Below are 143,659 nucleotides of genomic sequence, written 5' to 3'. Positions count from 1 at the left end.
GAAATGAGAGTGAAAGACAGGGCAGTTCTCACTTCAGTACATTTGCACAGCTCTCTGAAGCCCTCTGATTAAACATATGCCAGACATATGAAATATTTTTTCATAATTAGTATTATAAAAGCTACCTTTTTGGATCTTTGACAAGAAAGTACTTATTTAATAATAGGGTCTATAATCAACAGGAGAGGAAGAAAGGAAACTTGCTAACACGTCTGTTTTGGAGAGCACTTCTGCCTAACTGGGATGCAAAAAGACTGATAGGAAAATGCACACCAGTACAGCAAAGGACTGCTTTATCAGCTTTATCAAGATACTTTCAAAGGCAAATGGAGTCTTTCAGTTGGTCCCAGTGGGTTTTAGGGCAGGGCAGGATGTGGGAAGGTGAGTGCTGATACCACATGACGAGGCCAGACTCCATGTCAGTGTCTTTGAGCTGCAGAAATATTCCCTTGGGGAAGGTTGTACTTGTAGTCTTATTCTGGCCAACCTTGAGTCATCTTGCTAAGTGGAATTAATGACACATCTGTTTGTGATAAAAGAGTATAGAATATTTTGGAAAGCTGTCCGACTCTAACACAAGGATGTTGGTAATTCAAAAACTGCCAGGAAGGTACAGTTTTATCTTTATAGTTTTAGGTAGCAACAAGATAAAGAATCCTCCAAACTATGTGCATGTGTGCAATTATGAGTAGCTGTATTGATTTCAGTCAAACTGTGCATTTAGGTAGGTGGCCACATGTTTGCAGCATCACAAGAAAGGAGACAAGCACAATCTTCTTGTTCCATCCACTTTCTCTCCCCTTTCAAACTAATGTAGGTCTGACTGCTCTGAGCACAACCCTTGGGATGGGAAAGGTGAACTTACCCTGATTTCTGTTATCTTCTGACCAGTCCAAGTATGGTAGATGAAGACCAGAGATCTGGTGAGCGACAGTGTGCAAACATGTAAGAAAGCAATTACATGCGTTATTTTTCATTTCCAGCTATCCCATTCTTTTTGAGGATTTTGGATGAAAAGTTGCAGCAAAGGGGCTTAAGGTTTGGGCAGAATCAAGAATTTTAAGAGACAGAAAAGGATTCCTGACAGTGCTGTCTAAGGTTGTGAGTGCCATAACAAGTACCTGTCCCCATGGCATTTCTTCGGGAGATAGGGAGAGGCTGTTTACCTGGCTCCTGTTTGTTCTCAGTCTGCACTCATGTGCCTGCGTGGCTGTAATGACCTTGCTTCAATTAACAAGTTGCTGGGGTATGAATCAAAGGATAATTGTCACTGCTGCCAGTGGTACTAAACAGACCTGAGCTATTAATTCAAAACAAATGGGAGAAATGAGTAAACAGACAGTTTACTGGTGCAAGGAAACTACAGGCCTGAGTGGATGTTCTATGTTGGTTGTATTTCAACTTTACTGCTTTCCTTTGATCATTTGAAATTACTACTACTGTTTTCAGCTGGAATGTAGAAAAAACTAAGCCCACATGATTAATTTATTATTCAGATTTTAAAGGGACAGTCTGTTACAAACTTTCTTCCTCTGCAACTTGTTTTTAGGACATGTTTTTGTTATATGAGCATAATTTAAATAACTAACATGATGCAATAATTATATTTCCCAGTTAAATATGTTACAAAGAAGCCAAACCCAACATGCTATTTGGTAGGAACCCCTTTGGATTTCAATCCTAAGCATATCTTAAGATTTAGCATGTCCCATAGGGACTAATCATCAATAAGACTATTGGGGCTGGGGGCAGGGTTTGCAAGGACATATGAAGGCAGAAAATGAGAGGAGCAGAGAGAGAGAGACTCACAGCACTCCAGAAATGACAAAAAGTGTCCCTGAAACAGCCAGGGGCTAGAGGCATCTAGTAAATTCATAGCAGCTAGAATGAAATACTGCTAGGGTTGTTAACGAGACTCTTTCTGCAAAGCACTGGTGAAACTGGAGGGGTACTAAAGCAGATTTAGAGGGTGTATAGAAGTTTAGTCCCTGTGATGACCTTTCCTTGCCACAGCCCATGTCCTGCTTCCCTTCACTGCTCCCACCCCACAGGAGGCTGCTGCCTGCAGCTGTGGGGCTGCCACAGGTGCTGCTTGCCAGAGCATGCAAGCACCCTCACAAGATTTTAGCCAGGGGAGACTGAAAAGGGGAAGTAGAAAAGGAGGAATTCTCTTGAGATCTCCACATTACTTTTAAGATTATAATAGAAATGTAGTCTTAAATGCTACAGGACGCTCCAACCCATTCCCTGCCTTGCTTTTTCCTTTCCTGCTCCTTTGACCCAATGCCTTTCGATGTAGTCTGGCACAAGCCTGGAGAAAACACCAAGGCTTGTGTGCAGAAGTCAGCATCCTGGTCCTGAGCCTCAAAGCAGAATTACTGGTCAAGTGAATGTTTTGCAGCTTTCCCATTTCAATGAGTCCTCCCAGTTTCTCTGTCAGAGGGCTGAGGGGATGTTTTAGAAACATGTAAACATCATACAGTTGGTAATGGAGTTAACATAAACTCTATAGGATGTTTTATCAGTTGTCCCTTTGTTTAGTCTGGGAAGCAGAAGAATGGGAGGAACAAAGAGTCCTCAAATACCCAAAAGGTTTCTCTAAAAAACCAGCAATGAACTGTTGTACCTCTGTTTCTTTTGTTAAAAGCAAGGTTAAGGATTCAAAATAAGATGTTAATAAAAACTGTCTAACTCAACAAATAACTTAAACACTGGAAGGGATGGCCTATAGTGGAGGTCCTACAGCACCTTACTGTGTTTTAAGAACAATTTAGCTAAAGGATAGTTAGAGATGGTGTAAAATACTTGTTTCATCTTCAGAGGAGATGAATTGACTGAATTAATAATCTGTGTAATCCTGTTCAACCATACTTCCTGTGGTATTGCGATCACTTCAATAAAGTGACATTTTTATATAAATAAAGCAATGAAATTGCAGGACCTTGTGAAGTAACCCACCTCTAAGCAATTTGATGTCTGATTCTAAGGGTTATTTCAGTTATGGTAGTTCAAAGCCCTATTTCTTGCCCTAATTATTGCCTGATTCATAAAACTATTCACACCTCTTTTGCCATTTAGGAAGTCAGCTTTCACTTCTCTGAAAGCTATGATTGATATTTAATTTCTCTCAGCTGACTCTCCAAAACCACAAAGTGATATAAAACTGATTTTTTTCCTAGGCAGAAACAGTGATTCAAAGGATTGTTTTTCCCCTACACAACAAATAACTGTGTGTAGCCACACAGGTTATCTTTGACTGTGATTGCTTTTTATTAATATTTTATTAATGAGATTCCTGCTTTTAAATAGAATGTCTATTACTATTTTAGGTTGTCTTACTTGAGCCACCACTTTTAACTGGCTACAGTTTAAAAATACTGTGAAATTCTATGTATGCCATCAAGCTTTGATTAAAAAAAAAGTTCATTCTCCTTTTCTTCACAGGTGCATTTGTAGTACTACTTCCTACTTGAACTTCATGATTCATCTTTAAAAAAAGCATCTCTCTCTTCTTGCTAGCTGCCTGTGTGATTCTGCGATAACTGATTGACAGCTTAATTTCTACTGGGATTGAATTGCTTCTCAGAAGGGCTGATTGGGAGCCTCGTAATGCTCTGTGTTTCACATCTCACTCCTGTGTCATATTCTTTGACTTTTAAGTTGATTTTTTTTACCTAATCATTCTTCCATAATTCTCCCTAAGAACAAGGATGCTTTCAGAAAGCTTATTACTACCTTTATCTTGAGACATGGCTATTTTTGTTTTCATTATGAAGTGCTGTTTGGGTTTTCTTTGTTGACTGTTTAAGAGGCCTGTCAGAATAAATCAAAAGTAGTGCAAGTGTTGTAGTGTAGAGGTTTCAGTGCAGAACCTAACAAAGTGCCTTGGATCAATCTTACCTAGGTAAGATTAAAAAATCAATTTGCGAATGTGCAAGAGAATTTTTCAGGGGATAGGGACCTTAAAATTATGGGCAGACAGTACCCAGGGAACAGTAAAATCTACAGGGGTACCAATTAATCTTTACGTATCAGCCTTGAAAAATACTTGGTTTTGGGTATGTTACTTGCAAGCACCAAACAGATCAACACTGAAAGGCATCACATCTGTTTGTACCTTCACATTTGGTTCAGTGCCACATCTGAAAAAAATTAAACTGAAAAATCTCATGTCAAAATTAGTAGGTTTAAAAAATGAGCTATAGTGGAGGAGTGAACTCATATTGGAAGATATATGACAGAAAACTTAGATATGGTTTCTTCATCATTCTTTGTTGCAGCAACAGTAAATGATACTGGGAATTTGGTGTTATCAATATAAATGATACTTTACAGATGAGGTGAACGGCATGCCTTGCTGCCAGGGAATATATAAACTTGAGCCCAGGACTTGCAACTGATCTTGCAGAGATGAACTTGAGCTCTGTGGCAGCAGCTTATTGTCTGGAGGATCCTCTTTGCCAGCTTAATGTTCTACCACACACTATCAGGTTTGAGACTGCAGCCAAGCAAACGAGCTATACACACAGAGCCTCTTGTTGCTGGGGAGTCCATCAAGTGTGCCAGCAGATAATATGTAAAAACAGCTTTGTAGTTTAAAAACACAAGTGTCATTTTTAATCACACCTGAGCCACTTAAAATCATTCACCTTAACTGTGACCATGGACTGTGTTTTCTTCCAAAAGTTTTGTAAACTGGAGTTTCTGGGTCTTGGATGGGTTCAGAGGCAGGCCCAGCAGATCTCTGGTGTGACTTCCTTTTGGCATGGGTCTGGGCTCAGTGAGCCAGGTAGCACAAAGCTTGCTTGTCTACAGCAAGCATTTTAATACGTTTTAGTTGCATTCAAGTAACTTGGCATTCAACTTAAAGCTATCTTGCATACCACAGGGCTTTACAGTGCCAACAAGTAGGGTCAAGAGCTGAAACATCTGCATCTGTGCTATTAGACTCAATTATTTGTTTTTAAAAGCTATGCAATCTTCTAATCTGCCAGATGCCAAACTCCACAGGAAAATCTGGAAGAATCAGAGTTGATTGGAAAGTAAGGAATTAACAGCTCCCAAACTGACTGGCCGGTTTTAGTACTCAGTGTGAGTTGTTTTGCCGGTTTTGAGGTGACTTTATCAATATGTAAGGCATACCCGGTCCAGGAAGAGAACCTACTGGCAGAAACAAACCAGGTCCCCGCTCCGGGTTGGAATAGCCACACACAGCAGATGAGGAGTGTATGAGCAAAAGGGGGATCAGGAAGAGGGAAAGGAGATGTTAGTTAATGGTGTCCCAGGTTACATCTCTATCTGAGTACTGAGACCACGGGAACTGATGTGTAAATGCGCAACTTCAAATATGTTTAATCTGAGGCTGTGCTGTTGCTGGAAAGTATCGCCTTTCTGATCCCCATGTCTCGGGGATTTGCTCCGGGAGCAAGCGGCTGATGTGATTCATTTCCCCCTGTGGAACCATCGCTGTGGCACAGGGGACAGCAGGAACACCGGCTAAGGGAGTGCAGGAAAGGCAAATCTGCTTTTACGGGCAGCTGCATAGCTTTAGGAAGCCGTACCTTAAACCCAGTATCCTGTCGGTGACAGTGACCAGCCTTAGATAAATTGAGGGAAGACATGAGACTCTGAGGTAGGTAATTACGGGGTGATCTGGCCTTCAGGCATTGTCTGTCATTTCCTCCAGTAGCGATGACTCTGATGTTTCCCCTGTGTCTTATCGGGACTTTTGCGCTTTAAATATGTTTTCCAGTTGCATATCTGGATATTCTTGCTATCTGCACACATATCTAATCCCTGGTGAGTCTTCACAAGCCTCCCTCCTCGCTACATCCTGGGGCGATGAATTCCATTGACTTAATATTCCGTGTGCTGGTGATGGTGCGCGGAGCGGGCACCGCCGGGGCCGCGGAACTGGAGCCTGTGACTGCTCAGCGCGGTCGCGAAGCCGGAATTCATGGATTGCTGGAAGAGCTGTAAGGGAAAAGCTCTCCCCATTAGTTTACCGTCGGTCATTTTTTTAATGACTATTCTTACAGTGCATGGAAGAGTGAAACTGGGTAATTATTAGGGAAAAAGTCTGGGAACTTCTTGCTTCAGCAAGGCCCCCCTCAGCCGCCTCGTTGCCGCTAACGAGCGTGGAGGCGCGGGGGCGCCGGCACGAGACTGGCAGACGGTCAGGACTCGGCCGGTCCCGGGCCGGGCGCGTTCGGAGCCGGGAGGAGCCTCCCCCACCCCTCACCTGCTGGCCGGGCGGGGGCGGCGCTGCCCGGGAACTCGCGCGGCAGGAAGGGAGCGGAGCGAGGGCGGGAGCGGGGCCGCCAGAGCCGCGGCTCCTCCTCCTCCTGCGCCCCGGACCCCGCGGGCTGGGCGAGGAGCGGCAGCGGCGGGGCCCCATGCGGCGGCCGGGACGGCGCTCTCCGCCGCCCGGCCCCAGCACCACCAGCAGCCCCCGCCGCCGCCGATGACCTGGACCAGCAGCATGAGCAGCGGGTACAGCAGCCTGGAGGAGGAAGAGTCCGAGGAGTTCTTCTTCACAGCGCGCACCTCCTTCTTCAGGAGGCCGCCGGGCAAGAGCCGCGCCGCCCCACAAGTAAGTGCCGGGCGCCGGGCAGGAGGGGCGGCTGAGCCGCGCCGGGCAGCTGCCGCCGGGCCGGGCCGGGCCGGGCCCGCTCCGTCCGGCTCGGGCTCCACGTGTCCGCCGCCCCCTCCCCCACGGGGAAGGACCCGCGGAGCCGCCCGGGCGCCGGGACGGAGCGGGGAGGAGGCAGCCGGGAAGGGCTTCCCTCGGCAGGCTTCCAGCGGGGCTCCCCTGCGGCCGGGGGTCACTGGAGCCGGCCCCTCTCGGCAGCCGGGTTGAGGGACCGCCAGTACCCGGCGGGCAGGGATGTGACCAGAAATGGCTTGTTTGTGCGGTGAGTGACCGCGCTGTCGGCCCCGCTGCCGCCTCTGCGGGGCACGGCGGGGTCTGCCTTCTCGCTCTTTCGGAGCTCATTCCGAGGTGAATGACAGCCTCTTCAGCTGGTTTGTTGGCAGGGAAAGGCCCTCTGAAGTGCTTAAGTGGCTTGGTTTAAGTATTCAGGCTCAGGCAAGTGGGGCTTTGAGGTGAAGAACTGATTAAGTACAAAGTAAAAACTCCGAACCACCCCCTTGTGTGGGCAGCGTTGAAATTCAGTGGAAGACCTGTCCGATCCAGAGCAGTCATTAAACCATATAGGGTAAAAGTCACACTTTTTTAGCTAAGCAGTCCATCTCCCCTCATTTCTCTCTACCCAAAGCATAGGATCTCATTGTAGCGATGGCTGGTGTCTTTGGAAACATTAGGCTAGCGAGCCTGTTTTGTTTGTGCTGCTTCATCTGCTCCCAGCAGCATCAATGCCTTCTTTCCGCTCAGTGTCTGTTTCTTCCTACAAACTGCAGTTTTCCCCACTGGATTTCAGTGTAGAACTAGTTGAAAACCTGCTTTTGAAAGCCTGGGTATGTCAGCTGCCCTCTGGTCCACCTGTGGCACTTGTCAAAAAAACATCATTTGTTGCCCACAGTCATTCCTGTAGGCTGTGTTCTGCTGCAGAAAGCCAATCTTGGTTTCTGTTTCTCCGAGGTTATGTTCCATTTGTGATTTGCTTAAAACTGAAACCCTCTAGCTGCCCCTCAGGAAACTCCTGCTCCCATTTGAGGAAGTGTAAGAGCTCTATTGAGCTTTAATTTCCTTTGCAAAGTCTGGCAGGGAGCCTGGGCACACCCTCTTCCTACACCTGAGCTTGGGCACTTGGAGCAAATAGGTTGAGACCAGCTGTGTATCAGGTCACGGCTGCTTCTCCAGGGTACTTCTACGCCTGTCCTCAGCATTTGTTTTTGTCTCATCCGTTTTGAGTTTCAGCCTCCCACTAACCTCAGGCGTTCTCTGGAAGCTGCTGAGTGCTGTGGAGTGTCCTTGAACTTCATCTGGTAACCTATTTGGCCAGCACTGGCTGCCACCTGGCCCTTAGAGAGGAGGATCTTGGTGTGACAGTAGTGTGTGAATAGATACCTCACTGCTGTCTGCCTCTGTGTAGCTACTGTATTATGACATGTCAGAGGGCCCATGTCTTAAATCAGATCCTGAAAACATACACATCTTTCTAATCCTATTGTATAAGTTGTGTTGCTAAATATTAGCTGTATAAGTAGTAAATTGTGAAGGTGTGTAAATTGTTATGTATGGTATTAACATTTCCAAGCAAGAGGGACTGGAACAAGAACAAAAAAAAAAACAACTCGTAACTAAAATTTTATATTCTGCTGTAGTAATGCTTTCCAAAAGAATACTGCAGTGAGGTGTTGCAGGGTACATATTTAAGTATGAATTTACTAGGCTGGAACACATTCATCTGTATTGCTGACTCTGCAGCATCAGAAATACTCAGCTAGTGTTTCTAGTCATAAAGTTACTACCAGTTGCTCTCAACTGATGATTTATAGAGAAAAGCAAAAAAACCTCCAAACAATGCTGAATGTAGATTTCAACAGTCATGTGGCCAGTAAGAGTGAGTTTCTCCTTCCAGCAATAACAGTCATAATAAGCCTCTTTGTAGGGATGAGGATGTTACTTTTGGTTTGTATTTGAGGTTTAGTTAAAAAATGCATACTATGTCCCCTTGAGCAAAGAGGGGAGCTGATAGTTATTGTTTCTGTGTCTTTCCCAACTACGCAAATATTAAGTTCTGCAGTGTGGGTTTCTCTTCTTGCAGAAGACTTTTAAGTGCTGGCAGTTATGTTTATCCTTCTGTCTTACCTCCCTTTTCCCTCTTTCTTGCAGGGCAGAAATGGTTTAGAGCATTTGGTTTGCAGCTGTGCCTGCAGAAGAACTCAGTAGTGGTGTTTAGCCTTGTTTTGTATGGATTTCCAAAGAAAAGAAAGGAAAAGGAAATGGAAATTCACTAGCTTAAGTAGTGAATTTTTGTCTTCATTTAATTGGCCAAGGATGGGCTTAAATACATCAAATTCTGCAAGTGAGACAGGATTAATGAATTGACTGCGGTTCTGGTGTAAAAATGTTGTGATAGTACCTTTGGTCTTTGCTTAGGATGCCTAGTCTCTAGAGTGGTTAAAGATTTAGACAACTCTTCCTCTCTCTATACTACTTCTAAAAGAAAATTGCAGCATAAAATCATTGCAGCATATATTAAGTGGTATGGTGTTTTAAGGTTCAGCAGTAGCCCCAAAGTAATTTCTTAAACAACAAATACTTTAGTCAGGTGTGGGCAGTGTGAATAGAAATTCAGGTTGCTTTCTGCTGTCTTCTTGCTCCTGAAAGTTTAGCTTTATTTAAGGTTTCTTATCTGTGTCTCTTGTAAAATTTGAGCGTCAGAGACTAGATGAAGCCCAGTTTCATGTTTGCAATGAGTCATTTAATGGATGAAAAAGGCAGAACTGTAAATATTTTTATCCTGCCAGTCTGACTACTCATGTGAGGTAAAGTTATCCATGTACATAGGCTTTTGCAAGATCAGACTGCTTCTGTATGATCAAGCCTTTGGAAATTGTCCATTCCCTGTAGAGAAAATACCAAAATAAGAGTTTTGGCAAACTTTTGAAAACTGACCTGTTTCTCTCCCTATTTCCTTCCACCCATCCCCATCCTTCAGGAAAATTGAAAACAGTCATGCTGCTGCTGCAAGCCCCACCATATGCTGGAGGGATGCACATCTTCCTGTCTATGTTTTCTGCACTTTCCTTCCACATGCCTGTTCCCTGAATTATCCCACTTTGAGTAGGGTCAGTGTACATCCTTGCAATACTTTTCCTTTTTCTTGAAAGTGGCCTTTCAAGCATTGTAGGCAGTTAGTTCCAAGCCATGGTGAGCTCATGTCTTCTATCAGGATGACTGCAAAAACCTGAGGACATCCCTATACTTGGTTCTGCCTGCTCAGTGTTTGAGGGCCCCTTCCTCTGTAACTGTAAAGGTTTGAAACATGAGAAGAGGCCTTAAGTCAAGCTCTCGCTCTGCCCTTACGTGTGAGGCATCTGTGAGACAGGACATCACTGCGCTTTGGGAAACCTTGCTTTGGAAGCTGGCAGTGCTATGAAGGTCATGGATCCCAGCTAGAAGAGGGCCAGTCTTGCAGGTTCTGTTCAGCATCTGAATTGTGAATAGTTTGCACACAAAAAGTGAGCGTTCCCGTTGATGTCTCATGCAAAATGGTTTGGATATAGGAAGTTTGACACTCGGATGCTGCTCTGTTCTTTGGAAAAAAACCCCAAAATGCTGCTGTGTGCTCTGTTTTTATACCATTTCATACAGGGCTCTGTAAAAGTGTTTGCAAGTTGGCAATTTCCAGAAATGCCAAGTTCCTTCTGCACCTAAGAATGTCCTCATTGCCTCACTGTCAACACTGGTCCTTCCCTGTCTGAGGTCTGATTTCTCCCTCTCTCTTCCCCTTACTGGTCTTGGTTTTCATGGCTTCCAGACCGGCTGTGTTCCTTCCCCTGCACCCTCACCCAGTGCCCCCTGCCATGATGTTAGCTTTGTGCCTGTCTTTTCTGCATGTCAGTGCAGTTTGCAACTGTGGTAATAGTGGTGGGAAAGGAAATTAATAAAAAAACTGGAAACGGCAAGCACATATATAAGAGCAGAGGAGGTGTAAAGGGGAAAGGCAAAAGGCAGAGGGTGACAGTCTCATCCCTAACTAGTCCTGGCAAGGTAATTGGCAATCTCTCATTTCACTGTTGGAGAAGGAGGTTTGAAGGGAAGGGTACAGCAATTTTTTTAACAGATGAGCTGGTGAAAATGGGAAGAAGCAGGACAAACTTCTGGGTACAGACACCTTTTTTTAGGTTTCTTCTACATGAATTTGCACAGTAGGTCAAGGCATGTAATTGAGAGGAAGAGAGACCATAAAAAAAAGCATTTGATTAGGGAAGAAAAGTTTCTAGTAGTAAAATGCAATTTGTAGCTGCTCAAGCCTGGTTAGGATGCTTTTGTGTTACCAGTGTCCGTTATTAATGTTTCACGTTCTTTGGCCATTACTCTTCCTGGGTTTCCTTTTAGTAACATTCCCTAGGGAAAATGGCTCTCCTGACTACCAGAAAAAATGAGGTTGCTAATTATAGGCTTGTTTTGGAGCCAAAAAGTTTAGGTTTGTGTTTGACATGTAGTCGTGAAACTTTTTTTAAAAAAGGCAACTAAAAATATCCAGTAAGGTTTTGTTCTTTTTTTTTTTTTTCCATCCATTTGGCAGTCAGTGGATATTATGGGATAAACACTGTCACAACTGAAATACTTGAAAGTTAAGAGCTGAAGGAATGAGTAGGGTAGAGATTGTGTCTATTTTAAGCCCACATCACTGTGACAGTAAACTAGTGGTCCTTATTTTGTGTTTTTGTCTCACTCTTCTCTTGGAGCACTTGATGTGGCATGTGTTTGTCAGTAACTTGGAGGGGCTTGATGGCCATTCTGTGGTGAATTCTAAGTCTCCTGCTGGTGTCTGACAGCCTCTGGAGATGAGATGAGATTTGATTTATGCTCTGTGCAGAGGATGCTGATTGCCATATGCTGGTTTATCATTATGGTTCTTGGAATCATCGATTTAAATTTTGAGGACTTAAATAGATGAAATGGTAACTACTGGTGCACACAAAAATTTAAGAAACAGTTTTAGGAGAGATGGATTAACATGCTGTCCTAATCAGTGTCATGAGTGCAGTACCAGTGGCAGGTAGTATTCAGACAAGACGAGTAAATTAATCTTTCCACTGTTTTCTTTAGTCTATTGTATTAATACTATATTAAGTGCATCTCAGGCAGTTACTTCTCTATCAACTTTGGGAGTACAAGCAATGTGTTATTACCTTTGTTACTGACATTTATTTAAATATCACCAGAGAAACACTGATTATTTATTTTTCCTTTTGTTGGAGGAGAAAGGCTTCAATTCACTTATCAGAGTCGTGGGATACAGTAGCTAGGCTTCATATTAGTTAGACCAGGAGCACTTAGTGTGGGTATTTCGTGAATTAAATGGTGTAATTGAGTTGGGATGATTGTGAAGGTTGAAGTGCAAAGCAGAAGGGCAGAGCTGTGGAGTTTTGCTGAAGTCAGAAAGTATTGGGCACCTGTAGCTTTATGGTCCAAAATATTTAGACTTAGTCCTCTTTAGACATATGTGAATAGGCATGCAGACACAAGGAGTTTTGTTTTAACTGAAAAGTCTGATGAATCCAGGAAAGTACTCTGCAGAGCGTCAGAGCTCAAGGTCATCTGAATACACTAAAGAGATTTAAAAAACCCGATAAAAAGTTACTTAAAGAGAAAATTTGATACCTCCTTTTCATGATCTGTTATTTCAGCTGTAGATCAGCATGTAAGAATAATATCAGAATGACCATTTTGGAAGAGGAGCTTGCTGATTAACATTTAGCTACTGCAAGAGCAAAATTATGAAGGAAAACTAAAGTAGAAACTGATGCTACTGTTTGTCTCTTCTGTAAGAAGTCAGTGGCACCAGTACTGAATTAACAGTTGCAAACAATGCTGACTCATGGGTTGGTCACAAAGGGTCAAAGTGAATGGGGTAACATCACAGGCTGGCAGCTGGTCTCCCATGGAGTTCAGCAGGGCTCCATTCTTGGCCCAGAGCTTGTCCACGTCTTCATTAGTGACTTGGACACAGGACTGGAGGGAATACAAAATAAATTTGCTGATGACGCTAAATTGAGAGGAGCTGTTGAGTCCCTCAAAGGCAGAGAGTCACTGATAAATTAGAGAGATGGGCAATCACCAATCGTATGAAGTTGAACAAGGGCAAGTGACAGGTTCTGTACCTGGGATGGGGAACTCTGGGTGTATGGACAGGGGAATGAGAGGCTGGAGAGCAGAAAGGGACCTGGTGTCCTGGTCAAGGGAAAGTTGAATATGAGTCAGCAGTGCCGTGGCAGCCAGGAGGGCCAGGCATGTCCTGGTGCTCATCAGGAACAGCATCACCAGCCAGCAAGGGGTGGGGGGGGTTGGATTGTCCTGCTCTGCACTGGGGCAGCCTCCTCTTGAGTGCCATATGCAGTCTGGGGCAGTGTAAGGAACATATTGCCCAAAACTGTAAAGAATGGGCATAGGATATAGCTTAATAAAGGGGGGCAGTGAAGGTGTTGAAGGGTCTTGAGGGGGAAGCTGTACGAGGAGTGCCTGAGGTGACTTGGTCTGTTCAACCTGGAGAACAGGAGATTGAGGGGGAGAGCTCATTGCTTCCTCGTGAGGGGAAATGGAGGGGCAGGTACTGATCTCTTCACTCTTGTAACCAGTGACAGAACTCAAGGGTATGGCCTGAAAGTGTGTCGGGGGAGGCTCAGGCTATGTATCAGTAAAAGGTTCTTCACCCAGAGAGTGTTCAGGCCCAGGAACAGGATCCCCAGGGAAGTGGTCACAGCACCAGCTGACAGAGCTCAAAAAACATTTGGACAATGCTCTTAGGCACATGGTATGATTCTTGGGATGTCCTGTGTAGGGTGAAGAGTTGAACTTTGGTGATCCTTGTGGGTCCTTTTCAACTCAGGATATTCTATGATTCTAAATAAACGGATTAACAGAGAATTTTTGATTAAGTGCTCAGTATGTAATGACTGTGGCACTATGCTAGTGAGTCAAGACAAGCAATGTAAGCTTCATGAAGAGAGACATGCAAGTGACCGGTCTCTTGTTCAGCTCTCCTCATGGATAGGCAGATAAGGCCAATGTGTGGGCAGCACATTGGGCCAGGCTATCCAGTGTATCCTGCACTTCATTCTTTGGTAGAAATTGTAGGGCTGTTATGGGTGCATGCTATAAAAAATAATTATATGTTAGCTATAAATACATATATATACACAAAATATTTAGATTTATATATATAAATCTGACACACGCACATATGGATTTGTGCCTTTTGAGACTAACATTCAGGAAAGATCTTAAAATCAGCAGCCCTACAGATGTTAGAGGTGTGCCCTGATAGAACTGAAGCTAGCCCAGCATGCTGTCATCCCCCATTTCAGTGCAGTGCTTACCTGATTATTTCATTTTCAGGCTTTTGTATGGGTTCAGGTGCCTGTATCAAAGCCTGCACATTTCTATAGACAGGTATGAATTGACTTGGGGTGAGTAATTGCTGCTTTCCTTTTGGCGTCCTTGCTGTTCTGTGAGGTTGATGAAATACTGCAGACAATTTTGAAGAGAGTGATTCCTATGCAGACATATATTTGGCTATGCTAAGTAGCCACATGTGATTTATGTAGCAATTAAGAATGCTTTTTAGTTACTCATCTGTGTGTGTGCTGGAGAAGAATTTGTGTTCCTGTATGCAGAGGAATCTATGCTGTGCTGAAAATAATAGTAAAAGCAGGAGTGATTCATCTGCCTCTGAGGATGCATCAAATGTTGATGGTAGGCATGCCAGGAGTACTTGGTGTGCTGGTTGGCAGCTTCTCTGGTCTTGCTCTTTACCCACTAAGTAATTGTGGAAAATGCTGTTTGCAAGTGTGTTTCTTTTATAAATTATATAAAATAATATACTAGGGGAGAATTACAAAGGCAGTTGTCTCTAATCTTTTATAGATATCCCCGTTGTCCATAATTAGGACTGCTTGTATTGTGATCTGTCTCCTCACTGATCGAAGGTGTGCTCAAGTGCATGGATGCACAGTCTAACCATGCTACACTCTTCCTCACAGTGCACAGTTCTTGTATCTTGTGTTTGCAGTACACAATCAATACAGTCACTCTAAAGCCTGATTGGTAATAATAAAAACTGACTATCAAGTTGTTCTCTGACTGAACATGACAGTTTCCCAAATATTTAAGTGCTTAATTCTCTTTCTGCTGGAGCAGGAATCCCACAATTTGACTTGTCCCCCTTGAAGTAAAGTTTGTAATAGAACAAATTTTTTAATACTTCACAAGTAGTTTAACACCTTTATTGATGATTAATAACCTCTGTTGTAGAGGACTTCCTTTCAGTGACTTCTTATGTACAGTTATGCCTAGGTCACACTAGCCTGTAAACTTGAAAGAGTTTAGTTCAAATGTTTCATTTAGAGAATTATTTTTCTAGTGGGCTCTTCTCTTCTGAAGAATTGGGCTCCTCAAGATCAAAGCCTGCTTGTCTTGCTGTTCTGTCCAGCGTCAGTTTGATTTAGTGTGTTCACTTAGGTACATAAGCTGAGATTGTGGAAGTATTTTTGTTCAGAGCTGCTCGCTTACTTGTAAAATATTTAAATAGTTCATATGAGAAGCATCTAGTAAAGCCATATAAACTCCAGCAACTGCACTAGGGATTTCAGCATGACCCATTGTGATTGTGTGTACAGAAACTAGCATATTCTTTGGCACTGCCTGAAAGATTAAGAATTTGGTGGTTGTGTATTGCATAATGGGAGAATTGGTCTGCATTGTTTCTCGTGTTTTAAATGAGTAAGGGTCAGTATTATGGAGATTAGCATAACAGTACAAATTTTCAAAACAGATGTAATTTGAGCTACTGTATTACAATTTTTTATTATATTATTGATGTGTGGAAAGTTTATGTAGTATAGGTATAGACAGGTGTCTTATGTTACCCTTTATGATAAAACATGTGAAAAAAAACCCCCCCAACTTTGGTGTCTTTGATTAGCTTGCAAGTGGTAGAAAAGTTGATGTGTGACAAGTGACCTAGGCTGTGCCTAAAGTGCACATCAGGTACATGCTGTAGCCAGCTGCAGGAACTGATCCCTCAGCTTTCCAGACTGGTGAATTAAAGAATGGTCTGCCCCTTTTTTTGTTACCATGCATGTGTGTTTAACTTTGAAAAAAAGTCCAGAGAGAGGGTTTCTGCAGAAGCATTTCTGGATCTGTCAGGCTAGACTGTTGAACCTAAGTGTTAAAGACTAAGGAATGGAAATATGAGCAGGAGGAAAGTTCTTTTTAATCCTGTCACGCATACAGACTCCCCATTTCTATCACCAGGAGTACTTTGATCCAAAGATTAGACCCATGTGATGGCTGTGATATAGCCAGGGGTAAATGCTGCAATAAAGAGGTGCTCCTGAAAGCTGCTAAAATAAATTCTTAACTCTCCATGTGGCATGGACTTGGCAGCTGAAAGCTAAAAATAGGTATAACTTTTATATTTGATAGTGAAGGAGGAGGAGAAGGAAGGAATCTTTGTGTACAAGACTTGCTCCATCTCTTGAAGGGTACTATGAGCACTTATCAACTGTTGAGAGCAAACTGGAATAAATTATGCTGCATATGTGTGAGGCATGGTAAAAATAATTTCAGATGGGGAGTTGATCTGTGACTGTTGTCTTTTAAGAGCTCTGATGGAAAGAAGGAAGAGAAAGTATTCTATCTGTCCTGCTGAAAGTGCAGGCTGAAAAATTGCCTGTTCATATTTCTGCATATTTCTGTAGGATCAATGTCTTATGTCCTGTGGAAAAATATACAGCTTAACCAAAAGCTCATGCTTGAGGCAGTTGCTCCATTAGGTACCCACATACAAGTGCTGGCAGTGTAAGAACAGCAGAGTCTGGGCAACATCAGTTGTGCAGGCAACCTGATGCAAGCAGTAACCAGACTCCCGTGTGATCTGTACAAGAGAAATCTGCTTTATTAAGGGGAATTTGATCTTTCATTAAAGAAATCTTCTGGTCATGATACTAACAGCTTTCATGGAGCCTAATTTAGCACAGTGTTACTTTTCTACTGCACTGTCTACATAAATTTGTAACTCTAGTCTGGTTTTCTGTATTAAGAAGTTTATCCGGATCTTTGGTGATTTGATGTAAAATTTAATATCAGGGAGAGTTTGCAGTTTTTGCATGAGTTAGGTCAGCTTAAGATGAAATTGGAATATTTAACTTGATATTCGGGGGCACTTCATTAGTTGAATTAAGGGAATGCCTTTTTCCCCTTCCAAGAATATGGGCTATGGGGTGATGGCTAATGTCAGGCATCTTAATAAATTCTTTCTGCAAATAATTTAGCTGCTTTTAGTGAGCCCAGTAAGGGCTCAGGATCTAAGTAAATGGATTCACAGTAGCTAGTAAAGATAATCTTATGGAGTAGGGCTATTGTAGAGTTCAAAGACTGGAATATCTTTTGTTGTGTTTGGTAATATAATTTAGTTGTTTCCTTGGAGAAGTGACTCTTAAAATACTGAATTACTTTAGTTATCTTTTAATTTACTGTAGTGTTAAGAGACTACTGCATATGCATATGAGTGTCAGAGGAGAGAGCAAAGCTTCTGGACATCAATCAGATAAACCTGTGAATCAGATCATCACATTATTTTAAATTCCATTTTTCTATTCTCATTGCATATAAAGATGAATTAACATATGTGATTAGTTGCCTTTTAAATTTTTTCTTTGGGCTCTGTGAATATGTCAAAAATTGTTCCTGAACAATTTCCTACACCCCCCTTATTTTTTTTCTTCAAGGTTCAAGCCAAGCAAGAGCTTGTTTTATTCTTTGCGTGCTAATTACTTTCCCTTCTTAAGTCTGAGTCTGACTCATACTGCTGTTGCTTATAACAATTATAACAAGAATTGCTGATAAATGTAAATACTTTCTCTAAACATTCTCTATATCAACTGCACAGCATTGCTTTGGGATCTGATTTGGACTTCATGGGAACAAGTTTGTTTTCATAGAAATTGAAAAATGGTATTAGTGTTCAGCTGACCATGTGATCTACTACTCTGAACTTTTGTTGGTCCCTTGCTTGCCTAGGAGGTTTTTTTACTGATTTAAAAATAGTATAATGCTAGCAAAATAAAATTCAGCTTAACTAAAACAACCATGTTTTAATTAAAGTGTGTTGAAGAAAATATCTTCAATAAGACTTTGAATTCTGTGCTGTAAATTACAACTTTTTTTCTTGAGTGAATATTCAGTAGACTGTGTTGTCAGAGAGTATAATTGGGAGAACGTTCTCATTGCTAATTCAAACCTGTGAGCAGCAGGACTTCATGAAGTAGATTTAACTGTGGGCTTCTGGCTTTTTTGTTGCCCTGGTCAGAATTCTTGATCTGTAAAATGAAGCAGACAGTTCCTGTGCTTAGTGTGGTGAGATTTTTATATTCTGGATTAGGCTGGGTGCCAATTAGCCAGCCACTGTCTACCCTTCACAGTGTAGACAATTCCTACATATCTTAGACCTGATCACAACCTATATAACATTATCCAAAATAAATGCCAAGTATTTATGCAAGGTGGAGAACAGTGATGTTTTGTAAATCAAAGCGGCTCTGTTGCTAATGGGGCATATTCCACCAGGGTTTCTCTTTTGGTTTGTTAAACCCTTGGGCACTTGTGGTTGCCTTGATACTGTGATAGCAGGTTTGTTATAAAATACAGAAGTAATTCCTGATACATACCTTTCTCAAGTTCTGAATAAGAATGGAATTGTCTGTAAAACAGTAATCCAAGTGTCCAGCTGTCAGAACATCGAGTTAGTTGGTTTGAAACATGGCAGGCTGTGTAATGCAAATTTGTTTAACTTCTTTATGGTCACCAAATCATAGTGAGGTTTCTGGGAGTTTAATTCTGTGTTTTGTCACCAAAAAGCCGTGTTGTGCTCACCTTTGCCTGAGAAGAACTTGTGAAGTGTGTTTTCAGGTGGCAGAGGTATTGGCCGCCTTCTCCAACCCCTTGGTTTGGCTCACTCCTGTCCGATGTCTTTGGTTTTCCAGTGGCTGTTACCCTGTCCCCCACTGGCAGCAGTGGGCATGGGACTTTCTGGGAGGAGTCTTACACCTGTTGAGCTGAATCCTATGGAAGAATGAATTTTCTTCTCTTACTATGCTCCCCTGGAAGGGGTCATCCCACTTGCAAGGAGAGCTTTGGATACTCTTACAGTGGAGATCTCTGCTTTGGTGGTCATAGCAGTTGTCAGTTGGAATATTCAAAGTGTTCTGTTGTTCCACATGTTCCTGTGACTGAGGGCTGATAAGATGTGCCTTAATACAAATCTTGGAGGATTTAAATAACTTACAGATTATTCCAACAGAACAGAAGTGACATATTTAGAAGTATCTTTCTAAAGATCTTCTGTGTTAGCCCAGTCATGGGCAAGAGTTATATCACAGATTTTGTTTTATGTCTAGAGTTTGTGGGTTTTTCTACACTGACAGCTGCTTTTGAATTCATGTGAATGTGTTCACATGGTGCAATGCTTATCTCAGGATGGGGGAACATGACTGGTTATATTGTGCTAAAAGGTGGATATGTGAAGTGAGACATCAAAGCAGTTTCTAATGCTCTGAACTTTAAAACTCACAGTTAATTTAACTGAAAAATAATTAAAGTCACATCTTTCCCTACCTCTGAATGCAGACCCCAAATATTCTTCAAAGCATATTTGATTTTAATATTTGGTGATTTCCTCCCTGAGGTTTTTTTTAACTTGCCACTGGCATATGAAGATGTAGCTTTGAGTTTCAAGGATAATAGACTATTAGTGCAGTAGGTGTTTGCCTCCTCATGCAGTAAAACCACATGGTCTGTGGAAATAGCCTCATGTTAAAAAAAATAAATTTATAAACCTAGTGGTTTTTCCTCTAGCAGGCTAAGTTTATGGTACACTTCTTTTTTAGTGATTTATAGCTTAAACTAGCTCCTGAAGCAGCTTGGTGAAGTGCATGGTATGGAATGCTGGCATTCCAAGCTTGTTTTGTCACTTTTTCTTGTGTCTCTTCCCCCTTGAATTCTAATGAAGAGTTCTGTTTTAAAATGAGTTTGATTTTAAATCAGCCTTTATGGCCAATGCTGGAAAAAATCATGTATCATGTAATAGAGATTTACTGCAGTAAGTAGTTGTGAAGATGTTATGTGGAGGATATTTGTCTAGATTTAACTAATAACCTGTATGTTTTCCTCTTCAGAGATCTATCTGGAAGGTAGATTGGAAAATAAAAAAACCTTTCAGAAGGCATTTCACAGTTGATAGTAATGGTGTCAGAAACAAAAGGCAGCAGAGAGGAGTATTTTTTATTATGAGAATTATTAAAACTAGCATTGGTATTTATGTTGTAGGTGTGGGCATTGCAGTGCGCTAAGGGCAGTGTCTCGGTCTTGTCACCCCATGACAGGCAGTCACTAGAAATGTGGTGCCATTCCCTGGATATGGGAAGGAAGTGTGGTTTTTAGGTACTTGCAGAGATCCTTTCTCATTCTGGACACACTCCTGGGTAACGTGCTCTGGGAGATCCTGCTTGAGTGGAGAGGTTGGACTGGATAATCCTCAGTGGTCCCTTCCAACGTTACTCATTCTGTGATTCTTCCCTGTCTCCTTGCTGTGTGCTTCCAGATAAGCTCCAATACTGCCCTTCCAGAGAAATCCAAGCTTTGTTCTGACTGTTCCCAACAGACAAGCGAAAAAGTCTGAAATATGGGAGTGATGCCATGGTGAAACTGAGCTGGAATTGGATCCCATTCTCTTTCAGATGTGTAACACCAGAACATAACTTTCCTGGTCAATGCTCGCTCTGTTCCCTCTTTGCTCTTGTGGTTTCCAGGCACTTCCATAGCTGCATGCTCACAAGGAAGTCTTCTAACCTGCAATAGTAATTGGATTGCTAATCTGCACAGGTTGTCTGTAAATAGTTAGGTGGTGGGTTTTTTTGGGTTCATGACTTCGCCATACTTCCCTTTTGGTGAAGCAAAACATCTTGGTGAAAACACAATAAACTAAGTGTTAAAGGTAAGTTGTTTTAAATGGTCAAAATACAGATCTAGTGAAACTCACAGCACTCGTTTTTTTGGGGTGTTTTGTAGAAGGGGGTGCCAAGTACTACCAGGTTTCCAGCCTCCTAAATTTATCCTATGAACCACAGGGAGCAATGATGTCTCACAAGGTAGAACACAAAGGGATCATCACGCAGCAGTTAATCCTACCTCTGTTGTTTCATGCTCTGTCCTATCTCAGCCACATGCCTACAAGGCGGATGCTGCAGGTTGAAGGCTGTTTCAGTGTGGCTGCCATTGCTTGAGCAGAGGGTGTGGTTCCACTGAAGCTTCAGTTTAATTAAGTTAGGTTTTTCTTCAGATGCCTTCCTTTAATCAGATCTCTCTGTGGTTGCAAAAGGAAGATGTCTGGTGCTAGGGCAGGTGGAGGAATGTGCAGCTGGGTAAACTGACTGAGAGGGTGGGACCACAAGAGGCTAGGCTTAACTGGTGGAGCTCTGCTTTGGGAGAGGAAGCCCCAGCTGATGGTGCAGTGAAGATGTGCCTTAGAGTGTTTGGACAGATTTCTTAACTGGGTAGACATGATACAGGTAGGCAGAAGGTGAAATCTGGGCATTTTGGTTTTGTGTGGTTTTGGTTTGGCTTTTTTTTTGTGTGTGTGTTTGTTTTTATTCTTTTAATGAATAATGGTTCTGAAAGGAAGATAGCAGTAGAACTTCTTGAATGGAAAATATGGTTTATGCTTTGGTATCTGACAGAAAGTAGTGCAGCAAATAGGATTGCAGTGTAAACCTTGGATTAACTTGCAGGTTCTTGATTTTCAAAATACATACATTTGTGTATTTCTAGCACTTTGTATTTTCTGTGGCTTTAGAATCCTCCCTTGATTGTTCCCTGCAGCCAGTTTAACAGGCCAGCTCATCCATTTAGAGAATAAAGTTAAGGGCACAATTTTAAACATATTGAAATGTATTTTAAATGTTATGCCATACCAAAAGGTAATTGCACTCTTTCCTGTGCATTGACCAACTTTAGTCTCCAGCTGTTATTTTTCCACTGCAAGTGAGAGCCTGTTGATGAAAATTGGGTGTTAGTCTTGTTCTTGTTGGCTTGCTGGCCAGTTTTGAGGGAAGGTTGGAAGGCATTTATTAATGTTTGACAAATGTATCATCAGTATCTATCTTCATGCCACTTCATAAAAAGTTTCACAGCTCTAACTGTCTGCTTGTGGTAATGATTGCTGTAATCAACCTTTTGCCATGATTTTGTTTTGTTGTTTTGGGCTTTACTGGTTATAGTATGAACTGCACTTACTGCTGTTTGCAGAAGTGTAAATACAGGCAGCTTTTTGGATATAACTTCTTGAGAGGAAGAAAGTTTCTTTTGCTGGATGGAAGAAAGAAAAATGTAGATGAAGAAGCTACAGCAACGGAGGAGGCAGCTGCTCTCAGCAGGAGAACTTGCTGTGCTGGTGGACCACTGGAAGAGGAGAGGCAGGCCTGTGCCCTCCTGCCTTTCTTCAATTACAGAATGGGGACATTTGAGCATCTTGACTTCTGACTGTTTAATAATTTAATTTGCTTGCTTTAAAGAGGGAGAACATTACCTGATTAGCTTCTGGACAAACTGGAAGGCCACATCATGATTCTTTTTTTCCTAATTATTTTTTTCTTCTCCCCACAAGACTGATGATAACAAATAGGACAGAATTCAGATGAGTAAGACACTAGTGTTGTCAGGATCATGGTAAATAGCAAAGCTGTGTATGCTATTAATGTAAGAAAAGGATAAAGTTTAAAAAATACATAAAATGACATCTCATTACATGACAGATTAGATCTATTTTTTTACCTTGGTTGTTTTTATTGTATGAGACACAAGATGTTCCCTCCCTTCCTTGTTCTCTTAGATCTTTCTCTTACAAATGTGTGAATATGCTTCAGGTACTTTGTTAAAACAAACAAGGAACAAGTATGGACGGCTACCAGCAGACTGGGGAGCACCAGCAGGAGTAGAAGGACCAAAACCTAACTGACATTGCCAAGACTTGAAAACATTGATGGTGTTTTGGAGGCAATCTCATTTTGTAATAGTCTCTGAGCTTAGCCCTTAGATGACTGTAGTGCGCTGGGACACTGAGAAATCTGTGTAAATACTTAGATTTCTGCATGATCAGTTTTGGTTCTGCCAATTAATAGTATTTTTTAGGAAGTAATTGCAAAGTCTGTTTTATTTTATTGAGGGCTGAAAAAGGGAGCCATTTGACTCAAAGAGCATGTGTATATTTAGCCCTCAGGAGAAATGGAGTGTCCTAGTCAGGGTGAGGAGACCAGGTGACAGTGCATGGGCTCTGTCTCTTCCTTCTTCCCTGGCTCAAAGGGTCTGTGTGTGTAGCACCCATATGAAGAATTAGATCTCTGGGCAAAGGGTTGATGCAAGTAGTTGTAAGAATCCCTGTGAGTGCTCCAGCTCACCAGTGTGGCTGAGTCTCCTTTCCCAGTAGGCACTTCCCTTGTGTCAGTGCAGTGTACTGGCTTTGTTGTGGGGTTCCTGCCATGGCTTTGGAGAAAAGGCCCTTCTGCTTTCCAGAGAGCTCTGCCATGATGTGGGTACAGGATAAGGCATCTAGGTCATCAGGCTGCCTGGAAGAAAAGGGAGAACTCTGGGTCAGCTTCTGGGCAGGTGAGGGATGCTGGGGTTGGGAAGGAGGCTGTGAGCCCTGTAGTTTGAGTGTTCAGTTCATTCCAGTTAGCAATGCAGGAAGCTGAGCTCCTTATCCCGTGAGAGAGGAGTCCAGCGATCTGAACAGCAAGGAACATCTCCATGTCTCAGGGAGCACCTGCTGGTAGCTGGAGCGGAGGTCTACACATGTGCTGGTTGCTGTGGGCAACCTCAGCAGGGCTGGTGACCAGGTGGAGGTAGTGGTCTGTGTTGCAGCAGTGCAGGTGTTGGGTTGGTGGAAGCTCTGAAGATGGTGACCTGATCTGAAAGGAATGATGAGTCTAATCTGTGCTATACAAACAGTGATGTTTATGAGAGCAGCTTATGTATGAGGAAAGGTGTGCAGCTCGTTTTTGTCTTCTTTTCTTCCAGCAACTGTTTTATTGTGTGTCAGAACTGGCTGGACTAGCTTTATGCTGATACCATCAACTTAACTTTTCTGTGTTCTTTTAAACCTCTTCCTTGGTGGATGTGACTCCTGAAGAGGTCATAAAACAATACCTGGCTGGATGCAAATGCTTTTCAGATTATCTTTATCACTACCACTTACAGACATCTCTTAAGCAAGCCTATTTATGAGCATTGGTATATTGGGTAATTATTAACTATAAATCCCTCCTATTTGCTGCTTGGAGTCTTGAGGATAGTTGCTGATGGTAGACAGCCTAATACTAATCCATTGACTTCTTTTGCAGTATTAGGTGGATATCATTAAGAGTTTAGATGTAGTTTAAAAGTGAAAGTCCTTTTTGTCAGAGTGTGACTGTGCTGGAAATCAAACTGACTTTCTCCTTCAGCCTTCAGGATGCTTTGGCTAGTTCTTCAGAGAGCTTGTTTGGAAGTAAATGTAAAAAGTATAATTTTTTTCTCCTGAGTCAACACAACAGATATATTAAGTATATAGTAAATAGAACAGTATTTAAAATTTGGATGTTGATAAGACAGTGAAAGTGGGTGAGAGAGACTGAGATTTGTGAAACTGCTGTCTGCTACTTGCATGTTTGCCAGTAAAAAGAAGAAACTGCATCATGGAATTTTTGGCTAGACAGGCAAATGCAGATCAGTTGTGTGGAAGTGTTTGCTCTGGCTCCCTTCATTGCTTATGAGAGTCTTTGCTTATGACCTGAATTCTGGGAAGGTATCCAAGCCCTATGCAGGCTGAAGTGCTTATCTCTTGAGTGTTTTCTTTTCTTTTGCACAACAGAATACACAGACCTGCTTAGCAAATGCAGACCTACTTAGCAAATGCCCATGCAATTTTAGCTCTATGTCCCATTTCAAATTCTGCTTCTGCCCCGCCAAGGCTATGCATTTGAAGGTCTTGTTCTTCAGTTCCACTTTGTTCTTTTCCCTTGAACCTTGATGGTGTCTCTTTTATTCTCTTAGTTTGAAAATGGTTTTAGTTAATCTTACGCCTTATTTTCAAGATGGCCTGTCATCTTACATTAATCTCTGGAGGAAAGATCAATTTTCTGAGCAAAAAAGTTGTCTTTTTTTATTTGAACAGTTGCACAATTAATGTAAGTGCATGAAGAATTTTTGGTTTTGCATCCATGTTACTGATGTACTGTACTGTTACAGTAGCCTCTTGCAAGAAGCTGCTATGAGTGGTTTTTCTGAAACTCTTGAACTCCCTTTTCATTGCTGAGTCATGTTGGGATAAAAGATCTGTGATGTTCATGCAGAGCTCTTGCCTGGTGCATGGGGAGGCTGAAAGCTTCTTGTGCATGGCACAAGTAGAAGCATGAGTGGCAGAAATAAAAGTGGGTTTGTGCTGTCTCTCAACATAGTATGTAGCTGTCTCTAAATCAGTTGTTGCTGTGGAGGAGGCATAGCTTAACATAAAACCTTTCCTGACTTGCTGCTTGTGGTAGGATCTCAAAACTGTCCTGGCTGTTTTTAGTGGGAGTGACACTTCCATTCCCTCTCCTCAGCTTAGATAATGTGTTGACAAGAACTCACAAAGATCTGGAAACACACAGGTATTGAAGGTTCTACAGATCTTTAGCTAACCTGTAAGAAGGAATTGCAGAGGAACAAACCCTGCTGGTGCTCCAGTGAGAAGGTCAGCAAATGCCATTTGTGACATCGGGGCAGCAGCTCAAAAGACAAGCCGTACAATTTGTACAAGGGAGAACAACTTGAATCACAACTTGACTCCTTGGAGGCATCCATGTGGAAGAGTCATATCGTTTAGTTGACAAGTAAGTTGTATGCAAGATCAAGGCGAACGGCACTTAATTAATTCCTTTGCATTCAAACCACTTGGGGGCTTCTTGTTGCCTTTTCAGAGGCTACTGGAAGAATTTTCAGTATTGAGTGGAGCTGATGCTGTCCCTGACCTTGGGTCATTTGAATCAGAAAATGTTTTTAGAACAGCCTTGCTTTTTTATAACAAAGGAGGACTGGGAAGTTTTGAAAAGTTGGATAAATAACAGTGTGTTTGTATGGCCTGTAGCAGCCTAAACTGTTTATGGCAGGAAGTATAGCAGGAGCTTTGTTCCATTTTTCTGTCCTGGCTCTCCCTCTGGCATTGGTGGCACTCAGTGAGTGCTCAGTGTAGGGAAGGGAAGTGGGTTGTGTCCACTGCTGCTGACTGTGGCTGTATTGTCAGTTCTATGTGTTTATCTAGAGAACAGTCAGCATCTTAAGTGCGCTTACTCTCTTACACAGTGTTTGGCATAGTTCACTTCATGCCCTAGACAGTCCAGGCACTGCCTAGTTAGAGAAAGCGATTTGCTTTTGTGAAGGAGGCTTGGTATTACCTTTTCCCTGGATTTTTGTGCATTTATTGCAGTACAGAGGTTATCCCATTAGCCCCTTTCCCTCTGGAGTCATGGATACTTGAACATCCTTCCCATCCCCCAGTTCTGCCTCCCAGTTCTTCCTCTTCTGGAATAAAAGTGCTGCAGCACTTCCTTCAAAGGGCTTTTTTAGCTGGGAAGCTCCTGAGGTAGCCGTGCTCAGCAGCAGGCCTGTTCTGGATTCTGGCAGGATTGTGAATGTGTACTTGCCCCTAACCATTCTTATCGTGAGGCACAGATAAAAATGGGCAGATGCATCTTTAGTGCGTTTATAAACCTCAAAGGATTTGGCTTGCTTTTAAAGCAGGCATCTGGCTTTGCATTTTGTACTTTGTTTTCACTTGAAAATCCACATGTGATCCATTCTGACTCTCACCTTTTGCAGATAATTTACTGGAGATTATTTCCAATGAAAAGTAGGATTTAGGAATGATTTTTAGAAGTGATGTGTCTTATTTCTGCAAAACTAATTTTCTGGAGCAGGTTAAATCTGTCATTGGTACTCTAAACAACCCAAGACACCTTGTGTGAAAAATCTGCTTCTAGATCCATTCTGTGTTGTGTGGAAGAGACTGAAGGGCTCTTCAGCAGTCTAGTTCCCTCCAGATGAGGTAAACACTGGGAAATCTTTTATTAGGAAAAACAGATCAAATATGTCTTCATACTAATCATCTCTGTGTTTTTTAGAATTAAGCAAAGGGAACAGTATGTTTTGGTCTTTGCAATTCTCTGACCTGAATAAGTTTTTTTTGGTGGTGTTTTGGGTTTGTTTTTTTTCCTTGACCAATGGTTGATGTAAGAGGGACAGGGCTGAGAACTTCCTGGTTTCTAAATAAAATATCCTTCCATTTGATACAATCTTCTGTATTTTGACAGGGAAAAAATGTTTTCATCTTGCAGTTCATGTAGGACATAGGGTTTAGTCATATAGAATAGGCACTATACATCAGAACAGAGGATGCTGTTTTCTTAATCTCTTTGCTGCTTTTACCACTTTGGAAAACAGGATTCCTTTAGAGTTCTTCTTTATTGTAAGCAGCTGATTACATGTCTTAGCCAGAACAAGTAAATGACTCTTTCCCTAGCAGCAAGTTGATTGGAATCATGTTAAATTCTTACCTTACTCTTTATTGTACTCTGGGATGTCAGTAAACTGGTAGGTTGTCAAGGAAAGCTGGAGTATTTGTAATGTCAGTAAAAACACCTTAAAGCAGAAAAATAGTTTTGAATAAAAGAATATTCAAGTTTGTAATCTGGCTAAATTGCAGTATCTTTTGCATGTCTACCTTTTATAGAGTTGCTTCCTTTCCTACTGAGGATGTCTTGCTTCTTTACCCCATCTAAGTAACTACCTAATATGACTGATGCTTTGAAGAGAGATGGTTCATTCTGCAGAGTGGATTATAAGCATGTGATTTATAAGGAAATCATGAAGTGTAGTAGGAAACCTTTTAAACATTAAGTTTGACTAGAAATATTAATAAAGGAAACACTTCTTCTCAATGCGGAAGTGATGCCTAGAGAAGGACAGTGTGACATTTGCAGTTCTGTAATTTTAAAATAGTTTCTGGATAAATTTTTTCCATTATTTGTTTCCAGTAGCTGTTGTTTTTATTGTTAATAGCCAACTACTGGACATAAGAGATTCACATTTAAGGTAATTAAATGTATATCCTTCTAAGTGAGTGTGTGAAAATTTTGGCATGCATGAAACTTTTCTCAATGACTCTGTAATATCATAAAGAGCACTTGGTGATTTGCATAATTTCAAGTAGCATTTTCCCATACTAATTCTCTTCACTACAGGCCCTAAGTCAAAATTTGAATGGTGCTTTATCTAATAAACCTCACAGCTGTCCCTTACTTTAGAGCTGACAGTTCATTCAGGGTGCAGAGGAAATGCATCATCTGACTAAAGAAGTATTACAGTCTAGAGTGGGCAAACTCACACAGGCTTGACTTCTGCTCTGGCACAGAGGTAACTTGTGAGGTTGTGCATTAGCTCCCAGTGAAAAAATTCAGCTGGGCATGGGGGGCTTGCCAAGTTTAAAGGCACATGGTGCATTTCTAAGACTGGCTGTCACTTGTCTGCTTAGGTGTGCCTGATGGCTCTGGCATCAATATTACACGTTCTTCTATAGTTTTGTGCTTACATTTCTGGACAAGGATTGCTCATGCACAGGGACTGTTGTAGTCAATGTACTCTTCCATTATTATTTGGACCCTTGGGCTGTTTTCTTGAGTCAGGCATCTGCAATTTTGGTGTCATACTTTCATACTAGATCTGCTCTTTAAGGTGTTCGGTCTCTCCAAAATGAAGAATACGATAAAAATAGGAAGGTAAAAAATTTGCATGTGTAGTTAATTTGATGCACTTTTCCAAATTGCTTTACTGGTGGTGAAAAAAATCTTCTCTCAAAACCCATGTTAATGCTCCTGAAGTCTGGATTTCTTCTAGATCTGATGGGTCCAGAGCCTTAGATTTGAACCTGAATATTGAGTTTTTGCCTGTACTGTTTACTCAGGGAGCATTTTGAATGCTTCTCCAGTGTGGGAGGGAAGAATCTTTTAAGGGTAAAGCAATGCAAAGGAATTCAGCAAAGACTAGGGCATGTTATTCTATGCATGTTTGCATAGAAATGTCTTTAATTTCTTGCATTTAAGAAAGACCCAACCCAAACTCTAGAAAACTTGTTAATAGAGCATTTGGCAGGCATGGTGTGAGTGGGTCAGGAAGCTGTTGACTGAGTGGAGCAGTTTGAAGCTGCTGGAGAAAAATCTTAAGGTACTCTGTGTATTGCCTCCTGTATTGCATGCACCCTGTTTTGCTAGCTTAATTTTTCTTATAGGGTTAGTTTCCTGACACATTAGTGAGCTGAGGGGAAGGAGGTGAGACACCACAGATGTAGGGAAGTGAAATACTCCATTTGTCCTTGAGAACAGCAAGTTGCTGGGTTGTGTCACACCTAGGAAAATCTAACACTCATGTTTGACCAAGTCTGGGTGATAATGCTGTGGTGTTTGCTCCCTAGAGCAAATGAAAGCTGTTAGTACTCTTAATTCAGCATGAATCAATGGCTGTGTTGCCCAGACTAACATTGGTTCCATCTGTCCCTTGCTTAAGCTGATACAGCCTTTGGTGGGGCTGTAGTGTGTGAGATCAGGGAACTCCAGTACCATGACTCATCTAAGAAAAAAGAGGGAGTGGGACTGTTTGAGTACGTGTGCCAGCAGAAAAGAATCTATCTCTGCTTGGAGCTTTAGCCTTGCCAGTCAAGATGCCTGGGATGTGAGAAAGCTGATTGGGGTGTGGAGGGTTTTGCAATGTGTGGACTGGGTCCTGCACTGTAGCTCTTGGCAGTGACATGTTCCGCAGGGGTGCCTTGGTGTTGGAGGAGGAGCTGCTTGAGGTTCAGCAGTTTATGGGCAGTAGCTTGGCACTAGCCATGTCAGAACACAGACCTTGTATGGGGGTTTTCTGCATCATGCTGTTCACTGCTTGTGCTTGCCTCTCTTATTATTTTCCCAGCTCCCCAAAGTAGATGATTGACTAGACAATGTTGGTTTTTAAGAATAAATACCTGTATTTAATGGTGATTTAAAGTGACACGTAACACCATGCAGTTCCACCTACTCGGGTCTTGAGCCTTGAGAAAATACATGGCAGCTACAATTCTAAATTACTTGCTATTGGGAAATCTAAAATTGGATGCACAGGCTTCAAGTCTGAAGATGTTATCTGTCTTTTGGAGATATCTAATAAAGAGTGTCTTTTTTCCAGAAGTACCTTTCATTGTTAGTCTGAATTGATGTTACAGTGCATAATAGGTTCTTTGAAGCATTTTGTCATCTCATAAACAACTCTTGTAAGTGCTCTCCATCTTTTCTCTTGATTAGAAGACTCTTCCTTCAGCTTTGTTAAAATGGCAATAGACGACATGTCAAAAATGATAGAAAAACTTAATCTCTTTTATTTTAATGCAAAAAAATTTGAGGTGGGACTACTGTGTAATCTATTTCCATATATTCATATTTCACTTTTGCTGCTGCATATGAAAGCTAATTTTTGTTGAAGTCTAACCATTTATTGCTTAGTACTTAAAGAATACATAGGCAGTTAATCTGCTCTATTCAGAAGTAATTTGTAAACATACTGAATCTGTCTGCCAAAGTTAGCTTAAATGCCTTTTGAGAAAGAACAAATATGCAGTGATATCAAGCTTGCAGCAAGTGATGAGGAATGTTTTGTTTTCTGTGTTATTGCAGGCATATCATGCTATTAAATATAAAGACAAGACTAAGCATTAAGTTTTAAATTCATAGTTCTTTGTGACTTTACTATGCAAATAAGTTTTGTTGTTACAGGTTTGATATGGAAAGAATGAAAGGATTTTTTTCTTTAATGCAACTGACAGTTCTTTACCCTACACCTTCAGAATAGTTGATGACAACTTTAAGCACTTGACACTTGTGAAAATCAGACTTCAAACTCTTGAAGTTTGGAAAAGCCTTTCAATCTCCTGACCTGTTAAATGTGATATTGAAATTAAAGGTAATTTGGAAAAAGACTCGGGGTCTGTAAGCCTCAAATTTAGCACTACATTTAGCTTAGGCTTTTATAAGCACTTCCTAAAATGGCTTAGCTGTTGTGACAGGTACTTTTACAGGAAAAAAAAACCCTGTAGGACTTGACAGCAGTGCTTTCTTAGAAGCTTGCTTTACATGTAGCAAGCAATAGGAGCAACCTTTCCTTCTGTTCAGGCTTTAATTTGAAGTTAGTCAGTGGCACCCAGCAGCTTCCTTTGAGACATGAAGTGGGTGCAGCGATGGCATTAAAGCGCACCTCTGTAGGAAAAGAAATGTCTTTCCCTTTCCTTTTTAACATGCATTTTAAATCCCTTTAGCTTTCTAAACTGTTGAAAAGTGAAGTGCTGCTTCCTTTTTGCTTGGCTTTTACAGGGAGTAGAGACAGGCTGATCCCGAGTATTAGTTAGCAGCAACCAGCATAGCTTCTCTTTTTGGTACCTCTAGATCACCAAACTGTACTACCTCTATTGCTTTTTCTTATTTACTGTATCATATGACCAAGGAAGCTGTACTAATTAACTCACAAATCTGCTGACTACTTGTAGTTGGCTCTTAATTTCCTTTTTTGCTTGCTGTGTAGCACAAATAGTTTCTTTAGGAAAAGGAGAAAATTGATGTTTGTGCAGGCCAGGCTGCTATAGCTTACCTTCATCTGTGCCCTCTGAGAGTGGCCCAGGAAAGGCAGGAAGACAGCGTCAGCTGCAGGGGGATCAGATCACATTTGTTGTACTAAACCAGACACAGGGCAAACTGTAAACTAAGGCTGAGCCTTTTTGAGCATGGTATTGGCTTCTGGAGAGCTGGAAGTCAGAAGTGTAGCCGTCTATTTTCTGGCCTTCTAAAACAAATCCTTAACCAGAACTGAGGAGAAGTATGTTCAATGGACCATTGAACATTTATACTGGGATACAGTATAAATGGCTTCCCAAGTGTTTCATCCCTGGGCGTGGAGGCTGTGGTGGTATGATTTCACTAGAAGCGTTTTTTTTTTTTGTCATGGTGAATCATTGCCATGTCCAAGGAGCACCCTGGTTCCGAGGCATTTATGGTGCAGGGAAGCACTCATGATGGAGGAACAGTGACTGTGTTTGCCTTCCACTAGTGGCCTGTGTCTATTTTTGATTCCTCTTCCCCAGCCCTACATTAGCTGGTGTTTTCTTCTTCCTGTGATGTCTTCTGTTTGCACATCTCCTGGGTGCAGCAGGATTCCCTTTTCCACCATGCTTTGAGTACTTCCATGATTTTTTCCAAGCTTACTCAGCCTGGGTTGGGTGGGTGTCTGCAGCTCCGGCCTTTAATCTCCTCTCTGCTCTACTACTTACTTTTCTTTGATCTCTGGTACCTCCTAGAGTCATTCCTTTCCTTTGTCAGATGTTACAGCTGCTAACCTGCTATCCATGCAGGTACTTGCAGCCCCCTCAGTATTTACTCTGTAGTTGTTTCCTTCCCCAAATGCTAGTGTTTGTTTTAATCCCTGTGGGATAGGTCAGATGATCATGTGCACTTTCTTCCTGACCCGCTGTAGTTTGGTACAACTAGCTAATTTACATTCATCAAGTCTGTGCCTTTCAGAAGCTCTGTGTAGGAGGCCACTGTGTTTTTTCAACCAGGTGAATTTGCAGGAGCCTGCACCCGCTGTGTCAGTGCAGCCACATCACAGGTTGAGACACCCACGCTTGGCCTTCCTCAGATGTGCTTGGAGCAGGTGGGCACTGAGCCAGTTGCTCTCTGGGTGGCTGTGAGCTGTCCTTCAGAGGTGTTCCGGTAAAAACAAGATGGGGCATGAGAAGTCTTTCATTCAGGGAGGCTGCCAGAGAGACTTCCACTCCCTTCCTGCTGTGGGAGTGGAGGGGTGTTCCGAAGCCCTCATCCTTTTCTTTCTGTAGCTGCCCTCACTGGGGTGGTTTCTCAGTTTACCCTGACCCCAGGTAGTATATATTGCCCTTCTGATCTGCTGGCAGCTGCTTGCAGCAGCCCCATCTTGATGTGTAGCCTGCTCTTTACTTCACAAAAAAATAATGTTCCATTATCTCTCCATGTATGCCTCACCCCAAGGGTTTTCTGATGGTAAGTTTTACCATCAGGGCAGTAGCAGAATTTATGTGAGAGAAACTCGCTGATAAAATAGATACTTTAGATAAATGTCTTTATATCTTCTAATTGCCTGAGCTGTGGCTGTGTGTTGATGCTAGTCAGAGCAGAATTCTCTGAACTGTACAAGAGAGGCCAGTGTGAGGAGCAGCATTGCCTCAGGGGATTGTATGGTTTAAAATACACCCCTGCTATAAATGGCAACAGATGGTGGTGGGATTCTTTGAGGTGGACTTTTATTCAAACATGACTTTCAAACAGCTATCCTACCCCCCTCCCCACCACCCCCTCCCACCCCTTATCAGTGCAAGTTTTTGGAAAAGGTGGGAAAATGAACAAGGGAAGGTTGACTTTGTTTTTCAGCTGCAAAGTAAACACTGTAGGACCTCCAGTTTCCTTTTTCTGTGGTGACAGACATAGCTCTTCGGCCTCTACCAGTGCCACTCTGCCTGTTACTCAGATTAGGGAAAGGTAAACAAATGTGCAAGTGGGGTTTTACAGTGTCTCTGTATATTTTTAATGCATACCATATTTGTTGAAGGGTTGCCTGGCACACTGGGTTTGGTCCCCCCTTTACCCTTCTGTGTAATAGAACACAGAAGCTGTTCTATTAATTTCCAACTGATAATTTTTCATTTGCTCAGGGAGGGCATCCTGTTACGTGCTTCCACACTGTATCTGATTACCCCCTGAAATGTGGATGTGGTCTTAAACTCTTGGCCTGATACCCTATCTGCTCAAACTTTTCTTTATTATCCTTTTAAGTGTTTTTTTGTTGTTGTTTTTTAAGATTGTTTTTTAATTTTTTAATTTCAGTTTCATTTCTTCGTTTCATCCTTTTCATTCTACTTGGATGGTAGTTCAACTGATTTTTCTTTTAGTTACCCTCTACTTGGTATCCCTACTTAGATTAGGCCATATATATTATGGGCTTTACTTCCCATTTCTTGTTATTTCTTCATCTGCCTATATTCAGGCAGGAATGGTGCCCTTTCTTTTAGGTTTTTTGGTTGGTTTTTTTTTTGTTGTTTTTTTTTTTGGTTGGTTGGTTGTTTTTTTTAAATTTTGTCCTTTATAGCAAGCTATTAATGCTTGCTGCAGTCGAAAGGCAGATACTACAAAGTATGAGTCTCTGTCCTCAAAGGGTGCAAACAGAGGGAGTAATTCTTGCTTTTTGTTTTGCCTGAGAGAGATAGATTAGTTCTAATGTGCGTTAAGTGTGTAGGATTTGCAGATCACTCTGGACCTGTCAAAATGAAAGCCAGCTGTAACAATTTGATACATGTCTTGTGGGTTGAAACAAGAGCTGTGTTTTCTAAAGCTTGGCCTGCTATTTGGAATGCCAGGCTTTCTTTGAGAGAGTGGATGTTTCTTTGGCAGATATTTTTTCCCCCCTCAGTAGAGGCCTTAGAACAGCTATTCACTGCAGTGTCTTCTGTATGTGTGGTGGGCTGACCTGCAGAAGCAGGGCAGCAGAAAGCTTGTACTGCTGCTTTTTCTGTGGGCTTCAACTGGAGCTCTGAAATAAGCTGAGGGTGTTTTTAATACTAAAACACTGAATTCAGATCCAAGACTTGTGCTTGAAAGCTGTGACTTGAATAAGTGAGAGAAGAGTGCTATGGTCTTGCTAAACTTGAGGTAGCTCCCATCATGTCAGGTGGGTGGACAGTGCACTAACAGTGCTGAGATGGAACAGAGGAGAGTATTAGTAACAAGGAGGAAGCAAGTACTGTGTTTCAATCCGAAGCAGCAATGTAAGCGATAACTAAAACATCTAAAGCAAGAAAGTGTTTCAAAGACCATTTGTACAGAAAGCTAAATAAATTCTTCCCTTAAAAGCAGAGTTCTCAAAAAAGTCTTTTAAGAGTTACCTATGCTGCCATCTATATTAATAAGAAAGTGAGAAAACATCATTCCTTTTTGCAGTGTTTCATAGGTTCATGAGCTTATTTTTCCATTCAGGTTCAGCTTCCACATCTTTTAGTTTATCATAAATCTTGTAAAAATAAATAGTTGTTTAGCAGAATTCTTGTTGAGGTATGAGTGTGTGTGTATGTGTATATCTATATGTGCATATATATGTGTGTGTGCATGCCAAGGCTTAATACTGTAAGGTGTAACTGTCTCATCTGAAAACATCTCACTGTCCTTAAGTGTAAAGTTTCATCATAGTCTTCATAGATACTTAATGAATCCTAGCTCTGTGGTACTTCAGTTCTGTATTGTGGTTTCTAGGTAATAAAATAATTATTTTATAAATGGCCACATTAAAGTGTTTTTATTTTTGAAAATGCTTGATTGCTAAGTTTGGAAAAGCCAGTGTTATTACTCCTCCTCGTCTCTCTAGGTTAAGCTACAACTTCTAATTGCATTATCACTTGCCAGGATCCCTCCCACAGACTCTTTGCCTCATCCAGCACACAGAATATATGCTGCTAATCTTGATGAGTGTTTCCCCTTCTCCTTATTGTAGAGTATGTGGCATAAGGCCATAAATTCCCAGCATGGTACTCAAAGCTTGCTTTAAAAGAAGAATTAATCATTTCAGCAGGGATTTTTTTTTCCTATGATATTTCACAAATGTTTGTGAATGTGCCTTCCAATAATAACATATTAACAACAGCTTCTTCCCTTCTGCAAGTACACCACTGCTCATGTTTCTGGCTTTAAGTCAAAGTGTGTTTTGTGTTGTGGTTGAATTGGGTGATCCCTAGCTGCTTCACCTCAGGCTCTGTGCATGCCTCATCTGACAGTTATCTTGGTTGGCCAGCCTCACTTTGGGACCTGCTGTTCCTCTCTCACGCATTGCTGATGGTATTCCCATTTCATATGGAAGCTGAAACATAAGAAACATTTGGATACCCATATGAAGTCAAAAGCAAGATCTGTCTTAGAGCAGTGTCTGGCAATTACTAATGATATGTGCTGGGGAAGAGTAAGAGAAACAGGGTGCAGTGGTGTCCTGACAGAAACTCTTCTAGCCTCTTTGATTTGCAGGCTGGGTTGCTCTCTTCTGGGAGTTACCTCCTTTTTCACCCGTGTAAACTTGTAGCATCCCCAGAGTGCTGTGACATGGAATTCCACAGATCCACTTGAGAAAACTACTCTTTCTATATTTTTAATGTCTGCCTCTGATGTGACTGGAGTAGGATTCAGCTCTGGTCTGAACACTCATACGTGTGTGTGTGTGTGTGTGTGTGTGTGTGTGTGTGTGTGTGTGTGTGAATGCAGGTGTCTAATGATGTTGGCAGCACAGCTGAGAGCAATTCGTCTCACCACCAAGTCAGCCTGTGGGTTGGAACTCAGGATTGCTTAAAGCAGAGGTATCTAATCTTGTCTTGTGTACTGCTGGATGTGTATCCTGCCCAATCTCCTGTTGCCACTTGGTAGGTTGCAGGCATCCAGCTAAACCTCTGACATGTCTGCCAGCCCTGTGCAGGCATCTTGGATGTGCTAGGATTTCTCGCATATGGCCCTTGTTTTATCTGGTGGAATTGGCTTCTCTGTCTTACTACATCACCTGGCATGGGAATGAAACTTTTCAAGTCTTATGACCAGATCAGTGCCTCATGTCCTGTCCTGTCCCACACTTTCCTCCCTCCTCTGTGTAGTAAGAATTGTCCTCTGCTTCTGATCTGGTTAGATCTACAGTTGTGACAGACTTCTACATGTATCTCACATTGCAGAGAACTTGTCCACTTGTTCTTGCTTCGCTTGCAGATGTGAATGCTCATGACTCAGCAAATCCTAGTAACTATCAAGTGTCAAGTCAGCTCCCCTAAAAAGACAGAACCTGCCATTAGAGATCATCTGTGGATATTTTTGTACTTTAAACTCCTTTTCAGGGCAGGGGTAGAACCTGTTCTTGTCAAGCCAGGTTCACTTGAGATGTTCTTCCCGCTGTTCCTTCCTTCTTTGCTGGGCTCCTTCCAGTTTTCGCAGCAAGGGATCTTACAGACCCAGCCTCACCGTTACAGCTGCTTGATGAAAATATTGCACAGAACACCTAAAAAAGCTTGTGTTTGCAAGTGTATGAGGGAAATAGTGCTCGGTGTTGTGTGGAGAATAATATACTTATGGTAATCCATAAATGAATTAATTTATAGTTCTGTTAAGTTGTTGATGAGAACAAGTCTAATGATGCTGCTCAAAAAGATGGATGCATTTATTTAAAGAGTAGGTGGATCGTGAATTAAGCCACAATTCTGAAACAGCTCTAAATGCATCTCTTTCAGCACATGGTCCTGACCCACTGTGCTAGCTTTCCCTGCTGGTTCCCTGTCATCCTCATGGACTCCATAGCTTTTCCTTTGCAGTTGCAGCTGCTCCAGGGACACTCAGAAGAATTTCTGTCATGGACAAACCCACCGTTTCCCTGCAGCCTCTCCCTTTGCTGCAATGGAGCTGTTTGGCAGAAGTTTTGAGAGAGGGGAAAAATGCCTTCTTGATATGTAATGTTGTGAACCTTGGCTCAACCTTTTGAACATCAGTTGCAGTTGTGATCAACTAAAAAATGACTTGCCATCTGTGCAATTTCAGTCAATACATACTTGTATGCCACAGAGGTAATGGTTTGTTATTTTAAAATAATTTCTTTGCAAATTATTGTTGCAAATTTGACACTTGGATGTTTGCTGTATTTATCTTCTGAAAGCATTTTTAGTACCTTTCCCTAGCTTTTTTTGCAGTGAAATATACTTAAACCCATTACTTGGGGTTGGTTGTGTTCAAGTTCATAGTAAAGCTTATAGCCTACACTTGCGCAGTACTTCACTTCCAAAGAGCATATAATTGAAAACTCACTGATTAAACCTCATGTTAAAACTGCATGTATATTCATGGCAAAATGTGAACTGGCTCTTCATTCCTGATTTGAGTGCTGGAGTGAAAAATGCAGACTTTCCCCATTATCCAGCTGCAGAGACAGTAAATTAGAGGCCTCTTAAGGGGCCAGGTGTCCCTTGGCAGCATTCTGATGTCTCTAGTTTCTAATAAGCAAGCTGGATACTGGGAGTTTCTAAGTTGATCTGGGTACGGGGAGAGTTGCATTCTGTTACTTAAAAATCTGAATAAGCATTGCTGTGCTCCTTTGGCTTCTCTTTCTTATGTTAATCCTTAGTTTTTAATCTTGTTCAACTGGATTTGTTCGGTGCTTTTTTACTTCAAAACTATGTAGTCACTTAAACAGCTTGAGTCAAGACAGCAAATATCAGCGAGGGTTTGGACAGAAACGAAGGTCATGTTCTGCAAACAGCTGTTGTGGTGGAGGGTGGCGGTAGCCCTTTCAGTGGGAGTACTCTGAGTTGGAGTAGTCAGATCTGGAAGATCTTGTAATGTTACAGAAGTTAATGTGAGAATCAGTATTCTATTGCCAGCGTTCCTGATACCTTGGTATTTCAAAACATCTCATTAAATAGATGTATGGGTCTCGGTGTAAACTGAAACATAAGAGCGCTGAGGTTATGGTTGCAGGGATAATGTTTGCTTGTTCTGTGTAATGTTTAGAAAAAGTTTGCTAAGCCTACTGTTTACAGCTGATTTACAAAATATTCCCAGGAATGTACAGTTGTGCTGGCAAATTATTCTCTTAACCAGTAGTAGTTTGCAAAGAGATCCCAGGGTGGGTAGGAGTATAGTTACGACCAGTCCTAACACTCAGGAGCGTGTCTGATGCTCCAAGTTGATGGGCAAGACACTGAAAAGGGTTGGCATTCCCGTGCCTACCGAGGGGAGCCTCTCTCTACCCACTGCCACTACCCACTGTAGCAGTCAGTTGGTCATCTACTTATTCTGTAGTATTAATTTATAAAAGAATTTGCTTCTCTGGTGTAACTTACTCTGTTACGTACCCCCTGGTGATACTGCATCTGCCAGTTTACATGCACATTCCTTCAAAGCATTTTGAGATCAGGTTGGGCACAGGTGTTCTGGTAGGCAGGAAAAACAGATAGTGGTGGTTAGTGGTCTCCAGAGATATGCCCAGCAGGAGAGGAGGGCCAGTGGGGTTAGTTCTGTTGGAAAAAGTAGATGATTTCCTACCCAGCTTCATCCTTTTTGTCTTGGAGCATGGAGTTGGGACCCTGGTGGCAGGAGGAGAACACAGTGCAGAGTCTGCACTGTGTCTGCCTCCCTGTCAGATGCAGAGGGTGCTTTGGAAAGTCTCATCCCAGAGCAGGCTTTTTGTCTGTGTATGGGCTGTGTAACTGTGATATATCTATGTGGGAGGGTGGCTGGAAGCAGGTGTGCTTTGTTTTATGTTTCTAATACAATTATGTGGCCATGTAAAACTGCTTAGGAGTACAAAAAGGGGAGAGTGCTCTCTCCTTATGCTACCAGTAACATCAAGATGTTGCTGCTTTTGATCAGTCTTTCCTCAAGACACAACTAGACTTCTTCTGACTCACTAGAAGTGTAGTATTTCCTAGTCTGGTTGAACCTGTAAGAAATTTGAGAGTGTTGTGAGTTTTTCAATGATGTAAATTATTTAGATGTACAGGATTGAGAAATTGTGAACAAAATGCAGTTTTACTGAGGCAAAACAGGAAGGTGTGGTGGGACCTCAAGCTAGGTGTACCCCACAGCTTTATCTTTTCTTAGGATCGTGTACCACCTTTGTATTTTGCTTGTTTAGATCGCGTGTACTCTTTTTTTCTGAAATGCTGAAAAGCTGTAGCTGGCTTCTTCCCACTTTGCATCATAAAAACTATATGGTTAAAAGCATGTAGTAAGCTTCCTTTGTTCCTTGTGTTTCTACACTTTGATGTTGCTATGCCATTTTTTTCTGAAAAGTTATCATTCCTGCATGTGTGCATATGTTGGCATCAGTGTGTGTCACCTTAGTCAGCCTATGTAAGTAACTACTTTGATTTCTGTTAATTTTTACTAATTAATGAATGAAGAATCCTGGTGATTTCATTGGGATTTCCTGATGAATGGTCTTAATCATTAAGGACTATGCTCTGCCATTTTGAGATTGCCATTTCTAATACTGCCATGTAGTTTTTGTGTAAAAGTGATGCTTATTACTATGCTACCATAACTTCCAACATTCATAATGTGGGACAGAAGTGATTGGATGCTAAATTAATGCCTCTTAAAAACCCTCTGTATTGTTCTGTTGTCTGTAGTTTCCAGTTCTGCTCCTTGTGTTATAATATGGTAGTGCTTGCTAGGATGCTGCATAGGGGAAACACCCATGTGCTTCTCTCCCCTTCCCCTACCCCTTGCAACCAGGCATTACAGAATAACTTCTTATGTGAACACACAATGTTTATTGATTTGAAAAAAGAAATTGGTGTCACATTATGCAAAGGACTTACTGGTAGAAATTTGGCTGAATTTCAGTGTTCTGGCAAAATTGCCTGTACAGGTTTGGAACAGAAGAAATACCAATACTTTAATTAATTACATGGTTTGAGTGAGGTGTAAAAGCTGAGACCCTTCGCATGTGGCAATTAGAGAGGTCTTGTTAGCGGATCTGTATTATATATGCTCAGTGGAAGAGTGGATGTGAACTGACGGGTCTGATTACAGGCTAATGCTTTTGTCTGTGTCAGAGGTTCCAGATATATTCTTAATTTTTCCAACTCTCGAAAAGACTCCCCTTTACTGTACAGTTTTAAGTGTGCATGTATATATTTGTAAGCTAAGAATGGCTCCTTTGTTCTATAAACTTCTAATAAGATTGTGGTATAACTTAATAACTTAACAACTGTAAGTTTAAAGACATAGGCAAATGCTGTGTTTCCAGTTGGGTGATGGCAGCTTGTTTTGTTTTATTTAACTTTTATTTTGATCTCCTTTTAAAATGGTGTTGCTGTCTGGTTGCATGCTTTTTTTATCAGCTAAAACCATGAGTTTTCAATATTTTCTGTTAAAGTACAGGAAATGTTAACAAAATATTTCAGCTACTTTTATTGAAAAACAGTTGTGATTTTGCTTTGCAGTATTTATTGTTTACCTGAGGAAATTTTGATTGTACGGGTTTCAGCTTATCTGATGCTTGCCCATAAAGTGACCCATCCTTTTCAATGTGTTCTGTCTTCTGAATGTTTTCTTAGAGGGTGTGGTGGTACTGATTATCCTCATTACCTCTAACAGGGATTTTTATTTTTAATGAAAAGTTCTGCTAGACTTTTGCTTCCACCTGAAATGCCTATCAGCTCTAGCAGATCTCATATCTTCATAAGCTTCATAATTACATTTCCTGAAGTAGAAGTCAGGCTTAAGGAAAGGTGGAGTAGCAGCAGTGCTTCCTTGTGCCTGTAACATCCTGCCCATTAAAGCAGGGAAATAGCTGTTTGGAAAGGAAAAAAGAACAACTTTTTGAACTTTCTGTTGTAAAATCAACACATTCTCTTATTTGCTGCTTAAGAACAAAGCATGTAATCATTTTCCCCCTTCTCTGGTTTCCTGGTGGCCATTCTCCAGCATGGCAAAATAATGTGTGTTTGGAGTCGGGCCATAGCATCAGGTTGTAAGTAGGCAAGCCCTGTTCTCCAGTGCAGCCTAATTGCTGTTCTCCTGACCTTTCCTCAGATGGAGAGTTTGTTTATCCAGCTTTTCCTGTGGGATATTCATTAACCACGTTCTGAAGTCTTCTGTTCACACCTCTCTTGAATGCCTACCAGTTGTGGCCCCCTCTTCTGTTTCTCTCTCCACTGTGTCCTCCCAGTATTGATCTAAATGGCGCTGGCATCGCCCTACTCTTTTGTTGATGTTATTAAAAAAAAAATAAAAAATGTCTGAGTGTAACAACTGGCATGTAATTCTGAAGTGATTCACTGCTACAGAATGGTCTGCCCAGATACAGAAATTGTGAGTTCATGAGAAGGGAGCAGCATGCTCACATAAGCACTGGAGATGCCAGTGGTGTAAACTGTCTGCTGATACATGGCACCAGGCTAGCGCAGTGTTTGGGTAAGTTGGGATTTGTGCCATGAGGTGTTTATTGCACTGTAGTTCTCTCATGCTGCAGACTTGGGTAGTGCTTGTTTATACTATCTGTGATCTTTTTTTTAACCTGTACAAAAATAAAACAAAACCCTAATATAATAAAAAAAAACTGTTGTTTTTTTCCTTGCTCATTCTTCTGTTTTCACTTTGCTTATTCAGTTTTTTCAATTTGTGAATTTTGAATTGAACATTTTTCAATATTGAATTTTTTTCACCTGTAAAAAGAAAAAAAATACCTTATTCATCCTATTTAAGAAAAGAGCTTCCTGGATTTGTGGAGGTCATCTACAGCCTGGTAGTGATTTTGTTACTGGATGAGGAGCTGTGACACTGGTTCCTCAGACAGCGGTAGCATCTAGCAGAGAAGCAGGCATAAAGCAGCCATCTTTAGAATTCTCAGTATTGAAGGCACCTGAATTCATTTTTTAAGAAATTAATGTGTTGCATATATGTATTCTGGAAAACAAATTCATACCAAAACTGGGCAACAAATGTATTTTTGCAAAAAGGATTTAAACACAAGTTGGTGGCAGTTCTCAATTTTTGTAATGGTAATACTATGTTTTGCCTTTCTTTTTAGAGAATGTAGGAGTTTTGAAGAAACTTGTTCTTTTTTCAGTCTCACTCTGCTTGCAACTGAACTGCTTGGTAGCCTTAAATATGTGTGTAAATCCAGGTGGTATTAAAACAAGAGCTTGAAACCCCTCAGACGCATGTTATCATTACCATGCTCGTGAGTTTATTTAAGGCGTAATCTTGCTGCCTCAATTGGTTGGTTTCCTCACAGTGCAGAGATCTGAGGATTGAGTACCATCTTACCAGTGTGATCTTGAGGTCACTAGGACATGGGCTTTGATGGGTGGTGGCATGGAGCTGGATGGCTGAGGTCCAGCAGCCAGCTGCCTTTAGCCGTTTGTTCCCAGCTAGGCCATGATTCTCTACTGCATCCATCATCCATCTCACAAGATGAGAGGAATAACTTACACTGAGGAGTTGCAGGTAAGAGTCCAAGAGCAGTTCAAGCCTTTTATTTTCCTTCTTACTGGAACAGCAGTCAAATCTGAGCTCTGAAGTCTTGGTAAGTTCAAACTGCAATTCCAGTCAAATAGAATGAAGGTGGAAAAAGAACTGAAAAGTTCCTGTTTGCTGCAGCCTTGAGATAATTGCCTAAGGGGTTCTGATTTTTATTTTCCAACATTTGACCTCTTAAGGCTGGGGATACAAAATAGAGGTGAAATCCTATCATTAAGGTCAATGTAAATTTACCCTACAGTAGTACATGGTCTCCTAGTTTGCCCCCATCCATTTTTTTTTCCTTGCATTTTTGCCACACTGGTTCAGGCAGTAGAGGGTAAAGCAGATGATTATAGTGTGCTGCTTTTGAAATGTCTTTTGGATACTATCTGATTTTTAATAAAGTGTGGTAATATAAAGGCTGTACAGAAGACTACAGTCATTACAGTTTTAATTGTTAATGAAATGTGCCAGGTGATACGAATTTTCTGGAGCATGAAAGAAGGAGGAAGTTTTTCATGCAGGCCAGGCTGCTGGGGTGCGTCCTTTTGCCTGCACTGTGAAATACCTAATTTGGATGTCTTTTTGAAGAGACTGGGTTTTAATATTTCTGTGGAAGCTGTGTAGATACTTAATTGCACAGATTGCAGTGAGAGAGGTAGCGTTGGTGTAAAAATATTTCCTATGGACTTATTTAATGAAAACCTAACTTGTTTTGAGGTAGAGCTACAGTCAGTGTGAATTTTATTAGATTTTGCATGGAGATAGTTTCTAGCTCTGTTTTTTTTGTATACAGATACAAAGCAGCAGTTACATAAGTTGAATGCAAATGCATGTGTTGGTTTTATCGTGGTCATATTTAACATACTAAGAAGATACTTCTGCTACTTTGGCTTAGAGGTTGTGTATATTACTGAACATACCAGTGATTACTTCCAAGTTTGAGCATTCTCCCAGCCCGCCAAGGTTGTTGTTACGAGCTTTTGAGGCCTTGCAAAAGCAGACTTATTTGAAAAATAGATGTTGTACTTCCTTAATTTGTGGGGGTTTGAGATGCATGTGTGGTAGAGGAAGGCATTTTCCTTTCAGAAAAGTTTCAAATGGGAGCTCAGCACCAGATTGATAAGGACAGTAATAATAACTCTTTGAATTTGAAGAACAGTATGTTCTTCAAAGTATTACATCCTCCCCATGATCCTGGCATTTCTTTGAGAAGACCATTAATTTTTCTGAACATTTTTTCACTGTAGTGTTAATGATAAGGGAAGACTGTCAGGGTTGTTCTATATCCAAAAAGCCAATGGCTGATGTTTCCTAGATGAGAGTTGTCAGTGAGCATTTTTGAGGTTTCTGTTTTTTCTTTTAAGTGGAACAAATCCAAACAAAAATTGCTTGGTTGGTGGGACTGTTGTGATCATGTGCAGGCTCACCATTTCTGTCTAACAGCAGCCCTAGGGCTTGGGCTGGTTATGAGCTGCTGTCTTTTCTCAGTACAGGCAGGTTTTTGTCAGAAGGTTTTAAAAGTAATTTGGTGACACAATCTTAGAACTACCAAACCAAACACAGGAAGGGAATGTTGCTCTGAAGATAAAATGGCGTTTGACACACTTGGCAAAAGCTGGCACATCATCCAGCTTCTGCTGAGACAAGGCCCACAGCCGAGCTTGCTTCAGAGTGAAAAGTGCTGGCAGTAAGCACAGGGAGAAGACTGCGCCTTGGCCTGCCATGGGGCTCGCTTCCCCAGGAGTGGCTGGTTGGTCTCCAGTGCCAGTTTTAAAGTAAAATGTAGATATTTGGATTTGAAGACTTGTCATTGTAAACAATATCTTCCTGCCTTCTGTTGGATGGAACATGGATGGATTCTTGTTGTATAGTCATATGCAAATACTGTGGTATAATCATCCAGAGCCCTAATGTTACTTAGTTGTTTGATCTCTACTTGTATTAGTACTCTGGGCTTCAGATCACATTTAACCTTTAAGATACACTAGATAGTTTTCAATACAATATCCTGTATAAGCTTGTTTCCTAATGGTCTTTTAAAAGCTTGATTTTGTTATACAGGTCACAGAGGCTGATAATCCATTTTAGTTCATTAAACATCTTATGTGCTTAAATAGCCAGCAGTTAAAACACTTTCTGAAGAAGAGACCTGAAGGAAATTTACTGTCTGTGATATTTCTTACATCTAGTTTTACTGAAATTTGCAAAACTGAAACAGCTGTTAAATGTTACTTAAATAGTGTAATATATATCTTTAAAAGCATGTCATAGTATGGAGAGGGAAGAATGTACAAATCTGTGTAAAATCTGTTGTGTCTTTAGGGACAAAATCTAATGCTAAGCCTGAGTTGCTATTATTTGTACAGTTGGTTTTCACTTTAAACAGATGACTGCTTTTTTGAAACTGGGTTGCATGCCAGTAGTTAAAGTACAACCATGTAGGGTACGACAGGGTTTGTAACTAGGGGTTTTCAGAGGTGAGGTCATGATGAACTTAAATGAAACTTAAGCAGCAATGTTAATGTTGCCAACAAATATACTCAGTTTTCTAGCCTTCCTTTCACAATGCCTGAATATGAACTGTGTTTATATTGCCTCTGTTTGAAGGAAAATAATTTTCTAAAAGGAATAAAGGGAAGTTACTTTTGTTTTGTTTCTCTGCTACTTAAAAATATTCACCGTATAAACATTTGAGTGTTTACATCAGAGGGGGCAGATGTAGTCATAATGTTTTACTTTGTCATTCATTGCTTTCATTAGCATGCAAAACCACATGGTGATACTTGGTAAAAACTGGAAATAGTCAGAAAGTAACAAGTATTTATTAACTGTAATGCCTGTACCTTGTAAAATTATGATAAAATTATAAACTGCGGTGTTGCATGGGGGGGATTCCTTTAACCACTATGGAAGGGAGACCACATTGCATCATGGATAAAAGTAAAGTCTTTGAAATAAAGTCAATGCTACAGGTCTATGAAAAATAGATTTTTCATAGACCTATAGCATACAGATTTATAAACAAAGAGCATCTAAGCTTTGGTGCACCTATGTTACAAGTTCTGATGGAGGTCTGGTCCCCACATCCCATTTTTGTGGTTGGTCAACCTGCTGTAAAATGAGAGGATGGAGCAACTACCTTAGGAAAGACTAAGGAGTTCAAAGCTCCTCACTTTGGAGAAGGAATAAAGAAGGTATATGTGATTGTGGTTTACAAAATCACAAAAGTGATAGGTAAGCTGAATGTGAAGCTTGGGTTCACCAGGTCCTGCCATATTAGGATTAAATGGCACTCAATGTTTTAACAGAAGTTGTCTTCTGTCTTAATAGAAGATCAGCTAAAAGTGGATGGCAGTACCTCGTCACACTGCAGTCATGAATTTGTGGAACTTACTTCCACAGGAGGTGTAGAGACAGGCAGTGTTGGCAGGTTCAAAAAGGGCTTATGTATGTGCATAGGCACCAGGGCCATAAATGGACACTGAGCAGACTCGGAAGGGAGGTGCCCTCTGAATTCCTGCTTCCACACTTGTGGATGCCAGCAGAGAGGCTGCAAAAAAGTCTCTCATGCTTGCTTGAAATAGCCTTTGTTTTTGCTGCTGTTGAAGGCAGAATATCCAGCTGGATGCCCTGTACACCTGACCTGAGAGGGTGCCACTTCTCTTGCTCTGTCAGGAGGACATGTTGTGGGCTGCTCTTGAACTCTCTCTGACTGTCAGGATAATTGTTCAAGACTCAGCCAAACTTGCTGAGAAAAACAAAATCTTTACCTAAAAAAGAGACTGCTTCTTTGCCCTGTGTGCCACTGTTAGAACTGGATCTCCCTGACTGCAGAAAGCAAAAGATACTACAGGAAGAAGAACCTCACCTTGTTCAGGAGGATGCAGACATTTCAAAATTCTGCTATGTGATAAGGTCAATGATTGGATATTAATGTTTCTTCCTGGCCACCCTGCCCCCAGCTCATCTTCTTCACACCTCTTTGGCCACTGGTGTCTCTGACTGGCTGTGACCAGTGTCTGCTTGGTGAGTCTCAGGGTTTCAGGTGAAGGAAGAGCACTTACCTGGAGTTCAGGCTTGCCCCAGGATAAGAAGGAGGAATTACTGTCACTGGGAAAGCTGCTCTGCTCTCAGGAGAGTTAGGATGAGGGAGAAGTAAGATGCTTGTTTCAAAATACTTTAATTGCAAGGTTTCAGTTTCTTTCTTTCCTGTGGGAGTGCTGGCAGACTGTAGGAAAGAGTGTTCTTGCTTGTAGGAGTAACAAGTGAGATCAGAATTCCCTTTATTTTGTTTCCTGTGTGCTCTGTTGGGCTTTTTTTGTTGTATAATAGCACTGTTAGTTAAATCCTTTCTTTAATGCAAATGTGATGTACATAGGATGCACTAGCTGTAATTTTTATGACTAAAGACTTTTTTTTTTTAACCTAGATTAGGGTGGATTTCTCATTTTAAAACCTTCAAGTGTTATATTTCAAAAATTATTTCTGGCCACAGCAAGTTCATGACATCTTCATTCATACGACTGAATCACAGTCACTGTATGTGTGGGATTAATGTGAAACATGAGAACTGAGATAGGGACTCATGTCTTAGAAGAATGCTTGAGTTCCCACAGGTCTTTGGTTCTCAGATTTGTCATAAAAATGCTTTATATATGTTTCTGGGTTAGGTTTAACCTTTTGTCCGTTATATTTTCCTCTGCTTTTGGAACTGAAATATTAAGAGGAGCCTCATTCCTCAAGAGATGCTAATTTCTTGAAGTTTTGTGAAAATAGTAGGTTGGATGGGAGAGAGAGACCCTCTTGTATCTCTCCATATATAGGAGGCAGCAGTAGCAGTTTAGATAAGCCAGGCATTTGACTCAAGGCAAAGATCCTGGGGATGCAGGCTTCATGGTTTTGGAGTTTTCTTTGTGAAACTTTTTCTCAGCCTTTATCCCATAGCAGCCTGTAGCTGTTGAGTTTATTAGCGCTTTCTTACTGCATGCAGGACTAGGGTTTGGCAGCAACCGTGAGACTTAGACATCTGTAAAGCTCCTGATGTGATGTGATTCTTCTTTTTCAGGACCACAACTTGATTTGCAATTCACTTTAATTCTAATTTGTGCTGTTTTAGTTATGTTTCTTGAGGATGCATGCTGAGCTCGTCTCAGTCAGGGCTTTGCACTCAGCATAAATGTTACAAAGAGAGTGCTGCTTCTCTAAACATCTGTGCTACAATAAATGAGATGAGCATGGGGGGTGCAGGCGATAAAGAAAAAAACATTTTCTGCTCTTTCTTGTGAGGAAGCTCAACTGTGAAGAGGCATTGCATCATGAGCTCTAATGAAAGACCAGCTATTCCCCTTGGGAAAATGAGAGCACTTGCCTCATTTCCCTCTTACTGGCAGCTGTTGCTTAGGAATTTTGTTTGAGAATGAAATGCTGCTTTGGTTGACCTGAGTAATGGCTTTAATACAAATGGCTGCCAATGGTGTGCACTGTAAGTGTTGTGATGGACAGAATGATTTTCTTAAAAATTAACAGCTCAGACTAGAAAATTAGCAGTTTAGACCCAAATATATAATCTGTGTGAGTTCTGATGTATTCAGCTGTCTCCTTGAGACTAGTTTTTATCTTTCCCATCTGGCTTGGTCTGAGGGAAGTAGCAGATCACATTAGCATCATGGAAAGGAAGGAGATCAGGAGCTCTGATGAGGAAAACACTTGATTGGGCTGGGAGGAGAAAGGGGTGCTGATGTGGGAGACATTACTGAGAGCATCATTTGGCTAAATGATGGAAGAGAACCTAGCTCAGCTTCTATTCTATATATTTGATTAAAAAAAAAAAAATCATGGAAATGTTTGGCATGTGCATTGTTTTATAGAGGAAGTTAAATTTTTGAACACTAGCACCTAGAAGTGATACTGTTATGCCTGGCAGCATCTAGGTTTTTGGTTGATGGAAGAAAACAGAGTGTGAACAGCTCTGCTGGTTGTGCTCATACTTCACTCTGCTGCTGTTACATATGCAAGAATCTGTGGTTAGGAAACTCATCGTCAGGCCTGACTTTTGAAGAAAAGCAGTTTCCCAATTCCCCACACACAACCTTTGTGAGGTGTGTGCTGGGCATCTTGTAGGGAGTCAGATGAATCAGCTGCATCTGAATCAGCCCACAGATGAATTGTGCCGCAGCAGTGCACTGGCTTGGAGAAGCTGTGCCCAATCTCACCTCCAAAATGCTCTTGCTCCTTTGTCTAAAACAGCTGACTTTGGAGCTTTCCCTGAGCAGGTGTGGCTTCAACCAGTTGGTGGCCATTTCAAGAGTGTCAGAATCACATTGTAAAGCATGGTAGAGATGAATGAAGTACTGCTGTTGTACTGCATGACTATAGGTCTTCATAGCTAATAAACTTACCTGCTGAGATAAAGAAGTGGAATTTGATCTGCTAAACAGAAGCAGAGTTAGCAGGGGACAGCTTTTCTTTTAGTGGGTCCTGTTATGAAGGACCTACTATTTCCTGTGGGAAATGAGTTTCTCATGTCTTCCTCAACCCACCTAAGTATGCTAGTCAAAGAAGACTTATTTTAACTTCTAACGTGGCTAGCAAAGCTGTATTGCAAAATTTAGGTGCCAATGTATACTGAGAGCAATTCAGCCCCAGAAAAGTTGGGGAAAAAAACAGGAAAAAACCCTACACAACATCTTGTTAGCTTCTCTCTGCATGCTGGCTAAGTATAATTAAGAAAATTAAAAGCCACAGGTGCCTCAAATCTATGTGTTCTGCTTAATGGCACTCAGTGAGAGCAGCTGACACAGTGAATCATGGTGGGCTGAGGCTTTCTTGTTCATAATAAACCCAGTGAGTTGTTCCTTTGTTGGCTTTCTGTTGGCAGCAGTCATGTGGGATTTACTGTCTCTGCAGTTTGTGTGACAGCAGCATGATTTTCTGTGAGTCCTGGTGTGTTGCTAGTGAGGAGGTTTTCTTTGCTTGGTTGAACTTGTACCCCGATGAATGAGTTGGAGTGTTCTGAGCTTTTTGTTTGGGTGCAGGATGGTATCACCAGATTAGTTCATGATGAAGATCTTGGTCTTAGGTTTCCAGTGGCATGGAGTTATTTCCTCTCCTGGGACACATCTTCACTTTTCACTGTCTGTGGTCTTGGTGGTGAAAGATAGAGGAGTGGGGTGAAAATAATGACTGAAGTAAATAGCATTTCTGCCTCTTGTGTATAGTATTTTTATTGAATGATTCTGAGTCCATTTGTTTGTTTTAATCCCAGTAGTCCTCTTTGTATTCAGTTCAGAGATTTGCTATGAACTGCATGCTATTGAAATTAATTGAGGCACAGGCTTTGGTTGTGTAGAAAATGAGTTAGAGGTGCATTTGCTGGCAGAATGCTCGCTACAGAAGGAGGTAATTCCCTCTTTTGCGTAAACACACAGATGTTTTTTTGTGGGCTTAATTAAGCTTTGCCAAAATTGTCCGGCCTCTAGTGCCAGTGCAAGAAGGCAGAAATTCCTGTGGTGTGTTCAAGTATGAAACCATGTCTAACTCATTTGAGGGAATGACAGCTGCCCCAGTGATGCCTTGTGGCCCACAGCTCCGTAGCAGTGCTGCACCTGAAGGCCGACTACAAGGGCATCACCAGGGCAAGTCTGTGGGAATTCAGCTGGGCGCTGGCCTTCAATGCTGTGCTTGGATTTACTTGCCATGCCTGCTTCCATGGCAATCCCCAGGACTAGACTGATCTCGTGGGGTGGTGTATTTTCTAACCAGATCAAATTTCTGTCATTTTGGGTGAACAGAAATGTGTATCAAAACTCTATGTGAAAATAGGAGAAAGTTTCTTGCTATCTTTTCGTACTTACTAATTCACCAAGGTTTTTTTCCTTGTCCCTTTTTTTTTCTTCTTAATAATGCATACAGATAATTTCCTAGCTGTCAGCCTTGTGAACTTTACTCTGTGTCATTGCCATTAAAATTAATAGATTATTTTTGTCATCCACAGTTATGAAAAGTTATTTTTGAGGAATTAGTCCTTGAGGTGCACAGAAGTTAATGTGGAGTGGTTGTTTGTTTATTGTTTTTTCTTAAAGGTTGATGTTTCAACATAGGAAAGGTGAGTTTTCTTCCACTTTCCTAGTTAGTGTTTGTTGCTTGATTATAGTGGATGTTGTGGGTGACTTCAGTAATCATGGTGACATCTCCAACAGGGTAGGTACCTGCTTGAGCAATCAGAAATTAATTAATAATAAGCATTAAAGCTGAGGTATCCAGTACTGGAATTTCAGTATCATTGTTAGTAGATTGGTGAGGTATGAATTCCACAATGTGGTTGTCTCTCAGGTAAGTCTTGGCTGGTGTCCATGTGAAGGAGTTTGTCTGCACTTACACTGACAGGGAACATTGCAAATTAAAGATTGGGTTCTTGGAATGTGTCATATAGATATCAGATAGAGGCCTGCAGATTTTCCTGTCCCTTTAGTATCCATTTTTTTTCCTTTGGGCCTGCTTTGTTTGTACCCAGATAGAACGCTGTAAAGCTGAAAGAGCCTTTGGAGACATGAAGTGGGCAGTTCAAATGAAGCTGTGTCTTTATTATTTGGGGCAGTCTGGGGTAGAGGGAAGATGAAAAACAGAAGGGCAAGAGGCTTCATTTCTCTAGGGAGAATATAAAGACTTGAATTCTGAAAACGTTCAGTAATTCAGTATTTATAATATAGTACATGGGGTCTGGCAACTGTGCAAATTGCTCCACAATCTTAGAACTGTGCTTAAGGAACTAATGGCAGAATTGTCTTTTACTGGTGTGCTCCTTTTTTGCCTCAGTTTCCTGATCTTGAAATAAAGGTATGTTCTCAGTGTTATGCAGGAAATCAGTATCTGAGCCCAGATCAGAATTCAAGGTTTCTGGCTTCAAGTTCTCCATTCAGACCACACCTTTCTTTTTGTAGCTATGGGGAAAAAAGTCTGCTCCAGCATGTAATTTTGTGAGATGCCATATAGGAAAAGCAAAACTAAGCCTAGGAGAGCTAAAAATATTTGATTTTAAATTAGGAAACAGAAGAAGTTCAGCAGATTCTTTCTGGCAAGTGGAGCCTTACAATGCCACGGCAGGTGTGCTCATCCTTGGGGTCATGTCTGGCAAACTGAAGTGCCTGCAAAGATGTGTGCTGAGTTGTGCCGAGTGGTGTCCAATAGAGTGGGATACAGGACAGGCCACTGAATACAGGGAAGTCCTTTCTCAGGATACACTACACTGGAACATGTTTGTGAGGACAGATGAAACTGTGACTTGGTTTGTCTGTAGGGTGAATGTGTTCAGGTATTCTCTGAAAGCATCGAGGTTCTTCAAAGCTTCTCCCTTTTCTAATTGGAGCCTTAAATCATCAAAGCAGAGAGCTGAAACTCTTTCATACTATATATGGCATTTGTGCTAGTGGTAGAAACTGGCGTGTATTTATAACACTGGTTTGCTGCAGGAATACAGATTGGGAGCAAATGTTTGTTTGGAAAAAATCCAATTCCAGGGTCTTCTTTTACTGCCACACGTGAAATCCATAGCAATCTCATGAAAGCAACAGTTGGAAAATCTTAATAGGGCCTTTCCCATGGGAAAAAACCCCATGCAATTGGTGTAACATAATGTATGGAGAGTTACTTCTGATGGTTTATGTAGCAGGCAATGTTCCTGTATGTAACATCCTGTCTGTCACATTGGAATGCAGCGATGCTGTGGTGTTGGCACACTCTGGGATTGTTTGGGTTATCTGTTAGGACGTGCTGCTATTTTCAGATGTACTCCTTGTTTGTTCAAAAGTACCTATTTGTGCCCCAAGTAATATTTAACAAAAATTTTAAGTGTTCTTAACAGGATGGCGTGGCATTGACATGAGGAAATCAAGCCATAAAATGAGCTGAGCTGTTTTGCATATTGCTGCAAAATATCTGAAGGAAAACAGTTGGTAACAAAAGGGCACAAGTGTCTTTGTGTGTGTTGATTTAACCAGCTCCCTTCAGTCCAAGTGTCCTGTTTGATTTGCTTAATGTGTTAATCCTTTCTGTTGCTGCACAGCTAATTACTGTTATGTTGAGCCTCTGTGGAATAATTACCATTTGGACTAAGAATGTTTGTACCCAGAATCATAAAATGACTGATTTTTTGTTCTAAAACTGCTATCTTGTTTTTGAAGGATGTTCAGAAGGAGAGAGAACCTCATGTTTATCTCAGCAAAGAAGAAGTTAAAGAAAAGATACAAAGCTATAATTCATGTGTCACTGATAAATTAAAGATGACCTTGGTAAGTTTTGCATAGAATTCCTATAATTTTTAATGCAAGCAGATGAATTGTAACTTTGTAGTGCATTGTGAATTGTTTTCTTCTCAGCATCTTATGAAACTGTCTCTGTTTTAATTATTTTCTAAGAGACTTTTCCTTAGATTGGCAAATTAAATCTCATGTCTGAAATGCTTTTTATCCCTGTAACTCTTTTACATGAATCAAAACAAAGTATTGTAAAAATAAACTGATGTAATTTGAAATGTGTTTAAAGTAAACTGTCAGCTGATGGTGAGGTGCTTTTGTCAGAATTTTCTGACAAATTCTGAAAATGCTAAGATGGTAAAAATGAAGGTATATTTTTCTTGTTTCTGCTGATAAATTTTTGTTAGATTTCTTTGATAATGGGTGCTCAAGCAATGGTAAAAGTTAAAACACAATATTTATTATAGGAGACCTAACTTTCAGAGTAGTCATACAGGTTTTCAGCATGAAGACACTTTCTTCCCCCCAAAAACATAGACAATACAAACTGAAATACCTAAGAGTTCTCATTTCCAAGGATTGTGAACCAGGTCTAATAATCAGTTCAGTCTCCTCAAGAGCATACTAACAAAATTCACATCTATCTGCTTAGAAAGCTGTTACTCAGTTGTTATGCTGTCCAGATTTTCTAATGCATTACATATTCCTGTGGGTGTATATGGAAATTTTGAAATTCCATTGTATCCTAAACCATATAAGTATGACTTTGTACTAAAAAGATCTTTGTTAGGTGTTTGCATGTGGATCAGAACTTCCTATGCCTAAAACCAGATTGACAAAAGTTTTCTAGCTTAGTAAGGTTTTGCTATTTTGTCTTTCAGAAGCAACTGAAATAAACAATTTTAGATGTTAATTGGATTGGCATTTATTCTGGGGTTTTGTCTGGGTTTTTGTGGAGGTTTTTTTGTGGTTGCTTGGTTTTGGTTTTTTTGGTTGGTTGTGTTTTTTCTTAACATGATTTGACCATCTAAGTGCCTCAGACTAAGTTGACAAAGACAGCTAGAATGTGGGAGATAATTGCTGTATTTCTGTATTAAATCTGTTGCTAAAGATGGGTTTTAGTCATCTTTTTCTCTTCATAGTTCTCTCCTAAAGTGAAAACTTACCTCTGGTACGTTATACTTTTTGTTTGGTGAGGTCTTAATATACTTAGAATTCAACAGTTGTTATTAAGAAAAAAATAATATTCAGTAGTTATTAATAAGAGAAATTAATATTCAGAAGATATACCAGAAAGAATAACTGTCTGAATTACCAAAACAATACCTTTCCTGTGAGATGTCATGTATTGCAGTGGTACTGAAATAGTGTTCACTGTGAGCATTTTCATGTGTCTGCTCCACTGCTGTGTCACAGCTGGTCACTGCTGACGATTTCAACAGTTCAGGCCTTTCCTTCATTGCAGAATGCGAATGGGGTTTACACGGGCTTCATCAAAGTCCAGATGGAACTATGCAGACCCATCACTGTGCAGTCCTCCCAGAGCCAGGGGAGGTGTGCTCCCAGCAATCAGGAAACTGCTTTTTACTTGCCGGACGGCTGCGTGAACACCCTTCACATCAGCAGCACCAACACCGTTCGGGAAGTTATCGAGGCCTTGCTCAAGAAGTTCTTTGTGGCTGATAACCCCGCAAAGTTTGCACTTTATAAACGCTGTCACAAGGAAGATCAAGGTATAAGCTGAGCTTGTGGCGTTTCGGTAGTGGAAGGGTTTGGGGAGGGAGCTGTGCTATATTAATATTTGAAATGAGCCATGTGGAAGAACTCAGATAAATGGGGATGACAATCTTCCTACCTCGTCATTTTTTCCTTAAGTAAAGTTACGGTAAGACAGTAGAAGACTGGGAGTATTTTGGGATAATTCATCCAAGACAAAGTCACCTGCTAAAACATTACACAGATCTCCTGTGCTTTGCAGTCCATTTTAATTTATTTTATGCCCTTATCAGACCCTGAATTCCAGCTGCCCTTATACACTGCAGAGTTGTGAGATTAAGTTAGAGGTTTTTAAAAAGATAAGCCATGGTGTCTGTGATGCATGAGGTCCTGGCACTGGCAGACCACTCGAGGTGACGACCATGGGCACGTGTTGTGCTCACGTGTGTTGGTGCACGTTGCTGTCCCTGGACACTGGCTGCTGTTAGGAGTTTGTTGTAAGTTGTGATGGAAATATCAGAAGATGGAAAAGGGGTTTTGTAGGGAAAGGTGCATGTTTTGCCAGTGTTGTGTTCTTGTACTTAAAATCCGCCTTTCTTATGTGGACATTGAGAGCAGTTTCAGTAGTTCAGATGTTTCTGGCTGTCAGGCAGGCAGAGTTGTCTTTTAGATTTCATGTGTGAAATTTTAAGTGGAGAAGGTATCAGAACTGTGATACACAGCTCTGATGGCGTAAATGCTCAGGCAGAGCAACAGATCTGTGTGCAGTTTTTTTGTTGTGGGTTGTTTTTCCTCCCCAGCCCTGCATGTACTGTGTTGGCTGGAGGCCATTTCATTCCTGTGCAAAAGCAGTGTTACACTGTCACCATCAGTCACCTGCTCAGCTCCTTCCTAAAACTCACTGCTCGAAACCAGTATGTAGACTGATAGATAAACAGTGTGTAAATTTTGGCAATACATGTATCTTTCTGAAATGTTTTAGCAAGCGTTAGCTAGCCTTTGTCATTCCAAGTGTTTGAAACATTGTTGGTAAAGATAATAATTACTGTGGTTTCCTTCTCCTGCAGTTTATACATGCAAGCTGTCAGACAGAGAACATCCCCTCTACCTGCGCTTGGTGGCAGGCCCCAAAACAGAAATGCTCAGTTTTGTTCTACGTGAGCATGAAACTGGAGAAGTCATGGTATGTCACACCCTCCTGGGTCAGTGTTTGTGTAACATCATGGATGAGTGGGCTTCTGTTTGAGCTGTGCTGACCAGACAGTTCATTTTGTGGAAGCAGACTCTTTTCCTCTGTTAATTTCCTTTGTGCCTTTTGTAAACATTTCATTTGTGGTTGGGTTGACCTGTTGTTGCTTGCAGAAGAAAAAAACAATTGAAAAGAATAAAGTGTTTTCAGATGCCCTATGATTTGCAAGGAAGTTGCCTGATACTGTTGAAAATTGTCTGCGGTATCTCTGTTTGGAGATACTGTAGATATAAAAGATTTACGAATTTTCTGTTCATCTCATCCATTCTTTGCTCTCTCTGTCTTTCCAGTGGGAAGCTTTTAGTATTCCTGAACTGCAAAACTTCTTGCGCATACTGGACAAAGAAGAAAACGACCAACTGCAGATCTTGAAGAACCGCTATGCAGCTTACAGGGGCAAACTTGAAGAAGCCCTTCGTGGGGTGCTGAAACCTGGTTAAAAGGGGGCCAAAGGACACTCAGGAAAACGCGCGCTACCAAATGTCAATAGAGCATGCCAAACCCAACGTACAAAGAACATCAGAGAGTAGTTTTCTTTATTCAGAAGACTGTTTTGTGATGCCAGGGTAGACTTAGTTCCATAAGCCAGGTCACTTAGCATCTTGCACCCACAAGTAAGGGATTCTGCATGTTTGTACATCAGTTTGCAACCCTCTGTGTGCCCAGAGAGTTTCCCAAGTTATCTTGGTGCAAGCTGTGAAACTGTAAGCAATTTCCTAGGATGCTATGAAACAATACCTTTTATTTTTCTTCTTTGCTTAATGGTATTTTTACAAGTAAGGATGTGCAAATTGATGAGTTAAAAAAAAATATTATTAAAGCCATTTGGATGAGAATTAGCTGGAGCACTATCTTAGAGATGAAATTGATTTGCACTACCTTTCTGTTTTCGAATAGTTACTGTATAATTTGTGAGAGAACTGTTATAGGTGGAAAGCTTATGAGGTCTTGTGGTTTGTACTGTGAAATTTGTGGAGGGCTTTTAAGTGGTCTTTGTGAAGAAGGTAAAGAGAAAGTTGAAAAGAAAGTAAGAGTTGGGGGAGAAGAACTCTTAACAGCTGACAGAGGAGGTTTTAAATGAAAATAGTATTTACACAGAGGAAAGTTGAAATACTAATTCTACAAGGTTATAGTTTTAGTATGTTATAATATTGTGAATAAGTTTTATGGTTTTTAACTGCGTAAATCCACACTGGAAATGAAATAAAGATAATAGAAATAGTGGGAAGGAACGAGAAGCAAAAGCAAAGTAAGAATGGAAATGGAGCTGCACATACAGGTCCCTTTTGGAGAAGCTGATTCCATAAAGGCATAGTCAGGGTTTGAAAAGTGTGGTAAACCTAAAAGCTGCTTACTTGAATTCTGAAAAGTGGTCCATGTCTCAGATAACTCCATGAGAAATACCTGTCTAGCAAGAGTGCAGACATAAGCTACAACTACAGATTCATTTGGTCTTTATTGTAAGTCAGGTCTTTCCTCTGGCTCAGTGATCCATTTTTAGGCTGGATAATCTTGAATTACCATATCTGAAAGACAGAAATAGCTTCCTCTGCTTCTTTCTTTGTTAAAGGCTCAGTCTGGCAAAGAAAGTAGAATTTCTTACTCACATTTCCAGCCCAGCAGAACATTAACATTTATTGTCTGTGTTGGTGACTGAGCATAGTAACTCACTTTTAGTAATTCAGAAGGTTTTTTCCTTATGGTTTTTAAACTCCTAATTGAAAAACTGATTACCAAATTTTGCAGACTGCTGATTTACTTGATTTAAAAGTAGGAAAAATGTAGCAAGAAAACCTTTTACTTTAGTGTAAATATAGTTGTTGTTCTTTCAGAGTTATTTATCTAAAAATAAAAAGCGTGTTCAAAAGAAACCAAAGAAGTGGGTGTGCAATAGAAGCATGGAAGCAGGAGGCAGATTTGAGTGACTGATACTGTAGTCATTATCATGCCAGAGAGGAAATGAGTTATGTACTGGGGTTGTGGGGGAGTGGAGGAGTGCTAAGGATTGAAGAGCAGCAGAAGTTGTGGTGGGGTTTTTTCCCCTCCGTTCTTAATGTGTTCGTTTTAAATTCCCACGGAATTGTTAAAACTTTGGTGACATCTAATGGATACTGTGTGAAACTCCAAGATGCTTCTGTTCTTCCCCTTAATTTTACATAATTGTGCCTTTGTTTCCTTTCCTTAGTAAGATTCTTTTAAAAACTCTTCACAAGTTTTTTAGGTAAAAAGAATTTGCAAGCTTATGAGACAATCATAATGTTTTAAAGAGTTAAGAGAAATTAAGAGTAGGACTAACTATAAAATATATCTAAGGCATATCTTGTTTGTTTTTTTAATTTCACATGTAACATTGTAGTGCATGTGTAAGTTAGTAACATTATCCTCAAGTGAGACACTTTATAATGGTTCAGGGAATGCTTTTGTGTTTTGTTACAATTTGTTTTTCTAGGAATGCAGCAGCATGTTGGTGGGTATTCTGTTAACATCTTAAATTATGTTTCTGCCCATAGATGTGTAAGCATTGCATAATCACTGTCAATATTGAACCATTTGTTGCTCAGATTTAAACACTGTTTGAGTTTTAAAGTTGAGTATAAAAATATGTGAATTTTGGTTTTACTTGAACTAAACTATAAGTCTTTTTAAGTAGGCACATCTGCATTTACTTTAGCCAAAAACCTCAATCAGTGTTGTATGCACTATGAGTCTTGATTTGGGGTGAAGGGGAAGGGGGTGGGGGACCAAAATAAACTTTAATTTTTATTTTGTCTTAGTCCACAGTTAATTATTGTAAGATGTCATGTGTGGAGTTAACTTTCTCCTTTTTTGTTCTACACACTGGCAGTTACAGCAGCTTTAATTTAAAAGAAATGGTTGTGCCTGGTCAGTTTTATCTTTTTTTAATTTTAGCATCAGATTGAACTGTCAAAGCTTTTGTTGCAAAACTGTTTTCTTGTCATATGATGGTACCAGAATGACTAAAGGATGAGGGAGGGGGAATGCAGGGAAACATTAAAATGTATGTCTTTAAATACAAACATTTAAACTATTTATAATTTTAACAAGCTTAGTTTTATTTTTGTAGGGAAGTTTTTATTCCCCTTAAAGTTATTACTGAAATGGCAAAAAAAGTGATGGTTCCATTATTAAAGTTGAAGTTGGCAATACTTGGTTACATGACGTGTTTGGTTTTTCCTTTACTTGATGATGGTGTGATCGCTTTGAGGGCAAATGGATTTCCCTGTAAAGCAGCAATGAGTCCTGTCAGGCAGACACAGCTGGCCTTTAGCATAAATTTAGGTTTGTCTGGGAGAGAGGGAGGGAGCTGAGGGTTGTGGGGCTCACAGAGCTGACTCCTCTGTAGGGGGAGAAAGTGGTGCTGGGTGGGACAGCCAGCAAGTGGTTTCCTTTCTGTTAAAAAACATCTTGCAGAAACAAGGCTAATACACCAAGGCTGGAGGTGATACCCCAGATCTCCCCAAGAAATGCTTTTCACTCCTTTTTATCTTTAATGGCTTTTTAGTGGTTTTCTTTGGTAACATCCATGTTTAACTTCCCAGTTCCTTATTCTGTGTTTCATAGAAGTGGTGTATTCCTCCCCGATGGAACTGGTAGAAGGGAGCTGCTGAGCTGTTTGCTTTGGTCTCTATGGCACTTCCCTGGGCACCGTGGCCCCGCAGCAGAGGAGATGGCAGTGGCTTAGGCAGTGCTTTGAAGGCTGGTTTATGTGAGACCTCACAGTTTGGTGTGTGCAACAGCCCCATCACAACTGTGTGTGCATTTGGTAAGGCCTGCAAATGGCAAATACTTCAGCACTCAGCCAGGGTGGGATGGATAAAAGCCTTAAAGATACTGGAGTCAACAAAGCTGCTGACCACAAGTCTGTGTGCTCTGCCTGTGGCAGTTATGTACCACCAGAAATACAAGTCAGCAGAAGAAATCTCGTGTGTTTTGGCTGGATCAGGGGCAGAATCACCCATCTGGAGACCGACGAGTTCATTGCGGAGGCAGAGCGGGACGACAGCACCGTGTGTGGAAGCAGTTGGGCCACTCCTCTCCATGGCAGGGATCGACAGATTGTCAGTCTGCTTTGGCTTCCTGCAGGCCGAAATTTCAGCACTGGAATTTTTGAACATTTGCAAAAAAACCTGCCAGACTCCATTCCTTTCCTGCCCTCCTCCTGTATGTGTGTGAATACAGGGGTGTTCCTTCCTTCCCAGGTTCCCAGCGTGGGGATTTCCAGCTGCAGTCCTTAGAAGTTCTGTCAGCATTCACTTTTTGCCATCTCCCACTGATCTAGAACCATTCAGGTACATTTTCTTCCTTCATTTTAATGTTCAAGAGCATGCTTGTGTTTGTTGAGAAATAACTGTGCTTTCAGAATTTCTCCTACAATTTTCATCTTGCAGGAGAGTATAAATTACACTATTTAAGTTGGTATGCAGGAGAAATAGTTTCTCCTACAAAACTGGAAAATAGAAACACTTTTTTTTAATAAGTGAATTTTGAGTGAAACAATGCTGACTAGTGAAGTATTCATATATTCCCAGAGGGAGATTTGTTAATATACCTCAGACTAATGATAAGGAATAAAACTATCTAGGATTATGGCAATTTTGTGCTTGTATTCATTTTAGAAAATAAAAACTCATAAAAGACTGTACACTTTCAGCTTGGGCCTGAAATCTTCACAGAATCCTTAATTTAGTCTGAAGTACCAGTTTTAACAAATTGTTTTTTAAAAAAACAAGATAATACCTTGTTACTTGTATGTCTGGAATAAAGTCCAGAGAACCAAGTCCTTTATATCTCTGGAATAAAGTCCTATTACTTCAACTAACTTTCTAGTCCAATGTTATCTTGTTTCTTATACCTACTTGATAATTAATTTGGTGCCATTTTGAGACTTCAGCTCCTGCCTTAGTTGGATCAAGTGAATAAAAAGCTGCAGATGATCCTTACAGGACAACTAAAAGGTTCAGGGTCTCATCATCACTTGTCACTGCTGATGATGAAGGCAAGTGGATGACTTCCAAATGGGCAAAATTGTGCATCTGCTACATGTGCTTGGTCAGGAAAAGCAGGGACTGCGGTGAAAATTCAAGCCAGATAAGAGGAGACACACTGTGAGCTCTAAACCTGTTCAGAACACAGGTTTAGTGTTGTGAACTGAGGACTTACCTATTCTAGAGGAATTATTTTCCTCTTGAGTGAGTGGGTAAAAGCGATTGCTGCAGTAGCCAGGAAGGAGAAGTAGGCAACACCTGGGTCAGAGCAGTGTGAGCCGAGCACTTCAGAGACCGAGTCTGGCTGCTGGCACTCATTCTGTAGTATTTTTCAAGGAAATACTGCAAAGGCCAGGACATCTTTGTCTGAAAAGCATCTTGTGTTATATGCTGGCAAGGTGAGAGCTAATTCTGGAGTGTTCTTGTTTGCCCTTGCGCAAGCTGAAATTCAAAGTGTTTTCAGTTGCAGCAGCGTAGGCCTGAAAGGGACCCAGCCCAACACCCTGCACTGAGGCACCCAGTACTAGCAAATGGCTTCTCAAGCCATTTCCTTCCTTTCCTCAAAGGTGGTTTAAAAAAATTCTTCTTATTGCACTTTCTGTTCTCTACCTTTCCCTCTACAACTTTTGGAAAGAGCAGTATTCACAACTGGAATTTTAAAGAGTTTTTTTTTTAAATCCAAGGGATTAATCCTGCAATTGCCAAATTTAACTTTTTATGATGCTGTATAAAGTACTAACTTGTTTCTGTCTTTGAGTGTATTTTCCATATGAATGAGACAGGATATTACAGATAAGGTAGTTCAGTTTTGCCTTCACTTTTCCACAAATACCCATGAGAGAAGTAGAGTGCAAAACTCCTTTCACTAACTCTGTAAACTTAAATATAGCATTGTGGCCTCACACATAGCATGAGAGAAAATAGCAGTACAAGTCTAAGATTTCTCTCTTTAAATACAGGATCTGGAATGTGATCAGAAATTTCAGCTGTTTCCAGTGTGGCTCAGAAGGAATTAGAATGCCAGTGTATTTTACAGCAGTGAAGTTCAGTCTCTTGGTTTTTTTCCTAGACTAAGTTGTACTAGAATAATGGCTCTGAAGCTCTCCCTTCAGATATAACAGGTGCTTTCTGTATGCCAGTAATCCTAGACAGTTCTTTTAATCTACACTTGTCAGCTGATACTTTCAGAATCTGCCCTCTCTGCTCCTAACATTTTTCCATAGATGTGACTAAGCAGATGTTAGACACTTCTGTATTTTTATCTGCTCTGGTTTGTCTCATGAGCACTCACAGTCAGAACTTTGGGTGGGTTTTTAGAAATACTGGCACAGAGAGGCAGCATAACTTGTCCAGTGTATCTTTTAACACCTGTCACCAAGTGACAGCACTCATTTTTAAATGTAAACAAGCCTGAATGAAAATGCAGGTCACATGGAAAGAACACAGTATCTACCTTAGTTCAACCTGTGTAAATAAAAGATGTATCAGAGGAATGTTTCCAGGAAGTTAACAGACTTCACACTAGAGGTGTATTTCTTTGAACAGTAGGTCTAGGATTGGTCACGTGCAGAATGCTGCCTCAGAGCCTGGAGCAGGAAGACACTGTTTTCTAAAGCTGGGGCTTAACTGCTGCTGGTTGTTTTTTCTTTAATACTCTGCAGAGAAGCTTTTGAAGTTACTATACAATTTCAAAAAGACTTCAAACACTTCTGTGAGGTTTTGCCTTGTTAATTTGAACACTTCAAAAGCAGAGGAGAACAACTAAGTATCTAGTAAAAAACGTGGTTAGTCCTGTAGTGTAAGACTTACATGTTTTTGGTATTATTTTAAAACATCATAGCTCAAACAAAACCACAACACATTTTTTTTCTTTGTTTAGGATTTTCACATTGCAGGAGAAGGGCTACATTCTTGGTTTGGATCAGTCATTGTAATCATTTCCTTTCATCTACTGCCCATTTCAGTTAGCTGATAATGTGGCAGAAGCCTCAGGACAAAGGTAGATCATGTGAGCTCTGCTGATGCTGTCACTGATTTTTATCAAGTCTGAGAATATCCCCATGAATCTTTAGTCTCATCCTCGATGCCTTTGCTGTCAACCCATAGGACTCTACAAAGGCATTCTTGCCAAGCAAGAGTCATGGAGCTGGCTTTTCCCTAAGACTTGCACAGGAAAAAGGAGGAAGTGGGTGATTCAGTTGAGTTCTGTCAAGTTCCTCTTATTCCTGTCTTTAGAAAATGGGTGGATTTGGGCAGCTGGAATAAGTTCAAACAACTTCAACACCTTGAGAAAGCAGATTACTTTGAGATTTGTGAGCAATTTCCATACCACAGCTTTGAATACAGTCCAGTGGATATTATCAAAATACTGACAGCTGCATCTGGAAAGCAATATATTAACACTGCCCTTTCTTTCTAATCATGGAATTCCCCTGCCCCACCCCTTGAATGAAGTACTAAGGCTGTGTATTTCTTTTATTTAAAATAGGTGATTCCTTGAGCTTTGTAACAGAAATTCTCTTCACAAACCTGGCTTGCTTTTAGAAATTAATGGCAAGAAGATGTGGCAAGCTTCCATGACCCTAATGTCACTTGGGCTGTCAGTGATGGGAATGTCTAAGTAATACAGAGCTGCCCTTTCTTGTGGTGCTATAGTAAACTTTATAGTTTTCATAAACTGGAACATCAAAAGAAAGAAAGCAATGTTGCAGGCAGCCATTAAATACTTTTTTGTCTGCTCAATGGAACCTACCTCTTTGCTGAAGGAGAAATGAAACTGATACCACATAGTTAAGCAGAAATACAAATAAAATGCAGAAATACATGTTTTAATAACTTGTGAAAGCTCAAACTTAAATAGGTTAAAGGTGTACCAAGTCACCTTCTACAGAGTTCAGGAAATTTATCTAGTATTTTTAAACAGAATCATCCAAGAAATTCATCTCTGTAACAGGGATTAAGATGAATAAGTAGCATGTACCTTAGTGTTGGTCACAGTTCCCATTTTGGAAAAAGCCTCACATGGGATTTTGTTCTGCTTCTTTCCTGGGGTAGAACATATTGGTCTTAATTATGAACAGTAGTTTCTCCATTGTGCTTTCTGTTTTCCATCTATTCAACTACACCAGTTTCCAAGGAAATGCAAGCCAAGTACGCATTACCAAGTACCAAGGTTGCATTTCAATTTGTTCCCTCACCTCAGGCTTTCTTCCTGGTGCAAAGTAGTCAGGTGGTGTCCTGCTAGACAGGAATAATCTAGTAAGATTCTCTGTGGCCATATGAAGTAGCCCTTGTTAGGTAGGAGGGCAGTAAAGCAGAGGCTTTCAAGGCTTACAAAATAGGAATTCAGCCATTAGACACGTGAGACAGCTTATTCCTGTAAAAGGTTTAACTCAAGCTCAGTAACAACGATAGGAAGTTTGATAGGCAGTTTATTTTTTTCTTTCTTCAAAAGTGCAGCAGTGAACAGGGTCCTCTGGAAGGGCACTTTCTAAACAGATGTTCAAAACAGCAAAAATATACTCACAACATGCTACAGCAAAGTATGCTCACATACAGAGAGAGTCATACAATGGAAATTAATTCTAATTGAATCACAATAAATGACAGTTGTTTCATTATGTTCAAATACGGTATTCAGCTTGATGAATCAGTCTGAAATTTAACTTGATTGAAAAGGTATTATACCTGCTTTGGGTGTGTGTTTCAATGTACATGTCCCTGCTACGGCTTCATTCCCCAGAACGAAGAAGCCCAGTTTCCTGGGCTGGGTAAGCAGGTATTGGTTGTATTCACTTATGCTGAAGTGATGACAATGAATTTTGGTTTGCTTTAGAGTAACACAATGAAGTTATTAATTGTATTTCTCCCTGTATAGCATCTACTTTACTGGATCAGATCATTAAAAAATCACAGCTCTGCTTTTGATAATAATGATTTTTTAAAAAAGTAAAAAACATGGTCACATTTTACCTAAACTCAACTCTGTACCAGTAAGGCCCTTTATTTAAAACTCTGTACATTTAACATGAATGCCTTCCATAACAAGGTATAGATGCAGCCATGGTAAAATAACACATGAAATGGAATATCCAGAAAGACCATTTAGTTTTAAAATAACTTAGTTGGGAATTAAATCTGGGTGAAAGTCAAAGATCCTTCATAGTGGTTTTCTTAATTATCAAGGGTAAGAATTAACACTGTTCATTTGAGGTTGTAAAAACACTCAGAAATAACTGCTTTATGGCAACAATCACAAGTGATTAACTGCTCTAACAGCAATGGAAGGCAGGCAGCTCTTGGTTCCTGTTCTTTCTGAAGTCTATCAAAAGTGGGAGCAAATCAAATATTCTTCTGAACCACTAAATAAGGACTGATTACTTTAATTCTGAATTTCAATTTAATACAACATTTGCTACCTATGCCAGATTTCAGGTATAGTGTGGTTCTCTCAGTGAGTGTGTTAAATGTGAGTCTTGTTAAAAAATGCTTTACAAGTATGTGCAGCATTAATGACAGCGAGAGTATTAATTTGGGAAAAATATCTGGTCACTCATACTGAATAATCTGCATCAATTCTGTCAACTTTGATATTACTAATTAGGCAAAAAATAGATCATTCAAAAGAAAATGTCCTTGTTAGGCTTTAAAATCACTTTAAGAAATTAAGAAATGTATTAGAGTTACATTTCTGTACCTATAACAAAGTTTTTTTTTCTAATAAAGGAGCAACAGAATACACATTACTTGCACTGAAACCTAAGCAGAAACTTGATGTACAACCCAGATTTGATAGGACTGATGAGGGTTTAATGTGCAGTTGTCAGTGTATTTCACACTAGCTTCCACACAGCTACCAAAACGAACTTTAAACAAAGCACAGGTTTAAATTGCTAGAATTCTCCAAGCAAAACACTACCTACACGAGCTCATTGTGTAAGAAAACCTTTGAGAGCATGAAGACAACTTTGGTTTGGTTTCTAGAGACAAAACAGTGTATAAAGGATACTGATGGCAAATACTAAAGCTTGAGAAACAAAAAGCAGGATAAAGCTACAATTGTAGTTGAGGAAAAAAAAAAAAAAAAGTCCTGAGTGTTTGGAAGCATGTAAGAAGTCTGAATATCCAAAACCCTCTGCATTTATACAGCTCCCTCAGCTGAAAAGTTACCTTTCAAGCTATTTTTCTTCTTCCAAATATTTGGTCACTTCTGAGAGATTTGGAACAAAAGTTTTATAAAAACCTAACCTGTAGACCACCACACAAGTTTGCAACTCTAAGCTACATGAAGGGCAATTTCTGTGCCTCAGAATTAAAAGACAAGAAAGCTCAATTTACTTTGTTGTAGCACTGCTTGTATCCAGGTGCTGGATCTACACACTGGGGTATGCACCTTCACAATAATGAGTCATACCTCGTTGCCTGCTTAATAATTAGCTGAAATAATCATGCTCTTTACTGGGGTAAGAGACGTGGAATAACTGAAAACTAGTTTTGCTACAGTTTGTTTGACAAGGGAATGATTATCATGCCTGAAAACAGTTGATTTGCCCACAAGCAGCACAAAACTTGTCTTGCAGAAGCTCCATAATTCAGTGTTTCCAGATGGTGTTTTGCCAGTGAATCTATACAGAAGTTACATGGTATTGCAAGTTTGTGTGTTTTTCAAGATTTAGAAAGAGACTCAGGTTTGGGTGCACACAATGGCTGCATTTCAGATAAGCCTAATCAGAAGGTTGAAAAGATATCACCCTTTTGGAGGGAAATAAGTGACTTCTGACATGCAGACCTTTGGTGTGAAGGCCACTTTTTGCAGGTTCAAAAAGTAGTTAGGTCTCAACCAAAAAGCAACACTCTATGAAACATTTAAACTGCCTAAAATAGCTCTTAGCCTAATGTCTAGTGAGCAATGATTCTATTATTTATTTTTACCTAGATTGCTTTCAAAATAATTTACCTTCAAGAATCTAATCAACATAAGAAGTTAGACAATTCAAGACATTTGGAGGTTAGAGACAGATCACCTCTACCGTGGTGCCCTGGTTGTTGGATTTTGTTTATTTTAGTATTACTTCTGTTTGTGTATTAAAAACAGACTTAAGAGTTAGCTCAAAGCACAGGCACACTTACTTGAACACATGTTAGTCTCAACAGTCTCTTAACTCACTAGGAAGTCAGTCTAAAACCCAAAGAGGTTTTTCAGTAGTACATAGTAAGCCAGCCCAGCATTTCAAACCAGGAGGAGGTTGAAATTACATTCTTGTTTGCAAGCTACCGCAGCTGTCCTACAAAATTCATTGGTCTCATCTAAAGTGGTCTCACTGAAAGAGACTATTTAGCAGATGGATTTTAATTCTGCACAAGACACTTGCTAGTCAGATCCTACACTTTTGGCTACTGCCCTCCTACTCTCTCCTAGAGCTAGTTTGCTATTGTCCTTAACAGCCTGGAGCTCAATACAGGAAACCTATAATTAAGCATAGTTTTTAAGAAGGTCTGTGACACCAAATATGGGTGAGCATTACTGTGTAATAGCACCTGCCTATCTAACCTGACTCAAATACACATTTCTTTATTTTTTAGAACAAAATAAACTGTTCGGATTCATAGGCATAGGTTCACCTTTGTGCCTGTGATATGAAAAGGTACTTGAAAGACAATGGTGGTAATCAACGATCTGAGCAAGACAGATTAGCTGTGTCTAACAATTTACAGTTAGAATTCAGCTGTAAAATATATATATTGCACAAGGCAACCAGCTAAAGACAAGGGGTTTCCTTCCAAACAGGGTTTGAAAAGCCCATTAGAAGTCTTCCAGCTGTAATCAGCTAAAGTTAATAGAGACAGACCTGCTGCAGTCACTGGAGAAACTGGTCAGTAGGAGCCCATTGCAAGAGGCTCTCAAGGGTCTTACAAGAACTGTGCAGAAAACCTCCGAGCCCGTAGGCCATGATTGCTGAACATGAGCCGTGGATCAAACCTGTACCTGGAGAGAGGAACAGAGTCAGCGTGAGCTGCTTGGATTGCAGTCACCAGCACTTCTAGAGACAGCTTTGTGCTAGAAGAGCTCTGGTACAAGGCTATGTGAGAAGCTGCTTTCTCAGCAGTATGCAGCAGTGACAATTTCTATTATAACAGATAAAATATAACAACATGCAACGAAAAAGCTGAGTCTACAAAGAAATAAATCCTAGCATATATAACATCAAGCATTCAGGAGCTACATTTTAACAGAAAGTATTGCTGTCTCAAATGACAAACTTACACTTTTATGGACACTCTAAGGACATTTTAAATACTGCTTTAAAAAGCTTTAGTATAAATGATTAGTGACTGAGTTTTGAGGCACAAAGTGCTGTTTACTTCCAACATCTAACACGGACAGCTGAGGTCCTGCAGGAAACGTGCTTGCAAACAGCATCTCCAGGAACAATCAGAGCTAGTACTTGGAAAATGCCTGCCTATAGAAACCAACAGAGCTTTTCCTGGTTTACTGGCAAACCTGAGGTTACTCTCTTGCCTACTCAGAACAGCCGAAGCGTACAGCCAACAATGTCTGACAACATTAACAACATTAAAGTACTAAAGTACCATCAAAGCTATACACGGTAAATTAAAATATAGATTAACAGAACCATCAAGAAAACATCTCTTTAAAAAAAAAGCAGTGTGTATGACAATAATGAATCACAAATACCCTCTATAAAAGCCAAATTTTAAAAATATATAGTTATATTTAAAAGTGTTACAATAATGAAGTGGTTCAGTGTTTACCCGGGATCGAAGACACCTGGTGTACGGCACGTTGCTCCTGAGCAGGACTGCAGCATCATCAGTCGATAGTTCATCTTTTCTAGAATTTCTTGATCAATTGTTTTAGCAATGTTATTGATCTGGTGTGGATCTGCAGTCAAGTTATACACTTCCACAAACACCTGTAGAAAAAAGTTCCTGCACTGTATTAAGTCCTGAATGCTAATTAACAGTCATATTATTGGAGAAGCATACTTTATGGCAGCACATAGTCTCAGATGTTACTTTGAACTCCACTGCAGCAGCCCCACATGATAAGCTGTGTTCAGCCATGCAGCTTCCTGGTCAAAGACAGGACAGTGTACAAGTAAAGCAAAGTTTTGCAGTAGCACAATTTTGTTGGAAAAGTTTTTTTCAACTAAAGTAATCACCTGCCACTGCGGATTCTTTTCTAACACTTGTCTTATGACTGAGAGACCACAGTAAGAGGCTTTGCCTAAGCTGGCAGTCTTTTCTCTAATGGATCTCAAGATAACATAATTTCATGACCATCACATCAACATTCTATACTCATCAGATACTTACAGCTGTCCGACTCAGGTGTCTTGACTTCTTCACATACAAAATATGCTGAATACAAGTATGCTACAGCCTCAAACAGAAAAAGCTTAACCCATGTGCATGTACTTTGAGATTTGTCTGAAGGATTTTAGGGCAGATTTGTTTTTTGGTACATTAAATCTCTAGATGCTTCCGTGGGACAAACACTGGTCAATAGTATCTCAAGAATTTAGCTGTGGTTTTGTCTGTGATAGAGCAGGAGGCCCAACTGCAGATGAGACTGATAAGAACTGGCTGAGTTGTGTCTAACTTTGATAAGGACATATCTGGACAGACTTTGGCCTTTTTCTTACAAGGTTCACTGCAAGGTTATAGAAGCCACATTGTTGCACCTTCCCCATCCATACTGTTGGTTTTATTTTAGCTAGCTCAGGTAAGCAGTGACCCAAAATTCTCTGCTACAGCCATACCTTCTTAGTAGAAAAATCCCAAAGTGACATGAAGAACATTATTGAGTCAACTTTGGAGTCTACTTTTACAAAGAAATTCACAAGACTTTTCTAACTTGATCATAATTTGTCAGAAAGGGGAAAACCAAAGTGCAGGGTCTGCTAATTGTTATTTTTGTTTCCTGAACAGACTTTCATACTATCTAGCTGCAAAAACATCTTGTGAGATTTCCTCACCTGGCTTAAGCAGTTCAACATAGACTGCCATACGTATTGTGTGGTGCATGTTACTGGGCATACCTGCTGTTCATGTAGTGCCTGCACAGTTGCTGACAGCACAGCTTGTTGGATCTGTGCCTCAAACCCCACATCCTTGTTGGAGCAGCTGTGTGCAAACAAGCACAGCTAAAGATCAGCCCCGTGACACACCACCTTTTGTATGTACAGCACGTGCTCTCCTAGTGAGACCTTAGCAGCCTCTGAAGGGGAGACGTTACGTTCCTTATACCCAAACAACTCAAGATAAGGTCAGAGACCTTTCTCACAGTTGTAACTTTACTGCTATTTTTGCCAGACAAACAAGCAAATAATAGAAGAAATTATTAGCCTGGAATTTCAGGTCTTCCTAACTAAAGGAGTTGAACACTGTACCTCTGCTGTGTTTATATGTTGTAAGGTAATATTTGTTCAAAAAAGACCACCACATGGAATTAGGCTAAGACAGAGAACTGCAACCAGTACAGCACAGCTCCCTGTGAGGCTGTTAGGTGATATCACATGGTCACAATCATAGTTTAAGCCTCACTCCCCTCCCACACCCTTTATTTTTATTTTTCCTTCTTCCCAGAACCCCGCTACAGTTTTGGTCAAACATTCTCAATAGGCGGTAAGTACGTCACTGTTTATCCTGCAAGCAATACTGGTCTGCTTTTCAGAGTACTTCATGGGAACCTTGAGAGCTGATAAGGGTGCAGACAGACACACAGCTGTGCACAGCTGACATCTGTTAGTCAGACAGACTTACCTCCCGGTCATCAAATTCACAGTACTGCAGATCCCAGGAAGCTGACAGTGTCCTTACACAAGCATACGTGTTGTTATAGGAATCTTCACAGACACAGTCTGGGAAGCAGTGCTGTGAAGCAAGCAGCAAACAAAAACTTCAGGGCAGGAGATGAACTCTTCCTAGAGTCTGTACCAGCTCATGCTAACTGCAGCTAACAGATGAACATGCAGATCTTAATTTAAGACATGCAAGTTTCCATTGGGGATTTTAAGCAAAAACTCAGTGTTGTTATTAAACTCACCATGACGAAGTGCATTTTGTCTGGGAAGCAAACGTACGTACACAGAAGAGAACAGCACAACACACTACTAAAGAGAGCACCAATGCAATGCTTTGCTTTAGGAAAGCAAAGCAAACCTGCTTCAATTTAGAGTAGCTAGTGACTTAATAATCACAGACAAGAATTGTGCAATAAGGTTACTGAAAGTTTAGAAAGAACATTATGTCACTGCCACACACTTGGCTTAAGCCCACACCTTCCTGCACCAGTCTCCATCCCTGAGGCTCCACAGATTCCCACTGAAAGGGTTTTTGTGATCTCTCTGGTCATATGGACAGGTTGGTTCCACATGGCTGGACATCTTCCAATTATCAAATTCTGTACAGGACCTACAGAGCTGTCTCCTACTTACCAACACACTGGGAGCTTACATATAGAACCAGGCTAGCCCACACAGCAAAGAGGTTAATTCAGCAGCTATTTCCTGATATTAATGGATTTTGTCTTACTTACTGTGACTCCAGGTCCTAGGCCAGGACAGGTAGGATCACTGCCATTGTATCCTTCTCCTTGGTACTCCACCAAGAAGTCTGATCTCCATGTAACATTTTTGTCTCCTTTCTACAAGAAGTTAATGCAACTTAGTATCTACTGCACTGTGAATACTATGAAATAGAAATACTGTGGAATAAAAAAAATTGTCCTTGCTTGGAATAACACTAACACTTCCCACTGCTTACTAGGCAGTATCAGTCTTAAATAAGGTCTTCTTTAAGAAGGTCTTGTGTAACTAGAAGACACGGATTAAACTCCAAAAATATTAGCACACCTTCCTGTGAGGGTATAAAATACTATCTTCAATTTGTAAAGGATCATACAGCAATACCAAGTAGGAGCCACATGGCCAGATACTACTATCCTACAGATAAAATCCCTGTAAACAAGGCTGTTTCCCTTTGATTTGTATCACATTACCACAACAGATGGAAAAAGATATACCCTTGGCAAAAAACCAACCAAACAAAAAAAGAAACCGCTTTAAGAAACAACTAGGTTTTAAGCTGGTCTATTTGTAGCTGCATTTTAAAAGACAGAGGAAGATGGTAGTTTACAGTTCATACATAGCACCACCACAGGCATATGCAGCAAAACAATGAATTTCAAATTTGATTCCACCAGAGTTTAAAATGGGTGCCTTTTACCTGCTTCTGTCTAAAGAACAGCTTATGGTTTGGATACAAGGTTTTAAGAGCAAAGAACCATTTTAAGTCTGGATGATCTTTCCAAGCTTACTTTCCAATTAAGCTGTCTTCAATTTATAGACTAAATTTAATTAAAACTAAACAGATCACCTGCAAGCAGCTTTATTTAAATAGGCTTCTGCTCACCTATTAGAAAGGTCAAGTTTACTTTATAAAACCACACGCACTCTTCTAGAGTTTGGCAGGAAACACTGGTTCTACTGAAAATGGAGTCAAACCAAAGATTTAATAAGAACAGCCTGCTTTTCTCCTACTCCTATGCTGAGAAATGCTATGGGAAAGGGGAAGGAGAATGCAAGGTGGAAATAAAATACAAGCTTTAAAGCAGCAATTATTACAAATGTGAGAACTATCCAAAGGATGACATGACTTTCTTTTATAACATGACCATGAAGTTGTAATGCTTGTGAAAATACATCTGCATTTAAACATACCTACTTTTTCACTCAGCTATGAGCATCCCACATGAAAACAACATCAAAGGAAGAATCTGGGTTATGAGTGAATCTAATCTATCAAAGGAAGTAACACTGACTTTGAAGAATTACCCCTGCAAGCCTAATTTGGTTACTATCCCTGTCCCTACTTACCAACAGTGGCAACAGTGACATCCCATCCATCTGGGTCTTATTCAAGTCATATCCCGCAATATCCAGAATAGTGGGACCCAAATCAATATTTGCAACAAGCATCTGCAGGATAAGAAGAACTTAACTTCAGAACTTCAAAACTTATTTTAAATACTTATATTTGCAGGTGCATCTAAACACTACATAAGTTTCATGTTTATGGGCTAATGGACCCTGTAACATTGAAAAGCAATGGTAGGGAATTTGCAAAGTGAGTTCAAAATTAATTTGCTTTTGTGGCCTGCAATGGCTTAATTTGATTCAAGCAGAAACAGCCAGCTTTTTATAATATGGTCTTTGCCCCTTCTGCCACTCTGTGTTATTTCATCTAATGTACACATATATATGCAGGGCAAAAAATTAGTAGGTAAAGTGGTAACTGTGAAACAACATTAAAAATAAATCTGTACTGGAATTTCACTTCTTTCTTACCTTGTTTGTCTGATTTGGTTTTATCCCTGGTCCTCGAACTAGCAATGGAACTTTGATATCAAACTCATAGAGCTGCCGTTTGTCTATTGGCAAAGAAAATTGGCCTAAACAAGAGAAGATGGAAAAAGTTAAATGGCTTCTTGTTAAAATTATCAGCCTTGTGTTACCATAGAGTGGTTTGGGTTGGAAGGGACCTTTATAAAGATCATCTAGTTCCACCCTCTGTTATGGGCACATAATTGTCACCAGTTCATTTCTAAAGAAGAGAGGTTCTTAACCTGAACTATATTAACAAACTGGAGGACAGAAGAGATAACTTCAAAGTATAAGCTCTATCTTACAAAGTTTAACAGCTTAGATACTGCACTTTTAGTTGTACAACATGATACAGACAGGTCTTTGACAAATTTTTACTAGCTAACCCTCTTATACCAACTCTTCCTATAGAACACAGAGACCCTTCCTTTATTTCTGCCCTAATTTTATGCATACCAGGATACACCGTTAGAAATTAATGCTGAAAACCACAACCAAACAAAAAAACAGCAATAAAATCCCAAACACCCCACACTGTGACTCCAGATTGTTTTGCAACTCAAATCAGTATTTCTCATATCTGTAGTTTCCCACAGCTGCTGTTCCCATTTTCTGGAGTGGCCGTGAGGGTGAAAGGTTATGCAATTCCTGGATCTTCTACAAATAAGCAGTAAGCAGTAAAAATTTTACCTGTGTGGAAGCCATTGTCTGATGTGTAAAAGATGTACGTGTTGTCTAACTCTCCATTCACTTCCAACTTCTTCACTAGTTTCTCTATCAGGTCATCAACTGAGAGCAGAGTTTGCCACCTATACAGAAACAAAGTACTTTACTTTTGAGTGTGAAAAACTTGGTATAACCCTGGCTGCAAGTAGGGCATTCATATCCTGCTTCCAGTTAGAGGTATATGCACTGTAAATTAATTATTTTGCTTACAAATTCTGAAAACAAACTTCATAGAGTACTACACTTTTTTTTAAGGCTGCAATTAAAGATAGAAATATACTGTTTGTCCTCAGTTCTTGTTGATTTCTGTAGTGTCTGCGAAAGACATCAAAATGCTTATTACTTCTTATGTGGACTCAGTGAAGACCAACCTTGAAGCATCACAGTGACAAAGCGTCAGCTATCTCCTGCAAGCTCACTTGTTATTAGTTCTTTATATGTAATTTAATATTAAAATGCAAAACAACCATGAATTTAGTTGTCTTTATGTCTTTCTGCTTGAAAACTGTAATGTCAGGATCCATTATTTCAGTGTATCTAAAGCCTTTGACAGCTACAAGTTCTTTTCTTTGTCATGAGGTTTGCTGTTGAGAAAAGCGACTGCTTCCACTACCCTTTACAGACTAATATCATGCTGAATTAACTACAGCTATTCAATTCTTGGATTCTGCTGTCTCTTGGCTTAAAATTTCTTTGCATAATTTTACCTTTGTGTTTTATAAAACAAAAATCTGAAAACTCTTGGGTTTCCATCTCCAAAGTGATAAGATAATATCACCTGGTAACTGCTCAAAATTAAGATCAACACTTAAGGTAATGTTTGTTTCAAAACTTTAAAAGAAAGTACATCTGCAGTGTAAATAATTACACTTGCACTCTATTAAAAAAGGGAACAAGTCATGTCTGCACATTATTCCCCACATCCCCTTTTTAAAAAGGAATCTAGCACCTCCCCTGGCTAGTCAGTATTCCCATGTACAGACTTGGAGACAAGATTAATAAATCAGAGTAGCCGGCTGAGAGAAACTGGAATTAAGTGAAATAGAAGGTAAGGCCATTATTTTTATAAAAACCTGTTATGGACTGAAAGAAAAGCGATAGAGAGACCAAGTGTGATTGGTCTTTTTTGTGACAAATAATGGCAGCATTTGTGAATATGATATTTCTGAAGCCAAAGTTTATTTACAAAATGTCAACAAAGTCAGGAGGTCTTCTGAGATGGGTGCCAGAGAACTATTAGAAGCAATCTGACATCGACTGTCAGACTTAGTACAACTTTTTTAAAAAATCCACACCTTACAAATTCTGATTAGAAAACTTAAGCAACAAAAAAATTCTTACCGCTTTCTATAAGCGTCATCAAGAAATTGTATTGAAGAGTTGCTCATTGGAGTCTTTGCTTGTCGAATCAACCAGTGCTTGTTCTAAAGAAAGAAATCAACAAACTTTAGTGTATGAGAGAAGCATCAGGTTTTAAGCCCTTCTTAGAACAACCACAAAAACTATTCCTGTGAAAAAGTCAGGCAATGCTATCAAACTGACCAGACTTTTGTTTTCCCTGTTGGTTCTTTTCAAAGCAGTTCAGGGAAGAAAACTGTGAAAGTATCTAGGGAAGGCTCTCTCAGAAGTAAAGGTGTGATAGCCTGAGACAGATCTGAGGAAAATAATGTGAAGTGTTGAGCATCACTGTAAGACTGGACTCAGTTGTCAAAAGTGAGGTACTTTTGGGACTAATATTCGTGAGCATCCCAATAGGTTGCAAGGTGGGCAAAAGCTCCTACACTTAAAGCAATTAGAATTACTTAAGTTATAAAGAGGTGAGTTCAAATATCTGTAGCAGTGCCACTATCAGATTCTTGGCAGTCTAAGAAATCAGGGCTGGTGACTACTGAATGGAACAGAACATTACCATTTTATTTAGATTTTGACCCTGAAACATGAACATTTCTTTAGCTACAGCATCATGCCTCTAGATTTATCCCCAACTTTCAGAAACAGACCTTTTCTTTCTTTCCTCACCTATACCCAAAAAGTAATGGAGGTGATGTAATTCATAGAAAAAGTGATACTCCCACATTGAAGGACCAGTCTGAGCTGGGTTACATGCTGTACAAATACATGGGAAGGTCTGCTGTGAACAATCTGAAGGTTAATATTAGTGGCAATCAGAACAAAGAATACAGTCATGTCAGTGCAGCTTTACGCTTTTTCATTTAGTAGGTCAGAGATGACCCACTCATCACACTCAGCTTGAGCCTGTATTTAGCTGGTCACTCCTCTGTGTACAGCCTCTTGTTATGCAATTTCCCTCCTGTCACAAGCAAATGACTGAAGGGCTCAGGCTTTAGGGACTCACAACAAAGTGACCCATAGCTCCTGAAATTACTCAATTCCCCTGCTTTCTGCTCTTGACTACTAAAGGAAAGATTTTTGGCATGGAGACTTAATACTGTGTCCACTTTAATTCAGCTGTATTCAGCTGTTTCTTTTACAGCAGTTGTAAAACAATTCTCTGGAGAGAGAGTCTATCTCAGCTGAGAGAGGAAAAAGTAAGGAAGTACAGCACAAATCCCATCTTCAGCTCAGCAGTTCTTCAGAGAACAAAGTAGCTGGCAACATCACTGGTGCACCAGCCACCTTTCACAAGGGCTGTGCTTAGGAGAGGGGCTTTGTAAGGCACAATCACACTGGGCAACTCAGGCAGGTAAGCAACCTAGTGCAGCAGAATCCTCCTCTTTGAGTATTTTGTTCTTCCTACCTTTCTCTGAAGTTTCAAAAACTTCACACAGCCCTCAAAACACCTTTGTGGATTTCAATAAACTTCACACTGACTCAAGAATTCTAAAATCTGCTTCCCTGTCATGTCTTTTTCACCACTTTTATACAAAGCAGTCCACCAATCCTGCTGCCTCCCTAAGCTCCATTCTTGTAGAAATTTTAGGAGATTGAGACAACATACAATGTACTGCCAGCAGAATCAGAACACAGCTGAGCTCTGATTTTGCAGGAAAAACAATACATGTAAGGGAGATACCAAACACATATCTTAATCAACTTCTCTTTTAGAACAGCTTAGATAAAGCTCATCTGGACTATTAATAATTCTGTTTGGAAATCCAGACAGCTGCTGATCATTTCATACAGTTCATAGCTGAGGATCTAAAGCAGAAGTCAGATTCTGACCAGCGATGTATACAAGAGCTTAATTCCTATTTTTCATGTAGAGTTTCTGCCTAAATGGTTCCTCTTAGTAGGTCTTGCCCACATCCAGTATAAGGAAGTGAGGCAACATTTATTCAGGTGTCAAGACTGTACAATCCCAGACTGTCAAGCAAGCATTACAACATCAGTGAGGGTCTTAGCCTATTTACATGTTTCCTGCTACTGCAGGAATCATGCTTGCCCCAGAGAGCAGTGAAGCTCTAGAAAACACCAAAGCTCCAAGAAGACTTAGGCTTCAAGACCACAACACTGCCAGCTGCAGAAATGCACATTAGCTGTGTCTAAGAAGGAAGGTAATGCTAGTCTGTTCCTCTGGTAAAACTGCTGTATCCGCAGATATTAATTGCCAAACATTAAGTCCAGCATTTAGCTCTGTGTTATACAGACATATGCAGAGCTTTTACACCACATAAGGCAACTCCACAGTGTATGTTTTGCTATCTGCTGACTTCACTGGTCAAGTTGCTTTTAAATCACTGTTTAAAAGCACTCTATTACAGTAACGGAGTCTTAAGACAAAATCTGGAATCCCTTTATGGAAGAAAAAAACCTAAGTCTGATTCCCACTCCCTAGTTTGAAACTTAAAAAGATTTGGCTAAAGTATTTGTTACTGCCTGCAGCCTTTTTCTGTCCTTCTAATCATGTTTTTCTATCATACCGATAAGCACATGGTCGTTTTGCAAGCTACAGTCCTCAGCTAAAAACAAGTTTCATTCTGCACAACAGGAGTCACAGTGACCTGAGGCTCCTGATAGGCATTTAGGCAATGTTATCTCAGTCTTAAGATTAGAAGCAAATCTTGAAGTGAAATAATTGAACACTGAACAGCAATGGGTTCTATAAATTACTTGAACTAAAAATACAAAACTTCTGTAACTTTTCACCAAATTAACTGCTTGTGAAGTTCACTTACTGGCAGAGTAAATTGCAGCAGATTAGTCTGAGGTTGACTATAACTGGCCATATTTGCTGGCAATGGAAGGCACCGCTCTGTCACAAGGATGTCTGAAGTTGTTACATTAGGTTATTTTAGCAAATGAAAGGCATGTTCTCAAAGCACTTAGTAACCCTGGGCGGCCCTATGGCTCATGATTCCAGAGTCCTCTGATTAGTCTGACATGCTTTCAACCTCGGGGAAGCTTTGCCACAAACTCAAGGAATGGACATCCCCCATCCACAAGCAGATGTGTGAAGGAAGACAGGGCTCTTGTCATTCTTCACCCAAGCCTTTGAGTAGCACATTACCTATTTGTTCCCCTGACATATTGAGAGCAATCATAAGAATTTTTAAGAGTTTCAGAAGAATCTAGAAATGGGACACAGAATTCACTTTTTATCAATCATAATTCCATTGTACTACCATATCACTTTTGCCACTATGTTGTTTTTCTTCACAAGACATTAGCATGCAAATATCTCGAAGTCATAATAAAGTTATCTGACCCTGACACACACCAATTTAACGTGATTAAACAACCGGCAGTCATAGTACTCGCCTATTCTAATCTAATGTGCAAGTCAGGGCCACTGCCTTCTGCTCTCACAAACTAGAATAACCTACACAGGTTCTTGCTAGTTAGCTTACCTTGCCATGAATATTAAAATTGCTGTTTCTTGGTGCACTGACATTCTGAAAGCTCTTTGTATACTGTGGAGCAGGTGTCCAAGGGGAGTGTGGTGCTGGGGTTGCGATCATCATAAAGAAGGGTTCAAAATTAGATTTGTACTCCAAGAAATCCAATGACATGTTGGCCTGTGAACAGTGTTATTGGAGAAAAGTCATGTCTCAAAGGAAAACAGCAACTATTTGACAAATCCAAACGAGACATTCATAACTTATTTAGAGCTCAGTAATACCGTGAACATTTAAACTATTTAAAAAACTTACTGCTTGCTCATCTACAAATGTCTAGAACACCAGCTCATGGTAAAAATAAACCCAAGTGCTCATGTTAAATAAGTAATTTTTCCCACATCTTCAAATGACTTTCTACTTCAGACTCTTGCATTAATTAGGCCTCAAAAGCTCATCAGAAGTTTGTGCCTGTTCCAAAAAATCCACCTATACTCTGGCTTAATCGAGTAAAATCAGAGCTTTCTTAACAGTCTAAGTCTGAGACTTTAAGATGCCATCTCCCATCTGATAGATCCCAGCTTAAGGGCTTCAACTTTCTTCAGAAATAGCAATAGTTCTGAAAAAAACAAATTCAGCCCTGCTGTTTATAACCTATGCTCATTCTACAGCAATCTGCAAGATTACAAGGGGTGAAGACAGAAGGTCTGGAGAAGAACAGTGCCAAAATGCACTTACTCACACCACTGCACTTTCATTTTCATTTCATTTTAATTTCAAGTTGCAAGTTAGAAGAAATTGTGAGTTCCATTTTCCCTTCCCCTAGGTCAGCCTTTAAAATTAAAGCTTCAAAGGTATTACTTGCAGATGAGTTCTTCAGTATTCAAATCTTGCAACATTTTTTTCCTGCTTGATTAGTATACCCCATTTTGGATATCCTTTTCTTTCTCTATACAAAAAACCACTACACCAGGAAGTCCCTCTTCCTTCCTTCTAAATTTAGTATCTAAGCAAGTAGGGCTCAACTTCAGTTTTATGACAGCAGAGTCAAGAAAGGATAAGAACCCTTCAGAAACTCATAGCAGCAGCCAACTTTGATTTCATTAGAGGTTTAAACTGCAGTATGTGAGAAGTGCAGTAAAAAGATTCAAGTGTTTGGATGCTCAATGTCATACTCAAGTAACGAGGTGCCCTTAGACAAGAAAGCTTGAGGATCACATCAAGCAACACAGGAACTTTGCATAAACAATTTATTCCTGTGCACTGTCCAGCAAGTGAATTAAACACTGTCTCTGAAATGCTGAGTACATGTTTGGTAACTACAGGAAAAAAGTAGAATGCAACACACTGAAAGTCGTGATACATTGCTGTATCAATAGGTAACACACCACAAATAAGCAGTTTATGCAACAATGACCTGTTGGGCAAAATGCTTACGAGCTGCTGAAGGATCAAAAAACCCCAGTACAATGCCAGTAATAGGATAGTCTCACTTCTGGCTTATCAATTCCAATCTAGCTTTAGACGATGTAAATCTAAATTTAATCAGACAGCTGTTCAGTACCCTAAGAAACACCAATCAGTGCTGTTTCTAGTGAGCAGCTGTCTGTGTTCAAGCACCCAGTGGAACTAAACTCCTCAGGGTCTCAATAAAACACTACAAGACTGCATGAGGAGACATTTCTAGAGAAGAATTTTTGTGAGTGCTAACCTATATGCTGTAACACAGTACCAACCTATACACTGTACCAGCACCTCAAATTATGACCCCAGCTTGGCAGACGGGGATATTTCCCCCTTGCCCACAGCCCCTGATACCTGCCAAACAGGGCCTTAAGAGAGCTAAAGTAACTCTTCCAACCTTCCTTAAAGTATCTGCCATCTTTGTTACCTCTCTTTATTTTATGCAGATAAAGAAGCTAAAACCTCCCCTGATCAGCTACACATTGCCCTCATATACCATCAAGGAATGGTTAGGCTTTAATATTTACAAGTTATCAGACTGATCAAGTTAGAGACTACAAGATACCAACACATCATAATACCTAAGAAACAAAACATGGTGCGAAGTTTATTTTTACATGCTTCCTACTGAAATCTGGGCCCAGTTAATCTGTTACAGAAGTTGCATATTATAATAAAACATATCTTTGTATGAAGTAATTTAAATCTCTGCCTACCTGTTCCTCTTGCAGCCAGCAGTCAGTATTAACTCCTCAGTGAGGCTACTGGCTAGCAAATGGCCAGCTGGAATGCCTTTCCTTTCCACAGCTCAAACACAAACCTGTCATTTCTAAATATACTCAGAGTCTTGCTTTGCAGATAAATGCCCACCCTCACAGCAGTACAAGTGTCCATTTGTGAACTAATACAGCCTAACAAGTTATCTCATCCTTTCCCAAGTCCCCAGCACGAGGCACTATCTGGTCATAAGCAGCTTCTGTACCATGCATTGCAAAATTCCTTACCAGTACATCTGTCAGATAATCTACACTGTAGTTCTCGCCATGCCTTCGTGCTTTGCCATTTACCGAGAGAGTATAGTTGTAGTACTTTGAATTTTTCTCCTGTGAAAAAGAAAAGGGACACAAGATACTTATGCAAAGCAACATATACATTGATTACTTGAAATAATCCAAATTACTTGTCTACAAGCATTTGCCAAATAGGTTATGAGCATTTGCCACAGGGATACTGTAAAAATTCTCAGAAGTGGTCTCCATCAGCAAAACTGGTTTTAGTGCTATCTCGCAGTTCTTTGGCTGTATAAATTGTTTCATTTTCTCCAGGCACTCAGTAGGAGTAGCCCTTGTAAAAGTCATAGATACAGCTGAGGAAAAAGGGGAAGAAAATTTGCATTAAATCATTAGATGCACTTTTCCTCCTCTTTCATGACCAGCAAAGTTAGAACATGAGTTGGATTATAAAGCAATCACAATAAAGCTGTTAAAAAAAAAAAAGAAAAGTCACATACCAAAGCATACCAAAAACTCCATCCAGGAGGGACATGACCTACTCCCCCTGCATCCTCTGCTCCATACTGAAAAAAGAGAGATCATGACTCACAGTTTCAGTTATGACGAATCAAAGCTAGACATTATGGTTCATATTCATGTGCTTTATTCAACACTGCTCAGAAACCATGTTAAGCCAAATTCAATTTCAGAAAACCACATATATATATGCATATAAAAACCCATGTAGGGCCCGGTAAAGAAACCAGGGTTCAATAACTAGACAGTAACTGAAAGCTTAGCAACCATCAATAAAATTTCAATTTTATTCCCTGCTCCATTCTGTGTGTGAAAATATGCAGAGATTCTGGAGAACGTAGTGTACATCATCAAATAACAAATGTTGATCAAAACATCCATGTGACAAGACACTTGCAGGCTTCATGATAACAATTCACAAGATACTAAAGAGAATTTCACACAGACCAACAGCTTCCTTCATCCTCCCCCACCAGGGGTAGGAACTTCAAGTAATGCTAGCCTCTTGCCACCTCACTGCCAAATAATCTACAACAACTAGCCTTTAAGACAGCAAAATAGGGAAAGTAGCTGCTGAGTCAGTGCCAAATTCAAAACAGAGGGTGCCTTAGAGCAACACAATGGGTTTTCTCAGGGTAGCCCTCTCCCATCTACATGGCTCGCCTAACTGCAAGCATGAGACTCTGCTGAGTCAAGGGATGCTCAGAGGAAAGCCAGCTGAGTTTCCCTTCCCCTTGCTGCCTCAGTAACATCAGCAGACACAAACTCGTGTCTGGCTATGAAAATTCACCTTCCATTGTTTAATTATACCACCATTTTCCACCATGAGATGCAAAGGAAACATGCTGTTAAGAATCCTGTAGCTCATTTACCTCCTAATCCAATTCTACCACACAAGAGGAACACCCAGCCTACAGCTTTCAGTGCTGATTTTTTCATCTTACTATGAACTACTAGAAACTATAACCTAGCTTAAAAGACAAAAATATAAACCACACATATACAGGTGACTCAATAATAAAGTGCTGGGTAACTGCTGTAGAAGAGCATTGAAAATATCTGTCCTCCAGATAAATTTGCCTCAGTGGACACCTAACTGTTCAAACAAACCACAAAAAAAATAAAATAAATAAAGGACAAGAAATACCTCATTTAAATACTTTCCAGCAAAGAACGTTTGATAACCACACATAGCTTTGAGCAGCGCTGGAAATGTGTATGGTTCTTGAATCTTCTGCCATAACTTGCTGCTACAGTTCCCTTCCAGGGTGTTATTGACAACATGATGATTATGTGGATATTTTCCTGTTAAAATGCTAGCTCGACTGGGACAGCAAAGTGCACTGGGGACATACTGAAAAAACAGAATGAGGAGATTTAAGACTGGGATAGTAACACAATTTTATGTCAAAATTTATAGTTTTCAAATATCAGCTAACGGGTTGATTAATATGTTAACCAACAGTAAAACCTACTTCCTTCCAGACGCCCAGAATTATATCCCAAATATTTTCACTAGTGAAAAGCTGCTCATGAAGCCACTTTCAGGTCTCTGTAGCATATGCCTTTCAACTTCTCACCACCATACTGGACACAGTTTTCAGATGGGGCAAGAACCCACTAAATACTGTTTGATCATCGACTCTGTTGTTTTAGCCACAGAGATACAGCAGAAAATGAAACGAGTGAAGTGACTTTTTGTTGTGCATGAAGCTGATGAAAGTTTTGAGCAGCTTTTGATACTTCTCAGTTTGTAATAGGAATATTCACACTACGCAATTTTAGCATACAGATTAAGGAAGTGAGCACAAGTGCTTTCAGAAAGTGAGACTTCACAGATTTCGAACATGACCTTAAATTATATTAATTTTGAGACCTAAAAGTAGGTAGCAATTGAATTTTAAAAACCCCACATCCATATCTACAGGTTTCACAAAACTGTAAAACAATTTTTTGAGATCTCACGTGACATAAGATACAAAATAGATAAATGCACACATCTCAGAAGTTCAGAGCGTTAACGCAAACACTTACTGCGTTTACAAAGGTTATTCCCATCTGGGCAATGAGAGCGTTAGTCTTCTTTAGGGGGGTCTGAAAGGAAAGCACCAGAAGGGCATCAGCTAAAAATGCAAGGATGCCACATAAAGCCAGGGACTTGAAGCAGTATAACTGGAAGAAGGCCCAACACCACCTCGGCAAGACACTCAAGAGTGCCCTTCCCGTATCGCTAGGGCCTGGCGGGGCCACAGCGATTGCACAAGCCGGCCCAAGAGAGCACAAGTGCGGGGAGTTTCCAGAGGTATCTGCAGCGGCAGAGGTTGCTCCAGAGAGGCCCCAGCAGCGGCCCCGGCCCAGCCGAGCCCCGCCGGCTCTGCAGAGCGGCTCATCCCACCCGCAGAAGCCCCACCGCCACGCTCCTTTCGCGGGGCTGCTTGGCCTGAGGCCGCAGTGAGACCCTGCCTGGCTGCGGGCTGGGCCCAGCGCGACGACCCCCACGGCCGGAGAGACCCCGGCCCCACACCGCGCCCGCCGAGCTGGGTTTCGGCGTCTGACAGCCAGGTACGCGACCCGGGCGGGCGGCGAAGCCCCCCCCGGCCGCGCCGCCGCCAGCCCCGCGCCCCCCGCCGCAGGGTTACCATGCCGCCCAGGCAGACGTCCTGGTCATCGGTGAGGATAAGCACCACGTTGGGCCTCCGCGCCTGCCGGACCGCCCGCGCCGGGCTGAGCAGCAGCAGCGCGGCTAGCGGCAGCGCCCGGAGCAGCGCGGACGGGGACATGGCGGGGCCGCCACAGGCGCGGAGCGGCCGCGGACCCGGAGCAGCAGCGCGCGGGCCCGCCCCGCCCCCGGCATATGACCCGCCAGCGGGGGGGCGGAGTCACGTGGCCCGGGCGGCAGCCGCGGCCCCGCCCCAGGCCCCGCCCCCGCCCATGGCTGCGCGCGGAGGCGCTTCCCTAGCGTGACCTCCGCGCTCCGCTCCTGAGGGGTGGGTAAACATCCTCGGGAGGCGTGCCGAAAGGATGGAGCCAGCTCTTCTCGGTAGAAGAATGGTCATCCCAACCAAGCAACAGGGCAAGAGACAACGGACAGAGACTGATGCACAGGAAGTTCCACCTGAACATGAGGAGGAGCTTCTTTACTGTGCTGGTGACTGACCACTGGAACAGGCTGCCCCCAGAGGGTGTGGAGCCTTCCTCACTGCAGACATTCAAGAACTGTCTGGACGCTGTCCTGTGCAATGTGCTTTGGGATGTACCTGAGAAGGGAGGTTGTGACACTCAACCTTACCCATTTTGTGATTCTGTCGATTCCCGACCTGAGTTAATCGCGGCTGTTACGCGTGTGGCCGGGTCTCCCTGCACCGCCATCGGTGCCGCAGCCAGAGCCCAGGCGCCCCCGGTTCTGGCGGCCGTGCGGAGCCCGCCATCCGCTCCGGCTTGCAGGCGGTGTCACGGGGACCGGCCACAGCACAGGTACTGAATTGCTGGCAAAGCCGGGCCGCCCCTCCAGCGGGGCAGCAGGAGCGGGACGGCCGGCAGTCAGGACGGTGGTGACCTCCGTGACAGCCGCACAGTGCACGGCTACCGCGTCCGGTGTCACCGCTCCCGGTGTCACCGCCTCGAGGCGGAGCGAGGCCCCCACCCCTCCGCCCCTCGGCAGGTGCAGCGCCCCCGCCCCGGCCTCTACCACGGTGCGCGGGGAGGGAGCGGAGCCGGGCGCGGCGCTCCTGCCCGGCCTCTCCCGTCCGCTTCCCTTTCCCTTGGCCGCCCCACCCCGGCGTGTGAGTGTGGAACGGGCCGAGCCCGGAACCCGGCGGCGGCAGCGCGGAAGATGGATGCGGCGGAGGCCGGCGCGGGCGGCAGGGCGGGCAGCAGCGCCGACAGCCTAGCCGAGGAGGAGGAGGAGGAGGACGAGGACGAGGCGGGTCCCGGTAGCGGCCGGTCCAGCCGCACCTCGTCGCTGGTGAGCGGGCTGCTCACCGAGCTGTACAGCGCCGCCGAGGCGGCCGCCCCTTCGGGCAGCGCCCGCTCCCGCACCCTCCGGGAGCTGCAGCAGCGGCCGAGCCAGGTCAAGTACCTGCGGCTGAAAGGTACAGCCCGCCCCGCCTGCCTGCCCCTGCCGCCGCCGGGCCCGCAGCTGCCCCTGCCGCCTCGCTTTTCCTCTGTGCGTGCAAGGGAGCCCTGGCCGAAGGTGCCCTCCGTGCCTGCGTGCACGTGTCTGTGTGTGTATGTGTCCGTATCCAGGCTTTCTGCATGGCCGTGCCTCCTAGAAGCGTCCCACGAGCTATTAGCTGAGAGCACCTCCAGACTAGGGCCTCCTGTGCTGTTCTCCCCTCTTTTGTTTCAGGTGCCCTAGGAGCCGAATTAGGGTCCTCTGCTACTAGTTTCTGTAACAGACTGCCTAAGCTTTTGTGTTTCTGCGAGTTTGGTACTTTTCCTCACAGTAATGAATAAATGTTCAGTTTTTCCTTCTTTTTCCTTCTTTTTCCTTCTTTTTCCTTCTTTTTCCTTCTTTTTCCTTCTTTTTCCTTCTTTTTCCTTCTTTTTCCTTCCTTTTCCTTCCTTTTCCTTCCTTTTCCTTCTTTTTCTTCACTAAGTCCTTATTTTCTGAATCTAGAAGAGATGCTACACATACAGTATCATAAGACAGAGTTTTTCTCAGGGCCTTTTAGTTTTACTGGACATAAACTAAACTGGACAACTGTAAACTTATTTGGAGGTCGGCATGTCTTCCAAAAAAAAAAAAAAAAGGAATGTAATGAAAAATGTAAATGCTGGAGTCAATCAGAATCGAAATGAAATTTTCAAATAATTCTTATGAAAGTTAGGTAGTCTCCACAGTGCATGTTTGTGAAAGACTGAGACAGGCTACTCCAAGCTGATTCCAGTGAAGAGGAAAAGAGAACAAAGACCTCTTGTCTTCTGATGTTTAATCACTTTTGCTTTTGATGAGGAAAAATCCCAAGAGGTGACTAAATATGCCTGTTTTTTAGAGCTGTACAAACAGTTGTCTGCTTCCGTGTTTGGCTTCTTAATGAGATGATACGCCATCTGATGTTACTAGGATGTAGCTCAAGTTCTTCTGCGTGTCCTTTGGCAACCTAGGACTCAACATGAAATTTTCTTGTTCAGAAATATATTTTGTGGTATTTCAACTCATTAGTTTTCCTGCCAAGTTATTGTTTTTTACATATTTTTGTTATATATATATATATATATATATATATATATATATATATATATATATATATATTTCCCCCTTTTGAATCTATATATCTAGTTTTAAATTACTCTGCCTGGTACAAGTGATTGGGAATTATATCTGAGCAGCAGGTGCAGCAGCAGCAGGGTAGTGGCTATAAAATACAGTATTGTTTCATCAGTGGTTCCCCTGTCCTTGCCATCATAGTTTTCACTAGTCCATGGTTGATGGTCATTTCAGCCTAATTTGTCCTTTTCTTTAAGCTCTCCGGAATTGTTGAAAAAGATTTGCCACATGAGTGGAGCTGTTTACCATCCCAGTGATAGAAGCTTTTCCTGGATGCATACATATTTTTCTCATTAGATCAGATTACTGAAGAATGGAATTTTTGGATTGATTTTCTTTCCAGCTTCAGGGGACAGGGGTTGCATTGAAAGTGATAGTTTGAAAACTTAGCTGCAGGGGGCAGGCAGCTGTGTAGATGCTGGTGGCAAGCTGTACCAGGCTGTTACAGGGAGGAGCTAAAGAGGTCAACATGTGATAGGCAAGACCTAGGATTTCACTGGTGTGGGGAGCCTCTGAGAACAGAGCAGAGGACTCAGAAAAATTAATGGACTTAAGACATCTCCCCAATAACTTCTTTTTCTGGTCCTGAAGCTCACCTCATGAGGGACAAGAGGAATATTAGAACTAAGCTGAGACATTTTGATGAACTGAAGGGGACTGGTGGCACTGTAACTGACTGGTGGAGATGACTGAGGCCATGACTAAAGCCATCTAGTTGCATCTTAGGGGAAAGAATTTCCCACTTAGACCTTATTCTGGAGCTGCATTTGTAGCTTTGCAGGCAGCTTCTTGAACGTGTTCCCTTGTCTGTTACAGATGTATTTCTTGTCCATGCAGGGGCAGAGTCTGGAAGGTGCTGTTTCTAAAATGTATCTCCTAGTTGCACTACTATCAGTATGTTCTATCTGTATCTGTCACCTTCCCAGGAGTTTATAACAGCATAATAGTTAAGATTTATACTCTGTGCAATAAATTGAAGTACTTTTGTTTAAAAGAAAATTAAAGGCTTTGGCTCAGATTCTGAAAGTGTTTATAACTGGGAATTACCCCAGTTAATAGAACTTGTCATTTATAGAAAGCTTGTATTTGTAAACGTCTGTGAGGCAAGTGTCTTTGCGTGTCAGCTACAATAAGCTGTTTGTGAATGTTTTGGCCTGTACTGAAGTTGTTTTCTCTGCTTGTTGGCAGATGTTGATGAATTAACAACTATAAAACGAGAACTGAATTACAGAATTTCCGTTCAATCAGCAAAGTTGCTCCGTCTTCTGAAGCAGAAAGACAGGCTTGTACAAAAAGTCCAGAAGAACTGCGACATTGTCACAGCTTGTTTACAGGCAGTTTCCCAGAAACGTTGTAAGTACTTTCTGTGTACTAGTGTAAATAGTTTGTTTCATTAATGTGGACAGTGCTTTATTTAAGCCCTCACACTTAATTTAAAGTCAAGAGGCCAGGCCATGCTATTCCTTAGATATGACTGACTCCTAATGATGTCAGTCGTACCTGGAAACAGGCAAAGTTCAACTAGCTCAGCTGGGTAAGCTGCTGTAGCCTCAGCTGTTAATTCTGCATAACTCCTTTCTACCAAGTTGATCCAAGCTGAAGAGTATCAGTAAAAACAAACCTACTTCCCTCAAAGCCCTTTATCAGCATCAGTGTTTTGGGGGTTTCTGAGAGATTGCGTGGGAAACAGAAGAAATGTTGTTCTTTAATTGTTCAGCCTTTTTTTTCCTGCACAGTAAAACCTTTTTATTTGACTTGGCAAAGTTGTCATCTTAAGATAGACTGAAGTGCTTTTTGGTAGTTATTCTAAAGTAAAACTGCATGTAATGTCATATGTAAGAATAAATAGAAATTATGCCTTTGGAAAGGATGTGTGAAAATAACCTAATGTTCCGTCTTATTTTTTTCATTAACATGCAGCGTGACAGGTACAGAAATGTTCAGGTACAGTAAATAAAGCATGGTCTTTTCATAAACATGTCTGTAGGAGCTTTGACGTGCATGTAAAGATTTTACTAAAAGAATTTTACTGTGGTGGCATGTGCTAATGTAGTCAAGGTAAGAGCTTGTCTACTCATGTGAAACTTAAGTTTTAAACATTTAAAAGCATTCCTTTGTTTTACTTAAACCTGGCATGAAAATTCTTGGCTGTCATCTACTGTGTAGTCATATTTCTTCTCAAAACCTCTTAATGTCAGCTTGATAAGCAAGGCCTCCATGCCACTAACATGGAAACATATACTGTAGTCTCCTTTTAAATGAGACTACTTGAATTTTCTACATGTTTAGAAGATTTGGCTGTAAATTCTGAATGCTTCTTTCCCCACATAGTGGAATCTCTGTGTAGAGGTGGAACAGTAGTTTTCAATTAACATTAAGTTCACATTCAGGTGTTTGAGTGCTACCTTTAAGCAATCTATACAGACCAATTGTGAACAAATACTGTTTCATGAAAACATGGAAATTTTGTCTGACCCTTTTTGATTACTGCTTGACAAATTAACAGCTAGTAGTAATTTTGGTTAGTTCAGAAGTAACAGGGCTGATAAATTTGGTCTCTTATTTTCTGACAGAATATCTATCATGCTTTAATCTGTTTCTGCAGAGAGGAAAAAACAGGTACTGTTTAAAAAAACTCTATGCTCAAAACTGTGTTCAGTGTCTGAAAGTTCAGGATCTGTGGGTTTTGCAGCTCACACAGGGAGCCATCCACTCCTCAGTCTTAAACCCGCGCTGGCTCTTGGTCTCTGCTGTGTGCACAGAAGAGGCCTTGCCCCTGGCAATTTTGGGAGCCCACATGTGACTTGCTTGCACTTCAGGGCCACTGATAGCTAGCACAGCACCGGCAGCACTTGAACTCCAGAGTGGGTAAATGTGGAGAAAGAGTTGCCAGGAACAACTTCATAACTTACTGTCTTTTTCATTATGCTGCTGACCCTTGTCCTTAGCAGATGATGCATGTTTTGCATACAAATAGGTATTACCATAGAAAATAAAATTCACTGCAGAGTGAAATGTGTTTTGGTTGGACACATGAATGGTCATGGCTCTGTTAAAGGAATGATAAATTGTTCTGTAGAATATATGATAAAATCAGTACACTGTGCTGTACTTCTGGATTGTAAGATATATGAATGAAGAGTTTCATTTTAATAATGCTTTTTTTACCCAAATTTAAATAAAATTCTCCAATGAAGAAAATTAGTAAGAGAGAAATCACTGTGATGGCCTCAGGGCAAACAAGGCACTTGTTTCTCTTACTCTTTGTGATTTGTGATTTTGATTTTTTTTGACTAAGAAAAGATATGTTTGCTTGGGAGCACTATGAACTTTTTTGATCCATATTAGAAACAAGCAGAGTGCTTTATGCACTTAATTATATCATTTGAGAAAAGCAGAATTCAGTAAAAAACCCACAAGGTTTTGAAGCTGTCATCTAAAGAGTATGTGAAGGACATCTCTTGTATTTTATATAGTGACAGCTTGCTTTCATTACTAAATATATTTTGAGTGGTCAAATTGCAAACCAGAAGTTCCTTGAATCACAAATGTTGATTGATTTTAATTAAAACAAACCCATAAAACAACCAACAAACAACCCAAACCAAAACCATGTGCTATCTATAACTTATTTAGAAGTAAAAGCATCCAGCTTAATTGTAAGTCAGTTTGGCTGGAAACAAGCAGGAATGCTTAAATTTGATTCAACATAAAATAAGATGAAGTTACAGAAACAGAAAGTTCATTAATATTCTCTTGTATTTTTAATGAACAAATAATTTTACAAGAAAATTTCCTGAAATTATAAATAATTTATCTGTCATAGCTGTGTCACTATGGTGGTGCTATGTACTTATAATAAGAACTTTAAATGGGCCTCATGCTGTGTTCAGAAAGATCCTTAGTATTCTTTTTGGTAATACTTGTTGAGAAACTATGATTAAAGTATTAACTACTTTAATTACTTACTAATTTAATTAATTACTTCTGTTACTTGTGAATTGCTTCTGTATAGAATTCTCTAAGACAACAATAAACATTTGCTTTCTAGTTTTTCTTTCCCTTTTTCTGGTTTGATTTAATGCAGAGCCAGTAGAGGGAGACAGAATATTTTATTTTGTGCAGAACTAGAGGTGCACCTCTGGTCTTGATAAAGATACAAAAGCCATCAAACTTCCATAAACATGAAGGGAAGTGCTTTACAAGTGTGGTCAGGCAAGAATTGGATTAAAAGGTTTAGCATCAGTGTCCTGGGGTGACCTTATGATGCTAGTATTCCAAATCGCCTAGTTTATGTTACATATTAAGTTCTGCACTATCTGTTGACAAATAAATGTTATTCACAAAGGAAATATTAGTTTCTTTATGCAAAATAGATGAAAAACAGGGACAAATAGCTTTTTAATTATAACTGAGATCAATAATTCCCACATGGTTGTCAAAGTTATTCAGAAGTTCCTGACTAAATGAAGGGAATCTTTTGGAATCCAACTACAGGAATTCAGAGGGTTATGCCTGTATTTATTAGTGGTGGTTGAAATCACTTTGAATGTATCTTAATTGGACAGAAAGGCAGCATGAACTGGCATCATCTGGGCACAGATTTGTCCCCCACATATCCCCAGAGCATGGACAGTTTCCAGGTAGAAGGCTGGGCTATGAAGTCTCCTCAATTTCTGAGAATGAGGTTCTGTCTCTATAGCATCAACTTTTCTCACAGGGTATAGAACTCAGAGGAAACTGGGAAAGCATTGCCTGGTGTTATTTGCATGAATTGATTAGGAAAGAACTGAGCAAGATCACATTACCATGTGTACCTGGAAAAGTGCAACTCAGACATGCAAGAAAACTCGTACATCTAGATTAAATTTCTATTTTCTGTCTCCTTCTTCCCTCAGTCCTACTGCATCTCTATGTCCTGTCCCATCCTATTTTTTTTTTCCTGCCAAATGCTTTATTAGCTTCTCTTGCATGACCCAGTCTTTAAATATTTGACTTCTCAGCTCTGTTCCATTTTCCCCATCCCTGCATCTTGCACTATCTTGCAGTGTCCACCCAGATTACTCCCTGTCCTTGAGCTTTCTTCACATTTTTCCTTGGTCCCCATTTGATGTTCTTCCTTGTCTTTTTCCTGCATGAACTAATTGTCTGCTTGCCCATTTCCTCCATCCCTTTTCTTCCCTCAACATGGTTACAAAACCAAGCCAGAAATTCACAATTTTTAGTTCATAAGGTAAAGATTTGGTTAAATGTGTAAGAGCAACTTTAACACAATATAGTGTGGACACAGGTAATATTGATTTGATTGAACTTGAACTTGATAAGGCTCTTGGAGGAGAGGAAAATTTTTCATGATCAAAACAGTCAGCCATTGAAATAATCTCACCAGGAAAATGGTAGATTGCTCAATGTTGGATGCTTTTGAGGTTTGGCTGGACAGGATGCTGGGCCATCTTGTCTAGACCACAAGGCTAGGATTTTGTTGAGAAAAGTTGATGATCCTTGAGGTCCCTTCCAACCTAGTATTCTGTGATTCAGTGATTGATTTCACTCTGGATCAGACGCCTTGCAACATGAGGCAAGTACTTATGTACATATGTAATAATTCATGCATATAAAATTTTGCCTGTGGCTTATCTGTCTCTTCCCACTCACTTCCCAGTAGTTTGATGTACTATTGCAGTTGTATAAATATGCTTTAACCTGGAACACCCCAATTGCTCTGGTTTATTTTTTTTATTTCTTTATGGAGACTTGAGTTACTCAGTGAATATTGCTGCTATGGCAGCTTAATGGAGGTGGGCTGGGCACTGGTTAGCAAGGATTTTCTGATCCATTCTATGACCTGTGCTGGTTTGCCAAGAGTGAGGTAATGGAGCAGTTAGAAAAGGAAAGAATCTGTAGTTAGTGATGCTGGAGCTTGGCTCAGTGGAGATGGTAGCTGTGTGCTTTGTCTGTCAGCTGCACTGGACTACTGGACAGCAGTTCTTTCGATCTGGATGGTGGAGTTCACCTGGTGGTCCCTTGGGATGGGCATGCACAAGGCAAAATGGCTTTAGATCTAAGTGCGATCTTAACTGACTTGTTCACTGTTACCCAGCATTCTTAATAAATAGTGTAATTTTTGAAAATATTACTGAAGTGCCCTTCAAAAGAGCCACCTAGAGAAATGAATATAAAATTAAATGTCATTTGACTAAGATACTTCATTCAGCTTCAGCCAGCAAAGATTCTGGAAAATCTGAAAGCTTATTCTATTGCAACTGGAGCCAGGGCTGAGAAGGATTACTTTTCTTTTAACATTAGGCTTGAAGGAGAAGGACTGCAAACAACAACCTTCATTGCTGTGCATCAGGGCATGAAGAAATGTTTCAATAAATAGCTGTGTGTCATGTTTAGTATTTGCTCATATAAATTAGATTCTGTATTCTGAGTATCTGTTAGTTAGACTAGGAGAGAGTTTGAATGTTGTCAAACATAATAAGAGCTGTGTGGAACTCAGACTGACAACTAATCGCTAACAGAATAATCCCAAGGAGTTTTTAGCCAGTGAATTCCATGGTTACTTTCTTTTGGTGAGATTATCATCTTAGAGCTGGTCTTTGAGCAGCACAACCAGGATGCTGGGACTTGGGGAAATAGTTTAACAGAGCAGCAAGTCAGTAAAGTTCTGGTATAGCACTGTGTTTCATCCCTCTCTTAGGATATTCTTCTAGAGAACTACCAGCATAGTATTCAGATTTAAAGTGTAATCGTGCTGCTGGTGGGATGTGAACACAGAGTATGATCTTGCAAATAATGAATTTTGAAGTCTTTGATCGTTGATGAGCAGTAGCATTGGTAAGCCCTAGGGGGAGAGACCACCCCACTGCACTGTCTCCAGCCACCTCTTTGGGATGATCTGTGCTAGCCCCAGGAAACTGACTGGTGTGTGACTCAATAGAAGCCCTTGTCAGGCTAATTAAAAACACAAACTGACTGCCATCTTCTCTTGCTGTAAAAACAAAGCTGTAATATAAATTCAAATAGGCAAACTGTGCAGTTTCCTTGCAAACCTGGCAAATTGTGTGAGTGTGCAGATTTGACACCTCTTAGAGGCCACTTAGAGGCTAATTTCAGTTTCTTAACGCCTAAGGTGAAGTAAAGTTTCTTTAATTTTCTGGTGTTGAAAAGATTTTTTTTCCTTCTTTTATCCTTGAAAGAAAGAGGCTGGAGTTGCTGTCTAATTTGGTCATATATCAACTGAGATGTTCTTGTGGTCTGTGTCACTGCAGAATATCAGATTCAAAAGGTGGCAAGAACTAAGTGCTTGAAGCATTACAGAACCTGGAATCCTCACTTTTGAGGGAAATTCTGCTTTAAGGATACAGAAACTAAAATATCTTGTTCCAGCATGAAATAAAGCACCCACTCACAAGAGTCAATTGCTTATGAAGCAAAATTCTGAAAGCTTGCATTTCAAACCAAAATGCTTTGTTCAGATGCCTTTTTCATTTCCTATTATGTAATGAGCTATTTTTGAGTAAGATGATAAAATGTTTAATCCTAAAAAGAGTCAAAAACATGCTTTTAGCATTTGGAAATCTGTTTTCATGAAAGATGACATTTTGCTGTGAAGGACTTTGCTTTCCACAAACAGATATCTTATGCCAGACCTTTCCATTAAAGTGGTTTCAAACAACTGTATTACAGAGATCTTCCTGGGAACATTCAGCAAGACATCTCTGCAGCTCACTGCCTGGCTGCTCAGCACTGGGATTGCCAGGCTGGTTAGGGAGGTGAGGAGCCCACATACATTCCTAAGCCATATGTTTCCCTTCTGAGTCTGCAGGGGTTATATGAATCCTTACTTTTCTGTGTCACATACTTTCCTAACTTCTTTGTCCCTAACTCTCACCACTGAAGTGTCTTATGTCTACCAAAAGTACCTCCTAGCCTCCTCAGAACTAATACCATCTCATAATTGGCTAAAATTTGAGCAATTATTGAAAATGGCTTTTATCATGGCCTCCTTCAGCTATATTCTTCAGGATTTAACTAAGAAAACTCTCTTGGTGGCTGCTTCGGCTAGCATCAGGGCTTTTGTTAAAAGCCGTGGGAGTCTGTTTCAAGTGACTCTGGGCTTGTATCAGCACAGGGTACAGGACTACACCTGACTAGCACTTTTTTCTTTTAAGTGTCATTCTACTGCTACTGTTAATAGGAAATTGGCTACATTCAGAGCTGGGGTCACTGATGCTGGTAAATTCATGGGACAGTGTGGAGCCTGCTGATTAAGAGATCATTATGTCCTTGAGGAAGATGCTGCCTTCTGGCTCACTGCTGTCACTCATTTTCCAGTTCAGTGAGCTGCTGTGTCTGGAGGGGTGAGATTTTCCTCAGAAAGGGAGATGCCAGGGGTTCAGGGCTAGGTGGAACCTGAATGAAATAAGCAGCTGGCCTCAGGGCACTTGCTTCTGAGAAGAGCAAACTTGGCCTGAAATGTGCCTCACACAGAAACAGGTGGCTGCTCTGAGACATACCAGCTCTTCACCCATAGCAGTGTGGTGAGACCTTGGAGCCCCTGATCAACCAGCTGTGGTATCCCACTTCTGTATAAGCTGTGGGGCCTCTGAAATGGATAGCCATGTTCCTGCAGCCTTCCATCTCACCCCACTTTGAATGCTTGCCCTGGGAGATGGTAGACATCTGGGGTGAGGGTGTAGTGGGGTTACATTGGCCTGTCTGAAGTGTGTTGTGTGGGTGTGTTCTGTAGTTGGCCTCAGCCTCTAAAATGAAAGGTGCACCCTGCAATGGCCACCTGAGGTGGTGAGAGAATCAGCCACTGATTATCTAAATACAAATTAGTTCTTTCCTCCCTCCATTTCTCTCGCCCTCCATAGTTCAGCAGTATTTCTTTAATGATGTAGAAACTTGTTGGAAGAGTAACAGACAAATGTGGTTACAACATAAAAAAAATATTTTGCAGAATAAATATTTCGTTGTTCAATATATCATTGTTCAGTTATAGAACTGAACAGTAAACTCAGGAAATCATTCTGTAAGCAATAATCTGGCTGCTCAATCTAGACCTGGTTTGCGACTGAAAATGCAGATTGTTCGGTATAGGGATGTACAGATCAAATTCTTGTCCTGCAGCATTTGGTGTAGGATGTTGTAACTATCCTTTGTCAGTGTGCTAGCAGCTGTGACAACAATAAAATTGGTTGAGTCAGTGCTCCACCGGAGGTTGTGTTTATTTTGGGTATGCATACAACTTGGAGGCTGACTGCTTAGCTGCTTCTCCCTATTTTTCTGTATAACAGTAATCCTGTTGCTGTTGCAATGTCATAGCTAACCTCACAGGATTAGCTTTGTAATAAATGTAGAATTTTGACTCCACTGAATTACACTTTTCATAACAGCTGTGCCACGAGAAGTTGATATATTGGAGAGTGCTTGTTATATAAAATACTTCCTTAGTATTAGAAATGGGGATTAAAGCAACAGATTATTGTGTGTGCAGCTTTTTGGGTTACTTATCAAACAATACTTGTAGTATTTCTATACTGATTTCCCTGCAAAAAGTGGTTCTCAAACCAGTGATCTCTTATTTCTCTGGTACTGCAGTAACTTTGGAAGGTGGGCTTTGATTAGCTCAAATTGAGGAGGCATGCTGGAGGAAGGATGCTGCTGTTTGGAGACATCAAAGTCAGAACAGCCTGTTCTCTGTCTACAGTCCTTGTCAGTCAGTCATGACAGTAGAAATAACTGGCAGGCACTGCTGTTCCCTCTGCTCACTTGCAGCTTTTCAGATGGATACCTGATCAGCAGTAAAGTTTTGTTAGTCTAATAGTTCCCTGAAAAAGTGGAAAAGCTTTTCATTCTGTCACCCAGGGATTATTGTGATTAAATGAGGCGAAGTGCCAATTTCCATGTAGGTTCAGGAAGCGTGTGAAACAGCTCATCCTGCTGCAGCTCAGCAGCTGCATGTCTGCCCTGGGGCAGGGTGAGCGCTGGCCATGGGGGCAGGAGTGGGGTGCAGGGCCCAGCTGTGCAGAAGTCTCAGCCTGCATGTCTGTGTGCAAAAGTGTGTGCTTTGCTGCAAGGCATAATCAGCATCCAGGAGATAACCTGAGTTCATTGCACTAACTGGCAACTTGCAAAGAAGCTGGCTTTACATCCAGTGGTGCCAAAGGCCACATGGGAAGCAGTGATGTGTGAGAAATACACCTGAGTACATTCACATTTCACAAATCTTTACAATTCTGAACTGATGGTAGATGTGCTCGGATACCTGCAGGTAGTGAGAGCACGGCATCTGTGGCAAATGTTGGACAATCAAGATGTAAGGGTTTGTGTGAATAAACTCATAGCAGGGGTGGCTGTCTGAGCTGCATAACTGTAATATCATGTCATTTCAGTCTTTAATCTTTTTCTGACAAGCTTTTGGATGTGAAAACAGCCTGAGAGAAAAAGTTCTCTTAGATTGTATGCATAGTCTTTCACACTTGTCTAGCTGAGCACTGCCTTCTTTTTTATTCTGCTGGGAGTTACACTTCTGTACGAGAAATGATGCTGTTCTTTTTCCTACTGAAATTCTCTTTAAAAACAAACAAACAACAACAAAAAAACAACCCCAAACATTGTGAACTTGTAGGAGGGCTGTTAATGGTGCTTCAGTGAAAATACCCAACAGGGTATATGGCCTTTAAGTAACACAGATGAATTTTATCTCCGAGTGGTACACACTAAACATTCTTTGGTTGCATTAGCCTTTGAAGAAAAGATTTCCTGGATACTGAAGATCAAATGGAGGATAACAGCTGCTTGGGATAATTAGTGCTAGGAATAGACTGATTTATGGAGCATCAGGCAGTGCCAGCAGCTATGTTTCTGCAGCTTTGAGATAGCTTGGTGTTTAAAAAGAAGATGCTAGAAAAGTAGGCTGTGGAACTTAGTCTGTTTGGATCAATAGTCCTGCTTATAATTCTGCACTGGAGCAACTCTAAAAGAAGGGTTAAATGTGAATCTCAGATTTTAAAAATATTTTTCTCCTTGAAACTGTTAATAACCTGAATTTGATTTACTGAACAGTAAATGAGTACTCCTCACATACCCTTGAAATTTGCCAGGGAAGTCAAGCCTGTGTTCCATCTCCACATTAGATCATCTTACTTAGAAGCCTATCATCTATCTTTTTCTTAGTTAAAATTTTCTTAGTAAAAATTGGAATCTTCTTGGTATGTTTTGTCAGCAGTGAAACAGTTTCTAAATTTAGTTCTCTATAAATTATTGGTAACTTCCTAAAATCACAGAACCTGGTACTGATCAACATGTTTTCCTTGCCATCCGTACAATACATATGGCCAAATACAGACCATGAAGAGTTTTTGGTTCTTGGGCTGGATTAGGCATCATTAATAGCTAGCATTTTAATTTTGTGTGTGTGTTTGCATGGTTTTTCTTGTTTGTTTGAGTTTTGGGGTTTTTTTTTCCTAACATGTTATTGCTAATTTCTTGTCTTAGCCAATGCTCATTGGCAGAAATAGCTATTGGCCCTTAGGTCCTGCAGGAAAAATAAATATACAGTGAAATTAAAGGAAGTCAGAGTGGGGAGATAATCAATGTACAGAGCTGATATTTTTAAAAGTGTATACTAATCTGAAGAGCTAAATATTAATGGTATTTATAGTAATTTTTAGAGAGTTCTAGAAGTCAGGTACCTATTGAGCTGGACAAGCTAGACATCACTGGATGAATAGATGGTATGAGACACTTTGAAAAACAAGCTTTATGAGACAAGATTATTTGAAGGCTGGTAGAAGAAGCACATAAAGAAATGAATGAGTTGTCCCGAGCTATGCAGAAGTAAATAGAGTTTTGCTGTTAGCTAAACGTGCTTGTATGGTGTTGTACATGCTCAAAATCAATTTTAATGGCTCTAGGCTTCAGTGCTAAATGAGCCTTTGATTAATCCTAATCATATCCAATTCAATAAACTTATCCTGTAAGAGTAGGTTATGAACTGAAGTTTTGTCATTTAGCTGTTGAGTCAAAAATGTTTGAATAGTAATGTTCTTGGAACTGATAACTATCTTCTCTTCATCTCACAAACTTCATTAAAAAAACCGTGTCTAACTTGCTTAAATAACTAAGGTGTATTTTTTTCAGGAAGTGGAGGTGGTGGTTTGAGGTTTTTTTTGCTCTGCTAGCTGCTTCTGTTTCCAATACTTGGAGAGTCTGCTCTGTGAAGCCATGGCTCACTTGGGAGATAAAGAGAATTAGGTGATCTGGAGGACTTGGGGTTGCAATAGCTTCATGTACGTTCAAAACTTTCTTTACAGAACTAGTGGCATCTACAAATGGGAACCAATTCATACATCAGCAAAAAACCAGAGTGTTTGTGCAGGCCTTGCTATTGACTGATCAAGCTTTGTGATCTCATTTGGCGCTTACATGAGCTTCTCCAGGAGTCAGCTCCACTCTCCTCCCCAGCTCCAGAAAGGGTCATGTTTCTGTTCCTGTGGAGGCCACGTGTACTCGGAGAGAGGATCTATGCTGGAAGCTGGACTCTTTTCCTTGTGCAGTGCTGGACAGGCTGGCTCTTTGCTAAATGTCTAATGAAAGCCTTCTGTGGGCTGAACCTAGTCTTTGCTGCATGTCCTTAGTATTGCCGCAAATAAGGATGAATCAATGCATAAAAACTTTTATGTATAAATGCGGTCCACTTCATTTATAATTCCTGGCTCACAGCAAAGAGATTTTGTCATTAATAATGTTTCTAACTTTGGCAATTAATTTTTAATCTAAAATCTTTCCAAGTGTTCTATTTGTGGATAAATCTTGTCTTGGGGATATAGGATCATTTTGCTTTTTTTTCATTATGTTGGGCAGATAAAAATCCTTCTGTTTCCGAAATAGTAGCTCAGATGAATGAAGCTGGTGATTCACACTACAAAATTCAATTTGTATGCTAGGTGCTAAGCAAATAATCAGATTCTAATAAAGGAAGAGGAGTTCAGTTTTATATCTGAGAGGACCTGCTATGACCTCCATTTTTCTGCAATATTATCTTAAACGTAACTACAAATCATAGCTGTCAATTATTTTTTTCATGTATTGCATCAGTTTTTCTGCTGAACTTGTGGCTTATTTTTTTAAATTACCATGTAGCATTTAAGTGGGATTCTAGAGTGTGAGTACTGGCCAAGATTTGCATTTACTTCATATTATTTAGCAAGGTTAGGAAATATTTCTCAACATTTCTTAACTTCATAATCATACTTTCTGTGTCTACAAAAGAAATTAAAAATATTATTTTGGTAAGGCATGTATTAAGAAAAATTTTTGAAGAGGCCTACATAATAAAAAAATATTGCTGAAAACAATGAAAGTGGAATCTTTTTTTCTTTTGAGCCTCATGGTATATTATAATACACGTCAAAACATATGTTGGTTTATTTGCTAACTTCTGTAGAGTTATTTGAAACCGTGTGGTAGTAGGGTTACACTTTCTGGATGTATTTTTTTGGCTCTTTAAAGTAGTACATGGAGCTCTGGGGTTTAGCAGACAGTGACCCTATGATTTGGTCAATAGAACAAGTTTTCCTTTGTGGTTGCAATACATTATTTTCCCCTCATCCTATTGATATATATCTCTTTCTGATATTTGCTATATTGTCAACTGCTGTAGTGCTTCTGTTTAAGTGTAATTTCCAAAATCCTCTTGGATTAATCATATTACAGTGTTATCATACAAAGAATTTACTATATTTTTTCATGGGTACATGTCACTTTAAGTATTTTTGCTGACACTGGTGTTGAGAATGGTGGAAAATAAGCTTTCTTCACAGATTTTGACTGTTTTACTGGGATGTTGTGATACAAATCAGAATTAAGGGAGGTCTCTACAGTTTTCTGTGAAATAAAGGGGTGGATGTGGGGGTCATGAAATAGAGTGACCTAGCTGAAGATATCTTACCATTTTTGGAATTTTAATTACATTCAGTCTTCTTAGCACACATCAGAAGAGAAGTGGTGAATTGTGCCTTCTAGTAATCCTAGGCTTGGGCTGTTAAAACTCCATGCAAACAGATTCTTTAAAAGTGAGATTGCTCTGTGGCCCCGTTTCTGCTGCTGTTCCTGTTGCTGCCCCATCTGTTTGTACTCATTGTCCCTTTCTGGCAGCCTGTGTTTTACCTCATTGTCTCTGTGCAGACAGAAGTGAGCTAAAGAATGGAGAGGTTTGAGGGAAATGGAGGTAGTCAAAAGCTGGCATTGATCTTGGGACTGACCATCCTAAGTTGATTGAAAAAAAAGAACAAGAATGCACATAGTATTCTTAAGAAGTTCTCTGGCCTTAAAATGGCATGTGTAGCAGATGGTGGTAAGATTGAAAAGAGGTACCAAATGAGGAGGTAAGGTTTTTCAGAAAGTGACTCTGTTGTGTGGGAGGGAATACATGAACTACAGAGGGAGGAAAAAAAGCAAAGTCTCATGGTGATTATTACAAAATACTGGAGCTGAAATATCTTGCCTAGCCAAACATTTTGATTTCTTTTTCCCTCAAAATCCTTTCTGAATGTCATCTGTCTTGTCAGCAAATGCAGATGAGGGCTTGTGGACATGACCAGACTTCCATGCACTGGTGGATCAAACTAGATTCATGATGGTCGACAGGTCTTGCCACAGGCAGATCAGAGGCTTTGCCTGATCAGTGATTAAAACCTACTGCCATCCACTTTTCTAGAAGCTAGATTCTAGCCCTTAAAATATGTATATGTATGCTTAATGGGAGGCTTATCTCTGCATCTGAAATCCATTTGTACTAATGATCCAGTGAGTCATCCAATGGGTATGTATGGCCTGGCTTCTTCATTTTGTCTCCTGAAGCTCGACTTTGCATTTTTTCCCTTGGAATAACATTTTATTAATTGGCTGGCATGCGGGAAAGCTCCTTAATGGTACGCTTGGAAGTATCTGTGTTTCCAGTCACAGTATGATTGTCCTGATTGTTTCCAGTTTTCTTGTAGAGACAAGATGACAAGTAGGAGAAATAGCAATAATGGGGATACAGAATTCTCATTTTGAGAGCTGGTTATCTTCATCAGTTAAATATCGGTGTCTTTCTTAGACCTGATTTCTAATTGTTTAAAAACTGTAGGTAATGCAGTTTAGTATGATGACTGATTCTCACTGTCTGAATAATGAGTGAAACTGAAACTTTGGTTATGGCTTCTGAGACTTTGGGCAACAGCATATGGTGTTGGATTAGTCAGTCTTGAAATGATCCAAGAACGATGTGGTGCTATTTGCAAAAGGTGCTCAGGCTGGAGGAGAATATTGCAGAGATAATATGGCTATTTCTGTATTTAAATGTTGCTGTTATAGTCCCATTGGTACAATCTGTACACCTAGGGAGACTAATTGATTTCAAATTTGATGCTTTAACCACTAAATCATCATCTCCAGCTGGCACTGAAATAAAGTGATTTGCATCATCTACATCAGCAGGGAAGTGTCACCTTTGTTAAAAAAAGAACCACCGACACACAGACTTAATTATCTATTCAGAGTGCAAGCTAACAGCTCAATGTAGTGACTTTTCTCTAAAACCCAAGCAGATATTTAAAGAGGCATGATCAAAATCACACTTCCCTGAAAGCTTAACAGTGGCTTCTAAAGATAGTTATAACTGATTTTTTAAAAAGGCTTGGTTCTGTGTTTTATATTGTGTATATTTATATATAATTAGCTTTACTGCTTATCTGCTGCCAGTTTTCTCTCTTCATAATGTAACTGAGAAACACATCTTTTTTAAAGGAGGAAAATGTTTCAAAGCTACAGTTGTTGGCAGGTGGACTGAGACTCCTGGTAGTTTGGTCTTTGAGCCTGACAAATGTGGTGTGATAAATCTGCTCTTCTTCCACAGAAATGCTGAGTGGTTTAGGTTATAAAAGCGGTCACTATTTCAAATGCTTTTCCTTCTTGTGAATCAAACCACTAGTTTGAGGATCTCTATGAAACCCTTTTAAGATATTCTTAGGCCAAATAGCTCTGGAAAATGCATCTAATAAAGTGCTCTTGAATCACTTCTTTTAACTGTTTAGTGCATGGCATATTACTTATAAGTGCAGTTGCAATGTATATTCATAGAAAAGGTGGTTGTTTTAGCTCAGGATGTTCAGGGTCTCTTTACTGGAGAGTGAAAAACAGAAACTGTGCAGTATGCTTGCATGTGCTGCTGCTGGGGCTGTCGTTGAGCAGGACCCCAGCCTGCCTTGGCACTGACAATGCTGTTAAACTCTTTGCTCTCCCCCTGCTCCATGGTCTGTCGGACTCCTTCCCAGGACAGCTTTCTGAAAAGGGCAGCAGGACTATCTGTATATATCCAGCTGTAGGCCCGAGTACTACGTGAGAAAACTCTTTGGCGGATATTCAGCTCGTTTAATTCTCGGGAGAAATGTCAGTATTGCCGCCCGCTGCAGGCGTCAAGCGAGCCGTGTCCGTGCTGTCCGTGTCGGCTGGTCCCGTGGATCCCGGGGCTTGTGCAGCTGTCCTGAAGCCCTTTGGCACAGCTGAGCCCCACCGCTGCCGCCGGGGCCCCCTTTATTTCTAGCCAGAGCTGCCGCTCCCCTCTCCCGCTGCGTTCCAGGTGGTGCTGGAGGAGGAGGAGGAGAGGCTGCTAGCTTATTCAGGCAGTGATGCTAGGATTGTGGGCGGGAGCAGCTTTTTTTTTTTTTTTTTTTTTCCCCTTTTTGTCTTTCTTCTCTCCTTGTCCTCCCTCTTCTCTCCGGCACTCGGACTTCGCCGTCTGCAGTGCGGGTCCCCGCACGCCATGCCCCCCACCCCGCCGCCCTAGGGCGAGCCCCGGGCACCATGCGGCAGGACAGGCTCACGGGCTCGCTGCGGCGCGGGGGGCGATGCCTGAAGCGGCAGAGCTCGGGCGGCGGTGTGGGCACCATCCTCAGCAATGTGCTCAAGAAGCGCAGCTGCATCTCCCGGACCGCGCCGCGCCTGCTGTGCACCTTGGAGCCAGGTACCCGCGCCGGCCGGGCGAGGCGGCGGCTGCCGCCCCGTAAGCGGCTTAGCGGGGAGGGGGGAGCGGTCGGGGCCTGGGGGTCGGCTCGGAGAGAAGGAGGAGGAGGTCGGCGGGCGATGAGGGCTGCGGGTAGGCGCGGGAGACAGCGCCCGGGGGCGGCCCCGGCCCGAGGCAGCTGCGCCTTCTCCGGCCGCCGCTGCGGCAGCCCCGGCGCGGCCCGGCCGGCGTGAGGAGCCGCAGTCGCGGCCTGGGGCCCCGCGGCGCGTCCGGAGCGCGGGGCTCTCTCCCGGGCTGCTCCGGCCTGGAGCGGGGAGCGGGGCCTGCGAGGGGGCCCCGGGCCGGGAGCGGCGGAGGCACCGCGGCGGGTGCGAGGCGGCCCCGCGGGGAGCGGGGCCGGGCCCAGGCGGGAGGCCGGGGGCGGCCGGGGCCCTGCGGGGAGGCAGCGCTGCCCCTGCTCCTGGGGACTCCTCCTGCTCCTGTCCCGCCCGAGCCGCGGATCCCGGCTCCGCTCTCCACATCTCCCGGTCCTTTCCTTGCTCCTCCCGCCCGGCGTCGCCGCCTCGCCGGGCTTTTGTGTCGTCTGTCCCTACTGCCTTTCTCCCTCCGTCTCCTCTCCCCCGGGCTCGGCGATTCAGCTTTCTGCCAGTCTCTCCCCGAAGTCTCCTCGCATCCTCCCCGGACCTTTCCTGATAAACCTGCTAACTCTTGACCTGCCGGAGACCCCTCCTCCCGCCCAGCCTTTGTCTGCTCTAGGGTGTAGTCTAAATTTGCAACCATGCCTATTCCAAGGGGAAGGCATCAGCTCTGCAGCTATGTTTTCTAGATCCTGCTTCAGTACCACAATCTTTTAAGAACTGGGTGGTCAGCTAACAACGTGGGTTTACTCCAGGGAGGTGGGCTCTCAACAGAAGTGCGAATGGGTGATCATGACTGAATGCCAGATTCTAGTTGCCTGCCATCAAAATGTTGATTTTTTTTTTTTAATGAAATATCAAGAAATTTAAATTCAATTTACCATGTTAGACCTGTCACTTGTAGCTAAAATGTTGTTGATCTGTTGCCTAATTTTAGGCATTTACAAAGCAGGCAAGCCGGAGTTCCATGGAAACATAGAGCAATACATGGGAATAAATAAGGATCAGTTTCCCATTGTACTAGCTTTTTCCCATTGTACTAGTGTGTGCATCAAGCACACAATGCTCACTGCCTCTGTGTGTGAGGTGAGTTAATAACAGAAGCTGTTATTAACAAGGTCTTTGGTACATTTTGGTACAGATTTATGGAGTTGATGTTTTCAAGATTTTCTGTCTTGTAATTCTCAAAGATCCCTGCTCCAACAGTAGTCTGCTATTATCCCAGGTAATGACATTATCTGGATAATAACATTCTTGTATTTACACTCACACAAAGACCAGGGGATGTGATTTGAGGTGTAACTATGAATGCCATAGTCATAAAAATCTGACTGATTTGGGGGTTCCATGTTGTTCATATGTAGGTAAAGACAATAACCCCATTCAGGATATATGTTTTCATAGAGTGGTGGGCATGGGACACCTAATGAGCCCTTAAAAAATATGCTGGATGAAATATTATGCAGATTTACTTAGTGCCTGTATTAGTTGTCTGCATTGAGAAGTTTTTCTTGACTGGAGATCTTAGATGTGTTTTGATACATCCCAGTCTGAGCTCTGGCTCCTGATGGAAGCGGTTTCATACAGGGTTACTCAGGATGTTACTTTTGGAGATAAATTGCAAGGCTAAGAATTTTCTTGAAACAACAAGCAGCATAAGGTGATAGTTTGTATTTACTCTTCTCTTTCCTCCCACTGCACACAAAACTGCTTTAGGCCTTTTTCCTCCTTTATTTTTGATAAAATATTTATTTGCATTCTGTGGGAGAGGTTTCGACAGCTGTGAAATACAGCCAAGAAGCTATAGTACTAATTTGCAAGTTTAAAGCTATGTCTTTATAGCTCACAAACATGCTATCGTCTTAAAAACACATAATCTTCCTAGACTTTCTTCTGGTCTGACATTTCTGAAAAAATCCCAGATTTCACCCCATCCTTTTGTTTAATTTAATTAATTAATTAGTCCACTGAGGGTGAACTGGGAATTTGATTCTCCCACTCCGGCTGACAGTATTTTTCTCCCCTCTTGTGGCACTTTGGGTGGTTCTGTGCTACATTTTGGTTATGCAGTGGAGGACTGCTAGGGTTTGGGAATCCTAGAGGTATAATCTTCCCTCTTACAGCCTTTTCTTGTTGGGAGTTATTGTGTATTTTACACAGGAAAGAATACAGGACTGTGGTTTGGAGGGGAGTTTATTTTCCTCTTCTTAATTTTTTTTATTTTTTATATAAGTTTTCTGCAGTGGTTTCTGGTGACAGGCTTGGACGGGCATTGAACAGAGCTTATTTTGGCATTCCCCTACCCTTCAGAAACTTGTTGTCAAGCATGTACCTTTGTGTGTCCTTGTATTTGTGGAGCTAATCATTCCAGTGTGTTCCCAGCATATTCCTGCCAATATAAATTAATATGCTTCTCAGATATGAAGAATCAGAAAGTGTATGAACTGGAGGTGATACTTATATGTCAAATGAGACCATAACCTGGTTGATTTAATATGAAAGGGCTGAATTGTACTGACAATATTTACAGTAGGAACTATTCCTCTGTGTGTGGTGCATCTATGCCAAGCTGTCCCTGCAGAAGAGCTGGGAAGACAAGTTCTCTTAAGGCCTGAAGGGGTCTTTTTTTGCAAAAAGCATGTGTTTGTTTTGGAGAGGAATGTGACCCAAAGATGGAGGATTGTTAGAAATAGGAAAATCCAGTGAAAATGGGTGCAGACCTGTGGTAGGGTTGTATGGTTGTAGGGTACTGAGGGGGGAAGAAACTATTGCAGAATGTAAGTTAGGTTATGGAGAGAAGACAACTAAATAAAGAAGGGGGAATGATGGAGAAAGGAAGGTTTAGGAAACCAAGAGAGGTTGAATTAGGGATAGGCGTTAATTTCCTTGAAGCTCTAAAACTCAGGTACAAATTCCTTGAGCAGAATGCAGAAACTGCATGTAGCAAGATGATTCTTCTGCCAGAAATAAGTAATGGGCAATGAGATGCTGCTCCCAATTTGCTGGTTACCTTCCTTGCTCTCTCTGTAGCGTTGCAGCTTTTTTTTTTACATCTTACTTGCTGTATTTTTTATTAAGCAATGTTGTAATTTTTTAGTTTTAGTAAATATAAATGCTTTAAAATGGATGGGAATGAGGAACAATTCGTACTGTATGGGGTTCATTCCCCATGGATCTTCCCCTCCCCTATCACAAAAATGTCACATAATTTGATTTGGAAAATACTTCTAATGGAGAACAAATAAAAGGGACACAGATCCTGTGGCTTTTACAAGAGGTTGTCATGCATGGCATGACCAAGCAGTTCCTCACCATACTGAAGAGAATGTACTGTGTAGTCTGGTGTTACCGTGTGATGTAATTCTCATTTACAGTAATTTTCACACCTGTCTTAATTGTTTGCTGTGATTTAATTAACTTTTGTAGATGGATGATCTCATTTCAGTCTCATTTAATCAAGGGTCTCATTTGAAGGGTCTCATTTCAGTCTCAGGAGGGACATGTACTTTGATTGTAGTGTGAGCTCCCTGGTCATGATGTTCATGTAACTATAGATAGATTTTGCCTTGCTCTGAGATTTTATCTTGCTCTTGATCTTTTGAAGACCTGGAAGTATCTGCTTTTGTCTTTCTTAGGAAGCTTCTAGGACAGAGAGAAAAGTTGTCACTGGGATCTTTTAAGTCTTAGAAAACTGTGAAATAATTAATATTTGGCACTGGGCTGGAAATAAATACATGGTTATTTTGGAAGGCTATTGGTTCTTTGCTACAAGGCAGTGTTAGTTAATGTGCCAGCGTCTGTTACTTTAACAAAAGGAGTTCCTAGTCATGATGTATTTTTGTATGTATTAAGGTTTTACAGTACTTACTATTTTTTCGCTTGAGAATGAAGTTCATGTTTTCCAATTTCAGCAAATGTGATACAATTTAATCTTAGTAGGTTATTGGCATTGTTACATTGCTTTGAATTATTATGAAAAGGTTTTTCTATTAGGAGTCCCTGCTGAGTGCCATTGCGCTATGGGAAGGAATACTAATAAACAGTTACTTCCAGGAATAGTTATTAGTCCTTCAGTGTTTTTTCAAGACATATCTATTATGGTTTGAAGCCTTTATTTTTCTAGATCTGACAAGCATGTCTTTTAGAACTAAAGCAGGGAAACGAAAGCACTAATCCCCAGGTCTCAGTGATGCAATTCTAAAATGCCAAAATTCTAAACAGTGCTGGAGTTTGTGTGATGTTTTTTCTTTGTTTCTATTCACTCACCCCCAACAAAGAAAAAAAAAAAAACAGTGGAGAAGAAGGCTTTGTCTTTAAATATATATTTATCAGGCAGTAAGGCTTTAAAATTACTTACCACCACTTCAGTATGTTAATGCTCAAAGGCATTTTACATTCCATAAATAGCAAATGCCACTACAGTTGGGTTTTCTGTCAGACTTATAGGTTTAGACCTCCAAAGAACTGAGTATTACCAGTGAGTTGGTTAGCATGGATATTACATAATTAAAACATTGCAGGCTTATAATCTGTTTGGGTTTTCTCTCTGTGTGTATATATATGTATATATGTATTTCTATATTAAAAATGTTTGGCTTCATATCCTGGAAAGATGAGAAGCTATGCATAACATAATTGTAAAAATGGAACAATACCATTTTATTAAATTATGGAGGGAAAATAAAGGAGGGCTTCATTCTTTGTGCCAGCAGACGGGAGGGAGGGGATGGAATCTGATGCCGTGTTCAGCACCTGAGTTCTGGACAGCGGCATTTGAAGGACCAAGGAATTGTGCATTCAAACTGCGGGATGGAAAGCAAATTAAACATTTTACTGTTGATCATGTTCTGGCATACTGCAGTGCCATGTTGGGATCCACTTGAGACTCTGGTATTTTATGTAATATTGTATGAACAATTAGTAAGCCTGCTTCATAACAAATAAAATAGTTTGCTTATATGGCCAAAATAAAATCTATGCTTAAATAACAATAATGATCAAATGTATCTTATGGTCTGAGAAATTATAATATATATATATTCTTAACAGTAATATATTTTAACACACCAAACTCATAAACTAGTTTTGACCGACTTAATGTCAAGAAGCTTGTGTAGATGGAAAGAAACTGTCTCTGCACCAGTATTTTTCTGTGGATGCATATGACAGTTTGCAGTATACTATTATAGTTTGTAGAACTGTGAACTATATGAGTACTAATGAAATGAATTGGTCCAAACCACATCACTAAAGAGCATGTTACTGCATTTTAAAAACATTTTGTCTGTATGCTTCTTAGCATATTCCTTGAATCCACTGTGAAGACAAAATTAATTTAAACAGGTTGAAATGTAGTTGTTAAAACAGGAAGATAAAATTTTGTGTTCTTGTTTCAGCTGTTTGAACTGTTTGTGTTTGGGGTTTTTTGGCTTCTTTTTGTCTTCTGAGCTAAATGAAATAATGACTTTTTTTTTTTTTTTTTCATTTTTCTTTCTAGGGGTTGATACAAAATTGAAATTCACACTTGAGCCATCTTTAGGTCAAAATGGTTTTCAGCAGGTAATTTGATTTCTTTTTCTCTTGAGTTTGTGAATTAGTGGTTTCTCTGCAGTCAAGGTGCTTGCCCTCATTCAGAAATGCATTTGTCATCATAATATCAGCATATTATTTGCAATTGCATCATGAGCTGTTTCACTGGTATTCAGAAAATGGAATAGGCTTTCATTATTTACTCATATATTTCCTAAATCCTTGTGTCCTAGAATGTTATACTTTTGTCATATCATCAAGTAATTAATCTGTATCTTCCCTGTGAGTGGATTAAGCAGTGAAACTCTGAAATATGTGCAGTAAAATGAAATGGGTGTGCAATGTCTGCAAGGTTGTGAATGTTGCTGTACTGTAGCATTAAACTAATGATGGATATTTTACATTTTTGGATGTTTTTGCTTTTAGTGGCATGATGCGCTCAAAGCAGTGGCCAGACTGCCAACAGGGATCCCAAAAGAATGGCGGAGAAAGGTAGGTAAACCTCTATGCCTTGTGGGCCATATTGCCTGTAGGTTTCTCAGGAGAGGTGAATTACATCAGTATTATCTGTTGGTGGGTTTTATAACAAATATTTGGACCTTTTAAGTTGTACTGGGGATTTTTCCTTGTTTACATTATTCAGTGACAACCTCACAGGGGAGCTGGAAAGGCTGAGGAGACAGGTAAAGATGGTGTTTTCAATAATTGGGTTCTTTTTGCTTGAGGCTTAGGTAATTTATTCTGGTGCAGATGTTATTGCTTCATTCTGTCAGTCTCAAGAAATTGCACTGGTGAAATTGCCCCCACTGCTGAAGATAACTAAAAGGAGAACATATCTGCAGTGTAGGTTGTCACACTTACGAAGGTGAAGTTGATACATGCTTAATGCTGACAAGAATGCTCATAGAAACAGTTCTTGGTTTACCAAAATTAGGGAAGTTCAGAAACAAGAGTGATGTAGAATGGCAGAGTGCACCATTAATGGGAAATTGCACTGAGTTAGTGTGGTAGGAAAAGGTCCATTGAGATTTTGCTAGACTTACTTTATTGCATTCTTCAATGTTTGAAGTCCCCTAGTATAAAAAGAGACACGTCTCTTAATTTTTTTCTTTAAAACTGAGTCACACAATCTCAGCTTTGAAAACAGTTTTAATAAAAAAAATACTTTTGCAGATTTACAAATTATGTGTAGTTCCACATATTTCAGATGCATCAGCTTAATTTCCTTTTCGTGTTTTTTGCTACCTTTCCAAACTGAACTCTAGCCCTTTACAGACCAGGAGAGAAGGACGAGAAGACTTAGTGGCATTGTTTTTCTCACACCACGATGAATTTATTTTCAGTCTACAACTTCAGTGAATCATTATACCCATCTAACAGCCTTTTTTCTTACCTGAAATATTCTTCTTCCACTCCAGAAAGTGTCTCAGACACTTGTCTGTACCACTTGTCTGTGGTACATGATTGGCAGAGGTCACAGAATCACAGAAGGGCTGAGTTTGGACAGGACCTCTGGAGGTCATCTGGTCCAACACCTCTGCCCAATCAGGGCCACCTACAGCTGGTTGCCAACTCCTGGTGACTTTTTAATATCTCCAGGGATAGAGATTCCACAACCTCCCTGGGAAATCTGTGTCAGTGCTCAGTCGCCCTCACAGTTAAAATGTGTTCCTTGATGTTTGAGGAGAACCTCCTGTGTTTCAGTTTGTGCCCATTATCTCCAGTCCAGTCACTGGGCATGGATGAGAAGAGTCTGGCTTCATCCTCCTTGCACCCTCCTTTCAGGTGTTCATACACACTGGTAGGATTCCCCCATAGCTGCCTTTTCTCCATTCTGAATGGTGCCAACTCTCTCAGCCTTCCTGCATAGGAGAGATGCTTTGCAACTGGGTGTCTCCAACATATACTGCTGCTTGGGATTATTTCTTCCCTCTTCCAGAAGCAGAATTTTGCACTTCTACTTGTTGAACTTCATGAGGTTCTTGTCAGACCATTTTTCCATCCTGTCAAGTTGTCCTTGGGCTTATCAGCCACTCCCCCCAGTTCTGTGTAATCTTCAGACTTGCATAAGCTTTGCCACATCATCCAACTCAGATCTGTCTTTCCTTTTCACTCTGCCCATCCCTGAGTTTGCTCACACGTGACCACATGATGCTAACCAAAGAAACAGTAGTAAGAAAAGAGATGTTGTCTTTTTACTGCCGTTCCCTGGTTTCACAATGGTTTTAAAATAGATACTAAAACAGAGGAAGTATTTTGTGGTGGCAGCATGCTGATTGCCTCCTTTGCTGTCAACAAAAGGAACAGGTTGACATCTGCATTATTGTTGTGGCATGTGACATTTGGTTTCTGGGGCTGGCAGAGATAAAGAATCCAGTCAAACAACATCAGTAGGATGTCAGCAGTGCTGAGGCTGTTGGAAGGCAGAGCAGTGGCATTCCTCCATGTGGGTGGCTTTGTGAAAGTGTGGGTAGGGATATTTAAATGCAGAAAACATGAGATTCCGGGAACTGTCGATAAATTCCTTCATCGTGCAGCTATCTAAGTGTTTAAATCTGTGGGAAGTGTCTAAATTGCTTTTCTCACTTGAGTGAATTAACGGCTGATATAAAACTTGACCAGTTTGCTTTCATGATTTCTTTCAGCTTCCTGAAAAAAAGGGTCCTTTCTTGTTGCTTGTTGTCATTGTATGATCTGTCATGTGTCATGGTCCAGGAAGTTTTCAAATCTTTAATAAAGGTCCCACCTTTGTCTTGGATAAACATGCATAAATCTGTTCTGGCAATTATTAGGCTTTAAAAGTAGTGAAAATGTTTGTTTCAGAACTCTCTGCAGCGCCAACAGTTTAATTCTCTTGTGAGAGTTAAGTTGTTCCGTTCTGAATCATGCTTTCAGATCAATCCCAAATGGGGAAAACTAGATATTATTTGTTCCACAAAGTCATAAGAAGAGATTTCTGATACAGGGAAGCACCAGCACTACTAGATTTCTTTTGGGAGTTCCCAGGAGATGTATCCATGGTTGAGTTTGAGGAAAGCCAGCAGCAGTGTTATCCTTTTATAAAACTCTTTGCTGGTTATAAGGATAGAAGGTCTGAACTGATGGAGAGTCCTTGCATTGTGTTTCCATCTTGGAGGGCCCTTGTGAATTCACTGATGGCTGACTTGTATCTTTCTAAGCTTTCTAAGATCTGGATGCTTAGTACTGACCATTTCCTTTATGTTTTAGGGAGCAAGGTATTATTTTGATTGTGCAAAAATGGTGGTAGCTAAAATCCTCTTCTGCATATTTCAAGTCTAACAGCAGATCACATATGGGTGAAGCTGATAAGGTTCATCTAACAATATATAAAAAAACTTTATATTTTATCCGAGAAATAATTAATTTTGTCATATGTATTTCTAGGTTTGGTTGACCCTGGCTGATCAGTACTTACACAGTATAGCCATTGATTGGGACAAAACCATGCGTTTCACATTCAATGAAAGAAGTAATCCTGATGATGACTCTATGGGCATCCAGATAGTAAAGGTAGCCAGCTAATTTGTTATTTCTTTTCTCATTTTTTAATGAAAAGTTGACATTTGAATTTGGATTTATTTTCATCTCTGCAGCTGCTTTGGTAAAAATTGGATCTTAATTCCCTTTGGCCCACCGAAGTTTGTTTTCTTTCGGCTGCTTTTTCCTTTTGCACAAGTCTGGTTAGTGTTAGCTGGGGAAAAAAGTGCTATTTCTGGGGTTTTTTCCCTTCATTTTTACTCTTTTTTTATTTTGAAAAAGTACTGGAGTTTAATGAAGACAAAGGAACATGAGTGCTTTTTTCCTTCTCTGTAAATAAACACAAATGTTTTCTGGGAGTAAAAGCATATTTTAAAATACAGCAAATGAGCATTTTTCAGTTGTTTTACAGGAGTGAAACATATTTGCCTATTTGTATTTCTCAGCTGATTAATGTTTAAGCAGTCAGCCATTTTGTACATTTTGCCTTTCACTTACAAATCACTTAAATTTTCAGGACACAGCTTCTGGCTTGTATGTTTTGAGAAGTCACTTATCTACTAGTTTATTTATATTTTGATAAAAACACTTTATCTTTTTCATGCAATTAGCAGCTGTTTTGTCTTGCCTGTTATATATATATATATATATATAAAACAGAGGTCTGTTAATATCTTCTGTGGCAATGCCTTGTGAACATCTTTTAGAGCACTTGCTTACTTAAGAGCTTCCTGAAACTGTTTTGGGCAAGCTAAAGGTTTAACAGATTGAAAAAGAAACATTGTCATCAACTTTGGGAGTATGTACTGGGTGGGTGGAGGTGGAAAGAAAACTGGGACAGGCAAGAGAACTAATGGGAGACGGAAAACACACATTTTTTCTCTCCTTGTATTGTCATTTTAATTTTTATTTCTTTCCCTTTAAAGGACCTTCACCGAACTGGCTGCAGTTCTTACTGTGGCCAGGAGGCAGAGCAAGATCGAGTGGTGTTAAAACGCGTTTTGCTGGCTTATGCCAGGTGGAATAAATCCGTTGGCTACTGTCAGGGATTTAACATACTAGCTGCACTTATTCTGGAAGTAATGGAGGGCAATGAAGGGGATGCCCTGAAAGTGAGTGAATTTTTTTTTTTTTCAGTGTCAAAGATTACTTTTACTTAGTGAACTTTAGAATAAACCAATGTGTGAATTTTGGAGACAGCCTAAAAGAGCAGGACTCAAAAGAGCTAGCAGATTTATATTGGTGAAATTTTATTTGTTTTTTTCTGTCTGAGCTAAAATTAATAGTTTTAATGTTTGTTAAATTTTTATTTGAAAAAAATAAATGGGACCACTGCTGCTTACTGTAGGATATCTTATCTCATAATCCCAAATCTGCTTCCAAAGGTAGCTGAAATATTAAAATTTCATTATCAGCATCTTATGTGGCAGCTCCATGTGAGGCAGTTAATAAATAGGCTACATTTCCAAGCACATCCTAGGAAAATACTAAATATTCAAAATGAAAGTAAGTCACTTTGAATCTAATTTCTGGGCTATGTTAGTCTTACAGTGTTTTGTTTTCTTAGATATTTTTTATTGTAAATAAAAGAAAGGTTAATGAAATTTACAATATGTGAGAACATGAAAATACAGTTTACTGCAGGACATGGTTTAAGGTGCTGCCTGTAATAGGAAGAAAATACCATAATATACCAACTTTATTCAGAAAGTAGAATTTCCTTTCAATAATTCTTGCTTAAGATTTCCTCAGTATTTTTAACTGTAATTTATCATGTTTTATTGTGATCTTATACTGTCCAGAAGCTCCCCAAATACATTGTGGTAGCATAGGAAATATGGCTGTTGAAGGTTTATGAAGTCCAAGTTGACAACAAGAACTGTGTGCATTTTTATGTGTTGGCTGTTATTGTGAGTTGTGTCAGGCTCCTTGTGTGGAGGAAACAATGGAATAGAGCTGCCCCAGGGAGGTAAAGCACTGAAGGCTCTTTGCACCAAAGCTGGTCTTACCTGGCAAAAATAAGAATGGAAAAAGTAATTTCTTTTCCAAGCTTAGTGTGTGGGCTTTTCATGGTTGGAATTTTCCCAGAAGAAAGGGAAGAGGGGAAGGGCAAGGAAAGGAACAGGATGGGTGGGAGTAAATAAGAATTTGGTATTAGCATGTGATGGTTTTGTTGTAGTCACTGCCACCTAAAGCAAGCAGTGAGTGAACAGCTACAGAGGCCTGGAAAGGTGCCCTCAGGATTGTAGCTATGGGGTAGCTTTGTTTGGGTTATTGTAGAATCTGGGAATTAAGGGAGCAAGGGAGTTCTCAGGTCTTGGCAGTCAGGTCCCATTTCTGGGGAGGACACTATAAACAAAAGCTCTATGTCTGGGAAGCATCTCCCAGGGGCTAGGAAACAGCAGGTATTACTGATGCCAAGGGGCTTTAACAGCACGGGACCCAACAAGATAGCTTCAGTGAATGCTCAGCCAGTGATACTTGAGTGTTCACTAGTTCAGGTAAGCATTAAGTTAAATCCCTGGAGTTGCCTCAAAGTTAGCCTACAGAAATTATGGTAGGCAAGAAAATCCCAGCTTACATGTGTGGAAACTATATAAAAGTCTCATAGAAACTGAAACTCAAAAAAAACTTTTCTTGCATGTTGTGTGGAAATGCTACAGATTCAAATAATAAAAATAAATAATATAGAGATGTGTTACGAAGAAAGTATCTATTGCAAACTGGTGAATACATGAAGTGCTTTTTTAAAAAGTCTTCACAAAACAATCCACGTGATGGTGGAATGAATGAACTTCAGTATTGAAAAAGATTTCTGTTCTTTTCTGTGCTCTCATATATCAGAGATCAGTGAAGTAATACTACTCAGTGGGAAGGCACCAAAGGCCTTTATAGAAGGGTGTCTTTAACATGGGGGTTTATAGCTTATTGATTCATAAGGAATTAATGAAAACACAGATAGCACAGTTGTAAGTTAATGTTGCTATATCGAATTACTCTTCCGTTGCTTGAAATAGATCTGAACAAAATAAAGCATATTTTTACAAGACAGTGAGGTAACCCACTATTCAGCAGAGGTTAGGTAAATGCATCTGACAAAATATGAGGCTGTCATGTAGAAGCTGTTGATTTGCCTGTTTTGGCTACTGGTCCACATACTTTGAAACATGGAACGTAAGACTGCTATTTCCAAAGAAATGTTGTAAGGACAAGTGGCAGTATGTGGTCCCAAGCAGAAGTGTAAAATAAAAATAAAGCAGTAAGACTATGTCTCAGAAGCTGTTTCTGTGGGCATCTTATGAAAAGACAATCCTTGGAAGGAGGATTGTCTCTTATCTATGAAGGTGCAATGCTTGTCTAGAGAATTAAGGTCTTTATGAAGCATAGTAAGGATGCTCAAATGAGAGAAATGGAGATGAAACGCAGATGGGATGACTGCATGCAGGTTCTCTGGATGTGGTTAATAGAGTGACCATAGAGATTGTAAAAGATCCTGAAGTGAAGGTCAATGTCTTCTGTTAGGCTGATGATAAACATCAGCTTCTGCGTATTTTTTGTTGCATTTGTTCATTCTCAAATGTTTGACAGTATCCTTTTAATCCATTACCATCCATGCAGTTGAGGTATCTCACTTGAAACAGATGTCTGCTTAAAATGTCTCACGCTGCTTAATTTAGCACCTTTTAAAGTGACAAGATGGAGTGCAGCACATGGTAACACATCACAGTAAAATGTATGGAGAATCTCTTTTTAAAGAACAGTACCTTGCATTTTGGAGAGGGGAATTAGGGAATTTGCAAGACCAGTCTTCTATTTGTGGCATTAACCAGAGAAGGGATAGTGAGACTCTCCAGCAGTGGAGAATCTCATAAACAGTTCCAGCACCAGAAGTATCAAAAATTGCTTTTGGTGGGTAATGCCGCCACCTTGGGCATAGGTTACTGTGATTACAATGATTTCAGTCATTGATTTCAGTAATTTCATGGTTCATAAATTCTGGACAATTTCAAGAAGCATTTGCATCTTGAATACTTGTGGATGCCTAGGGTACCCAGAGATGCTCAAAGTGATAATATTTTGTCCCCATATAAGTGGAGGTGCTATAAGCATGTGTTGCCACTGACTCCAATGCGTTCTTTAGTGAACAGAGAAATTTTATTTTTCTGTTATTCCTAGAAAATAACTGCTCTGTAAAACCTACATGATAGTCTTTCATTTTGCCTACAGATCATGATTTACCTAATTGATAAGGTGCTTCCTGATAGCTACTTTGTCAATAATCTCCGTGCTCTCTCTGTGGATATGGCTGTTTTCCGAGATCTTTTACGAATGAAGCTTCCTGAACTGTCCCAGCACTTAGACACCCTGCAAAGAGCTGCTAACAGAGAAAGTGGAGGTACGTTCAACAGAAAATGCTATTAAACTCTATCTTGCTGTTGTTTCATCTGAGCACTGATTTAAAAATACAGTATTTTAAGTGTTTACATGAGTTTATTGCTTAGAATATGTATTTTAAATTGTTAAGATGAAATATGATGGTGTCTATTATTGATAACCTTAACATAAATAGGTGGTACTTCCAGGAAAAAACAAAGGGAAATAATCTGATCCCACCACTAGCTGCAAAGAGAATTGTGTTGATGAGACTATACAAAGCATGGAGTGACAGCACTAACACAGAGCTTAGTACAAGGGCTACCTTGGAAAGGTACTTTCTTGCTTTAGCTCAAGATGGGTGTCCTACTGCTCCGTGTAGTTGCTGCTCATATAGCTATTCTGGGAATAGTTACAATGTGAGAGCCAGTGGGGGCTGGTTACTATTTCTTCACCTGGATCCTTACTAACACATAGGTGCAAAACTCAGAAGTACCTCTTGGGTTGCTACCTGAAAACTGGCTTTGCGCTTGATTTATTTATTTTTTTTTTCTGGCATAGCATTCCATCCAGACTTAGAGCTCTTTTATTTGGGCATGTTCTGGGGAGGGCAGGAGGTTTTTTGTTAGTTAATTTGGTTTCTTTTTCAGCTGGGAAGCTAAGGGCATGCTGAGTTCCACCTTAGAAAAGATCTGCTACTATGCTCCATCTGTCTATGCCCAAACTATATAAAAAGCAAAGAAATGTATCAAGGAAATATTTGCTGTTTGAAAGTGTTTGCACAGGCTGGCCTCTCTGGTTTTGGCCTTCAGTGCGTCAGTTGATACTGAGGTGTACAAAGTGTTCTCTGAGCATAACAAAAAAGTAAAACTGTAGAGTTTCAGGCTGAAATACTACATTTTGTTTGAAACTTAACAAGTACACCAAGGTATTAAAATAATAGATATGACTTTTCAGAGACAGTCACCTTCACCTTATTACCATGTAGATAAAGACTTATGCCATCAGTTGGTGAAAAAATGCAGTGTTTTGTGGGAAAGTTGGTGGGTATGTTTTGTTTCTTTTTTTTTGATAGAAGTTTTTATTTCATATGGCTTTGTGCAAGGAGAAACAGTCTTTCTGATACAAGGGAAAAAAAGTGTGGTGGTGTATTCCAGGGTTTATAGTCCAAAGCCAATGATGCTGCTTAGTTTTTTGCAGTGCAGCAGAATGGAAGGTGACTATGTAATTTTTCTGTTATTTTTCTCAGCTTATTTTTGGACAGCTGCAGGCTAAGTAAGTTTTAAGCAATATCAGAAGTGCTAGAATGTCTGGTAGATTTTATTAAGCAGTTTATGCTCCTTGTAAAATGATAGTAAGTTTTTGCTTATTTGTTTTTTTAACTTCAGGAGGCTATGAACCCCCACTTACAAATGTCTTCACAATGCAGTGGTTTCTGACACTTTTTGCCACCTGTCTGCCTAACCATACAGTTCTGAAGATCTGGGATTCAATATTCTTTGAAGGCTCTGAAATTATACTGAGAGTAGCTTTGGCTATCTGGGCAAAGCTAGGAGAGTAAGTGGTCATTTTTATCTGATTCTTCTTTTCAGTATGAGCCATGTTTAACTTTCGTTTTCCTTAAGATATTCTCAATTCTAAACAAGACAAAGTCTTTCAGCAGAATGATTGTTTTGAAAAAGCTGCAAAAAGGACCTTTATGGTTTCTTAAAAACACATGATTCTGACATCATGTCAGAACAGGCATGATAATTAATTGACCCTTTTTGCAGAAAATATCTCCGGTTGTTGGAGTTGTCTGTGTATATTGTCTTTGTGCTGTGCTAAAAGGTTGGACTTTCCTGAACATAAAACTTTGAAGGAACTGGTAAATACTCTGTGTAAAGACAACGCACAGAGACTTGAGAGTGACCAGCTAATTTAGTTTGGTATGTGAAAGTGGGGACCTTAGTTCCCTTAGTTTCGCTTAAGGAGACGTAAGGGTTTGAGCCCATTGGCTTTGCCCAGTACAAGAGTTCAGTGTTACTGAGGGAATGACCTTGTGGTATGCAAGTCTTTTCTGTTAAGGTCTGAAAATTAATTTTCCTGAAATTCTCTGCTTTTAAGCATATTTGAGCCAAGTTTCTAATATAGTCCTTTATGGCCTTGGAAACTCACCACATGTCTAGAACACAAGAGATTATTAGTTCTTTACACTCCCCTGTTTCAAAGCAAATATTTGTCTTCCAAAGAGTTTACAGTGCTCCCAGAGAAATGAGTTTTGTCACTGGCTTCAGTGGGAGGTGTGAGCTCTGACAGGTCAAGCAGATGTTAGTTCAGCTGGAAACATTTTTCAGCTGGCATCAGCAGCTGCATTGATTTTTTTCGTGTAATGCTTATTAAAACTCATCTTCCTTTTTTCTCTGAAACTGAACCACTGGGATTTATGTTCAGTTCTGTCTTTAGGGGTTTCATTTCCTTTTTTCTTTCTGAATAAATTAGCATTGCAGGCCGGTAGCATTGTAAGAGGATTTGTTTAGTACATTTATTCTGAAGAATAATAATTAGAATAATAATTTCCTGAGAGCTATTTTTATATTCAGTTCATGAATGAAACTTGCATGAATCCTTTGCATTAGGATTAAGCTATATGTAGTCACATAGTGTTTTAGATAAAACGTTCTTCCAATGGATCTCTTTGCATTTAAAAGCTGTAATTGTGAATGTTGCAACTCATAACATGATAAAAAGGAAGTTACTACTTTGAAGATTTTATCATAAAGCTTAAAGAAAAATTAAACATTTTTTAAAAATTGAAAGGAACAGAATCAAGAAATATATTAGAATGTGCCTTAAAGAATAAGTGGATCACACTGCACATCTTGTAACTGTTGTTTGTGGGGAATGGGAGAAGGTCTGGTAAAAGATTGAGCACTCTTTTTGCTGAGAGAAGATTGTGATATTTCTTTCTCTTTGTCCACCATTAGAACTAGAACAAGGGGGATTTAAAGAAGTAGGACTTGAAATAGTGTTCTTAGTCTCATGATCTTCATGCTTCTCAAGATTCATTCTCTAAATGAAAATAGGGTGAGAAGTGCATTTTTAAAATGCGTGAGTCTCAAGCATACGTGTGTTTTGAGGGAGGTTGAAGGAACGGGGGAGTTAAATATAGGTGCAGTGGAGAAAGCAATACGTGAAGGTCATGAGAGACTGAAGGTATCAGGGCAGGTAAGCCATAAATTTGTGATAATTGGCTACATGCCTATTGTTTCTATTACTTTTGAATTTATTTTTTTTAGCTACATAATCATTATTTTACCCAAATTATGTGAAGATTTCAGAAGGAGTTTCATATCTCAACTGTTGTTATGTGCAGATGCTGAAGTTCAAGGGAAGCTTCTTCTTGTATTGCTGAAGAAAAAAGGCAGTGTATTTTTTATCATTCCAGCATCTGTGTTTTAGAGGAGAGGCTACAATATGTAGCCATCAATGTACTTCTTTGGGATAACAAATTTTTCACATAACAGGAGAGATGTTTTGCAGCTAACCCTAATATATGTAGAACACCAACTCACAAAAGCACATTTTTCTTCCTCTAGATGACACTCTGTGTGTTTAAAATGATTCTGTGTTTTTAGAAATTTAAAGAAAATGTAGAAAAAAATATCCAATTGAATCCTCCTCCCCAAAACAAGACAAACAAAAGCATACTACCAATGCAAACAATCAAAACCAAAACATTTCCCACCCCCAATTTAGAAATACCATTCACAAATATGATGAGTGAATTTTCCTTCATTGTGTATTATGTTTGCTTAATTATCTTTTAACACAATGACATGTATATATACCTGTACTTAATTCATTCCACAGGAATGGTTTCTGGCCAGTGAACATCCTCCTGTCTGACAAAAAGTTCAGGCAGTGAATTTGGCCATTTGGTTCATGGTGAAGAATGGGTGATGAGGTAGTCAAGAAATCTTTATGCTCCCTTTTTGAGCTGATAAGAGAACTCCCTTGTGCTAGTAGGAGGCAAAATGTATTGATTCTTGAGCTGTAGAAATGAAAGGGGCAGAGGGAATGGCCTGTCTGGAGATACATGAATCTGTTATCATGGGGAGTCAGGACAGTAAGCTCTAGTCAGTGCATCTTTTTACTGCTGCAGCTTTTCCAATGTTGTCTGCATAGTTTTATTATTTGGAAGTCTAGGCAGAATGCAAATAGACACTTAAAAGTTAGGCCGTCTAACAGAAATGCATATTTTATGATGACAAGAAAATCAGTTTTGTTTTGAACATGTAGAATCATATGTAAATGTAAAATCAACATCAACATTTATTTTGCTGTAGGCAGATTGAGTGTTGTGAAACAGCAGATGAATTTTACAGTACTATGGGCAAGCTGACCCAGGAGATGCTTGAAGACAGTCTGATTGACAGCAATGAACTTATGCAAGTGAGTAATTGTGACATAATTATTTTCTGTGTTGATTTCTTCAGGTCTTGATTTCTAACAAATTACATTTTTGTTCAGACACTGCAGAAACCTAAATTCTCCCAAGAATAAAAGTTTCAGGTAGCTGGGTTGAGCTAGCATGAATCAAACAATGAAACAAGTAGATGACCTGCAGTTAGAGCTAGAATCTTATTTTTATATGAAATGTAGAGAACCACTAGACATCATTTAATAAAAATTGATTCTATGTTGACAGTTGAAAGTCTTTTGTGATATAATACTCAATTGTCTTTCCACAAGTAAGGTGTAGAATCTTTTAGTGGTCACCATTTTTAGGGTGTTCTTTTGCTTTATTATAATGCTTTGGTCAGTTTATTACACTGTATCCTTTCCATTCTGCAGACACTGTGGGAAATAAGAGTGTATAAAAAGTCCTTCATGATTTGAAGAAAAAACCCCACCATGAACAGTCAGTACCGTACTGTCAGTACAGTACAGCACTGTACAGTCAGTAGTGTACTGTAAACAAAGACATTTGTAGATGATTGCAGTCTCTGAATTCTTAAAGCATATGTCATTGTATGAGGACAAAGACCCACATAGTTCTGGGAAAGGGAAGGGCCTTTAGTATAGCAGATACAATTTATTTATTTACAGTTACACTTATTCTTGTGATATTTTTAAGGTGTTTTCTACTTAAGGTGCTTTATAAGGACTTCGTGCTACAGTTCTGGAACTTTCCTTTTAATGAGTTAGAGCATAGTGATTAAACAGGTGCAAGTACAGAGAACGTAATTCACCTGAAACTTTGTACTTGACTTAGGGGAAGGAAAAAAGTCAGTCTGTGAAGCTACAGAAGTTTAATAACAGTTGTTAGCAGGTGACTTCTATTACCTATTGTTGGAAGACTGTGTTAAAATATACTATTTTTGGTTTTATTATTTTGGTCATTGTTATTTTGTCCAATGAAGAAGCTCTAGGAATGGGAGAAGTGAGTTTTGTGGCTGTGTTTTGCTTCAATAACGGAAATGGAGCTGGTCAGAGGTACTCCCATGCTTTTTAAAAACGTGTTAAGGTTCTTCACAAGACAGTTCAGATAGTGAGGATGTGTAAGGAGGGCAGCACAAGCTGACATTTTCTCATTGCGTTTCAGTTCCTGGTCTCTAGTGTGGTACAAAATCAAGATGTGACATTTATGAATAAGAATAATTTGGGGAAAGCTGGGGTGGTCTTTTGTGACTCTATGGATTTCTTTTTTTGCTGCTGTGTGTAATAGAAGATAATGCATGGGTAACTTACTGGTTGGAGGGATGGGATGATTTTTTTTATTTAACTCTTGCAATTACAAATACTTGCAAATTAGCAATATTTTGTGCTTCAGCAAAAAATGAGTATTTAGCACAGTATATATGTGTGTTCATAGTGTATGTGTGTATTTTATGGCACTGACAAGAGTGTTAAGGTAGGATGGCATTGCCATTGATATGGAGAATGTGGCAGGTTTAAGTTCTGTGTATGGAGGAGCAGTGTGTCTGGTTTATGTGTGTCCTCTCAGTTGAAGAATCCACAATATAGTTTGCATAGCTTTCTCCAAGTCAAGGGCAAGGTACTGGCAGTGTAGCCATCTCTGAGGTCTCCATTCTTTATCCTAAGTGGAAAGAATAAGGAATTACAAGAATTTACCATCAGGATATACAAGTGCTACCATGTAACTGGTTGAAGAAAAAAAATTAATAAATACGAACAATTCCATTAATGAAAAGATCCAGGCTGCTTGAACATGCTGGTTTTAAAATTGCTTTAAGCTTTTTCAGAGGAGTCATCCAGAGACGCTTTGTTTTCAATTTTTTTTTTCTTTTCCCCTAATAAAAATCAGAATGACGAATTTACATCTAATACTTTTTACAAGGTGGCTCAAGGTTAGTATTCTACTGTGGGAAAGGATTAATATCCCACTCTGCCTTTGCTACACATTTCAGTAGAGCTTGCTGGTGGCAATCATCTCACTTCTCTTTAGACTTGCATAACACTTATATTTGCATCTAAGCTCACTCAAGCCAGAGTAACAGACACTTCTCAACCACTGGAAAACAAATTGTGCTCTAAAAGCCTTGTTTCTTTTGGGAGTTAGAGGAGAGAGGTACAACTGATCCTTCAAGGAAGGTGTTGACAGAGCAGATGTCTAAAGTAGAACAGGGGACTCATGTCTGCATTCTCTTCACCAGCATGTATAGTTGCTGCAGTTTTATGCCTCCCATGCAGACAGTACCTATAGTTAGGACAGGAGCCTTAAACTTTTGCAGATTTGGCCCTTGTGTGGCAAAAGTTCTTAACGTTTTCCTGAAGAGAGCACAGAGACATTGGAGGAGCAAACCAGACTACAGTTTTTTCCTTGTTTCAGATTGCACAGTTTGAGTGAATAAAGGGTAAATACTGTACACATCAGATTCTAGACTGGGTATGTATTGGTTCCAATATGGAGACAGAAGGCTGTATACCCGGTGTCTGCAGATATTCTAAACAGTGTGCTAGACTGAGTCTGTGCTTTCATGCCTTGTCAGAAAGTGAGCATTTTTACAAGCAGCTAAACTAGTTCAGTTTGTACACCTAGAAACACTGCAGCACAGAGGAGGTGAGAAGCCAGCTGGAGGAGAGGCATCCCTTTGTAATTACTAGAACGAAGGGAAACAGGGATTAATCCTTCTGTGGTACTCTAGCATTTTGGACTGTCTCCCTAGGCAGTTACCCTGATTTGATGGTACTCACTGTTAACTTGCTACTTGAGTGACTCTTTGTTTTCTTTTGGGTTTGTTTTTGCTTTTGCTTTTTGTTTTGTTTTCTTAGCCAAAATGAAAAGAAAGAAGAGCCTTAAACCAGGGAGGGGCAGCTGTAGAGATAAGTGTTTGATAAGTTTGCATAATGGCTTACCCTGTTTGGAAGCCACAGCCCATCACCTCCCATATGGTGTTCTGCTGAGAGTGTAGACAGCTTTGCATTTTTAGGGTAAGGCAAAGGATTGTCAAACAATTTAAGGTTAGGATAGAGGGGTTTTGTCCTTGTCTCTTTTCTTGTTCCCAGGATCTGTCCCTTGTGTAAATACGATGCTAAGTTTGGCTGCATCATGCTTTTGTGTCTAGGCTATTTCCCTCTGGGACAGCTCCCCAGAATTAACCAAATGGCATCTAAGGCCATGTGAAAACTAGAAAAATAATGCTTTGACTCTGAATTGTCACTGGGAGGATATCAGAAGTGTTGGTTGACAATTTTTTTTAAAATTTCCAGTGGAACTTGCACTGGCATAAAATTTGTTTTGTGGATCTCTTAGCAAGGTGGTAAGCAAGGCTTGCAGTTATAACCTGATAACAATAGTTAAGCTAAAAATATGTATGCAAAATCAAAGAAATTGTAGAAGATGTAGAAGAGACAGATTGGAGACAGGAAAAAGCTAAAAGCACAATCTGAAATGGTAGGTGCAAGGAGTAAATGGAGGAATTGGAGTTGACTGTTTCACTTAAAGGGTAACTAGCATACGGAACAAGTTACCTGAGAAGAACATTGACATCAAGAGGAGAAATAAATTCCAGACAAACCTCTGGAGAGAGTGGAAACACATGGGGAAAAAAAAAGCCCTAACAAAAAAGTATGGTGGAGATCAAACAAGCAGGCAGACGTGTTGGGCTGGAGGTAGGTCTTTCTCCAGATCATAAAATTCCTTTGTCTGGTAGACTGATGGGTAATCACTGTTCAAGCCCTAGACAATATTTTTCTTTCACAGTAGCATTGTAGTTTAATGGAGTGGCAAAACTTCTGTTCATGCTCTGGACTTTTGAAGGCATCTTCCTTTCCTTTGAGTCTGTGCATGGCTTGAACTGTAAAAACATTCTCACACAGAAACCTATTGAGATGCACTCTTGCCCTGCCACTCATTCAGACAGGAGTGTCTTTCCTGCTCCTCAGTGCTTACATCATTGTCATTAATGAAAGTTTTTCCCCTCCTTATGTCAGGAAATGTCTAGTACTGAGTTCATGTTTGCAATTTTCCTTAGTGTATTTAGCACAGACGAGGCATGTGGATTACATAGAAACTGTTCAGAATTTCCTTTCATCTTAATTGAGGTCATTTACCTTCAGATGAAAATGTCACTGACTTAATAGCACAGGACAAAAATACATAAGTGAAGATTTACTGTCATAACTAATGAGAAAATTTTATGTTGCTGTCTTTCAAAAAATATTTCATTTTCAAGATATGGAAAAATTTTAATATTTCAGAGAAACTATGGGAAATTATATTTTTGGTTTTGTTTTTTTCTTCTGACATTGAGACTCAGAATGAATTATTTGGCAGTTATTTGAAGGCTCTGAATAGTGAACAAAAGCAGGGAAAAAAGGGCAACTAAAGTATGTAGGAACAAACCAGCAATGATATTGCAATGAATATGATGTATCTTTATGCCAGGTTGGCTGGTGACTTATAGCAAAATAATGCTGAAAGGAAGTGCATTTGCAACTATGTATCTTTTTAAACTCTGAGTAATGCTGTAAAGAAAATCTATTAGCATCTTGATGACCTTGTTTTAGAAAAACAGCTACCTTTACCCCACCAAACCCCACCTTTAGTCTCAAAACCAACCAGCAATTGAAACTGAGGGAAGAAAACCTGGATAATGTTGGATCCTTCCTCTCTAGCTATGATTTTTTGCTGGCATGATTTCATTCACACAAGCTCTTGAGCTTCTCAGGTAAAATAATGAATCAGCTAGCAGTCCACATCAATGAGGATGTGCCCCTTCCTAGCTATGCTAGTGCTAATATTGTGTTGAATACTTGAACAAAAACTTAGGTCTTCTTGAAAGATCCCCAAATCCTAAATGATACATTAATGTAAGTGAAATCATAGTTGGAGGAGAATTTCCAGTGTGTTCACAAGAAGGGGTTGACAGTAATTTTTAGGAGTTGTAAAGGATCTTACAGCTCATGTTATCAGTTATTTATTTTTTTTTAACTGAAGAGTGTATTTTTCTAGTGAGTCAGTCTTTATTTCTCCTACAGGAAAACTGACTGAATCATAAAACTAGACCATTTTCTTGAAGCATGTGAATGTGCAAGAATGTGCAGCCTTTAATCCTGCAAGACTGTGGAAGTCTGTTAATGGAAAAATCTTTCCTGAGACTGTTAATGAAAGCAAAAGTTTTTAAAGTTGCCTTTTTTTTTTTTTTTTTCCCCCTAGACTGTTTACACCATGGCTCAGTTTCCTTTCCCACAACTGGCAGAATTAAGGGAGAAATACACATACAATATTACTCCTTTCCCTGCAGCAGTAAAATCAACTTCATTTTCAGGGTAAGTTTGAAATGCACTGCTTATGGTGTATTGAGTTACTGTTTACCCTCTGCAGATGTTGAAAAGGCAGGTGGATCCTCTCTTGTGTGCTTGTAAAAAAGATAAAAATGCTTGGTAATGTTCACATTAAAGAATGTATCTTCCTTACTTCTCTTATGTTCTCTTTTGACAGAAGGTTAGGCAGAACCAGAGACAGTGATGAAGAGAATGACTTAGATGATGAAGACTCAATTGCTAATGCAATTGGTTGTCTTGGACCATTAAGTGGGTTTTTGGCACCAGAGCTCCAAAAATACCAAAAACAGATGAAAGGTAAAAGTGTTTTGTTTTTTTAATTTTGGAAAACACATTAAGTCTGTATGACCTGGCAGAAATTGTCTGCAGCTCTGTTTCTGAAAGTTGCTATGGAAAATGTGTTTTCTATGCACAGAGTTACAGCACGTACCAAATGACTGTAAATGACTGTGCTCCATGAAGATGTCATCAAAGCCAGGTTGGAAGGCTGTAGGTGTACAGTAAACGATGGTGTGAGTTAAGGATTTGGCTATAGTAATGGTTAACAAAACAACCCCATAGTGTTGCCCACACAGTAAAAAAAAAAGAAGCATATGTGAAAAAATTCCACGCTAAATCCATGCATATTTCTGACACAGCTGTTAGGTAGTCAGCATTTTCTGAAGGGTGCACCTTTAATAAATGATTGTGATCTTTATCAACATATGCATGGCAGGTACTGGAACCTTTCAGCAATGAGTGAATTCTGCAGGTGATTTCACTGCCCTTGTGGCCAAACCTTCAGATTGTTGTATGCTTTTGATATATTCACATTTTAAAAAACCGTTGGTATGGTTTAGGGTGTTCTGACAAAATGTCACTATTTTTCAAATCCTTCCTCACTGAAAATAAAATTTCTTGACAGAATTGTTTGTACATCACTGCAAATTCTCCATAGGCAGTAAAAAATGTTGATCTATACAATAAGAGCAAAGAACATTTGTTAACTTGTAGCAGCCTTTATGAAATGGTACTGGATCAACAGTGATTTCACAGTATCTTGAGAGAGGCCATTTTTTTTTATCCCCACTTCACCGCCACCTTACCCTCAAAAAAAACCCAGGCTGATGTGACAGTTGCTGTTTATGCTTCATCATTCTAGTGTCTTGGTTTTGCTGAGATCTGTAAGCTGCAATTTTCCTCTTGATTGCTGTGGTGTTTTGTTTTTCCCTTCCTGAGGGACTCTCTACCTGCTGCTTCAAACTAGCACTTAGTCAGAACATCAAACTGCTGTTGCAAACTAAGCCAAAGACAAATAAACATTCCTTTAAAAAGAATTATCCCCCTGACCCTGGAGTGCCAGGTTTCTGCATCAGAAACAGCTGTGAAAATAAATTGCTCTGCTGCTGTTGCTCTGTGTCTGTTGATCAGAGACACTCTCAAGTTCCTCATGATCCTCAGCTGCTCTGTGCCTACCCCTTTTGTTGTTACTAGCAGCTTTCCCCCTGTGGTGTTCTGTTTCTTGATGCTTCTTGCTGGTAGCATTAGGTTGGTTGTTCAAATCTAATGCCTGCTTAACTGTAATGTATTTTATAACTTGCATCGCAGATCTCTACAACAGTGAAGTATCTTTAATAATCTATTACTGAATTACTTCAGTGGTGGGTTGATGTACTTTTGGATATTTGAAGAACTCTGCTTATAACTTTGCATTGCCATGTTAATTGACTTTTGTACTCTCTAACCTTACCTCAAGTCCTTGCTATTCTTAGGCAGTAGTGCTGTTTATAATAATTCTTATTGTAAATAGCACAGCTTAGTTAAATATACATATTATAATTAATTTTTAATTAAGGACTACAGTTAAATAAGATTGTAGGAATCAGACACAGATTTCCCTTGGAAATAATCTACAGAAGTACAGATATATCTCTTGAGTATGCCAATTTACTCCTTACCACCACTTTATTCCCTCCTTCTACAGATCAGAATGAAGAACAAAGTCTTGGTTCCAGTAACATTGCAGAATTAAGCCCAGGAGCAATAGACTCTTGCAGAAGTGACTATCACACTGCTTTTAACAGCATGATGATGGAGCGTATGACCACTGATATTAATGCACTGAAAAAGCAATATTCCAGGATAAAGAAGAAGCAGCAACAGCAGGTTCACCATGTGTATATCAGAGCAGGTAACACATCAAAACATGCTTCATTTCCTGATTTCTTACAACTGACTTCATCAGGCAAATTACTTTCTTTAGCATTTAACCAAATAGACAAAATAAGAAAGACTGATGGAATATATAAAATTAGTAGTAAAGAGGGCACCACTTCATGCAGACAGAAAATAAGGTGGTGATATTTTTTCTTCTTTTGTCAGGATCTGAAGATGATGACCCTGGGGTTTTCTTAGGTCCCAGGGACCAACTAAACAATGGTATTTAAAAGTGGCTTTGCTATCTGGGTGCATTCTATTGGTCTCTCTGATTAAAAACTTCTAAGTCTTTGGCATTCTTGGAATTGACATATTGATGCAGTGGAAAAAGTGAATGCAGAGATGAGGATGATCATATGGCAGGTAGATTCCCGGCTGATCTGTGTTATCTGAACTCCTCTGAATTCATCTGGGCACGGCAAATTATTCAACTGAAGGAGCTGGCTTAGATGTTTCATTGTGGCTGGCAATTTCCCTAGTCATAATGATACTGTTGTGAGGACTGAGCTGGACATCAGTCCCTTATTTAACAACCCACGTTATGGAGTCTGTCTCCCTAATTGTCAGACTCAGCAGTGCAGGGGTTGGCATGAAATGCACAGCTGGAGGTTTTACTGGGTATACAAGCCGAACACAGCCCACCCCACTCATTCCTCCCTGCTTAGGTTTCATCTTTCTAAGTTCACCTTTGAACCATGCAAATGGATCACTGTGGATAATTTTTATTTCTCTTTTAGGTTGTCTAAACCTGTGCCAGCAGGAGCCTTGGAATACATGCAGCTGCAATTTTTCATTTACCTGATTTAGAAGGATTTTTTAAAAAAATATTAGTGAAGTGTTTGCTTTGAACAAAGGCTGTAGCCAGCAGAAACAGTGCAAACAGTATGATGTTGATTCCCAAGGATGCCAACCCCTTACCTTCCAAACACAAATCTTTCTAATCTTACTAATCATGATATAGGGCTGGGTTTCTCATTTGATCATACTGTCATCTAATCACTAATTCTGAGTCTTCTCCGCTGGTTTAATAAGACGTGGTTTTATGCATTAGAAGTACTTACATTCATTTTCCATTTTCCAGTCACACAAGCCTCATGGAGAGGCTTGTGTGACTGACGTCATGTGGAGACTGAATTGCCTCTTGCTGTTGGAAGAGAAATGAAGGAGAGGGGAAATATGAAAAGCCAATATTAATGTTAAACTGTTACTTTTAGTGCAATTCCAAAAATCAAGAGGCTATTTTTTAAATTATTAATTTTTATTATATTCCTGGCTCAGGACTTACCCATAGGTGCAAAACAGTGAGAGAGGGAAGAAAATCTTTATATAGAAGGTGCTGCTTTGTGTTCAACTCTAAGACATAAGTGAAATTCAGTGATGATTTTTAAGTTTGGGTTGGTTTTTTTAAAATACATTCTGTCCAACAAACATTTGCCATACCTCAAGAAAGGTATTGAATTTAGTGGTAGATCCTTAGAACATTAATTTGTTTTGTTCTTTAACAATACTGTGTTTCTTTTAAATGTTTTCTTTCAGACAAGGGGCCAGTTACCAGCCTCCTCCCTTCTCAGGTAAACCATTCCCCAGTGATAAACCACCTCCTTTTAGGAAAGAAGATGAAATTGAATAACAAGTCTCTCAAAAATGCTGTTATTCACATCCCAAGCCATGCTACGGGGAAGATGTCTCCCATTCCCCAAGAAGATCTTAAAACAAAACTGAACTCTCCATGGCGCACTCACATACGAGTTCATCGGAAGAACATGGCTAGGGCCAAAGGCCAGCTGGGCTACGGGGATACCGTAGGACTGATAGATGAGCAGAGTGAGAGCTGTAAAACAAATAGCCCTGGTGCAAAAGAGGAGGCTTCCAAACATTCTGGCTTTGGAGAAAGAGAAGAAGGTGGTTTGGATGACAGGACTACTCAGAAAGCTGACCAGCAGTCATCTGAGCCAGACTCTACGGACAGCGGTACGAACATGTCCATGGTTCAGCTAAAACTGGAAGCACTGGAACTCACCTCAGATACCCAAAGCGATGTGGAGCCAACATCCCATCAGTCCAGCCAGCCACGTTTATCAGAGTCTTCCACTTCCTCCAGAGACAGTGGAAACCTGGCTAAATCGCCTCAGGCTGGGAACCCAAAGCCACAAGTCTTCAATCCTTTTCCCAGCGTCAAGCCTCTTCGAAAGTCAGCTACAGCCAGGAATTTAGGGCTATATGGCCCCACTGAAAGAACACCAACTGTACACTTCCCACAAATGAGCAGAAGTTTCAATAAATCTTCCAGTGGCAACAGTGGGACCAGGAAACGATGATGTACTACCTGGCACTTACTATTTCTGACAGCAACAGAAGAATTTGTATTGCCTTTTTTTTAATGTGTGCATGTGTATGTGTGTCCCAAAGCATTTCTAATTGCTAATTAAGTAACAGGGACGAAAGTGGTTACCAGATATATAAATATGTGTCTTTGAAAATTGTACTTCTGTGTTATGGGATAGATTAGTGAAGATGCATCCTGGCACCCTATTGTTAATTCTGATGGTCCTATGTAAAATAAACATTGGTTAGCAATGTAAAGCATACTCTTTCTTAAAGTCTAACTCAGACATTAAATCACCAGCTGCCTTTAACCCCTCAGCCCCCCCATGCCTGCCTCCTGTCTTTCAGAGCTCAAAGGACAAATTGTCCAGTGCAGCAGACAGGTGTAACAGTTTTTGTGACTGTTAAGCAGCTTCCCCATCCAACCTCATCATCATACTCCAGGAGTAGCTGGAGTTGCCACGACTAACAGAAGCACAAGCAGCCCTCGCAATCAAAAGTGTCACTTTGTCACATCTAGCTTCAGATATTCTTGAACAGCATTTTGTGCTTCTCTTCCCACAGCAATTCTCTGCTGATACTATTTTTAATATAAATTGAAACACTGAGCATGAGAACAGCAAACATAAGTCCATCCATGGCACAGGTTTGCTCTTTCTCTTACATGTGTACATGCATTTCTGTTACTTAATGCTGGAGAGTTGCAGCACTGTAAGATTAGTATTTAGGTACAACTATTTGTATAGTTGTATGATTATTATTCTGATGCATCTTGGCTTCAATGGATTTAAAAGCTATTATCTATATTAGACTTGTAGTTAAAAAATATTTGCCAGCTTAGCAGTAGGTAAAATATATGAATGTTCCGAAGTAGTTTAGGGGTTTAAGTTCTATAAATAAAGTGATTAGATACTTAGAGTGCCACTTCCCATTAAAAGCCAACACATCAGCCACTATGTTAGTGGGATGTGCCCTCGGGCTTCCATGTCTTGTTTCCTCTTTGGTGTGAAAGAAAGTGATAAATTGAGCATTTATTTCCAAATTAAAAAGCAGAGCTGATAAATACCATAAGGTAAGTATTTGTGTATATATATATTTAACAGAGGCAGACAGAGAAACTAAAAAGATAATTCAGCTTTAGGATTGCAAAATCAAGTACTCAAACTCCAAGGAATTCAGGTTGCTCTTAAATCATTGCAGCTCTGTGGTACGTACTGACTATGATTCATTACCTTGATTCCAAGTTTCCTGTGGCATGAAAGGGCCAATATTTTAAACTGCAGTAATGATGAATTGGCACCATTGTATGCAATGTCTTACTTGCTTTTAAAAATTCTTTGTTAAATTTGCAAATTAGTATATCACTGTCTATTAATGTATTCCATAACCTATAGTATGTGACACCAGTTTTACTGTATACCATAACTTATAAGCTGTACAAAATACTCTGTTAATTGTTGTGGGAACAGTTTTATTTTGCTGTTGTTTCATATAAGTGTATGCATATAAAATAATATACAAGTATGAACACTATAAATATAAAAGAGATGTAGATCAGATCTTGCCCCTGCCTTATTTCCAGGCGATAGTAGTATTGTCACTAATGATTACTTACAGCACTAAGTAAATTGAAAATAATGTAGAATTTAGTTGCTGATTATGGACTGTATGTGAATTGTTTTTGCACTGAATTAGAAGAAATGGACTTCTCAAAAATTTTCCTGTGAATCATCCTCCCCAGTTTTTCTTAGCTTCAATATATCATGAGCCTGTATGCTGAACCCATACAAATAAAAGACTGTCAGTCTGCAAAACCTGCTAAAATGGTCCAAGTATGTGCATGAATTTTCAGCATTTTATGAAGTAAGCAGTGGGAAATCGTAAATTATGCATGGATATGGGTCTGGGGAAAGAACAACACATTCTAATGTTCAAAATGAATAATAATTTATAAGTGTGCACTCAGGTCTTGGACTGTTAGAGCTGAGGTGAAGGAAGCACTGCTACTCAGTGCATTAATTTGATGATGCTTGCTGCAGGAAATTTTCTTAAAGTACTACTTGATGAGAAAATAGAATGTCATGTTAGCTACCTCAAAGGTACATTTCTGTACCTCAAAGGATATTCACTCTACCTGAAATACTTTTGGAACATACAGCAAAAGCAACTTCATTGCTTAGTACTGAGACAGAACATTGAGATGAGGTTCAGTAATGAAGAAAGCTGTGCTTGGAAGAATGGCATTGCAGCACTGAGGGTGCTGGGAAGAATGATGGTGGCAGTCTGCTCCAGAAACATTTTGTTCTCCTTGAGCCTTCTTGTTCTAATGCTCTCTTCTTCCACATGACCAAATGACATTTCTGTTTGTTTGGGGTTTTCTTAAAATTCCTTGAGGGTTTTTGTGGGTTTTTTGTTTGTTTTTTCTTGTGTTTGGTTTTTATTTTGTTGTTTGGGTTTTTATTTTGAGAAAGGATTTTAATAAGATCATGTTGACTTTTACTTCTGAGCATGTGTTTCACCATCACCAAATGAAAACTCAATGGACAGGCATTTGATTCCATTTTGCAGACACTTACAGTTCTGCAAGTAGAAACAGGGCCACAGCTATTCAGAGATTATTTGAAATTATCTATGCTTTGGGGGTAAAAATAGCAGATAGAGATAAGTTTTTCAGAATTGCTGTCAGCAAAAATTGATTTAATCCACAACTGCAGCTACAGTGTAACTTCAATTTTGTGTACTTCACAAAAATCCTACCTCCTTTCAAAACAACCTAAATGGTTACTAGAAAGGCAACAAGCCATTATTTCATGCAAAAGTAAAATGCAGCCCTTTACACTGGTATTTCCAATTTAGGTAAAAGCTCGTTTTCAAAATTCAAGACTTAAAATCTGTATCAAACTTTCACAAGATCTGTTTTAAATCATGTGAAATTTTTCATACAGAAAGAAAGTGAGTGGTTTCACTGTACTGTAGTTTTCCTTGACCTTCTTTGCAAGGAGTTATCTCATCCCCATCCATGGGCAGTAGTAGCATCTGGCTGAGTGGCAGAGAGCCAGTATCACCTGACACCAGCTCTACTGAAGTATGAAGAGATAGAAGACTCATCCAAATGCATCCCTATCCGAGTCAATGCTTTTTTGCTCCAGTTTTACTTGCTGTTTCTTGGTGAAAGATTCATTCAAGGCAGGGGGCTCTTGTAGAGGCCTGCCAGTGATTTGGGATGCGCAGTCATGCCAGAGAAGCACCCTGAGGCTGTGTGCCATTTGGCAGCAGGGACTGGTGAGGTGACTGGTTTCTCAGGCAGGCAGAAGCTGCTCGGGCACCTTTGACCAGCTCTCTGTTAACCCTGTCCTTGGGGAGGTGTGCTCCTTTGTGAGGGCGTGAATCCAGCGCAATGCAGGAAAATGCACGTGGGAAGGGTCTCTTCTGCACACCCTTTCCTGCTGAAGAGCCCTCAGGGCTTGCATCAACTGATGGGCTGATACAAGATATTTGACACAGTTTAGGACCTAGATATGGTTTGCAGGGTCAGACTATGCTCAGGTCCAGCCTCCCACAGCCTGCAAGGTGCCATTTCAGCTGTGAGTTGTCCTACGAGCAGCACACAGCCCTTACTGGCTCACCACAGGTTTAAAAAGAACCACAAATATTTCCAAGTCTTTTTCTGATAAAACTGTATCAAACCACACTGGTTTACCACAAATAAGCAGGCAGGCATGGTGGTGGCACCAGAGCTAATACATCTGGTGGAGAGGTTGGGGGGATGGGAAGAACAACTCATCCAAGCAAAAGGTACAATAAGTTTTGAAGGAAAGCAAACTCCTTGGTGCCTATGTGGCTTTTTAGGTTTTGTAGTTATAAACAACAAATCCATGATATGCTGCTTCCTGCCCATCCTTCCTGTGTTCAAAGAGATCATGGACTTGCCTGATGCCAGCAAGATGCATATCCTGCCATGGTGTTTCCACCCTCTTGGTAGCCCAGTGGTTGCTCCCGCCCTGGCAGGAGCCAGCCCTGGCAGGAGGGAGATGCCCTCTGTTGAGCCCTCTGATGAGGTTCACCATGGTTTGCTTCACACTGTGCTATCTAAAAGGGTCTCCTCTCATGGATGTGTATGGTTTTTTGTTCTCACTTGTTAGTTTTCTGATGTTTTGTATTTGTTGGTGTCATGGGGAAATTTTTAGATCCTTTCCTCATTTTTTAAATATTACATCAGGAAAGACAGATGCTTTCTGCATCTCAGGACTCAACAGATTTGCAACTATTCCTCTCTGTTTGGCTTGTTTTCTGCCTTTGTGAACTCCCAGCTCTTGCTTGTATTCATCGTCTGGGTGTTTGATGAGAGTTTTCAGGAAGATAAGGATAACCATGCTAGGTGGCTTAGCCCAGTGGCTTTTCTCTGACATGGATGAAAACTGCCAAAAATTGAGTCCTGTAGAAAAACAGTGCATCCAGAGACAGCCTTCTCTCGGGACAGTCACCTGATTTTGTCTGGGCTGAGCACACGATGCAGAGGTGATCTGGGTGTCTGGGCCAGCGGATCGTCCACAGCAAGCCAGCAGTGCTCTAATCTGGGCAGCTGTGTGCACAGCAGGGGCCACAAATAGAGGTTCATAAGAAAGATTTCCTCCTTCACATGAAAAAAATAATAATGGAGACATGGCCAAGAATGAAAAGAATAATAAACACCACAAAATGTGAGTCTGAAGCAGTAGCTGTTGTGGTGGTTCCTGCTGGGTGCCAGATTGCCTCTGTGGGCTCCACTTGAGCTTCCAGCCTTATGGTGATTCCTCCCTTCGAGGCTGACTGGCCTCCCCTTGCGGGGAGATGCCAGGGAACTTGGCTGGAGGGATCTTCCAAACAGGCAGAAGGTGGGAAATGGACTGGAAAGCCTCACAGGTCCTCAGAGGGTCAGACATGGCTGAAAATCCCAGATCCAGCACATCACACAGCCTGTGCAGTGATGAAGGACTCGTGGGCAGTAGTTCCCAGCCAGTTTTTCAGCCCCTTTTAGGCACAAATAGTCGTGTTGCTCTGCTCCTGCTGCTCACTGTCCATGATGGCTCATCCATCTTGCTTTCCTTTCCTAGCAGCTCCAGTGGCTTCTCAGATGACAAACCCAGAGTGAAGGGCAGGTGCCAGTCTGTGCAGACACGCAAGGACAGCTGTGGAAGGAAGGTGTTTGGCCAGCAAGAATAAAGTAACTTTATTAGGAAAATAGGAAACATCTCTAGCAACCACTCAGCACAGGCATAGGAGTCCAGTGTTAAGACTTTGAGAGGCCAGAGATTTACAGCTCACCAGCAACCAGCCAAAGGTGCTCAGGGAGAGGAGAGCCAAGTGGAACCTTACAATGTATGAACTTGTAGTTCCAGGCCCCAAAAAGAGTGTCAGAAATTGTATAAGTTTTTTCCCCTGTTTTTAACTGTGACTTAAAATTGAAGCTTCTCTTATTCTTTTAATGACATCTCTTAATGAAACTGAGTTACTTGTTTTTACTTTTTTTTAACTTTTTTTTTCTCTCCCAAATAAATGTAGTCTATTGCTCTGTTTTATCTGTACTAAAGTACAGACCTGATTGTCTTCTGCTTGTTCCCACGCTACTAGTCACTTACATTAGGCGTATATAGTGCCTTTTTGAACTCCAAATTACTGTGTATGATAATTTTTATACTGTTTCCCCTGCACCAGTAAACTTTTCACTCACTTGCAATAATACTGTTCAGTGTCTGGCCTCCAGTGCTCTTGGAGAAGAGGCCTTTCTCCAGAGGGAACAAAAGGATTGTTGTCTGCTGGGCAGCAGGCCAGGTGACTTGATGTTGCTGAACACGTTCTCTATCCCCACTAGCCAGGGCTGAGTCACTGATTTCTGTCCAGACTGGAAAGTGTTTGTTCCAATAAGTGGTTGCTGCTGAAGAGGTGTTTCTTCTGCCATCGTGTGAGGGCAAGTTGTGCCACACTGCTGCTGAACCTACGGGCTGGTGTGACAGACAGGCTTGGGGGGGATTTCACCATTGCAGCTGGCAAGACACGATAGCATCTTCTGTAAAAGCGCTGCAGTGTCTGGCCATGGAGATGCAATGCTGCTGCTTGAGGTTAGACCAGGTCTGCAGTCATCAGCAGCAGCAGGACAGTGATGTGTGCTCTGGCTCAGCCTGCACCGTGGCTTTCTGTGCTCATATCTATTCGAGGTGATCGTCTAGGTATGGTCGCTAGATGCCACTGGTGCTCCACACATACACAACTGCTGCAATTCCTGTGAAAGGAAATACCGCCGTAGCTTAGCGTTTCCAATTTTCCTTCATGTTCGACCAGATGTGAAGCAGTTTCCAGTCTGTTCACCTTTGATTTCACATTGCAGCCTCTCTGCTCTATCAGACTCCTCTTAGTAAGCTTGCTGACCTTGCACAGTGATCCCAAGGCGCAGAGACATCCTAACAGTGTGTCTTTGGAAACAGTGCTCATAGCAAGACTCTAAAACACTCTAAAAGGCTCTTTCTCAGTCAGAGGTATAATAAATTTTCTTTTTGGTGAATGAGCCAAAAAACAGAATTCCAGTTGCAGGCAGGTGAAGGAAGTCTGCTGGATTTACCGAGTGCCTTGTTGAAACTTGTTTTATGAGGGCACCAGCAATGACAACCAGTTCCTGCCAGTCATGAATCAGCTGAGGTATTTTATCATAAATACTGGAGCTGAGCTGTTCCAAAGGCTGAAAGAAAAAAAACCCACCTTTTTGTCAAACTTTTGTAAAAAAGATCTCCTACAAAATATAGCTGAACTAATAAACTCCTCTCAGATACTTACCAGCTTTCTGCCCTGCCCTGGAGAGTTTACTGTTCAACCCATGAATATTTTAAACTTCTGGAGCTTGGGAAAAACAACACATTCGGGTCTTCAGATGTGGATCTTCTGCCTTGAAGAATTGCTTGCCTTTGCTGAGAGCTCATTGACATTCGTTTGCCTGTCATCAGCAATCAGTACTGACTCCAAGTGGGCCTGTGGGAATCTCAGGAGGTTTAACAAGGCCAAGTGCAAGGTGCTGCGCCTGGATGGGGCAAACCCTGGTACCAGCACAGGCTGGGGATGAACAGATCAGAGCAGCCCTGCTGAGAAGGACCTGGGGGAGCTGCTGGAGGAGAGGCTGGACATGACCCAGCCATGGGCACTCCCAGCACAGAGAGCCAAACGTGTCCTGGGCTGAATCCAAAGCAGTGTGGGCAGTGGGGAAAGGAGGGGATTCTGTCCCTCTGCTCTGCTCTGGTGACACCCCACCTGCAGGGCTGCATCAGCTCTGGGGTCCCAGGAATGAGGACCTGTTGGAGCAAGTCCAGAGCAGGGCCCCAAAGATGGACTGGAACACCCTCCTGTGAAGGTGAGCCTGAGAGACTTGGGGTTGCTCAGCCTGGAGAAGGATGTGGGGAGGCCTTACAGGAGCCTCCTACTACCTAAAGGAGTGTTATAAGAAAAATGGGGGACAAAATTTATAGCAGAGCCTGTTGTGATAGGACAAGGGGGGTGGCTTTAAGCTAGAGGAGGATAGTAAAACACTGGCACAGGTTGTCCAGGGAGGTGTGAAAGGCCAACCCTGGAAACATTAAAGATTAGGCTGGACAGGGCCCTGAGCAACCTGGTCTATTTGAAGCTGCTTCTACTCATTGCTGGAGGGTGGACTAGATGGCCTTTAAAAGTCCCTTCCAAACCAAACCACTGTATGATTACCTGGTGGCTTCTCAGATACCTGCATGATCTAGATGCAGTCACTGTAAGCATTCCAGGAAAATGAGATGAACCTTAGATTTGCAATTCAATTTTTCAGCAGCTTGCTCTTCAAATTATTGTGACCAGACACATGCAGCAACACACAGTCTTGACACAGCCTCACTGAATGTGCACCAGACAGTTTACTGCCAGGAAAAAGCACCAGCTGAATGCAGGTCACTTGAAAAACAAGCATCCTATATCCATTTAAGGACTTAGGCTCTTAAAGCAGGGCCTATTAAGATGCTTAAAAAGAAACACAGCCCTTGCCTAGCTACTGCACAGCAACAGTGGCCTTTGGTGCTCTGTAAAACTTCCAGAGTTTTGTCACCTTTGTGTCCCTTGGGTAATTCACATGAGGGCAATCCAATGCATCTGAAAAATGGATTCTGATTAACTCTGAGATTAGTCTGGTACACCTAGAGCTTCTCCTTGCCTTTTGATAATGAATTTCAGCACAGGGCAAATCTTGACGTGTCTGGGCAGAGCCAGAAACAGAGTGATTTGGGGCATTAAATCAGGATGTGCCTGAAGAGCTTGTGGTCATTTCTAGATCAGAACAAGTGTGAATAGTTCAGCGATGTCTGGAGAAGTTCAGGAATTAGTTGCTTTTAATCTCCATTTCAAGATATACTTCAAAGAAAGGTATCACTTTTTATCTCAGAATTTGTTTTTCTCTTGTACAGCCAAGATGTCCATGACCAGAATCCTTGAACCTGGACAGTTCCAACCAGTGTTCCCCTCCTGATGAACAAGTGTCTTTACTGTAGAGCATACCATGTTTTAGAGTACATGAGGCCATGTTCTGTGGCTCCTGTTGAGGTGGCAATACCATGCATGCAAAATTGAGTTCCAGATGCAAGAACATGGCTCTGTGCTATCTGCACTGGATGGATGGGTTTAATCCTGTGGGCTGTGGCTTGACAAGGGTGAAAGAGGAGGAAGGCATTGACCTTCCTAAAGTTGCAGACAATAGCCTTGTTTAAAAAATAGCTGTAGATGGGTCTGTGCATCCTCTGGAAAGGCTGCAAATCATGAAGTGTATGAAAGCTCTGTCCTAGAGTTCTGACCTCTCATATGGATGATGGAGGCCTGGACCCCACCACCTGTGTGTGGTTAGATTTTCCATTGTGCAGTAATTATGCAAAAAGAGGATGGAGCCTGATGCAGGGAATTGTCTCAAACAGAGGCTTATTTCTTTAGATTAATGAAAAAAGGATGAAAAGATACCAGTGATGTAATTTAAGTACAAAATCTATATTAGAGGTAACCCATAATAAATCTCCTGTGTCAATTCTCGACTTACTTTCATGTTTCTATTTGCCAGTGAGTACAGAAATGAGACCTGAGCACCTTTGGCTCAGGTGCCATCTGTACTTTGAGCTGAAGAGGCTCTGCATTTTGAATATACAGATTTTTGGGTACCTTTTTCCTTCAAGGACACACAGTGCATTAGGCATTTGGCTGTTACATTTGTTAAGTTACAGGTATTACCAGTCTGCATGGTGAGCACTGACTGCTATTTAAATTAAAGTAACGGTAAGCCTGCTGGTCTCTGAAGCCACATGCAGCAATTGATGTGTTAGAGGGGCCAGAGCACTGCAAACACATGCAAGGTAGGCATTTGCTGGAGTTCAGTAGCAGGGAACAATGAGCTGGAAGCATCCTCACTGTAACTGGTTTTTACCTCCTTCATCTGCCAGTAGGGTACCCTGCAGTGCCACTGGTGCTGATACTGACTACACAGCCCAGAAGTTGCTACAGGTCTCCAGGAAAGGACTTCGGTTCTGGGTTTGGCTTGTGCCTTCCTGCAGCATCCCTCCCTCCCTCCCTCCCTCCCTCCCTCCCTCCCTCCCTCCCTCCCTCCCTCCCTCCCTCCCTCCCTCCCTCCCTCCCTCCCTCCCTCCCTCCCTCCCTCCCTCCCTCCCTCCCTCCCTCCCTCCCTCCCTCCCTCCCTCCCTCCCTCCCTCCCTCCCTCCCTCCCTCCCTCCCTCCCTCCCTCCCTCCCTCCCTCCCTCCCTCCCTCCCTCCCTTCTTCCTTCCCTTCCCCTCCCTTCCCTCTTTCATCCCTGAGAATGTCAAAAACACTTTCTAGAGCTGATAAAAAAATGAGGCAGAAAAAACCCATAATGGTACCCGACCTGAATGCAATACTTCGTTTATCCATCTTTCCATTTCACATTTATTTCTTCTTACACAAGACTTGTGATGTGTTTCTAGACTTCCAGGAGAAAAGAACTGAATGATTTATCTCTGTTCCAGTACACTGCAAGGACCTAAGTGAAGTATCTGGCCATACAAGGCCATTTTTGACATGCACCCTCCTATTATGAACCAGCTAAAAGTTTCTTTTTTTTTTTGCTTCTTGTCTTCTTTTCTACTCATGAAGTTTTGTAGGGTGAGGTTTTTCTTTTGTTGTTGTTCTGGGGTTTGTTTTCTTTTGGTTTGGTTTGGTTTGGTTGTTCTGTTGTCTTTTCCCTCTGTTACAAGTCCTGCCCATTATGTATCAACACTGTGGAGTTTTTCTCTGTTGGTGGATTTTTTTTGGAGTCTTAGCTGCTAACATCAGACTATATCAACAAAAACACCCCCCACCCCAAACCAGATGAGGACATTCCAAACCCCAAACCAGAAGAGGACATTGTTTCTAGCTCTCCTAGGTTTGAGAAGTTTGAGAAGATTTTTGCCAGAAGTTTGAACATCAGAGGGAAAAATGTTCTCCCAAAGCTGTTATTCCTATTTTGATTCTGGGTGATTTTGGAGTGTAATGTATGATTTCTTAGCATTCTGACATAAAAAATATTTCTGTCTTTCAAAACTGAGAAAGAAGTTGTTATTCAGGTTGACAGCAGCAAATAGATGACCTGCCTCTTGAAGGCAATCATTCTCAGAGTAAGAGATGAATGGGAAATGGTAGAAGCTCAAAGGAAAGTGAGAGCAATGCTCCAGCCTGGAGAGGATTGGGGTGGGCACAGCTCTTCCCTTTCTTTCCAGTACAGTGACCTGTGCTCTTTTTCTTAGAAAGCAGCTAGAGTGTGGATCTGAGATTATATTTTGGCCTTGCTGGAACCGCTCCAGTAAAACACAAGCCCTATGAGGGAGTTACTACACAGCTGATGCTGCTACAGAACTAGCTGCAGGTTAAAATTTCTCACTGTCTGTGTATTTCACTGCTGCTCAGAGAAGATGGAAGCACTGGGAATTTGCTGCAGTCAAAACTGACTGTGAATGGTGAGTGAAAAACCAGGGTTTTTTTTTTTTCTCTCAGAGGTGTGTTCCACTCTGAGGTTCTGCTAGAGAGTAAGAAAAGCTTTGATGAAAGTTCTTTGATGATGATGATAAGAGCCATGACATATGTGTAGAAAACAAAAAGGAACTCCTTGTTTTATCTTCTCCTTTTCTCACACAATGGACTGACTAATTGGAAAAAGGATTGATAAGTTGCATCTTGATTTTTCACCAGCTTTTGAGCTCTATTCAGAACAGAGAATAAGTCCTGCTTGCTTTTTTGTCAGGCAGAACGTGCCCACATGATTTTCCAGCTCTACCATTCACATATGCAGATCATTACAGATGAAATGTATTTCTCATGATGTTTTGCTCACTACTCCCATGCAGAGAGGGGCTGGAGTGGAGAATGCCTCATATGCACCAACCCTGAAGTCATTGCTTTCAGAATAAGTGTTGTAACATAACTCTGTTGTCTGGGTGGTATTGCCAGGCTCTCTTTTTGGCTCTTGTAATACTTTGTAATGTTGCTGTGGTG

General features: G+C 40.7%; 3 protein-coding genes across 8 annotated transcripts; 2 read left to right on the top strand and 1 right to left on the bottom strand.

Annotated features, from left to right (window-relative positions):
- Window positions 1-6,287: 6,287 nt before the first annotated feature.
- Window positions 6,288-59,239, top strand: LOC131591996 (ras association domain-containing protein 3-like). Its single transcript, XM_058863183.1, has 5 exons — window positions 6,288-6,592; window positions 53,028-53,135; window positions 54,565-54,832; window positions 55,883-55,998; window positions 56,355-59,239. The coding sequence occupies exons 1-5, from the start codon at window positions 6,464-6,466 to the stop codon at window positions 56,502-56,504; spliced, it is 771 nt and encodes a 256-aa protein (XP_058719166.1). The 5' UTR covers window positions 6,288-6,463; the 3' UTR covers window positions 56,505-59,239.
- Window positions 59,240-64,481: 5,242 nt separating this feature from the next.
- LOC131591897 (N-acetylglucosamine-6-sulfatase-like) lies at window positions 64,482-84,788 on the bottom strand. The gene is made up of 14 exons (XM_058863008.1): window positions 84,632-84,788; window positions 84,027-84,086; window positions 83,140-83,346; window positions 81,974-82,039; window positions 81,468-81,566; window positions 79,012-79,179; window positions 75,545-75,627; window positions 74,168-74,286; window positions 73,442-73,545; window positions 72,971-73,072; window positions 71,632-71,739; window positions 70,857-70,967; window positions 68,844-69,004; window positions 64,482-68,055 (listed from the first exon to the last, which is right to left on the bottom strand). Exons 1-14 carry the CDS (start codon window positions 84,770-84,772, stop codon window positions 67,980-67,982), a joined length of 1,605 nt encoding a protein of 534 aa, XP_058718991.1. The 5' UTR covers window positions 84,773-84,788; the 3' UTR covers window positions 64,482-67,979.
- Window positions 84,789-85,669: 881 nt separating this feature from the next.
- LOC131592317 (TBC1 domain family member 30-like) lies at window positions 85,670-133,689 on the top strand. Of its 6 annotated transcripts, none has more exons than XM_058863732.1 (14): window positions 85,670-86,083; window positions 88,450-88,614; window positions 109,916-109,977; window positions 110,374-110,439; window positions 113,353-113,478; window positions 114,372-114,557; window positions 117,673-117,841; window positions 119,208-119,376; window positions 122,148-122,253; window positions 127,484-127,596; window positions 127,769-127,908; window positions 129,575-129,781; window positions 129,973-130,029; window positions 131,344-133,689. In XM_058863732.1, the coding sequence occupies exons 1-14, from the start codon at window positions 85,825-85,827 to the stop codon at window positions 132,123-132,125; spliced, it is 2,607 nt and encodes an 868-aa protein (XP_058719715.1). In that variant the 5' UTR covers window positions 85,670-85,824; the 3' UTR covers window positions 132,126-133,689. The 6 variants fall into 6 exon arrangements, with proteins under 6 accessions (XP_058719715.1, XP_058719718.1, XP_058719716.1 ...); XM_058863738.1 differs by lacking the exon at window positions 85,670-86,083 and adding an exon at window positions 86,160-86,219; XM_058863735.1 differs by lacking the exon at window positions 88,450-88,614.
- Window positions 133,690-143,659: the final 9,970 nt, after the last annotated feature.

Source organism: Poecile atricapillus, chromosome W (assembly GCF_030490865.1).
Source record: "Poecile atricapillus isolate bPoeAtr1 chromosome W, bPoeAtr1.hap1, whole genome shotgun sequence".
Classification (NCBI taxonomy): domain Eukaryota; kingdom Metazoa; phylum Chordata; class Aves; order Passeriformes; family Paridae; genus Poecile; species Poecile atricapillus.
The sequence above is the reverse complement of the archived record's forward strand: the minus strand, read 5'-3'. Positions and strand labels throughout refer to the sequence as shown.

Excerpts from the sequence above, each read along its gene's own strand:
- LOC131591996 (XM_058863183.1), top strand. The coding sequence starts at position 6,464 with ATGACCTGGACCAGCAGCATGAGCAGCGGGTACAGCAGCCTGGAGGAG. Across the intron at positions 54,833-55,882 it reads CTGTCACAAGGAAGATCAAG|TTTATACATGCAAGCTGTCA; the intron begins GTATAAGCTGAG and ends CTTCTCCTGCAG. Across the intron at positions 55,999-56,354 it reads ATGAAACTGGAGAAGTCATG|TGGGAAGCTTTTAGTATTCC; the intron begins GTATGTCACACC and ends CTGTCTTTCCAG.
- LOC131591897 (XM_058863008.1), bottom strand. The coding sequence starts at position 84,772 with ATGTCCCCGTCCGCGCTGCTCCGGGCGCTGCCGCTAGCCGCGCTGCTG. Across the intron at positions 74,287-75,544 it reads GATGACGCTTATAGAAAGCG|GTGGCAAACTCTGCTCTCAG; the intron begins GTAAGAATTTTT and ends GTTTCTGTATAG. Across the intron at positions 70,968-71,631 it reads GCCTAGGACCTGGAGTCACA|CACTGCTTCCCAGACTGTGT; the intron begins GTAAGTAAGACA and ends CTTGCTTCACAG.
- LOC131592317 (XM_058863732.1), top strand. The coding sequence starts at position 85,825 with ATGGATGCGGCGGAGGCCGGCGCGGGCGGCAGGGCGGGCAGCAGCGCC. Across the intron at positions 110,440-113,352 it reads CAAAAGAATGGCGGAGAAAG|GTTTGGTTGACCCTGGCTGA; the intron begins GTAGGTAAACCT and ends ATGTATTTCTAG. Across the intron at positions 119,377-122,147 it reads ATCTGGGCAAAGCTAGGAGA|GCAGATTGAGTGTTGTGAAA; the intron begins GTAAGTGGTCAT and ends ATTTTGCTGTAG.